Consider the following 144,179-nt stretch of genomic DNA (forward strand, 5'->3'; position numbering starts at 1 on the left):
GTGCGCCTAAGAATAGAAGAAGACAATAAGGCTGAGGAAAAGAAGTCACGAGCAAGTTCAACAATTGTGGGGGCAAACGTTGTTGAAGAGGCACCAAAGAAAAACAAAAAGAGAAAGAGTTTGTCTGGACCTAAGAATTTTCCACCAAAGAAGAAATTCAAAGGCAGTTGCCACAATTGCAGAAAAATAGGACACAAGGTTGCGGAGTGCGGAGCTTCGAAGAAAGAAAACAAGAAGCATCAAGCAAATATGATTGAAACAAACGAGGAAGTGGAGAACTTATGTGCCATGCTCTCCGAATGTAATTTGGTAGGAAATTCTAAAGAATGGTGGATTGAATCTGGGGCTACTCATCACGTGTGTTCTAATAAAGGATTATTTTCATCCTATGCTCCCGCAGGTCCAGACGAGACTATCTTTATGGGAAACTCGTCAACTGCCAAGGTCGAAGGAGTTGAAAAGATTTGCTTGAAGATGACTTCAGGAAAAGTGGTGACGCTCAATAAAGTTCTCCATATTCCAGAGATTAGAAAGAATTTAGTTTTTGTAGCACTTCTCGTTACAAACGGGTTTAAGTGCGTTTTTGTTGCTGAAAAATTTGTACTTAGTAAGAATGATATGTACTTAGGAAAAAGTTATCTAAATGAGGGTCTTTTCAAACTCAATGTAATATCGATTGAAATGAATAAGAATGTAGCTTCTTCTTACTTGCTTGAGTCAAATTCTTTATGGCATTCACGTTTGGGTACGTCAACTTCAAAACGTTGCGGAAAATGATTAATTTAGAAATATTGCCTAAGTTTGAATGTAATAACAACAAGTGTCAAATATGTGTGGAATCAAACTATGTTAAACATCCTTTTAAGTCAATTCAAAGGAATTCAGATCCTTTAGACTTAATTCACACAGACATTTGCGACATGAAGTCAACACCATATCGCTGTGGGAAAAAGTATTTCATAACTTTTATTGACGACAACACAAGATATTGCTACGTGTATTTACTTAATAGTAAAGATGAAACAATTAATGCATTCCAGCAATATAAAAATGAAGTGGAAACACAACTAAATAAAAAGATTAAAATGATCAGAAGTGATAGAGGTGGTGAATATGAATCTCCTTTTGAATAAATTTGTTTGGAATATGGCATTATTCATCAAACAAATGCTCCATATTCGCCTCAATCCAATGGGATTGTAGAAAGGAAAAATAGAACCTTAAAAGAAATGATGAATGCATTATTGATAAGTTCTGGTTTACCACATAACTTGTGGGGGGAAGCTATTCTTATTGCCAATAGAATACTCAATCAAGTTCCCCATACCAAAACACAATCCATCCCATATGAAAAATGAAAAGGAAGAAATCCTAACATGAAATATTTCAAAGTATGGGGGTGTTTGGCGAAAGTGCAAGTTCCAAAACCTAAGAGGGTGAAAATAGGACCGAAAACAGTTGATTGTGTTTTTATTGGCTATGCAACAAATAGTAAAGCATATCGATTTCTGGTTCATAAATCAGAAAATTCTGAGATTTAGGTAAACACGGTAATTGAATCAGGCAACGCTGAATTTTTTGAAAATATATATCCTTATAAAAATGAATGTGAGGCGTCTAGCATAAGATCTCAAGGACCTCGGGAAGAATTAAATGACAATATTCATAGTGAGGAAAATCCAAGACGGAGTAAACGTCAGAGGACGTCTATATCCTTTGGACAAGATTTTCTAACATTTTTGTTGGAAAATGAGCCTCGGACTTTTAAAGAAGCGATGTCTTCCTCAGATGCACAATATTGGAAAGAGGCAATCAATAGTGAAATACAATCCATATTAAAGAATCATACTTGCGAATTGGTTGATCATCCTCCAGGAAATAAACCCTTAGGTTCCAAATGGATCTTCAAAAGGAAAATAAAGGATGATGGCACTATTGACAAATATAAGGCAAGACTTGTTATCAAAGGATTTAGACAATGAGAAGGTCTTGATTATTTTGATACGTACTCACCGGTAACGCGAATTACATCCATTCGGGTGCTAATAGCCTTAGCCGCCGTGTACAATATTCAAATCCATCAAATGGATGTAAGACGGCCTTCTTAAATGGAGATTTGGAGGAAGAAATCAATATGGAACAAACTGAAGTGTTTGTAGTTCCAGGAAAAGAAAAGAAGGTGTGTCGACTTGTTAAGTCTCTTTATGGACTAAAACAAGCATCCAAGCAATGGCATGCAAAATTTGACCAAACAATGTTAGAAAATGGCTTCAAGATTAACGAGTGTGATAAATGTGTATATATTAAGAACACTCCAAATCATATATTCATTGTGTGTTTATATATAGATGATATGTTGATAATGAGTAAAGACATTGCCGACATAAATGCTACAAAACGCATGCTTGCTAGCAAATTTGATATGAAAGACCTAGGAGTTGCTGATTTAATTCTAGGAATTAAAATTCAAAGAAATCCTCAAGGTTTAGCATTGTCTCAGTCTCATTATATTAAAATGGTACTTGAAAAATTCAAATATTTTAATTTTAAAGTCGCGAGAACTCCAATTGATCTGAACCATTCCTTTGTAAAGAATAAAGGTCAAAGTAAGTCCCAATTGGATTATGCTCGAGTGTTGGGAAGTTTGATGTATATAATGAATTGTACACGACCTGATATAGCTTGTGCTATAAGCAAACTGAGTCGATATACAAGTAATCCTGACCAAACTCATTGGATGGCAATGAAACGAGTTTTGATGTATTTGGAATATACCCAAGATTATGCACTACACTATAACAAGTATCTCGCGGTAATTGAAGGATATAGTGATGCAAACTGGATCACCGGTCCAACCGAAACTAAATCCACTAGTGGATATGTTTTTACGACTTGTGGAGGAGCAATGTCATGGAAGTCATCTAAGCAGACGTGGATTGCCCGCTCTACCATGGAATCTGAATTTATAGTGCTGGACAAAGCCAGTGAAGAAGCTGAATGGCTCCGGAATTTCTTAGAAGACATTCCATTTTGGCCCAAACCTCTGGCACCTATATGCATACATTGTGATAGTCAAGCCGTAATAGGAAGGGCTGGGAACGTTATGTATAACGGAAAACCTCATCACATACGACGAAGACATAATACCGTTAGAAAACTACTCTCTAGTGGAATTATCACAATTGACTATGTCAAGTCAAAGAATAATATGTCGGATCCACTTACAAAAAGCCTAGCTAGAGAGGCAGTTGAGAAATCATCAAAGGGAACGGGACTATGGCCGAGGACAAGTCATCATGGCGGTAACTCTACCTAGAAGACTGGAGATCCCAAGCTCTAGGTTCAAAGAGATCAAACAAAGTCATTATTGACGGTTCAACATCGTCAAACAACAACTTTGGTCCATTCTCGTGATGAAGACAATGTTCAGTATCAAGGATAAAGCATTAAGGATTTTTAATGGTTTCTAAGTTTGATACAGGGTATATCAAATTGCGGTTCTTTTTATTTCTTAAAGGATTACACATTTAGGAATCACCTATGTAAGTGAGAAGTGGAAGTCGCTTCAAGGAGAGTTTTGTAAGGCCAATTCTCTATACACTTATGAAACCAGGTGGTGTTCATGGCTGAAAAAAACACAACAATGAGAACCAAAGACGGTTAAGGATTAATTGTGTGACCTATGTTGTCTGGGTATACACCAAAGCTCGACGGTTCAAGGATATCAAATCTACCGATTGACCGAGTATACCCGAGATATGTTCACTACGGAAAGTTCAAAGGGAAAACTACTTATCCAGATGCGATTAATCCTTATTTGCAAATCACATAGTTTTTCCATGCATATTTTCATTATAGCCATTCCCCATTCATGTGGGGGATTGTAAGGATTTTAAACTCAAGCTTAGTTGGTGTGAATGAGAAATGGAGGGAAAATTGAAAATTTGACCAAAGTTCCTTTTAGAAAGAGCACTTTGCATCACGTTGGTAGTGGAAAGAGAGAGTTGTGTGTTTATAAATCAAAACACATCCTCTAGCTCATAAAGGTTTGAGAAGAGGGACTCCCCTCGCGCTGTCATCGTCGTTCGGTTCGGCTTTGGATTTGGATTTGGATTTGGTCAAATGATCTGATTGATTGATAATCTTTTTGGACAAAATTTATTTTTCCAAAGTCATAATTTAATTTTCATATCGGCTTATTTAATATCATTTCCGCTAATTTGATATTCGCGAAATTTCCCAACGGCCATTTTTTGTTTGAAAAGGCAAGTCCTTTCCGAATGGACACCTTGCTTGTTCGGAACAGGTATTTCCGCTCCCATAAATTCCAGAGGCTTCGCCCTATTTTACACCTAACGAAATTCTGCTTCCAGCAATTAAAATTCTCAACTTCTTCTTTTCACATTTCAGTGCATTGTTTTACAAACTATTAAACTGTGAGTTTCCTGTGATTTGCGCCGTTTATTTGAGTTCGCCGGAGTTCTGTGGTCTGTTTTACCGCTACTACAGAAACGTTCTTCCGTTCTATCCTGGGAGGAAGTAACCCATTTCCTTTGGCAACAGTGAGGGGGTTATAATTCCTTAAGGACACACAAGCAACTTGTGGGCTCGAAATAATTTTTCTACTCCTTCTAAATTTCTGTTGTATATTTTATGTTTCTGGTTTTTTATTAACAAACACAAACTGGTATACTGATCACTGTTGTGCATTACGGGTGATAACAACACATTATGACGTTCTATATCGCGATACTTATTCAAGTCCTACCAAGGTATTAGCTACTTACAAAGGAAGTTAGGAATATGTGTCTAGCTAAGACTAATAATTCAACACATTTTGCAATAGTATGATGTTTATTTGGAAATGAAGATTTCAAAAATATTATTGTACGAAGCTTCCATAGCTCAATTGAAAGAAGGATATAGCAAAGGAGACATAATACAACACATTTCGTCAAAGTTCTTTTCCAGACACGATCTTCGACAAAAAGGTGAAATAAATGTTCAACTGATACGCTCGATTGATAATTTGACGAATATATTCATGAAAGCATTAGCAACCTCGACATTTAAGAAGCTGGTATACAAGATTTGGCTGCGTTGTCTCCCAGAATGAAGAGATATTTTAATCGGGGGGAGTATAATACGCGTTGTATTCTTTTTCCCTTAGCCAAGGTTTTGTCCCACTGGGTTTTTCTTGCAATGTTTTTAACGAGGCAGCAAGCAATGCATATTAGAAGAGATGTGTACTCTTTTTCCTTTACTAGGATTTTTTCCCACTGGGTTTTTCCTAATCAGGTTTTAACGAGGTACATTATCTATTATCTTTGGACATCCAAAGGGGAGTGTTATGAAATATTATGTATATTATGGTGGATGTCCATAACTCCTAAGAAGTTACTCCCACTACTTTCTCCATGATGTAGCTATTAAATCTCCCGCCTCCTATCTTCATTATGCAAATATTAATTCTCACACCTCCATGATCTTCCCCCATAGCCTTCATAGTTATTATCTTGTTTATTGTCACCTTTTGACTATCCTCTATGTAGTAGTTTATATAGGGATATAATAGGTGATGTAATTACACTTGAACATACTTGGATGAATAAGAAAGCTCTCATCTCTTGTCTCTCTTTATTGTTCTTGCTTCATCTTTTGATATACTGTACTAACTCTTTTAAAATGGTTTTACAACAGTTATGACTTTATTTTGTTTTATTGCTCCATTTAGTTGGTATATAGATAATATTGTAATTAGTTTTTTAATAGATTGAGTGAGAAGTGTTAAAGAAATAATGTCAAAAAAGGAGAAAAAAGATAAATAGAAATGGAGGCTATAGAGAAATGTCACATCACCTTGTCTATACCTAGCTTTATAATATATATAAATTTAAATAATTTTTTTCCAAAAAAAATATTTTTGACCAAAATTATAATATTTTTAAGAAAATAATTACGGTCACACCAAGTACACTTTATAAGACGATTGGGACAACGCAAAGGGGACACAGTAAACAGAAAAAAAAAACGCAAGAGGAAGGAACGTTGATGCCCTTGTAAATAAAATAATTATCCGTTCATACTCTCTTACTTTCATAAATGTCTCCAAAATTATGATACAAACATAGTATCACCCTGTCTCTTATATACCACGATGGTGTCACATATGACTTATTTCATTTCATCAAAAACACTCATCAACCCTCTATGAAATCCATATGGCATATATAATATACTGACATGGTATCATAGAGGATCATGTTCATTTATTTAAAAACTAAACTTTAAAAAAAAAAAAAAAACTTCTATAATATCATCTTATATACATATAGTGAGATAGTATCATGGAGGACTGCTTCAATCCTTCAATGAGACACTCCTCAGTCTTCCATGCTATCATCATGATATATACCATATACAAAGATGGTATCATGGAGGACTAAGAGAGTGCTTCATCGAAGGACTGAAGCAGTCCTCCATGATACCATCATGACATATAAATATACTGAGATGATATCATGGAGGAAGGGTGTTGGGTGAGGGGATACTTTGATAAATATTTTTGGCCAGTTGGGTAAAAGTAAAATTAGTTTAGGAAGAGACATCAGCTGATAAATATTTTACATTTTAGGGATATTTTGTGTTGTTTTCTCAAAGAGTAAAGACCAAAGGGAAGAGCTAAATGAAAATATCCATACAATGATACAAACTGATTTGTCTATTACACTCCATTCAATCATTCATTATGTTTTACCGAGAGAAAGAGAGAGGAGCGGTGATTAGATGTTGATTTAAAAGAAAAAGGCAAAAGTCATAGATGGACCCCTGAACTTATCCTGATTTTTCATGTATACCCCTTAACTGAAACGTTGACCATCTAGACCCTCGAACATAAGATAAAATGTGTCATTTGAACCCCTCGTGCCAGCTGGGCACATGCGTACAGTGCATTGCTTTAAACAGAGCGTGAGAGACCAAATTTTTTCTTGTTTTAAAATTTTTTAATAATTTTAACAAAAACTCTATTTTAAAATCTATTTAAATAATTAAAAAAAATGAAAAACCCAACCCATACTCTCTAATAGACCACTTCGCCGCCGCCGCTGCCTCCGCCGCTGCTCCACTTCAAAATATATTTATTCAAATCTCCGACAAAAATGACACCATTTTTTTTAATTATTTAAATAAATTTTGAAGAGGTGGCGGCGGTAGTGGGGGAGGCGGAGGCAGTGGCAGCGGCGAAGTGGGCTATCGAAGAGGATGGGTTCGGTTTTTTAATTATTTAAAAAGATTTTAAAATTAATTTTTCTTAAAAAATTTTTTTTGTTGACATGGCTTATTTTTATTGGTCTATTTTTCCATGTCACTGCAAGTGTACTGCACGTGTGTGCCCAGCTGGCACGAGGGGTTCAAATGGCACATTTTATCTTATGTTCGAGGGTCCAGATGGTCAACGTTTCAGATATAAATTTATAATTTATAGATATTAAATAACTCTTTAATATAAATACTGAGGTTCTATGGTAAAGAATACATCTGCTACTGTGCATCACCGTAAGAGGGGGGAGAAGCCGTGTGTTTGTCACGGGTTCGGTCAAATTTAGTAATTTTGATCTAAATTTTGTATTTATCGTAAAAATTTAATTAAAATACAAATTAGTAATTTAGAACCCATTAACTTAAGGGAAACTTACATAAATAGCTATCTTTTATTGGCTTCTAACTAGATATAACTATAAAATGCAAAATTACCAAGCGTAGCTACTTTTCTTTAAAAACGCGTGTGTTTCTGTTTTTTTTTTTTTTTTTTGAAATATAGAGAAATACAGTGAACAGTAAACACGCTCCAGTGAAATCAGGAGCTATTTATGGAATAGATTTTTTGAAATACAGTGAAATACACGGAAATACAAAATCGGGTTGAGTAAAAATAGGCTATATTTTTTTAACAGATTCTTCTTTTTCTTTTTAAATGGTAAGTTAAATTAAATCAACCATATTTCAAGCATTCCATAACAGTTCACGAATCTCTCTCAACTTTTATCACAATCAAAACTTTTTGAATTCAAAAACCACTAAAGATCTGAAAACTTCCAAATATAGAAAAATTATACGCTGGAATACAATGAAATATGGTTGATTGTTTAAGAAATATAAAGTTGTAGTATGCGTATATATAATGGAATACAATGAAATATATCAGAACTATTTCATAAATTAGAAATACAAAATGCAGAATTACATTGAGATACAGTGAAATACAAAAATCGTGAAAACAAAATGGAGCAAAAATAGACTTTACACAAAAAAAAAAAAAAAAAAAAAGATAAATACAGTGAAATAATACACTGAAATATACTGAAACATTTTATCAAACACTTGGTGGGCATGAAGCTCCACAACTCTCATCAATGGTGTTTTTACAACAACAACCTATTCTCTTGCTCCTAGATGATGCTACAATATCATAGCAAAACAACGACGACAGTATATAAACAACAAAATACAACAGAAATACGTAATGGCGTCGCTTTCATCACTATCACTAGCAACGTCTTCATCGGAGACCTCCATCTCCCGGTCAATGTATCGTAAACTCTCTGTATTACCGACAGTTGTCCCTACTTTTCCGGTAAGTTTTGAATTTATTTTCTTATACAGTGGTCTCTCTATCCTCTTTCTGTGATTTTGCAGTTTATGTTTGAAATTCAGTTATAAAATTAATTTATGAAGAAAATCAGTGTTCATAGACTGAATAATGTTTACAATTGGCTAGAGATCCTCCACTACTTTTGGTACTACTTGGAATCAGCAAACTAATGGAAGGAAAAGCTTGGAATTTTGGTACTGCTTGGAATCAACAAACTGTGATAGGGGCAGGAGAGGGAACGGAGAGAGAGAAAGAGAAGGGTGAGGGAGAAATAGATTTGAGAGGTGAGAGAAAATCAATTTAAAAGAGAAACTTATGAAATACAACACACTAGTTATGATGTGTAATTTAAGAAAATATTTTAGTTATGAACAATAAATAAAATAAAATATAGTTACTATTCATAAATAAGTCTTAGAAGTAGCTATGACAAGTAAATTTTCCTTAACTTAAAACTAGATAACCAAACCCGGTCCTACTAGATATGCTGCAAAAAGCTTTCTGACCAGATCCCCATTCCCCACCAAAATCCAATTCTTCTTCTTGTTGGTTCATTGTTTGTTGTCATCAAGATATAAAGATTAATAACACTCAAGTGAATATGTCTATCTTTACTCTTTTTATTTTTTATTTTTTAAAGAATAGGATTCGAGGCATTTGTTGCTAGAAATAAACAACAACAACAATATCTTCAGTATAATTTCATAAATGGGCCTGGTATAAATAAAACAAAAGAAATTTGAACTGTAATTTAGAAGTCTTTTGAAAAACATATACAGTCAGACCTCTCTATAGTGGCAGCGTTTGTCCGGAAATTTCACGGTTGTGATAGTGAGGTGCTGTTATGCAGGTATACTGACATTCGATATTTAGATCTCATTTAGCTGTTATAAACAAAAGTATACAAACAATTAACTTTTGTACTTTTTATGTTATAAACGAAAAAAATATACTTGTAAATTTTAAAATCTCAATTGATATTCATATCTCATAAATTGAAAATTGAAAAAACTAATAAATTACTACTAAATCCATAACTAGTTGTACCACATAGATAAAGAATTAAAATATATGGAACATGTGCATTTTAAATTAATTGAGAATTTAAATATTTCAAGTTTTGTGTAAGAACTCTACAATTATAGGCTGTTTAATAAATTCTAGTCTCTCAATGATAATATAACGCTTGAACTGACGAAGAATTTTCTCCAAACTTTCAGCAAAAAAGAAATTCAATAGCTTTCCCTTGAAGGTTGTCTAAGTGCTTAACAGATGACTCTTCTATCTCCAAGTAGCAGTAGGTTGAGGCTCTTCATCGACACTTTTATTGTCACATAATATATTTCTTACAAAATATTATTACACGCTATTTGAATATGGCTGTTATAGAGAGGTAATTTTACAAAGAATGTATCGCTATAATTGTAACGATCCATTTGGTCGTTTAGAACTTTTAGGCCTAATATCCCTAAAATACCCTTTTCGTGATCTAATTTTGGTGTCTATAGCTTGCGATAACAAGTGATTTGGTTATTTACTTGACGAGTAAATTTTAGAATATATGTATTTAATGTGTGTGAATAGTTTATTCATAGAAATAATATTTGCACACATATAAGGTGTAAGTGGGTAAATATGGTATTTGACGGAGTGAATAATTGGTTATATGTTTAATTTTATCGGGAGATTAATTACCTATAAGTAGCTTATGGTTAATGATTAAGGTGGACATCATGACCCTCTGCGTGGCAGCAACTAGTGAGTAAGTAAATAAAGTGGCTAGGTGTGCAATTGGCTAAATATTGTATTGTAGTGGGATAAATGAATTAATTAAAAGTTGAGTGATAAGTGATAGGTGGCTGACCCACGTGGATCCTTAGAATGGCAGCAACAATTGACTCATGTATTATATATTTAGGTGACACATTCAGAATATAGGTGTATTGTTGAAGTTAATTAAAGAATTAGAGCCCACATTCCATTATGAGAAGATTCCTTTTCATATCTCATTAGAAGTGAGTTAATTCACTTACAAAGGTATTATGCAGCAACTCTTTTTCTCCTTGCACGAGAGTAAGGGAATAAAGCAACTTGTAGTAATAACGTATGAGTTAGTGGATGACAAAAAGGGATTAGCTAATAAATTAAGGGAATAAGTGGGAAATGACCCCTTTCCACGTGGGAGTCATTCTATAAGGTAGAAATGACTCATTGATTATATACAGATTTAGTGCCAATCTTAAAGTAACTTTACTATTATGAATGTTTTAGTGATGGGCCCCACGTCCAAATAAAGGAGACATAATGATATGGTAGCACTTTCAGATTTTAAGTCTTCCACGTCTAGCATATATATTTGCAGCAACTTCTCTTAAAAATTAATCATTCACTTAAGAAATCCTAGGCAGCATCTATTTTACAATATTAATGACCTTTTAGTTCTTGGACTATACATTTAGTTCCTAAGAAGATTAAGCAGCAACGTTGAAATACTTTTAAAGAGAGAAGCTCCTAAGCCATGGCAATTCACGGCCATGACAGCTCTTAAAGCTCACAACCATGGCAGCCCTTGAAAGCTCACGGCCAGCTCCAATATGGTGAAAGGAAGGGAATTTTAATTCCATAAAAGTGTTCTAGGGACTTAAAGGAGCAGCAAGGTTAGAGTTTAAGTTGAAGAAGATAAAGTGGTGCAAATGGTGCAAGTTATTGTAGGGCCGTCCAAATTAAATTTGAGGTAAGATTTCGTTCCTTTCTTTTTGTCATGAAATTGGGGTTAATGATGTTGTAATGGACGTGATTTTGCGGAATAAAGGTTATTATCTATAATGGTATTTATTGAAATTGTATCAATAATTATATACTGCTTACAACTAATTATAAAAGTTAATATAATCAACCTATATTCTATACTTAATGGGCATTGGTATTTAATGGTTAAAAATAACGATTATATATAATAACTTATATTATATACTTATATAATAACGGAATGGGCATTGGTATTTAATGGTTAAATAAGTGGGCTGGGCATTGGTTAAAAATAAGTGGGCCGGTTGTTATCATGATAACCTATATTATATACTTATATATATTATATCATGATAACCTATATTACAGTACCCATACATGATTATATCAAGTATAATATACTTGTAATTTAGTATTGAGGTAATATAATGGATATCTTAAGGTTATTATATCTTACCTCATATCAATATATTATAATGTATAACTTCAAGTAATTATAATAACTTGTACTTAGTTATAACTTCTAATTATAAAAGCTAATATAACTTAAGATTAATACTAACCATTATTATTAGCGTTATTTTCAAGTTTGGATTTTGTGGAATTATGAGAATTGTTGTGGTGCTATGTTCGTATGGATTTAGATGTACATAAGGTTGTAGTGTTGTTGTTGTGATTCGGAACTAATTTGGAGTTCCCATGGGGTGAATTATTTAGAGGAGATGCCGCCCGAATTATATGATCCTTAGATAATGGGTGAAATTAGTTTTCAATAAAATTCCAAATCTGCCTTTGTGAGCCCAACGCCACTTTTTGGAGTGCGTTTTTGGATTTCAAATATAGGTATAGCAATATGGGCGCTATTAGATTCGTATTCTAACGTAGATTATATATTTGATAGACCTTGTCCGTTCGGAAGCACTTCAGAAGGAAAAAGCTTTGGCGTGAAAGTTCGTGACACCTGTTCAGCATTGAGGTAGGTTACGGCTTACTTTATGTTTAGACTCCGGTTAGCAAAACGTATGTAAATAGTAGTGGTTGACGGGAAAAGCATGATAGGCCTTCAGGCATGGTGTGGTGGCGAATTCTATCTAGGTTGGTATGGTCAGTTGTTATGTGGGCTTGTCGCTATTATTGTGATATTGTTATGTGGGCTTGTCACCAGGGTTGTGATTGCATATACTTGATATAATTCCCTCTCTCTTGTCATCTCACTTGTCATATGGAAGAGGATGGTTATTACTGAGAAATTGAATATTGAATTGCACTTCCTAGTATGAATCTACGGAACCTATGACTGCGGTGTTTATTGAGGTTGATTTCATGCGAGGCATGCATCCCATATTCTATGTGCTATTTGATGTAATTATCACCTAGTTGTATCTTTATCACATACTAGCTCACTCACCTTATGAAAGGGGAGGGTAATATTGATGATGGGGCCATGGACAATAATATGACTTGTACTTGTTTATTGCATATTGATGATATAGTTGAAACTGATATCATGCATGACATGCTTCCATGTTACTTTTATGTTGTCCTAATGGTGAGGAGAGTGATTGAGAGGCTCCGAGGTCTTTGCCGGAGATTGAGAGTGACAGAGAGACTCCGAGGTCTTTGCCGGAGATTGAGAGTGACAGAGAGACTCCGAGGTCTTTGCCGGAGATTGAGAGTAATTGATAGCCTCCGAGGTTTCTGCCGGAGAGCACGAGTGGTACATGCACTTCGCGGGTCCCCCATGGGTCATGACTATGAGGCATTGCCATAGCATGTGTGTACGAGAATGGAGCGTGAGAGGTGACTACTGCATTGCAGAACATATACATAGCACGACATTGCATTGCATAGCACTCCATTTGAATTGCTATTCATGTGATTGCATGGCACATTCTCTGATTGATTCTTGATTTGTGAATTATAGAGTTGTTGTTTGTAAGTATTTATTTTAGAGGCTTGATGGACTCGAGGTTTATAGATTTCCCCTAGGCTTATAACCTGAGATATTGAAATCCCTTGTGACTATCGTTACTACAAGACTTTCATATGTGCTAGAGTTGTGACTGTGTTTGATTACTTATCTGCTTACTTGTTAGTTGCTTCTTGTTTATATGCGTGAACTAACCGTTGTCGGCCTATGATACCTACGAGCCTTGTGTTGTGCTCATACTACTCTTGCTACACTCCTTATGAAGTGTAGAGTTATTTTCAGGTGATGTTCGGAGTCTCACGGCCGTTTCGAGGCATTCGTCAAAGGCGTTTGGGTGAGCTATTTGAGATCTTGCAACCCAGAGTCTCTCCTTAGATTTCTGTTGTTCTCTATCCTTAAACAGAAGTCGTATCCAGTTTGAGTCTGTTATCTACTTCAAATTGTAAACTTCTTAGAAGCTCTTGTATGAGTCTAGACCAGGTTTTGGGAATTTCTTATAATAAAAGTATTTATTCCGCATGTTGTATCAAATTAAGGTAGTTACCTGAAGGGTTCGCCCACCAGGGAGGGTTAGTGTGGGTGCCCGCATGATCCATGATTTGGGTCGTGACAATAATGGATTTCATTATTGTTATAGGCAGAATGCCATTATAGAGAAGTATAATATAACATGAAAAATCGGCTCCGGAGAAAATCAGGCCGTTATAGTGAAATGTCATTATAACGAATGACAATTATAGAGAGGTTTGACTGTATGGGTTCCTTTAATTTTCTTCTTGTTTTTTTTCTTTTTTCTTAACGTGCATACAGTTTTTTTAAAGGCAAGGACGTAAGGCGGAACGTTTTACATATTCCTTGGCGAGGCGTAAGCCCCGAGGCACGGGTCGTAAACCCTATGGGATTTAATTTTTAATATTTCATAAAATAATATAATTACTTAAATACTTTTAAATAGGTAAAATTAAATAAAAAATAAAAATAAAATTGTAAATAAATGAGATATATATAAACATAATTTTACAGGTATAAAAATACAATAAAATAAAAGCCATCATGAAATGCAAATCAACTATAATATCTTAACTTTCAAACAATGAAAAAAAATCACAATTTCCTAAAACAATATCATACTATTCATTTTGTCTCCCTATAAGCAAATAATCAATAAACCTTATCAGTATTATAATTAAAACGTAACTCCTTCATGAATAAAAATAAAATTACTTTCAAATGGAGAAATAATAAAATATGATAATTTTAATACATAGGACAAAAGACCAATGACAACGTGAAAATGTACAATTCGGTTATGTATTTTTAAAAGAAATATAAAGTGGTATTCACCCTCACGATGTTCTCAAATGAATGCAATACTACGATTTGTTAATTGAGTTACACTCAATCTTCTTATTTCGATAGATGAAAAACTATTAAGTATCATTCATTTGTTAAAGAATTATAAGGGTCAACGATTTTAATTAAGAAATTTAACATATAATTTGTGTAAGAACTGTTAGGCGAGCCCCGAGCGTTGGGCGTTAGGCGTGTTTGGGGCGTACAGTCGGGCGCTTAGGGCGTAAGCCTCACAAGAACTAAGCCTCGCACGTGAGCCCTGGGGCGTTTTGCCAGTGCTCCGCCCCGAAACGAGTCCCGAGGCGAGTTCTGTAACTGCCTTTTAAACACTATGTGCATACAAACAGGAAATTATGGATTGCATTTTGTTTTGAATTAGAATGGAGAATGACAATCATGAGAAATGAAGTTTATACTTGTAAGGTTAATTGTCAATTCTAATAACAATAGTTTGGTAGTGAAAGAAACTACTTCCTCCGTCGTATGCGACACCTTTCAGATTTCGAGATTCAAATGAATTTTTTTTTATCACGCGTTTTTCATGTCTTTTAAAATTTTTGAATACTGAATTATTGTGATCTATAATACTTTTTACGTTGTTTTCGAACATGTAAGTTTTATCTCGGCAAAATTAAAAGATTTTTTGTCCGAAGACACAGTCAAAATTAACAGGTTTGACTCTTGAAATCCGGACTGTGCCACATAAATTGGGACAGAACTGTTCTAACATTAGATAAGTTCTCCCTTTAGTAGTACACTAGTTACTACTAAAATTATAAATATATCTTTGTTAAAACAACAAATATCAGGATATGTATAGTCTATCTATGTTCTAAATTCTAACCTCTTAATTTATATCTAAGAATATAGCAAGCACTAGGCGAACATGTTATTTAATATTATAGTTGATCACCTCCGGGAGTAAGGGCCCACGCCCACATTGAAAAGTTGAATTTATTACCTTTTTCATTTTATATGATATTATTTTTAGATTTTAAAAAATCACTAATTATATTGAAGAATAATTTAACTTTAAAGATCTTATTTTGTCAAGATCTTGTACATTGAAAACCATAGTTATGGACTCAAAAATGTTAATATTTAAAAAAGTGTATGTCAATATTTGGCCAAATTACATCATAAGTTTAAATGAAAGAAGTAAATTTTTCTGTGCTCTTGTTCATTCTTTTTGTAACATCATTTAAATTATAAAAAATAATTCGATATATTTTAGTTGAGAAACCTCTTATTGATCTTATAAAAGTATTTGAAAGCGAAATAAAAGAACTTTTTTTAAACTTTCAAAGAAAAAAGTCACAAATTCTTATCCTTTTTATGTTAATGGATTTTATTTAGGATATAAAATGTGATAAGTTCATGAAACCCAAAGTTGAGCTTTAGTATATGTAATATGAATAACTCATAGGAGTATTAGACTTAATCAAATATTGGGTGGTTTGTTTTGCATACGAAAGAATAGTGAATTATTACACGTTATATGATAGTGAATTATGTTTACTCCTCACAAAGGTAATTTTTTTTTATTCGTTTTCAGTGTTTACCCGTCATTTTTTTTTTAATTTGGTTATGTTGCCTTGATACTCTCCTAAATTAATCTTATTAATTATGCTTTAAAAATTTAAATTTGACTATTGATAATATTGAAAGAAAATAATAAATCTCTCTTGGTTGCTAAAATAGACAAGTGAAAAATTCTTCAATATCAAGGCTAAATAAAAAGAAAGGGAGAAAATTTATTCATGTATTTATACATAAAATTTTAGTATTTAATAAATAATGATTAGTTAATATCAATTATTACCTCATTAAATTACTTAACAATTGTTATAAAGATTGGTAGATATAAGTATTTATACTTATAGAGGAAATTAGAGAGGGTATCCCACGTGTCAATTTGAAAAGTTCATTTGGAAAATCCAATGGCCCATCGTATTAAATGACACTTATTTCAAATGAGGGCATGATCTGTAATTACAAAGGAAAAAGTGGACTTTCTCTGAGTTGTTGATAAGGTCCAACAAAACAAACCAGAGAATCTCCATAAGCAAGCTAATCTTGTAATGGGCTTTAAAGACTATAATACCCTCAATTTTTTCATTTATTGACCAAAAACAGACATGTTGAAACCATGCCTCATAATTATAATAGGGGAGAATGGCCCGTGCTGTGAAGAAGGTTTAACGGATATACGATTGGCTTTATTTGTATAAAGTTGAGTATTTTAAGATTGAATAGAATCTCCAATTTTGATACCAATTGGAAGTTGGACAGTTCATATTGTGAGTATGTCGCATAAGTTGTGAAATGTAAACATACTAAGATTGAGAAGGGAAGCGTATCACATATTAACTGCTTGATGCTTTTTGGTAAGGAGACAAGTTTTAGACCAGAGATTTACAAAATACTTATATACACTCTGTTTACACAATAACAAAATGTGATGCATTAACTTGAAAATCAGCCGAGGTGCAGTCTCATTTGTAGTGATCTTCAACAACATTGGAAGTTGGAACCTGTTACATAGGGTAGCGAAGGTGAAAAAATTGTATTTTTAAAGGTATATAAGTTTGAAGAAAGGGAAACAACTAGGTTATTGCAAGTCAATCAAGACATGTATTTGAACTTGTGTAAATGCATTGTAAGATAAAGTATTTTACTGATGGTTAATACCAAGAAGGTGCATCAGAAGTACAAAAGAGATTGACAGGTCCACTACTACAGTTACAACATCAAAGATTCCATGAAATACAAGAGAAGTGTTGGGTTTTCTAATGGACTACTCTTGCACCACAAATACAGTGTTTGTAAACATATGTATTTCACAACAGATGACTAATAGCTTCCACTCACAACTACTATAACTATTCTTATGCTAAGAATAGAAATTAAGTTCATCAAGCTTTTTGCAGACTTAACCTTCAGTGATTAATCTAATAAGGACTTCAGTCTGTCTCGGTGTTCAAATATTCTTTGATTTTGTTCTTGCCATGTATGATAGACAACTCCAGGCTTCCAGCAAGCATAATCCTATAGAAGTCAGCTTTCACATTTTTACCTTTTTTATATGCTAGAATCAAGAATAAAGTGATGCCTTGCCATATCAATTGTTTGGACCATACAGCAGCAGAGAACTCTCATTGAAAAGCAGATGATTAGTGCTTTCATTAGTTGTATCACACAGAGGACATGACACATTGTCTAAACAGCTCCATTTTGTTAATCTATCCCCGGTGACTCGTTTCATCACTTTATTCTTGGTTTAGCTTCCCATCATTTTAATTTTTGCTCACATTATTAAGATAGTAACTCTTTGGGTATCATTTTAATGAAGAAATGTAGTAAATCTTAAGTGGTTGTGCTTGTTAAGTAGGAAGGGGTGACCTTAAACTTTTTGCCAATGAGAACACAATCCCTTTTGGTTCTAAAGCATAGCAATTCGTCATAGAGGTAGATATGGAATTACAGGCTTAATGACATCTCCAACATGTTCAGAATGAAGCAAAATATTTTCAAACCACGTACGTCGGACGAAAAGACACCTTAATTGCATCTTAGATAAATACTATCTAATTCTGTATTGATAATGGAGATACACTATATGACTTCGAATAGTTTATCAGTTCCAATAGCAGATTTTGCTATTTTAAAATATCTGAAAACATATTTCACCATAAACTCCAGATGGAAGGAAGTTCATAGATAAAGCACAACATTTTAATCTTGTATCTGCATGTGAAAATTTCCACATAACAAGCCTCAAACATGCAATAAAAATGGGGGAGCTTACATACCTTTATGCATCTTGGTCCATCTTCACCCATTTTCCTGCAAAAGGAAGAAACAGTTCAACCCAATTTTTTTCTATAACCTAATTCTGATTTCATATAGTTCTGATAGCTTATGCTGATAACTATGATGTGAGCTTTAATCCATTCCAGTACCATAGCATATTTCTCAGCATTCTAGTCTTTAAGGGCAAAAATGTCAAAACACATTAATATGTAGTATCAAACTCTACCATGGATGGACTTACATATTGAAATAACCTAATTGAAAACATGTTTTCCAACTCACCTGATACTTTCTCATGGAAATAACTGGTCACTCCACCTGAAACATAATTCTCGAAACAATTGAACCTTGAGTGGGAAATTACCATTCAGAATCAAAATCAGACACCCAAATATAATTCCTCCATATATAAAACAATTCAGAAACGAAAAGATACATAAAGTGATCTATGAATCAGACCAGACCGGCGCACGAATATTGTGATACGAACTAAGATACACCCAGAAAAGATATATCAAATGCATACCACAGTCAACTATGAAAACACACAATTAAGAAATCGCATAAGCAAACTCACAGAATCTAGTCAACATAGTCGAAGAAAACACTGCCTAGCCTTATCCCCCATTAGGGGTATTTAAGTGATAGGTTCTGTATGAACTGGACGATTCTATTTGGTCAAATACCCAGCGACAAATTCCTATGTTCCTTCCATTACCGTATTATGCAACGGTGTCATCGTCAATGTCGAGTTTGAGAAGTCTATAACTTTGAACTTTGAAATTTAGAAATCTTTAAACACCAAATTCCCTTGCAAATAGAGAGAACGGACATACAACAGAGGAGAAAACAGCAGAACATAAAAACAAAACCAGAGCAAAAAATAAAAATCAAGAAGCAGAAAATCTCACATGCTCAACACAAAACTGCAAATCCAGAATCGGTTATACATAAGCAGACCAATCACTGTTGAAAATATTTTCCAATTATAGATTAAATATATAATAATTGAGCTAAAACGTCAGGCTTTTATCGGAAACTTAATCCGCTTCCGAATAGAAACATTGGGATGAATCTCATTATTACCATCAGACCTTAAACAACTCATTTCAGTATTTATTCATAGTGGATTAGAGACTTCACCAACACCGCTTTGTTGAAGTAATTTCTCCATAACAAAAGGATGGATAAAGAACTATAACAGACAACGAAAAAGATGAAGATAATAGATGAGAGCTGCAAAAAATTTGCAAAAATTGCAGGCATAAGAGAACTAAACAAGGCTATGTACACGTAGAGACACACAAGTAAGCGAATGAAAGACACGTAGGGTTTGGTTAATAATTGAAAGACACATTTTCTTTGTAACTAAAATTAAAGTCTAATAAATGATTTCAATTTAATTGACCTTTAAGCAGGCATGTTGAAACCTGCCCTTATATATATATATATATATATATATATATATATATATATATATATATATATATATATATATATATATATATATATATATATATAATATTGTATATTATAATATATAGAAATATCACAACTAACAGATCACTATACATACTTTGACCCAGTGCTCCCTAACAATTAAAAGTCATACTTTAATATTTACGCCAGTGAATGATGGAATGTTTTTTTCTTAAGATAATTGTAAACTAAGCAATGGTACTATTTTCCTAAACACACTAAACACATCACGACTAGTTTTTTTTCTTTTTCCTTCTCTTAGATATAATTTAGTGATTGGTTGAACAATGAAAATCAAATTATCTGCTTTTGAAGTCAGAATTTAAATTGTTGACATAAATGAACTTGCCATTGGAAGAAAATGTAGGAAGAAATTAGTTTCATCATTCTCCAATCAATTTGGATACCTTTTTTTTTTTTTTTTTTTTTTAGTTTCTGCTACATTTTAAGCTAGAAAGTCCCGGAAATTTCTCAAATGGGAACTTGAAGAATTAGAAACTTCTTTTGTCGCAATTTCAGTTTATGTGAAGAACAACAGCTGGGATCATATGTTCCACGATCAGAAGCCATTTTCATGCTTGGTTATGATCTGTATTTTTGAAATTTTGCAACTTCCTTATTCTAGCCAGCTCAAACTTTAAACATTTCCTGTATTCTTTATTTAATTGCCTATTACTCCCTCCAGATCAAAAAAGTGTCCACGGAGCCATTTGCAAATTCCTTAAGAAAATACTAACTTCTAGACAAAATAGGTAATATGACTAAATTGTCCCTAATTAAATAGGTATTGGGATTTAATCACATAACACTTAATAGGGACAAATATAGAAAAATAAGGTTAATTCTTTCTTGTTTTGATTAGTGGACACTCTTTTTGACCCTAAGGAAAAAAAAGCTAAGTGGATACTCTTTTTGATCCGGAGGAAATATTAATAAAACAACATCAGTAGGCAGATGCCTGATGATAAATTTGATTTAAAATTTTAAAAAAAAAAACAATGAATGAGGAAAATGTAATTTTCATAAAGAGAACTCTAGGACTTTTCTCAGTCTTCTTTCCTACTCTCTCTGTCCCAAGTTAAGTGTCTTAACGTGACTAGACAAGGAATTTAAGAAATAAAGAGAGATTATTAAATTTTGTGATCTTAAACTACATATGCTTATAATGTACTAAAATGTGCTTTGAATCTTGTGGTTATAAACTTGTCATGTAGGATGTTTGAATTGTCAGCTTACTAAATATAGAGAGATATTCTTTTTGCAACAGATCAAAAGGGAAAGTAAGATACTTAAATTGGAACGTACACAATATTGAAGAAACAAAACTAGTGCATAAGCGTTAGGGATCAAATCATCAAATAATTGAAGTTTCCAAGATGACTAAATGGACTAAGTCTACAACTTTAGGTTGAACATAGCTAATATAACAAAAGTAGTTTTACGAAGAATTAACCTAAATAGCAGTCAACCCATCCGTTTAAGGTTTAAGTAAAAATAGCCGGCGGATAATATATGTATAGTTTGTCTACAGTCATGTATAATATGTGTATAATCTATATATACAGGTTAGGAAAAGTAAACAGTAAATCTGGCCAGCTATTTGTGGATTACTATTTTATTACTAGGAGAAGCAGAAAAAATTAAATATTCGCCGAGTCATCGACCACTGGAGAGAAGGGAATATGTAACAGAAGAAGGTAGCTTGTCAGAAGATGGATATGACATTGCAAAATGATCAAAGCCTACAAAGGATAAACTAGTTTTTGAAGTTTGCATCAGTGATAATTCTGGCAAAGGCAACCTCTTCTTTAACAGTCATTTTTTGATCAATGACTTCAAGAATATAATTAACCTCTGGTCCAACAAGAAAATACGTAGTCAACTAAAACAATGTCCTAGTCCGATACCCTTGGATCTGTCGGCCTTCTCCCACAAGCCACCTCAAGGAAATATGCCCCAAATGAATATACATCAGGGGTAGTTGTGGCTTTGCCTGTTCTTGTATGCCCTGGGGCAAGGTGTCCAAGAGTTCCAACGATGTGGGTAGTTTGAGGATCGGTCCCATGATCATTCAATGCTGGCCTAAAATCTCAATCTTCCCTTTAATTCACCATCTAACAACACATTACCGGCTTTTATATCCCCATGGCTGTGGATCACTACTTCTCCCATTGTTCATCAAGATAGAGTAGTTCTGATGTCTGCACCTTTGATGACTTGAAATCTTTGGTTCCAATCAAGAGTGCAGCTTGGCTTGTCAAATTAATACTTGCTTAGGCTTCCGTTACGCATGCATTCATAAAACCAGAAGTAACTCCCCTTTGCGCCTGCAATAACCCAAAAGTGTTACTAAATTCTGTGGCTAGCTAGCTAATACTAACAATTTTTGCAACAAATTCCCTCATCCCTCACCTTGATCCGCGAGAGACCCTCTTGACTGCTATCTAGGTACTACTCGAGAAAGCTTAGGAAGTTGAGAGAGATCAAGCCTTGATCAATTCCAATCATTTTAAAGCTCCATCCAAGGAGATAATGTGTTGAAACAACTGCACCGGTGGATGCTGAGAAGCCAATAGACACGTGTTCAGCCGTGAAAGATGAAAGATCATATATAGACTAAGGACAGGAGCGGACGGTCTGGTTTTGCAGCGTTCAGAGGAGCCATTCTAATATTATATGCTTAGCCATATTCCACCCAAACTTGCATTGTCTGGACACTAGCTAGAGTTTAACTTATTGAAGGATTTCCCGTTGCTGGCATCATAACCTGTTGGCTTTGCTATTACAAATTTTAGGCCATTGATGTCAATGCAAACATGGTTACCGTCAATATCATCAAATTCACAGTTCTGTAGCGTGTCAAACTCCACAACAACAACATGGCTGGTGGCATCGCTGTTACTACAATCATATGATACTATCATCATATTATCATCATACTATATTAAAAGTGGGAATAACTTAAGTCAAAAGTTGAATTACCAAAATATCCTTTAAAATTAAAGTGATTAACCATTTTATCCTTTTATAAAAATTAAAAATTAATTTCCTATTAAATGAGTACTTCTGACTAAACTGAAAAGACCTTTCATCAACCTAATGACCCGTACAGATTCTGTGAAGTTTAATTTCCAAGTTCAATGTTTTTTGTCCCGTATTTATTTTCTTCCTTTTAGCTTCCAACAGTTTAAACTTTCCACATTCTTTATCAAATTCTATAAAGTGGATAGTGAAATAACCTACCCGGCCTTCAGGTCAGTTCAGTTTTTATCTTTTAATTTTTGTGTAAATACTTCATTGCGCTTGGTGTATCTCCACAACAAAGGTTGAACTCTTGTCTTAAAGTTGGTGAGAAATTCTCCTTAACTTTCGCAACTCCCTCTATCCCAAAACAAATTGATATTTTTCACTTTTCGAGAGTCAAATTTTTTAATTTTAACCGTGTTATTTAACATAAAATCTTTTGTTTTTTCGAAATAAAATTTACATATTTAAAAACTACGTAAAAAGTACCATAAGTCACCATAATTAATAATTTAAAATATTTAAAAGACGTATGAAAAAATTACGGTCAAAGAACAACTCGTTTGACTCTCGAAAAGCGAAAAACGTCAATTTTTTTAGGACGGAGGGAGTATTTTGTTCTGTTTTTGTTTTTAGTTTCCTTGTCAGACTCCAATTCCTCAATGAGTTTAGAACTTATAGTATGCCCGTAACTTTAGTTTATCTTTAGAAATTGACCAAAAAGAGATCTCAATTGAGGAATTGGGTAAAATAATTAGCTGGGTTAACAATTTTAACAATTTATTTTGGATTTCGAAGAGATTGACAGACAAGTGAAGAAGATATGGAACAACCAATTTTTTATTTTACACTAGAGAAAAAAAAAAAAAAAGGAAGCATTTTCAAAACCAAATGTAAACATCAAATTACTAAAGTATTCAACGTACACAACTATTTACGTTCTGTTCTTATTGATCGTTTTACTAAGTTATTGTATAGCTTTGAAAATTTTAAGAAAATTGTAAAATGTAATAACATTTGCTGTTCTTTACATGATTTTACTTGTAGATCGAGCATACCAAAATTTGATATTGATTAAAATTATATCGAATGATCATATCTAATGTGCAAGATCAAGATGGTATTCACTTTGCATATTAAACCTAAGGGTTTTATCCAAGGTGACAAAAGTGAGCTCCTAATTACAACTAGAACGAAATCTTTTCACCAAATTATCTAACATAGCAACAAAAAATTGAAAATTAACAATTCAGAAAATAAGGTAGGGAGGGAGACACAACTGATCAAACTCAAAAAGGGAGGGATATTCTCTCCCCACAAAAATTCACTTTATTTAATCATGAGAAATTTTCAGATAATTATCATCAGTTGCGCGAAATACATGGTAACATTTTGACTTAAGTCGTTAGAGGAAACTTGATACATCTTTCAAGACTAGATTTTCTAAATAAATAATCAAAAAATTTTGTCATCAATATCACTTATTCCCGTTGATCTATGCAGGTGTCCTTGTTCATTTCTTAATTTTTCTACTCTTCTATAGGTTACGCTTACATTATTTTAGCAATTTTTGCTCTTACATGTCTATCAATATCCACATAATGCGGATGAAATTTAAATTTCATTTTTCACCATCCAAATGACGAGTGAATAACTTAAAAGGTCACTCAATTATAGCAAATTTACTACCAAAGTCACTTATGTTTGTTTCATATCAATAAAATCACTCAAGTCAGAGTAGTATATCAACAAAGTCATTATAGACAAAAAGCTAAATGAATAATTTCATAAACCTCCTCCGAAAGTTTCATTTTGTTTAACTTAACTCTTTTATGGCCTTATTTTAATTTCCTTGTAATAATTTTCTAACCTAATTGTTATTAGTATAAAAATATATAATCTAACTAAATTGTCCACATATTCTTTTGGTTAATTAATTTTGTGAACATTTTTTTGAAGAAAAAGTTAGTTTCAACTCCATTATTATTCACGTGACATATATATCTAAATTCTTTTTTTTTTCCTTAAAATATCTTAGATTTAAAAAATTATTTAACAGTACTTTTTAAAAAAAATTCTAAAGTTTGATTCCCAGTTACCACTGACCTAACATACTTACTTTCTCATATGATTTTCCCTCGTTCCACGGGTAGAATGATATATCAAATATTACTTAATAAAATTCAGTAAATTGAAAGGGATGTTGGAGGAGAAAGGGATAATATATCACATTTCTATAAATAAAAATAGGCTTTAAGTAAATGTGAATGTATGTACGCAACATTAGTTGTGATGTGTTTCTTCTTCACGTATTTGCATTTTTTAATAGAAAGAATCATTTTTAATGCTTAAACGTTCAAATGTAAGAAAACATTTTCTTTCCATTTTTTATCAATTAGACATGTGCAAGCAATTTTATTTTTAGCATTTAAAAAGTGTGTAGTAATTCTTAACAACTTATGCTACAAAAAGGGAGTTTTAGAACATTATATAAAATTTATCATTTAATTTAGTTATGTTAAAGGAAATAAGGGAGGTGAACGTAATATTTCAAACCTCAAGGGAAGTTTGTGTGATAAATACATAAGTGGTGAGAGGTATCTGAAATTATCCTTAATAATAATTAGGTTAAAAAATTATTATGCAAAAGAAATTAAAATAAGAGAGGTAAACATAGCCCCAAAGAAGGTAAGTTAAATAAGATAAGATCAAACTTGAGGGGAGGTTTATGTAATTTTTCATTTAGCTTTTTGTCTATAATGACTTTGTTGATATACTACTCTAACTTAAGTGACTTTATTGGTATAAAACAAATATAAGTGACTTTGATATTGAATTTGCTAAAGTTGAATGACCTTTTAAGTTATTAACTCTCCAAATGACATATATCGCATGACAACTTAAACATAAAGGTCTATCCATGTTTTAGAATATTCTGTGTCATAACTTGAGACTATTTACAACTAAGTTTGAGTAAAATTTCACATAATGGTTATTGATTAGTGATACTTTTGGTACTGTTAAGAATTACAAAGATTAAGACATCGAATATTTTTTTCTTCAAATGACATGTATTTAACTGAACACTAAACTTTAGAAATACTATCAACTGACATTTAACAATTGCACGTCACACATATATTGTTTAATTTATTTATGTAAAATTTTTATAGTATTCGATATTCATTAATATGGGGTACACGTGCGAAGGGCGTTCCCAGAAACTAGTTATTAAATTAGCAAAAGATAAGAGCTTGGAAGTGCTTCCGGTAGCCTTCTAGCTGGTGCAATCACAAAAGACATGCCATGACCAGCCATAATCGAGTAATGAGGCACTATGGCAAAGACAAATGTGGTTGAGAAAGAGAAAGCTCAGCCATTTGAGAAGCACTTGTTAGCCTTAAGACTTGAATGGAACCTGTTGTAGGTGAATTTTAAATCGTCTGCAGATGCATGGCCTAATGGAGCATAAAAAAGCAAAACAATAAACTGAAATACCATGGCTATAACAATTTCTTTATGTCTGTTTTCAGTTTTTTCTAGGGATGATACTGATAATAATGTTCATTAAGTTACTTCATAGAATCACAAATTTTGACTACCTATCTTCTAACGTTCAAGTCTACAATGTGAACTCGGTAATGTCCTTTTCTTGAAGCCATATATATAACAAACATTTACACAACATATTCAAATTCAGTGGGCATGCGCTTGACGTTGCTTTCTCCAAAAATCAAGATTGGGAAGAGTCCAACTTTTTGGACTTCAATTGGTATTCATGTCAATTCATGAATTTGGAATTGTAATCTTAATAATGTAATTTCCCAAGCAAATTGCTAGGCGATCCTTGTCATTGAGCTGCCTAACTTCCAAGCAAGGTAACCGGTACAGCAATGGTAGCTCTGCTGGAAACAATGGAAGTAACATACATGCAAATTCATGTATGAGAGCATGCATATTTAATGATGACCAGTAACTACATGTATGCTACTAAGTTGAAGCCGAATTGATAAGCTTGATAAAAAAAAATGTGCATTTCCATTTTTCTTGAGATGCTGTAAAAGAAGATAGTATAAAGATTCAATTAAGACAAAGATGAAGTGCAAACCATGATTACAAACTAAAGTTACTAACACATTTAATTAAAGCGCTACTTGTACACCACATGGATCCCTACAGATAATACGGCCTATGGCTACTAAAAAAGCAAGAAGCAGTCCTATGCCATTACGTAATAGTAATATCTCTAACGTACAATTCAACACTTAATCATTACTTAATAAAAGGCATATGATGCCAAGAAGATAATGGAATTTTCTCTCATTTGAGGACGGACTTCAAGAAGATCCTAATCATCGACCTCCAGAGAGAAGTGAGTTTGTAATAGAGGAACAATGCGAACATGTCTTCTGCACAGAAGATGAACCTGAAGTGACAAAATCATCAAAACCTTCATTGCAACCAGCAATAAGGCCTGCAGCAGATAAACTAAGTGATGCTAAATCTGGTGGAGGAATAGACCCTTCTAGGTATTGGACAACTTGTCTCATACTTGGCCTAGCTGTAGACTCTGAAAGTGAGCATAACATACCAATTTTTAACACCAGTTCTGCTTCCTCTGGCGTAAAATCAGCACCTAATTTGGGATCAACTACCTTAAGAATTTCACCTTCACTCCAGCAAGAAAACACCCGTTCGACCAAAACAAGATCATCGGACAATGCTTTTGGATCTATTGGCCTCCTTCCACATGCAACCTCAAGTAAGAAAGCTCCAAAAGCAAATACATCAGAACTGGTTGTTGGCTTACCAGTTCTTGATTGCTCCGGGGCAATGTAGCCGATAGTCCCAACCACAAGGGTTGTATGAGGTTCAGTTCCATGATCATACAATCTTGCAAGGCCAAAATCTCCTAACCTTCCATTAAATTCAGAGTCCAATAGAACATTACTTGCCTTTACATCTCTGTGTACCACTACTTGCTCCCCCTCTTCATGCAGATAAAATAGTCCTGAGGCAACACCTTTGATGACTTGAAATCTTTGGTTCCAACTAAGGGCACAATCAGATTGGTCATACAGAAATTTTTCTAGGCTTCCATTAGGCATGAATTCATAAACCAAAATCAGCTCTCCTTTACGTCTGCAATAACCAAGAAGAGGAACCAAATTCCTATGGCGTAGCCGACCCATACTGATAATTTCTGCAACAAAGGCCCTCATTACTTGTTTTGTGTCATGAGACACCCTTTTTACAGCAATCTCAAGTTTTGAACTGGGCAACACCCCTTTATAGACTCTACCAAAACCTCCAGAACCCAACAGTCCCTTTTCGTTAAATCCTTTGGTAGCAATGTACAACTCTTTGTACTTGAACCTATGAGGTCCATAATCAAGTTCCCAGTCCTCAATCAATTCTGCAAACTTCTTTCTTCTTCTTATGTAATAAACAACTCCGTAGGTAAAAACTATAAGCACACCTGCTAAAATCACAGGCAATCCAATGGATAGAAGCCTTGATACCTTTTTAGGTCCGATTCGAGGTAGCTTTGGAAGCTTAGAAATATCGAGTCCTGCAGCCATGCCATTTATCTTGAAACTCCATCCCAAGACATAGTGAGATGATGCCACTGAGCCGGTGGCTGATGAAAAACCGATGTACATGGTTTCTTTTATGATACGTGAAAGATCATAAGACAAAGACAAAAGTGGAGTGTTTGGTTTAACAGCTGTGACCAGTGCTATGGTAACATGCATTTGCTTAGATGCAGCATCATATTCAACCCAAGCTTGCATTATCTGACCGCTGATGAGAGTCAAATTTTGAAGTGGACGATCGTTACTAACATAATAACCTGCTGGCTTTGATACGTCAGATTCCATCTGATTGATATTAATTCCAACATGGTTGTCATTAATATCTTCAAATTCGCGACTCAGTATCGTATCAAACTCCACCGCAACAACATGGTTGGTGATGTTCCCGTTGTTTTTGTCACTGAAAAGACCGATGTAATGTGATGGAAGACCTCCTGGAAGGCCTTTAGTTGGTTCAATAACAAAAGCGAAGCCATGACCACCCAAATTTGGATATTCAGGCACAATTGCAAAGACAAAAGAGTAGAAAAAGAATGTGCTGCACCATCTGAAGTGTTCTTAAAATCGACTGGATTCGGATAAAATGAATGACCTGTTTTCTGTGGGGTTGAATCAGTTAACTTCAGCAGCCCATTAGAGGTTAACTGTGATAAGCCATCTACGCTCATGTTTGCTGATTTGAATCCATTATAAGTGAACTCAAATTCTGAGGCTGCAAGCTCACATAGAGCACATAATATAACTAGCAGAAAGATGTTGAAAGACATGGCAAAAAATGCAAGTGGAATTTTTACTAAAGCCTATTTAACAACAGGCAAGATATGCCGTGTAACCAGGGTCAGTAAAACACCAGAAAAAAGTGGTCATTGAAATTTTCTTAGCTTGACTTTTCTCATTTTCCATGTTTCTTTCAGGTTTTAATGGTAATATGGTATTTCCACATGCAGATGTAATGTTACCCTTAAGGATACTTAGTCTTGGCTTAAATCATCTGTTCGATAATTAGATATTGAGGGATGAGGAGTGTTTTTTGTTTGTTAAGTCAGATTTTTGTTTTCATGTAATAGCTATCTAGCCATAGCTTACCTTATTTAGTTTTTTGATTCATTTGAAATTTCATGTTTAAAGAGGGAACAATAGCAAATGCCATATTTATTTATTTTTGTTTTGTACGCATACTTCCATCAGACTTTGGTTAGTACTAAAAGAGAGAAAAAACTTGATTCTCTTGAAATAAGTTATTGATTGAGATAACGAGCCTGCATAATTACAATTATAGTAGTCCTATTATGAACATTTACTGTAATTATAAAGAAGATTAAGACCTGAGTTCAGTCATAAGTGAATTATTTGCTGAGATCTATTTAATAGTAGCAGTTATGCCTTTGCATTGCAGCTAGTGTTAGGTCCAAGGTTTCACCTATAAATTTTGATGATAACAAACCAACATAATTATTAATAAAAGAACATTTACTTGTGGTAAATTTATTTTTGGTATAGGTTTATTTGATGAAGAGGGATTTGGTGAAGATCTAATCAAATATGGAAAAGAAGATATTACGAGATGGAATTACGGAAGAAGATGTGGAAGAAAATACTTACTCAAATCAAGGTGCAAGAATTATGGAAAAAATATTTACTACGATTCTATGGAAGAAAAATATTCTACAAAAAGAAATATCACGATCAATTTGTTGCTTAAGGAAGATCCAAAATCTATAGAGTATCAAGATGTCTCAAGTTTACAAAAGTGTCCACATTCAGAGTTATCAAAGTCCAAATTCAAGAAGATGAATGTGATTACATTCAAAATAATATAAAGATCCAAGGTGAAATGAAGAGGATCTTGAAATTCTCTTGGGTTGTTTAAATAAGAGCTCAAATTTGTATAGCCAGAAGAACACTTCGACAAGCAATGACGATATATTCAGCAAGAATAAATCATGAAGATTGGTACTGCACCAAAGAAGGAAAGGCTCCAATCCAAAGAGAGACTGGTACTGGATTAAAAAAGGAAGGTCTATAAAAGTTGGAAATTATGAGTCAATGGTGAACATTTTTATTATTCCATAAAGGGATCAGATTTGTATATGGCAAAGGAAGGATCCGTTCTTAAAATATTTAATTGAAGAGAGAAAGGAAATTATATTCTTTTATGTATGTCACGCCCCGAACCATGGCCTGGACGTAACACGGCACTCGGTGCCTGACTACATGTGACCGAGCGAACCACATGGCTTGCTGAATTATCATGATACATGACATAAGCGGAATATAACGTGAATGCATGATGAGCCTTTATAAAACGTGGTAAGTCATAATACTTAATAGAATACTTGTTTAAACATGAGTGAGCCAAAATGGCTATACGACTCCAAATGTCTGACATGACATAACTGACTTGTCTAGTCTATGAAACCTCTATCATGATTCTGACTGGAAAACATACTTACTGGGACAAGGCCCCCAACATACCTTTAGATGCAAAACTAAATAAAGAAATACAATGTCTAAACCCCGAATGAGATGGGGCTCACCAATAAGCTGGTACGTGCAAATCCTAATGAGCAGAAGCGTCGTCCTGTAAATCCATACCTGCATCGTGAAATAGAGACCCCGGGCAATAAAAGGGGACTTCAGCACATTGAATGTACTGGTATGTAAAGTAATCGAAAGAAACAACATGGGACATGGAATAACATGATAAGAACTGAAACTGAAAACTTGGACATGAACATGAGCATGAGCATGAGCATGAGCATGAGTATATATATATATATATATATATATATATATATATATATATATATATATAACATGAGTAAAACATGATAAGTAGGGAGAGCATTTCATAAACCGACACATGATATCACCACGTGGATACGTGGAGTCTGGTACCTCGCCGGACCAGCAGAGCCCCTATACCTTGCCAGGGTATAAGGTGGTAACATGCCTGATGGATCCATTCAGTGTAAAATTAAGGTATCGTCCTAACTGGGCGGAGCGATCCTTGTCCTATGGTGGCTACATAGTTTCAGGCTATCTGAGCCTTCTCGGTAATTCGTGCAACTCCCAAAAACATGAACATAATATAGTTGGCTAAGAAGCCCATGACTTTCGTGAATTAACTTGTACTTGTCTTGTAATCATGATTTCACGAAATAACTTGTAAACATGGTTTCATGAAATAGCTTGTAAACATGTTCTTGATTTATGAGTAATACAATAGTTCATAATCATATATTTGTAATTGACTTGAAAACATGCTTGTAACTTGCAAAATAAAATCATAAAGTTTCATATGACCATGATGAGAACACATGAGGAAGAATTCGTGATTCATGGATTAAGCTAGGGTTCCTAATAACCGTAATGGAAGATTAGGAATACAACAACGAATATAGATGCAAAATTCATGTACATAAATACTTAAATACGGGCTACCAATATGTTGGGTTTAATGCCCTAAGATTTGAACTTCATGGATATCAAGGAAACGAAGCATGGGGAAGAACATAGAGATTCCCTCATGTGGATGGAAGTTCTACATACCTTAATTGGTCCAAAACTTGAATTAAAGACTTGAATTTTGGAGAAGATTTCCTAAATCTTGATTCTTCAATCTTGAGATGGGTTTTCTTGAAAACCCTAGAATAGGAATGATGATTTCTTGTTTAGATTACAAGGATATATGTTAGAATTAAGTTAGAATAATTAGAATGGACCTTGGTGTTCTTGATGTTGGAGGAGAGTAGGAGGTCGTTCTAGGGTTTGAAGGAATGAAAAATAATGAGTTGAACTGGTATGGATGAATATATACTGTCCTGTGAATTTGCAATTTACGACCTGAACAGTGCTGGTCGTATTTTCAGTTTACGGGTCGTAAACTGCAATACGGGGCCGTATTTTGCAATACGGACTGCACTGCGTCTCTTCAGTAAAATAGCCATAAATCTTTTCACAGATGTCCGTTTGACCCCCATAATATACCGTTGGAAAGGTATTTCAAAGATCTACAACTTTTATCAAGGAAGTTTTTACAAATTCCAAATAGGTTTTGAAATACGGGCCGTAAAGTGATATACGGTCCGTATTTAACCATATGACCTCAAAATGTCAAATTCCAGAATGTTCAGAAATTCTTGGTTTCAGTTTACGGGCACTGTTCATGGTCGTAAATTGAAATACGACCACTGTTCATGGGCGTAAACCACCATATCACAACTGAACAGAAAAATTTCAATTCCCACATTCTTTATCTGATTTTTCTAAGTCTAGGATCGTGGTCAAAACTTTCGTTAAAGGTACGGGGTGTTACAATATCTCCCCCTTGGGATCATTCGTCCTCAAATGATGGGTCATGGTTAAGGATATGGCTGGACATGGCTTGAATACATGAACGTGAAGAAACATGACATGGAACATGGAAAGCTGACATGACATAGTTTCATGAAAACATGAGTGCTAAAACGTGAGACATGAATAGAGAATACATGAACTTGAACGTGAAACGTGAGGCATGAATACATAAGGGACATTATAAATCTTCTCCAAAATGTCATTAAGCCATCATTAATTCGATACTCGTAATTCTTGCCCGACATCCAACATATACCTTGCTTTCCTTAACAACTTTTGCCTCCTACCTCCAATGTCTTTGAAATCTCATTTAGAATCATTAAATATTACTTCTTACTCGTCAACATGTCGTGTACGTCATACCCTTCATGGGTCTATTCGTGGTACGCTAACGGGGAAATTTCCAATGTGTAACATTCTCCCCCCTTTTTGGAGCATTCGTCCTCGAATGTTAAACATTCGGGATTCTACAAATATTTCGCCAGAGTTTCCCCTGTAATATGGCACTACCAACCTGTCACAACAACCCATAATATCATTGCCTCACAGGGCTATATCACAATAGCACTATAAATTGGCCACGCACGACCAAAAGCATGAAAAGAAAGGTTACATACCTTAAAATCTTGGTGCTTCATCATAAATATCTTCTGCGGGCTGAAACAAATGTGGGTACATGGATTTCATATCCTCCTCGGCTTCCCATGTAGCTTTCTCAACTTTCTGACTCCTCCACAGGACTTTCACTGAGGCTACTTCCTTAGTTCTCAACTTGCGAACTTGACGATCAAGAATGGCTACGGGGATCTCCTCATATGTGAGGCCATCCTTAACTGTTATAGTATTAGCAGGAACAACCAACGATGGGTCTCCTACACATTTCCTCAACATGGATACATGAAACACTGGATGTACAGCAGCCAAATCTTGTGGCAACTGAAGTTCATAAGCTACTAGACCAACCTTTCGTAGAATTCTGTAGGGTCCAATATATCTTGGACTTAGCTTCCCTTTCTTGCCAAATCTCATGACACCTTTCATAGGTGAGACTTTAAGGAACACCCAATCATCAACTGAAAATTCTAAATCCCTTCGTCTCACATCTGTATAAGACTTCTGGCGACTCTGAGCTGTTTTCAAACGCTCCTGTATTAACTTGACTTTCTCCATAGCTTGATAAACCAAATCTGGTCCTAACAACTCTGCTTCACCTACTTCGAACCAACTAATAGGTGATCTGCACCTTCGCCCATACAGAGCTTCAAATGGTGCCATCTCAATACTAGCATGATAACTGTTATTATAAGAAAACTCAATGAGAGGTAAGTGATCATCCCAATTACCTTTGAAATCCAAGACGCATGCTCTCAACATATCCTCCAGAGTCTGAATAGTACGCTCTGCCTGGCCATCTGTTTGTGGATGAAAAGCTGTGGTTCACCTTGGTACCCAATCCTTTCTGAAAGGATTTCCAGAAGTTCGCTGTAAACTGAGCACCACGATCTGAAATAATGGACATTGGTGTCCCATGCAATCTGACAATCTCATTAACATACATCTTGGCATAATCTTCTGCTGAATATGTGGTCTTGACTGGCAAAAAGTGTGCTGACTTAGTAAACCGGTCAACGATCACCCAAATGGAGTCATGTCTCCTAGATGAACGAGGTAAACCCGATACAAAATCCATATTGATCATTTCCCATTTCCAGACAGGAATATCAATATTCTGAGCCAAGTCACCAGGCCTCTGGTGTTTGGCTTTCACCTGCTGACAGTTCGGGAACTTAGCTACAAAATCTGCCACATTCTTCTTCATATCGTTCCACCAGTAAATCTCCTTGAGATCATGATACATCTTAGTGGAACCTGGGTGAATGGAATACCTGGAATTGTGAGCTTCTGACATGATTCGCTCTCTGAGTCCATCTACATCTGGGACACATAATCTGCCTTGGTACTTCAAGGTACCATCATCTCCCCCTTGTTCAAAAGCCATTGTCTTATGCTTGTGAATCCCCTCCTTCAGCTGCAATAAATAGGGATCACTAAATTGTTTCTCCTTGACTTCAACGACTAAAGAGGAAAGAGCACTATTCTGAATAACCACACCACCATCCTCGGAGTCCAAAAGTCGAACTCCAAGATTGGACAAACGGTGAACTTCCTTTGTCATAACTCTCTTATCCATGTCTACGTGGGCTAAACTTCCCATGGAATGCCGACTAAGAGCATCAGCTACAACATTCGCTTTCCCCGGATGATAGAGAATATCTACATCATAATCCTTAAGCAATTCGAGCCATCTCCTCTGTCTAAGATTTAGCTCCCTTTGCTTGAAGATGTACTGCAGGCTTTTATGATCTGTGAAAATATCAACGTGCACTCCATATAAATAATGACGCCATATCTTAAGTGCAAAAACTACAGCTGCCAACTCTAAGTCATGAGTCGGATAATTATTTTCGTGAACTTTGAGCTGACGAGATGCATAAGTTACAACCTTGCCATGCTGCATTAAGACACATCCGAGACCAACTCCCGAAGCATCACAATAAACCACGAACCCTTCAGTTCCCTCTGACAAAGTCAAAACTGGAGCAGAAGTCAATCTCTTCTTCAACTCTTCAAAGCTTCGCTCACAAGCATCTGACCATTGGAACTTAACTTTCTTCTGAGTCAACTTAGTCAATGGAGCAGAGATAGAAGAAAATCCTTCTACGAAGCGTCGATAATAGCCTGCCAGACCCAAGAAACTTCTTATATCAGAAACTGAGGTGGGTCTGGGCTAACTCTTTACGGCGTCAATCTTCTGAGAATCAACTTTAACACCTTCACCCGAGATCACATGACCTAAGAATGCTACTGATTTAAGCCAAAACTCACACTTTGAGAATTTTGCAAAAAGTTCGCGATCTTTAAGAGTTTGCAACACTATTCTGAGATGTTCTGCATGATCAGCCTCATTACGGGAATACACCAAAATATCATCAATGAAGACAATGACGAATAAATCGAGATAAGGTTTGAAGACCCTATTCATAAGATCCATGAAAGCAGCTGGCGCATTTGTCAACCCAAATGACATAACAAGAAATTCAAAATGGCTATAACGGATTGTAAAAGCGGTCTTCGGAATATCAACTTCCTTAACCTTTAACTGATGATAGCCTGATCTGAGATCAATCTTGGAGTAACATTGGGCGTCCTGCAATTGGTCAAATAAGTCATCTATTCTAGGAAGAGGGTACCTGTTCTTAATGGTGACTTTGTTCAGCTGACGGTAGTCTATACACATACGTAAGGAACCATCCTTCTTTCGGACAAATAAGACTGGCGCACCCCAAGGCGAAACACTGGGCCTAATAACCCCTTATCAAGAAGATCTTTCAACAGGGCTTTTAACTCTTTTAACTCTGCTGGAGCCATTCTGTATGGCGGAATAGATATCGGCTGAGTATCGGGAAGTAGATCAATTCTAAATTCAATCTCCCTGTCAGGAGGGACTCCTGGAAGATCTTCTGGGAAGACTTCTGGAAATTCATTTACAACTGGAACAGATTGAAGAGTTGGAGTCTGGGCATCTGAATCCTTGACTCGAACTAGGTGGTAGATATAACCTTTGGAAATCATTTTTCTGGCTTTTAGGTAAGAAATGAATCTACCCCTGGGTACTACTGAATTACCCTCCCATTCTATGACTGGCTCATTAGGAAACTCGAATCTTACCACTTTAGTCCTACAACATACTGTGGCATAACATGAAGCTAACCATTCCATACCCATGATCACATCGAAGTCTACCATTTCTAATTCTGCTAAATCAACTATGGTTCTGCGGTGATAGACTAAAACTGGGCAACCCCTGTACATACGTCTAACTATGACTGATTCCCCAACTGGGGTGGACACCTCAAAGGGTTCATATAATTTTTCAGGTTCAATACCAAATTTCTTAGCAACAAAAGGGGTTACATAAGATAGGGTGGATCCTGGGTCAATAAGGGCATATACGTCGAAAGTGAAAACTGTTAGAGTACCTGTAACAACATCTGCACGAGCTTCTGTATCCTGACGGCCTGTCAATGCATACAAACGGTTTCGCCCACCGCTTGTGTTTCCAGACCTAGCTGCATTGTTCCCCTGCTGGGCCTGATTATTACGAGGGACTGCTGAATTTATGGATTGCGTCACATTACCTCCAGTACCCTGTCTGGCTGATGGACAGTCTTTCTGAAAATGGCCCTTCTGTCCACATCTAAAACAGGCATCAGTACCCACACGGCAATCACCTGAGTGTCTCTTATTACACTTGCCGCACATCGGATGAGTATAAGTCGACTGACCCCCACTAGCCTGAGAGTAAGAACTTGATGGCCTGAAATTCTGCTTCTTATCATTACGGAACTTAGGAAGTGGGGCACTTGCTGTGGACGGAGCAGTTACTGCTGACCTGTTCTTAAAGAATTTCCTGTTTCAGTTCCCGCTGAATTGTCCAGTAGATTTGACCTTCTTGTTGAACTCTTTGTCTTTCTCTTTTTGTAAGGTTTCTTCCTCCTTTAGCCTTGTCTCATTGCCCTGTACAAAAGCAACCATCTTGGAAATAGTCATTACCCCATTCTGTGCAACAATATTGGCTCCATCATACAAATGGGAATCAAGACCTCCAACGAATCTTCTCACTCTTGCCCTCATATCGGGTAACATGTGTGGGGCATGCTTAGCCAGGCTAACGAACTCCAAATAGTAATCTTGAACTGGCCTGCCATTTTGTTTGAGCTTCAGGAATTGTTCAGCCTTAGCCTCTCTGACCTCTACTGGCATAAAGTGATCTAGGAATGCACTAGCAAATTCATCCCATGTAGCATCAGGCGCATTCTCACCTCGGGACAATTCCCAAGATTCATACCACGTGTTAGCAATGCTCTGCAGCTGATGAGCTCCAAAAGTAGCTGCTTCAGTTTCTGTAACTCTCATAATCCTAAAGATCTTTTGGAGAGCATCAATGTAGTTCTGAGGGTCTTCATCTTTCTTTGTCCCCGTAAAGACTGGGGGATTCATTCTGAGAAACTCCTTCGTCTTAGAAGACTCTCCATTACCTCCCGAACTTGACCCAGATTCCTGACGTTGGGCCTGAGCTGCTACCAGTTGGGTGAGCATGTTGATAGCACTCCTAACATCCCCGTCTAAAGCACTAGGAGGTGTAACGGTAGGGGCGGTTGGAGCTGTTGCCTGAGTCGGAACAGTATCTTCGTGAGCTACTTCTGCGGCAGCCCTTTGGCTGGTGGCTGTGTTTCTCTTCTTGTAATTTCTTTTGTAAGGCATTTTCTGAAAACACGTACACGCACGAATTAGGAAGCCATCCTAAAAATACTGCTCTAACTGCATGATCTAGAATATGAAACAATGAGACAATCCTGAATGTCTTGGTGGTCAACTATTTATATGTATGGGGCCCTCACACATATAAAAGTGACCCCACTGGACACGGTTTCATAGACTCCCTAAGGACACTTGAACCTAGGCTCTGATACCAAGCTTTGTCACGCCCCGAACCATGGCCTGGACGTAATACGGCACTCGGTGCCTGACTGCATGTGACCGAGCGAACCACATGGCTTGCTGAATTATCATTATACATGACATAAGAGAAATATAACGTGAATGCATGATGAGCCTTTATAAAACATGGTAAGTCATAATACTTAATAGAATACTTGTTTAAACATGAGTGAGCCAAAATGGCTATACGACTCCAAATGTCTGACATGACATAACTGACTTGTCTAGTCTATAAAACCTCTATCATGATTCTGACTGGAAAACATACTTACTGGGACAAGGCCCCCAGCATACCTTTAGATGCAAAAATAAATAAAGAAATACAATGTCTAAACCCCGAATGAGATGGGGCTCACCAATAAGCTGGTACGTGCAAATCCTAATGAGCAGAAGCGTCGTCCTGTAAATCCGTACCTGCATCGTGAAATAGAGGCCCCCGGGCAATAAAAGGGGACGCCAGCACATTGAATGTACTAGTATGTAAAGTAACCGAAAGAAACAACATGGGACATGGAATAACATGATAAGAACTGAAACTGAAAACATGGACATGAACATGAGCATGAGCATGAGTACATATATATATATATATATATAACATGAGTAAAACATGATTAGTAGGGAGATCATTTCATAAACCGACACATGATATCACCACGTGGATACGTGGAGTCTGGTACCTCGCCGGACCAGCAGAGCCCCTATACCTTGCCAGGGTATAAGGTGGTAACATGCCCGATGGATCCATTCAGTGTAAAATTAAGGTATCGTCCTAACTGGGCGGAGCGATCCTTGTCCTATGGTGGCTACATAGTTTCAGGCTATCTGAGCCTTCTCGGTAATTCGTGCAACTCCCAAAAACATGAACATAATATAGTTGGCTAAGAAGCCCATGACTTTCGTGAATTAACTTGTACTTGTCTTGTAATCATGATTTCACGAAATAACTTGTAAACATGGTTTCATGAAATAGCTTGTAAACATGTTCTTGATTTATGAGTAATACAATAGTTCATAATCATATATTTGTAATTGACTTGAAAACATGCTTGTAACTTGCAAAATAAAATCATAAAGTTTCATATGAACATGATGAGAACACATGAGGAAGAATTCATGATTCATGGATTAAGCTAGGGTTCCTAATAACCGTAATGGAAGATTAGGAATACAACAACGAATATAGATGCAAAATTCATGTACATAAATACTTAAATACGGGCTACCAATATGTTGGGTTTAATGCCCTAAGATTTGAACTTCATGGATATCAAGGAAACGAAGCATGGGGAAGAACATAGAGATTCCCTCATGTGGATGGAAGTTCTACATACCTTAATTGGTCCAAAACTTGAATTAAAGACTTGAATTTTGGAGAAGATTTCCTAAATCTTGATTCTTCAATCTTGAGATGGGTTTTCTTGAAAACCCTAGATTAGGAATGATGATTTCTTGTTTAGATTACAAGGATATATGTTAGAATTGAGTTAGAATAATTAGAATGGACTTACTTTGGTGTTCTTGATGTTGGAGGAGAGTAGGAGGTCGTTCTAGGGTTTGAAGGAATGAAAAATAATGAGTTGAACTGGTATGGATGAATATATACTGTCCTGTGAAATTGCAATTTACAACCTGAACAGTGCTGGTCGTATTTTCAGTTTACGACCGTAAACTGCAATACGGGCCGTATTTTGCAATACGGACTGCACTGCGTCTCTTCAGTAAAATGGCCATACCTCTTTTCACAGATGTCCGTTTGACCCCCATAATATACCGTTGGAAAGGTATTTCAAAGCTATACAACTTTCATCAAGGAAGTTTTCCCAAATTCCAAATAAATTTTGAAATACGGGCCGTAAAGTGATATACGGTCCGTATTTAACCATATGACCTCAATATGTCAAATTCCAGAATGTTCAGAAATTCTTGGTTTCAGTTTACGGGCACTGTTCATGGTCGTAAATTGAAATACGACCACTGTTCATATGCGTAAACCACCATATCACAACTGAACAGAAAAATTTCAATTCCCACATTCTTTATCTGATTTTTCTAAGTCTAGGATCGTGGTCAAAACTTTCGTTAAAGGTACGGGGTGTTACAATGTATTTTCCTATTATGATCAACAAAGTGGTGATCTCCTCTATACTATCACTGGTGTCAAAAATTATGAAAGAGGATATAAGGAAAGCCTTGTTTTACGTGAGACAAATAAGAGAAAATATTCTCTATGTTACAAAGATCATATTGTACAGGCACAAAGCTTTTCTTTCCAAATAATAAAGCTATATACAAGCATGCTATATGGAAATCAAGGATTTGGATGAATCAAGTCACGGACCAAGGGAGGCATTCAAGAATTTAAGGAAGATTGGAGCGATATCAGGAATATTCCAAGATTGGAAGATCACTGCATTTTTGAAGATCAACTACTAGAATATTCAAGGACTAAATATAAAAGAGAAGACACCACAACAGTCAAAAGTACGCAGCCACTTATACTTTCGTCTCAACCTTCTCAAGTTCTTTGCTCTACTTTTCATAAGCATTGTAATCCTGAGTGACTTACTGTGTAAACAAAAAAGAGAGGAGAGATATAGTATAGTCGGTGAGGCTTTGTATTGAGAGGTTGTGTCATTGTTCGTTTATTTGGTGAGCGAGTGAAAACCAAAGAGTCGTTGTTGGTGAGCGAGTGAAAAACCAACTTTGTACGTTGTTGGTGAGCGTGTCAAAACCAAACCTTGTTCGTTGTTGGTGAGCGAGTGAAAACCAACCTTGTAAACGTTGGTGGTGAACGAGGAAAACCACAAAGGCTGTACTCAACTCAAACTATAAAGAGCTTAAAGAGATAACCTCCTTGCAACCCAAGGGGACTGGATTAGGATACCACATTGGTTCCGAACCAGTATAAAAATTCCTGGTGTCATTTATTTTATTGCTCTCATATTATATTCTGCACCCTTACTATTTATTGTGGTTTATACTTGTGCAAATCGAAGGATTGATAATTTTGTGCAGGCTGTCTCGCTATCAGTCGACTGACATCAAACAGTAGTCGACTAGATTTTTTAACAGGCTTACAATTCACCCCCATATACATTATCACAATATATTACCATTTGGCTTAAGGTACACCGTATACAGAAGAGGTGAAACCCCTTTTGCCAATGGAGTGAGCCATGTCCAATAAAACAGTCAAAACTATTTTAAATAGAAACACTGTTTTAGGTTCCCATTTACCTCCTTCAAGTCATTGTCTACAACACAATCACAAATGCCAGTTAGCAGCCACAGATGTTTTTCATTTTCATGTTCCTTTAAGATTTTAAGATATTCCAACATACTGATGTGATATTTCCCTTAAGGATACGTTGTCTTTGGGGACATTCTCATGAGTAATGTGGAACTATTCCTACATGTGTCTAAGAGTCGTTCAAAATTGTATATTTAATTTTAAGCTTATGATATGTTTGTTCTTTTGATGGTTCATTTGAAGTGTATTTTTGTGCATAACTCAATCAGATTTTTGGGCCTCATTATATCTTTGAGGTAATTTCCCTTTATTCTTTTTGTGTAAATTTGTGTGCCTCTTATAAAGCTTATTATTTGTGTATAATGTTGAGGTAATGGAAATATAAAAACTATGTCATATTTTTCAAGCTCAAGTCAAATCAAGTGGTGGATATTTTCCAACAAGAAGTAAATAGAAAACATGTTGTCCCTGGTCACTTTGAAAAGTTTTGCCATAACTTCCAAGGCACTGCAGTTTCTTTCTTTTTCACTTCAATTATTGAATTGTCTTCATATTTTAGAGTGAAAAGTGACATGACATCTTAATTGTATCAGTTAGGCAATCATGACAAGCCACAGAGTAAAATAAATTTTGTGAGTCTAATTTGTAAAGGGAGATATTTGCTGAGATATAGGAATAACAGAAACATTGTTGTATCAAAACAATTTTATTGAATTACATAAAGTGCAAATAATAATGCTTTGAACAGAAAAGCCATACTGAAAGCCTAAACATAAAATAGAGCAAATGAGAAAATTACATATATTTGATATTACCAATTATCTAATTGCTTAATGATAGTCTGCTACACTTAGCCACTACTAATATCATGAACACTACTAATATCATGAACCTCCTTATATCAGTCAATAATTTTAGTGCATAAACTTATTTAATTATCGACCTCCAGAAAGAAGGGAATTTGAAATGGAGGAAGAATAAGAACATGTCTTCTCCACAGAAGATGAGTGTGTCAAGGCCATCTCGTCGTAGCTATGAGTATGTGTAACAATAAGTCCAGCAGAACAAAGATTGAGCGACGCAAACTCCGGCAGAGCCACAGAGCCCTCTAAGTAGAGAATTATCTGTCGCATACTTGGCCTGTATGATGGCTCCAAAGAAGAACATAACAACCCAAGTTTTAACACTAACTCCACTTCCTCTGGCACAAAATCACATCCCATTTTAGGATCAACCACCTGAATAAGTTCACTTCTGCGCCAAAAAGAAAACACCCATTCTAGCAGAACAACTTCATCTGACGGTGCTTTTGGATCTATTGGCCTTTTCCCACAAGCAACCTCAAGCAAGAATGCGCCAAAAGAGAAGACGTCACTGCTAGTTGTAGCCTTGCCTGTTTTAGTATGCTCAGGGGCAAGGTAGCCGATGGTCCCCACTACATGAGTTGTATAAGGATCAGTACCATGATCATATAATCTTGCAAGACCAAAATCTCCTAATCTTCCATTGAATTCACTATCAAGTAAGACATTACTAGCCTTTATATCTCTGTGAACCACTACTTGCTCCCATTCTTCATGTAGATAAAACAGGCCTGAAGCCACACCTTTAATCACATGAAACCTTTGACTCCAACTTAGGATGCCTATTGGTTTTCCATACAGATACTTGTCTAAGCTTCCACTAGGCATGTACTCATAAACTAAGAGCAGCTCACCATTTCGCCGGCAATAACCAAGAAGGGGAACTAAATTCCTATGGCGTAAACGACCCATGCTGACAATTTCTGCAATAAAAGACCTCATTCCTTGTCTTGATTCATGAGACACCTTTTTTACTGCAATTTCCATTTTTGTACTAGGCAATACCCCTCTATACACACTACCAAATCCCCCACTACCCAATAGCTCCATCTCTTTGAAACCTCTGGTAGCCATGTACAATTCTTTGTACTTGAACCTGTGAGGTCCATATTCAAGTTCCCAGTCTTCAAGCAATTCAGCAAACTTCATTTTTCTTCTTGTGAGATAAACAACTCCAAAGGTAGAAACTAAAAGAACAACTACAAAAATCACAGGCAAGCCAATGGATAGAAGCCTTGATACCTTTTTAGGTCCGATTCGAGGAAGTTTTGGAAGCTTAGAAATATCAAGTCCTGCAGCCATGCCATTTATCTTGAAACTCCACCCCAGAATATAGTGAGATGATGCCACAGAGCCGGTGGCTGCTGAAAAACCGATATACATGGTCTGTTCCACTATAGGTGAAAGATCATAGGACAAAGACAAAAGTGGAGTGTTTTGTTTAGGTGCTGCGACGGGTGCTAAGGTAACGTGAATTTGCTTAGATGCAGCATCATATTCAACCCAAGCTTGCATTATCTGGCCGCTGATGAGAGTCATTTGAAATGGACGATCGTTACTAACATAATAACCTGCTGGCTTTGATACCTCAGATTTCATCTGATTGATGTTAATTCCAACATGGTTGTCATTAATGTCTTCAAATTCGCGACTCAGTATCGTATCAAACTCCACTGCAACAACATGGTTGGTGATGTTCCCATTGTTTTTGTCACTGAAAAGACCAATGTAATGTGATGGAAGACCTCCTGGAAGGCCTTTAGTTGGTTCCATAACAAAAGCCAAGCCATGACCACCCAAAGTTGGATATTCAGGTACCACGGCAAATACAAAACAGGTAGAAAAAGAATATGCTGGGCCATCTGAATTGTTCTTAAAGTTGATAGGATTAGGATTAAATGCATGGCCGGTCTTATGTGTGGTTGAATTAGTTAACTTCAGCAGCCCGTTAGAGGTTAACTTTGATAAGCCATCTACACTCATGTTTGCTGATTTGAATCCGTTATAAGCGAACTCAAATTCTGAGGCTGCAAGCTCAGATAGAGCACAAAATATAACTAGTAGAAACAAGGTGAAAGACATGGCTGAAAATACTAGTGCAATTTTTACTAAAGCTTATTGAACAACAGGAATTTGCGTTGCGTGTAGGTAGGTGTATATGTGCTTTAAATGGTGTATTTTATGTGTGGTTCTGCCTGAAGGAAAAGTCAACTAGACTTAAGTCTTGACAATATAATCTAACAACTACAATAAGGTTATTAAATTTTATTTTGAATTGACTTTTCTATTGAAAATACTAGTGCAATTTTTTCTAAAGCTTATTGAACAACAGGAATTTGCGTTGCGTGTATGTAGGTGTATATGTGCTTTAAATGGTGTATTTTATTTTGTGGTTCTGCCTGAAGGAAAAGTCAACTAGACTTAAGTCCTGACAATCTAATCTAACAACTACAAGTAAGGTTATTAAATTTTGTTTTGAATTGACTTTTCTACTGAAAGCAACAAAACCTTAAAGATTACTGTCTGTTACACCATTCATGGCAAGAAATTTGCGAATTTTAGCTACATCATAATACAAATATCTGAAAGTAGCCAACAGCTTTTGGCCACGTAGTTATGTTCTCTAAACCAAGAAAAGCTTCAAAAAAACACTATGATCACAAAATCCTGCAGTTGATGAAATTGACAGCTGAAAACCTTTAACATCTCTCTCAGAAAGCTTGATCAGAGCTCTTTTATCCTAATATATAATGTATCGTCCAAATTTCACAACCTTTTTATACAGTTTGTTAAACATATCTAGATAAAAATTTGAATGTGAATCATGCTATGATTCTTATCAAATTGATAAAGTAAGATAACAATCCATTTACTATGCCATTCTCCAAGTATTGATCTATTTGTCATTTTAGAATTGTAGACTTGGTCTTGGGGATTAGGATTTAGTTTTCTAGTCTTCAAAGTTTTTGGTTAGTCAGCTATAAGCATACTTACTCTATCAAATTATCTATTTTCGTCATTTATGAAATTCTCATGTAAACCATTTTAATCTCGTTAGCAATGTACCAAAAAGAAGAATATGAGAAGTTTATATTCTTCATATGCCACTATAACCCAAATAATGAGGATGAAAGAAAGCATAAGCTATATCTACAGGAAAAGTTATGAAGAAATAAAACGAATTAGCAGCCGAGAAAAGGAATTAGACAGTTGCGCTTCCTTGTGCAACATAATGGATAGAATAAGCAATGTACAGAGAATTACAGCCGTAAATCTATAAAAATCCAAAAAATAATGAAGAATCTACAAAATGATACAGCTATCTGATTCATGTCAGTTAATGTGAATGGACTTTCCTCTGTTAGCAGAATCCTCCTGCCTAGCAGTATAATGACAGATTTCCAAATCCTAGCATAAGCTAATCTCTTGAAAATGCTCTTTTCACTTGCAAAAATAGGAGTTGATCCTAAGAAGCACGGCCAATTCCGCGAGGCATTTTCTTGTGGGGTCCAGTCCCCTATCCCATATTTTAAGGAAGGAAGATTTTTCTTCCTTTGACAAAATCACATTGGTAGCAATTGTGGAATTGACCAACAAGTTAATTCTTTTGTTTACATAGTCGTGATGTAAGCGCTTACCTCATCTTAATCGTGATGTAAGCGCTTACCTCATCTTAGTCGTGATGTAAGCGCTTACCTCATCACAGTCGTGATGTAAGCGCTTACCTCATCATAGGAAATTCATTCCTATAAATAGGCGGCTTATGGTTCATTTGTAAGATCACCAAGATCATTTGCTATACACACCAAAATCTCAGACAATACATCTGAGTGAGAGCAAAGTGAGGTGTTCCATAGACTGTGAGAAAATAGTCTGTGAAGAAAAATAGAGTGTGAGTGATATTGTAGTAAGGTGGGAAATCAAAAGAGTGTTATTTCTTTTGTGGGTGTAGTGGTCTTAGGAGTATTTATACTCGTTACTACACAGTGTAAAATTCCTTACTATAGTGATATCAGCTGCTCCTCTTGGCCGTGGTTTTTTTCCGTATTCAGAAGGGTTTCCACGTAAAATCTTGGTGTCATTATTGTTGCATTTTATTCTTGCTGATTTAACCATAACTTAGTGTTCCGCGTTTATCACTAATACCGTGAATATTATTTTGCGGGTCTATTTTATTCCCATCAAGTGGTATCAGAGCCAAGGTTCTGTCTGAGTATGCTCTGTGGTTGCAGCACAGTCTGAACTTCGACATCAGAAAAGAATTACTTTGGTCTTCGAATAAAATAGTATTTGTATTTGTGATAAACAATGGAAGCCAACACTAGTAGAATGGTTACTTTGAGTGGCGTAAATTATGCCATTTGGAAGGGCAAAATGGAAGATTTGCTCTATGTCAAGAATTTTCATCAACCTGTCTTTGGAAATAAAAAGCCTGATAATAAATCAGATGAAGAGTGGAATTTGTTGCATCGGCAGGTTTGCGGCTTTATTAGACAGTGGGTTGACGATAATGTGTTGAACCATATTTCTGTAGAGGCACATACTCGAACCCTATGGGAGCATCTTGAAAGTTTGTATGCTCGAAAAACTCGTAACAACAAGATGTATGCAATGGTATGAACTCGACCATATATTGCTCATGCAGTTGGTATTGTTAGCAGATTTCTCGAAAATTCAGGGAAAGAGCATTGGGAAGCTGTGAAGTGGATACTCAGGTATCTAAGAGGAAGCTCAGATGAATGCTTGTGTTTTGGAGGATCAAATCCAATTTTGAAGGGCTATATAGATTCTGATATGGCAGGTGACCTTGATAACAGAAAATCCACTACCGGATATCTGTTTTTTTTTTTTTTTCAGGGGGGGCTATACCATGGCAGTCGAAGTTGCAGAAGTGTGTCGCACTGTCAGGTATCATTGGATTCGTGAACAAGTGGAGAGTGAATTGTTCCAGGTCAAGAAGATTCACATGAGTGAAAATCCTACAGATATGCTGACCAAGGCGGTACCGAGAGACAAGTTCGAATCGTGCAAAGAACTTGTCGGCATGCACTCAAATTAGAAGCAAGTGTACCCTCCTTCAGGTGAATGGGACTGGAGGGGGAGATTTGTGGGGTCCAGTCCCCTATCCCATATTTTAAGGAAGGAAGATTTTTCTTCCTTTGACAAAATCACATTGGTAGCAATTGTGGAATTGACCAACAAGTTAATTCTTTTGTTCACATAGTCGTGATGTAAGCGCTTACCTCATCTTAGTCGTGATGTAAGCGCTTACCTCATCTTAGTCGTGATGTAAGCGCTTACCTCATCTTAGTCGTGATGTAAGCGCTTACCTCATCACAGTCGTGATGTAAGCGCTTACCTCATCATAGGAAATTCATTCCTATAAATAGGCAGCTTATGGTTCATTTGTGAAATACTAAGATCATTTGCTATACACACCAAAATCTCAGACAATACATCTGAGTGAGAGCAAAGTGAGGTATACCATAGACTATGTAAGAAAATAGTCTATGAAGAAAAATAGAGTATGAGTGATATTGTAGTGAGGTGGGAAAATCAAAAGAGTGTTATTTCTTTTGAGGGTGTAGTGGTCTTAGGAGTATTTGTACTCGTTACTACACAGTGTAAAATTCCTCGCTATAGTGATATCAGTTGCTCCTCTTGGCCGTGGTTTTTCCCTTTTTCAGAAGGGTTTCCACGTAAAATCTTGGTGTCATTATTGCTGCATTTTATTCTTGCTGATTTAACCATAACTTAGTGTTTCGCGTTTATCACTAATACCGTGAATATTATTTTTGCGGATCTATTTTATTCCCATCATTTCTTTGAGCTAGAGTCTTCAACATCTTTAAACAGATAGTAATGAGGAGCTATTTCTACAAGCCATTCCGGTTTCAGCTCAGTAACCTGTCGCATGTACTCCTTACTCATCAAGACCAGCTCATGGTAGACAACCCATCTAGGAAGTGCCTGCGCTAAACTTGAGCTCGGGTGAATGTTGACTGTTGACTGTTTGGGGATGTTTAACAGTTCAGTAAGATCCAGCCTTTTGTAATCTTGCTAAGTGCGGGAAAAATCCTGATGTTATAGACTTCTTTATAGATTCCAAGTCATTAATATTTGAAGTCAACTCAATTTCCACTCTTTCCAGAAGTCCTTCCAATTGATCTCGAATATCCTTAATTTTCTTCATGCTTCGGACTTGGATGTAATTCTCATAACACCATTGTGTTGAAAATGTCGTCTCCTTCCAGGAATTATAAACCTTTAGCAGAGCGATATGATCCCCCACGTTGCCTGTATGAAAATTCATCCATTTGTTGTCCGCGTGTACTTGTTTGTCATTTGGGTGATAGAAGATTGAATTCCCTACCGAAAGCATTGCAAGAATACTTATTATTTCATCAGAACACTTGTATTTGTCAGAACCAACAATCTTCTTGGACATCATGTATCTAGAGGAAACTCAGCCATTCTTCTACCTGTTGTTGTTAACTCACCGAGCTTATTAAGGGCACCAAGGGAAAAGAGCAGTTCCAGTGCTTTAAGTAGTGATTCTGATGGTGGAGGGGGGGGGGGGGGGGTCCATGAACTCGAAATTCATCAAGTCCATAGTCCCAATCCCAAGGCTCTTGAGAGAGAGCACAACATTTGCAAGGTTGGTCCTTTGTATTTCCGGGGCTGTGTTATCTGCCAACTCATTCATGTAATTATCTGCTGTGTATAATCGAAAGCACTTTCCAGGACCCGTTCTTCCAGATTGACCAGCCTGTTGGTTGGCAGACGCCTTAGATATATGAGTGACCTGCAAGGACTCCATACCTATCCGAGGGTTGTAAGACTTCATCTTAGAAAATCCTGGATCGATAACATATTTAATCCCATCGATCGTCAATGGTGTTTCAGCAATATTTGTAGCCAGGACAACCTTATGAACCCCTTCAGGAGTGGGCTCACATATCTTAGCTTGTAATTTTGTTGGCAAATTTGCATATATCGAGCAAATTATCAGCTCAGCAATTTTTGCCCCCAGACCCCTTATCCGATGCGTAATGATCTCCTCCGCTGTTTCAATCTCCTCCTGCCCAGTCAAAAAGATTAATATATCACCAGGTGGTTGAGTTACATGGATATGAAGAGAGGTTACGACTGCTGCATCCATGTAATCCGCCCCTTGCGCTTTTGTATAGTGTATCTCAACTGGAAATCGCCTTCCAGGAATTTTAAAAATTGGAGCACAGTCAAAATAATCACTGAACTTCTCTGCATCTAGAGTGGCACTTGATATAAGCAATTTCAGACCAGGCCGAAAACGTGCAATATCCTTGACAAACCAAACAAAATGTCAGTCGAAAGTGTTCTTTCGTGAGCCTTGTCAAGCATAAGGACACTATAGCTGGCTAAATCAGGCTCACAAAGATACTCTCGTAGCAACATCCCGTCAGTCATGTATTTAAGAATCATTTTCTCTGAAGTGCAGTCTTCAAAATGTATGGAGTAGCCAACCTCATTGCTGAGTTTCACTCCCATTTCTTGAGAAACACGTGCAGCAACTCGACTAGGCTGAGTACATCCAATTTTCCCCCGTTTAGTATATCCTGCCTCGTGTAGATACTGTGGTATCTGAGTAGCCTTTCCAGAGCCCGTTTCTCCAACAATAACAACAACCTGATGATCATTAATAGCTTGGAGCAGATCATCCCTGTAGTGATAAATTGGTAGTGTCTTCCTATCCTCCTGAAGTTTTTCCAAAGCTGATCTAGCTATAGATTTTTCTATCGACTTGGTAAGACTTTGTTGATCAACATTAACACCATCCATTACTGCTTCCTCTATTGGCCTTCGTACACAAATTTATATTCCTCAGATCTTGGTATTCTACTTTTTGACCCAAATTTAAGAGTAGCTTTCGCAATTTGATGTTCTTCCCATGCTTCTTGTTCTGCAAAAGGGTTCATCTTTCCAGCAGCATCTGAATACCTGTCATGTTGCGAAGCCACTGAAAATCTCTTTTTCTGATTTACACCACCTTCATGATCATACACATCAGGCATCCTATACTTGCCCATATCATCAGTATCTTCTGATTTCTTCTTAACTAGCTCATAGATCTTTTGCTTATGTCTTAGTTCGCATCTTTCTGCTTGATAAAACCTATGAGTTCACCCTTTTCGTGTTCACCACCAGAAAGTTTACCAAAACAGTCTAAGGGACCTGGTTCCTAAGCTGTTTTCACAAATAATGATGGAAAGTAAATAAGACAAGATATTTGCGTGGAAAACTCCCCGCTCAAAGGATTAAAAACCACGACCTACTCCAGTAGGATTTCCAACTTCACTAAACTGAGGAATGTTCAGATTACAACCTATAGCAACCTAGGAATTAAACTCTTAATTCCTCTCCCTTACAATGTCCCTATTGTAAGCAACTCTCGACTACCACTAGCCAAGCAAACTAATACACCTTGCCTATACCTAGACAAGTGTACCACTCAAAGGTTAAGTAGGTGAACAACCCACAAACACGCTCTGAGAATTCAAACTAATACACCTAGACTAACTCTAGCCTAGTGTACCACTCAAAACTTGTAAAGAGAAACTTCTTACAAGCAAGTTCCTTTGAAGTCAAGCACCTATGAATAGCTTCTTAAACGAGAAGAGTAGGTTTACAATTTATGGAACAAAGACTCAACAACCTAAGGACTTGAGGCATCTTCAGTTCAGGGACTTGGTCCTTTGGCTTGTTAAGGCTTTGTCCTTGAGAGCACCTTGAGAGGGGTGGCCGCTGTTATACCCCATTTTAACCGAAGTCAAAATGATTTACAACATCCCGGTAATTCCGGGGTTAATTAAAGTTAGGGAGTCGCCACCTAATTATTTATGGTAAATTAGGACACCTAAAGTTCATTAAAATTATTTTCTAAAGTTAACTCCGTTTTAAGGTCTACTAACTTGAGATTCTAGGTAAGGGTTCAATTAATCTAAAGAGAAAGTATTAAGCACCCTTTAAGATCCATTAAAAAATGGTTAACCGACCGGACTTAGAGTTAATTAAAAGGTTAAGTGGGTAACTAGTTAATTTGAAAAAAAGAAATACTTTGTGCTCCTTAGATTGACTGAAGTAACAGTACTCCCAAAAATGATTCTTGATTAGAAGTTGAAAAAATGAAACAAGGTTCAGCTTTTCAAATACATTTCATAAAAAGAAGGTAGTTAAAACTTAAAAGTGAGCCAAGGCTAAACGTGGTTGTAGATTTAAAGGACTCACTTTCATCATATTATGATGAATTCGAAGCCAAAGTGGGTCAAGTGAAATTGATGATTTTCTAAAGTAAACAAATGACTCAAAGACGAAGACCATTTAATTTCATTTATTCAAACAGATGACATTTTGGAAAAAAAAAAGGGGGGGGGGGGGGGGGGGGGGGAAATTGAGGCTTAAGAAAAAAAAACGCACTCTTGATTAAAGGAAATACCTAAGTGATCAAATAAGTATTCTAATGTCAATTTGGAGAAAGACCCCGCATAATTAAGCAAAGTAGAATTATTGACGACTAATAATCACAACACAAATAAAATAGCAATCACTCCAGCAAATAAGCAACATCAATGAATGAAAGGGGATGAAGTAAAGCCATATTTGGCTCCTGTAGAAAAGCGAAGTTTTCAGCGGTTCGCCATTTGGCTCGCCCCTCTCTTTCTTTCTGTTCGGAGGCATTTCGAGGGACTGAGAGGCATAAAGGAGGATGTGGATGCACATTTCAAGCCTTTGCGGGGTGACGTCGAGTCTTAAAGTAAGACTCTTCGACTCCGGTGTGTCATGCAAAAGAAAAGAAAAGAAAAAGTAAGATTAGAGCACGACATAATTTTTATAATATACGCGATCATCATACATGGAAAACTTAAAGATAATTATCATATGCGAAAGAAATGTCCCGCCCAAAACAAAAGCTTACAGCCGAAACTAATGACCTATGAAAAACAGATAAAATGGGCAGTAAGGCCCAAATACCTGTCACGACCCAACCCCGTAGGCCGTGACTAGTACCCGATCTGGGCACCCAAACACATCTATCAAATGCTATCTCAAATTTTTATCAAACGCATTCAAGTATATAGCAGAAGCCATCAAGGCTATATTTCAAATTTAGACAATTTCCAGAAAAATTTTGGCAGAGTTTCCTTTGTTTTTCGGACTATCCAAAATAACCCTGTACACAGCAAATACCAACAAAGGCCACACAGGGCCAACAGAACAACATATACATGTGCGAGCCGACAAGGCTGCCATAAACATATAAAAAATGCATGCCGACAAGGCTGCCATAACGAAGGAGATCATATGGACACAACTGTACAGAAGTAGGCACACACACCCACAAATAAGTCTACAGACCTCTAAACAGACCAAACGAATCATATGGCAGAACAGGGCCCCACCGTACCCGGAACAAATATATATACATACATAACGAACAAAAGTATATACCAAAAGTGTATGCTCTGAAATGAGAAGAGCACTCCAAACAGCTGATAGGGATGTCCTAAACTGGGGGATCACCGAACTGTGCGTCTGTACCTGCGGGCATGAAACGCAGCCCCCGAAGAAAGGGGGTCAGTACGAAATATGTACTGAGTATGCAAAGCAGAATGTACAGAAAGCAAATCTGAGACGTAACGAAATGGGGGTATCGAACATAAGTGCAAATTCAATCTTATCAAATTATTTAGTTTCAAATATGTAAATCATGCATAGGGTACAGAAGAATATGGTCGCCCGCCTATCGATAGCGCCATAACACAGCATAACACCAGAAAGATTTCAAATCTCCGTGTCCCCGTCTCATATCACATCACAACATAACGCCATACACAGCATAACACCAAATATAGATGGAACCCGACCGTCTTTTGCGAGTAGCTCGGTGGACCATAAACACAGCATAACTCCGGAGTATATCAAAATGCGTACGATAACATAACCGGCCCGGGACTCGGCGAAGGGAATAACAAAATGCACGAATAGAGTCGTGAGTAGTCATATGCATAAAATCAATATCATAAATTCAAACATAAGCAAAACGATCATATTTGAAAATCGAATAGTAGTCTTAACAAATTCTTTCAAAATCTCCTGAATTTCATAAAAGGAAGTCGCGGGACCCACGGGTGGGTATTTACCCAAGTCGGGCCCGCTTATGAAAAACATACTCGTTATACGTAATGCAAAATTTTATAAAAATATATTGGAGCAATCCGAGCATTTATGTGAAAGATATGGCATTCGGATATTTCGAAGTTCCTTAAAGTGAAACCTTTTTGCGCAAAGTTCGAAAAGCGATTTTTCAAATACATAAAGGTTCATATTTCATCAGATCATACATAAGAGTGCCAAAGAACGTACACGGATCATAACATGCTCGGATTTCGGATTTGGAAGTTTCCTTAAGGCTCTAATTTAGCCTATAAAAACTAAGACATGCCAAAAAGAAAGGAAGTTGCCTTACATACCTCGAACGCACTCAAGATAGCCAATCTTAAGTAAATATCCAATCTACGCCTCGGGCTCCCCAAGGTCTACAATACGCCAACGAACACCAAACATTAGATAAGGGCATTTAGCCATTCATTCCAGCTAATCATTAAATTCTACAGAAAAATTCGGCAGCACTTCCCCTGTAATTAGGCCATCCCGAGAATTTAACTCGGCCATATCAATCAACAACAACCACAACAACCAACCTAACAACATTAATAATTAATCCGAAAGGTAATTCAACAATAATAGCTCTCTTGCCATCATTTATCAATTTTCATAAATTCAATTCGACGACTTACCTTCAAGCCCAAAATCGACACTTATATGCTCACCTACTAACCCGAACCCATACCAACAATATTTAAAGACATTCTAAGCAATTCATACAACATTTCCAACAATCCCAAAATTTTCTCCAATTTAGCCGAGAACAGCCCCTAAACCCGAGGCACTCACTTTACACATTCCTCATTTTCAAATCATGATTTGCACCCACAATTCACATTCTAACAATGCTATTCATCAATATACAAAATTACATTGAATATACAGTATCCTCCAAAACAGTCCGCAACAACTACAACATCAATTTGAGTCATTAAACGTTCATTTCCAACATAGAATTCATAGCGACGACGACTAAACATTAAGCGATATTAATTCAATTCTCGCTACAATAATGGCCTACCTTCGGCCATAACCTCCCACCAACATACAAAGATGATTCCCATTCATTTCTTCACTTACAACGATCACAACATGCTAATCAAGCTTTAATTCATAATTCCAACACCACACAACACACACCCCTTACACACAACTCATTTCCAACATATTCTTTTTCATGATATTCATCTAAATTAACATACTACAAGATAAAAACAACCTCTATAACACATAAAACATAGAGAAATCTTACCTTTTCTCTTCAATCCCACAATAGGCTAGGGTTTTCCAAGGATGAAAAATAAAGGGTTGATCGCTCAAACGACACCTCCACGCTACTTAGGGACCTCAATATAGTGGGTTTACATCAAGGAATTAATTTTGGAAGATCTAGAAATGGGACTTGGTTTATTTGTTTTTTAAGTTGGCCGAGAGCCTTCTTTTGTGTGGTGTTCTTCACCCTTTTTGTTTCTAAGTGTAAAAAAAAAATGAAGCAAATGAATACTAGTAGTCATCTTTTATGCTAGCAAGACTTGGTCAAGGGTTCATGGCCCACTCCATGTGTTGGATTAATTAAAAGATGACACAACAATTGTGTGGGCACCACTTTAATGCCACACGGCCAAGGGCCAAATAATTCATGATTTCCAACTTCCAATTTTATCACTTTTGGTCCCAAATTTTCCTAATTGTTCCATGCCAACAAATTCATGCACAACTTATGACTTAAATAAAATCAAAGATAAAAAATCCCGACTTTGTATCCCGAAATAATCTTGGCCTTAAATTATCATAGCTCATCCGGGTTGTCCCAATATGTAAAAACACGGGACGTAACAATACCAAACAAAGCAGTCAAATGAAAACAGGGGCAGGCCCAATAACGTGTCCAAGCAACAAAAGAAACAAATAAAGTAAGGCAGTTTCAGTTTCCAAAATAAACGACTCATGTATATACCGGGTATACTCTCATGTATACTGTCGCACCCCAGTCCTGATAGGGCATGATGGGCACCCGACCCTTTACTTAGAGCCGAGCGAACCCGCTGGTTCTCGTTATATTCATAATCTCACTGGACTCTTAAATCACGAAATGAATGCATGATGAAAGCTTTTAAAAAAAACATTTTTTTCGTCTTTCTCAAATCAAGTAAAATCTGTAATCATATGAAATTTGTGACATAATGCATAATGATACATCAGCTTGCAGAGTCGCTTGTGAGACTGACATGCTATATACGTGACTCTGTCTGCAAAGTCTCTAACATAAATCAATATACCATAACATAGATACTCTGACTCGGCAACACTCTGGAAAGAAATGGAGCTCGCCAATCCAGCTGGAGCATCTTCTAGCAATATCCTCTACTCATCTGTATACACCTGCGTGGCATGAAACGCAGCGTCCACAAGAAGGGACGTCAGTACGAACAATATACTGAGTATGTAAGGCATGAGTAACAACATAACATAGATATGAAAAGTAACAAGGAATAAGAAAGACAACCTGTACATCTGAATGCCTCGTAAGGCGGATGTCATGCATGCTTAGCCTTTTAAAAAAACATTTTATACATATACATAGTACCATGCCCGGCCATTAAGGCTCGGTGTCATATATATATAGTATCATGCCCAGCCATTAAGGCTCGGTATTATCATCATTAGCCCGCGTCCGGGCCTCCAGCGTCCGGGGCAATATCATAACATGCCCACTGCAGTGGTGTGCACATCTACGTGCCATGCCCGGCTGACTATAGCGCGACGCGGTGTGAGAAAATACATACATATATATAAAGCATGCATAAGAGCCCAATCAAAAGCCACAACTATATCGGAGTGACGGAAGGTCGGTAGCCTCCGATTGTATTATGTATCAATCATCATCGTTTATCCCACCTTGAAGGAACAAGGGTCATAAGGTGAGATTACCAACAATGAAGGAAATTGAGAAATTGCAAAGTAAGCTCAATCACCTCATAATAATATCAAGCTCATGTACATGGAAATCTCTACGAATAAAAATCATCTCATAATAACATGAAATCCGTATGCCTTGGAGCTTGGATAAATAAATCCCTCATAATCATCGTAGGAAAAATATTCTCATCTTTGACATCATCATTATCATTATGGAAACAGGTTCATCGTTGTTATCACAAGAGCTCATGGAGCCATAAATCTCTTATTTAGAAAATACGAGCATTTTGGAAGACATTTATGAATTATCAGGAAAGGAATTATGCCTGGGAGTCATAAACATCTAACTTTTGAAAACAAGGAAGATATGGAAACGTTTATGAAGCCATAACCTCGGAATCATGCCTTTGAAAGAAAGGGACGAGCCTTAACATACCTGGAAGACAATTTCCCGACATAACTTACTTCCTGCCTTGCAATTCACTTAAGATCATTCGTAGCCTCGTAATCTACATATACAACCATTCATACCATTGTTAGGCTCGTCATCATGCTCGTCTCAAAACCTTATTTAAAATCCTTTTAGCTTCTGTCGAAATTCGGGCAGCATCTCCCCTGTTTATATGCCTAGCCCGAAATCATAATATCAACAACCAATCAAAAAAAACAATACCAACATCATCAATACCATTATCCATGCCAATATATCTCCTAAAACATCCCACACGATGTTATCTAAATTTCTCAAAAAAACCAACTTGTGATACGACTATTTAATTACTTTATTTCCGTAAAGAAGCCGAAATTAATACTAATAATAACAACAACAATACCGTCAACATTCTACAAGATAATTATATATATTTTCATCCAAAATTCTCTTCAAACCTCAATCCATAAGCCAACAACAACAACACAACAACTACAACTTTTATTTCTTGCAAATATTCCTTAATCAAGGTTGGTAAAGAGAAAGATTCAATGATTCATACCTTATATTTACTAAAGTAGCAAGATATTCAATAGACACTTGTTTCCAAGCTCAATCCAACACCAATTGAAATTATAATCGCGTCTACACGTTACCGGGCCTCGCTTAATGATCCGTAGCTTGAATTTTTCTCATAATCCTCACTTTTGTGTGGCACAAAAGCCCTCTTGGTTGCTGAAAATTCTGGAACATTTTAGAGGATTTTTTATGAAGAAAAATGGGATTTTAATCCCTTTTATAGTGGTTAAGTCGGCAGTACTGTAGCAGCCCTGTTTCTGCGTTGACAGCTCAGTTTTAACGTCTATAATTCTCTACTCCGATTTCCTATCAACGAGCGGCCTGTTGCGTTAGAAACTAGACTCAGCGATCTTCATTTTAGGCTTTTGAAACACCTTAAAACTCCTAATATACTAGGATATATGCCCCTCCAAAGTTGAGTAAAAAAATCTGCCCAACATTTCTCAAATTTTCGTCGAACTTATTTTCTTCAATTTGCTTGATCTCGAAATCTTCCGAAACTATCCATACATGATATTTATCATTTATTATACATGATAATGGCCATGTTCTTGTGTTTCAAAATAGTCTTTCCCGATTACGACTTACGGGATCACAATCATCCTTTACTTAAACAATATACTTAATAATGTCTCGTTCCTCATACTCCAAAATGGTTTTACCTAGTCGTAACTCGACATACTTACATTCAAATTCAACCAGTGCTTCTCCGAGATACGGGGTGTAACATATACATCATAATGTATCCATGAGTTTCACATTCATGTAGTAAACAACTGCCAATTCCTATCATGCCAATACAAATCAAAAGAAAAAGGTTTATCAGAAAGCAAAGAGATTTACAGTATGGGAAAATGCTAAAACTACGTTTGTCATAGTCAAGAAAGCTACACAACTAAGCAAACACATAATTCATAGAAGAAGTTTTGAACCACTTTTAGATATAGCAGGACCAACTCAATCTCAAGATAGGCATACGAAGCCTTCTAAGGCAAGAACATGGCCAAACATGTCACATATCAATTCTCAGAGAAAGGTTTATGCTAGCTTTGAATTTTGTCGAACAAATAGGTTGAGTTTTCATCAAGATAGGATAACTTGAGTCATGTATGAACAAATGATGGCACACAGAAGTTGATAGCAGGAAACTATAAATATGAAAAGGCATCATTGGCTACTACCATGGATGAAGTATACTTATTTCCAAATGAGTTATGGACTACCTTAATAGACTAAAAGTGACTTTGATCAACACATAAAAACAACCCAAACACTTTTAAACTATCACTGAATGCACCACAGACCCCAAGATTTCAGATTAACTAAAGAAAAAAAAAGTAGGGAATGTTCATTAAAGGACAAAAATCTCTTCACTCAGTGTTAGGTAAATTCCAGGCAGTTTTTATGTTAAACTGGATGAAGACAAGTTTAAAGGTTATGTTACAGTCTTAAAATAGTATTTCAAGTTCATTTTTTACGTGTGAGACTTTCACAATTATTTTGAAAACATATTGAAGACACCTGTTAAGTTAAAAAAAAAAACTCTCATGAATCATTAAGAGAGTAGACAGTCAGACATTTAAGCCAGTCATGACCAAGGTCCACACACCACAATTTAAACTCTTTTCATAGGAACCGAGAAGTTATCAAAAATGTCAAACTACAAAGTCATGTAAGGGGAACTAACTGTTTCTCAATTTAGTATGTAACATCAGTTTTAACCCACGACTAAACCATTTTTTACTGCATCCTAACAACAAGAATGAACACATAATATTTTGACTACAAATTCATGAAATCTATTTGCATAGCCTTTCATTTTTTCATAGGAACCAGATTCAAAACTTAAGTTAAGCATCATGTTCAAACTGAATCATTTGTCAAGGGATTGGGATCAACACAGGGCAACACATAACACTCGTTAAAGTCGACTATCCAACGGACAAATCACATAATCACATTAGTAACTAAGCTAAACAAACTGAACGTGATAACCAAGCTAAATAGGACATAAATACCACACTAAACACAGATGACTCGATAAAACTATACTAAATACGATAACTGAACTAAGCAGAGGATAAACACCACACTAAACATAAATAACTAAACTAAATTATACTAAACATGGTAACTAAACTAAACGGAAGATAAACATTACCCTAAAACATGATAATTAAACTAGACAGGCAACAGAAAATAGACATAGCAAGACCAAATTAAACACATAAAACGCTAAAACACACAGAGGAATGTAAACTGCAATAAGATAAAAAGAATAAAGGATTGATGACCTTCCTCGTGTGCAGTGAACAGGGTGTGGGGTTTAGATCTATGCTCGAACACGACGAACCCAAACTCGAAAAATCTTTCGAATAAAAAATCTCGATAGAAATAGAAACAGTACACTCTTTTCTTTTGAAAGAAATTGGTTTATTTCAAATAATTTCAAATGCCAGTAATGACTCCCAAAAAAAAGACCCCCCCCCCCCCCCCCCCTTCGGCTGAAGACTTAGAGATGTATTTATAGGTGTAAATCAAAACCTAGGGTTTCGATTTGGGCGGGATTTTGAGTGAATAGCCGTTTGAATTTGAACAAAGCTGTTCGTTTTTTATCCTTTTCAGTGAACTTCTGAAAATTTTACGTTAAAGCAAAAGATTTCATAGAAATGGAGAGGCACGGTCTGAGTTGGAGAGAAAGGAGCTTGGCTTATCGTTTAAAATAGAAGAAGAGGGCAGAATGTATTGCACGAAAATGGGACCTGTTAGAATCTGCCATGGCTGTGGAAATGGTTTCTTGTTTGGAAGAGGAAAGGGATGAGAGAGATTAGAGAGAAAGGAAGCGGCGCTGAAGGATTATTTCGTTAGGTTTAGGGATGAATAATAATGGTGTGGGCCGGGTCGGATGATGGATAGTGGGCTGGTGGTTGTGGGTAGTGGGCTGCTTATTTGAGCTGATCAAAAAGGAAAATGGGCTGATAAAAATGGCCAAATGGTTAACTACAAAGCCTTGCCAAATAATAAAATGTCCCACTCTTGTTTTGAAAATCCATTCTTCTCATATTTCTTTTAGCTTCTAAATTAGATCAAATATATTATGTAGTAATAATAATAATACCAATAATAATAATAAATTTCATAATTAGCATTAATATAATAATCTTATCATTAGTATATAAAATATAAGCAAGGTAATAGTAGAGTAGAAATATTACCTAAGTTATATCCTATGATCAATACATAATAAGTAAGTGGCGATGTACGACGTATTAATACTTAACAATATTAATATAGTAGTGGAAATTATAATAAAGTAAAGACGAAAAATAAGATATTTAATTTATTAATAACTTAGAAGCTCAAGAAAATGAATTGGAATAAGGAGGGACAAAATTGGGTGTCAACAGATGCCCCTCTTCGACCGCAGATGATGTAAGAGTTTTCGGGCGAAGAAGTTGACGTAGTAGCCAATTTTGTTCTGACCAACCAATATGAACTTGGAATAACTTGAGAAAATATGGGTTAGGAGAATTGGTGGAAAATATTATGGGATGGAAAGAATGTTAGAAAATTATGGCCGAACCCCAGTTTTTAGTTTCCTACATAACTCGGGTTCCATGAGAATCAAGTTGTATGTAGTTCAAAAGAAGCGGATCGATACCGACGCTACACCTTTTGCCCCAGTGTTGAGTTATGGTGAGACTGGGATATAGAAAAGGTTACAGGATTGTGAAAGGAGTTGATTGAGTAGAGTTTTAGCGGTGGATATGAAAGAAATTTTTTGGATAACCCACGTATCACATGTTTGTGGACGTAGGCGGAGTTGAGTTCGAGAGTAGATCCATGACCTTTTCTTGTGAGCATGTTTGCCCCAGTTCACTGCATAAGATAAAGTTCCACGTTACGTTGTGTCTCTATATGTAGATTGTACTTTCTGTCAAAACTGAAATTCATGTCAAAATCAGTGATAAAGTCTGGGGTAAAGTTGAAAATGTAAAACTTATAAAGAATGTAAAAATGATAATAAATATGAGTGTGAAAATGAGGATGAAGCCGTGTGGCTTATGATGAGGTCGTGTGTCCAAATATTGTCTCTGGTTGTCTTCAGGGACTTGAATAAATGCGTGATGTTTTATGCAGATGAGGCCGTATAGCAAAATAATGTCTCCGGTTGTTTTCGGGGACTTGATGGTAAATGATGTGCCGATGAGGCCGTACAGCCAAACCATGTCTCCGGTTGTTTCGGGGACTCGATGATGTCTGTGAAATTAAGGTAAAGTTATTAAAGTGAATGATAAGGTAATTGATGAAGTAGAAAGTGAAGTAAGAGTGCAGCTGTCTGGCTTATGAAAATGAGGTTGTATAGCCATATGATACCTCCGGTTGTCTTCGGAGACTTGATGAAGATTCCCGTAAAGTCCGGGGTAAAGTCGTTAAAGTAGGTAAAGTGAATGATGTCTTCGGTTGTCTTCGGAGACTTTGATGAAGATTCCTGTAAAGTTCAGGGTAAAGTCGTTAAAGTAGGTAAAGATGATGTTTCCGGTTGTCTTCGGAGACTTGATGAAGATTCCTGTAAAGTTCAAGGTAAGTCCTTAAAGTTGGTAAAGTAAATGACAAAGTGGAGGGTAAAGTAATAGTGTAGCCGTTTGGCTTATGCAGATGAGGTTGTATAGCCAAATGATGCCTCCGGTTGTCTTCAGAGACTTAATGATAATTCCTGTAAAGTTCAGGGTAGTCGTTAAAGTTGGTAAAGTAAGTGATAGAGTAATTGGTAAAGTATAGGGTAAAGTGATAGCGTAGCCGTTTGGCTAATGATGTTGATGCGGGCGTGACGGCCAAATTAATGACGCGTAATCCAAATTTAATTCGCCTTCAATCTCAACAACCTACAAAACGGATGTATTTGTTAATAAAGCCATAAAGTTATTGTGATAAAAATGAAATTAAAGATGAAGTTGGAAATAAAGCCGTTTGGCTTTTAAGGCGAGGCCATAATGAGCCTAATGATGCTTTTCGGCCATGATTGATGGACTTGACTGTTGGTCTCACGGTCTTTTATTCCTGCACTCAAAGAAAAATTCTTAGTTTGGGAGGGGAAAGTTGATTCGTGTTGACTCGAAGCCTGACGTTGTTGGCACTCCATTCGTCTAGTTTGTTTAGGTCTTGTGATCTCCGTTCAAACCTCAGTAGATGAATAGTAGTGAAAACAATTGAAAGAAAATGTTTCATTTGAAAAAATATATATGTAAGTATATGTATATAAGGGAAGATATATATGTAAATATATGTATATAAGGAAAGATGTATATGTAAATATATATATATATATATATATATATATATATATATATATATATATATAAGTTGTAAATTTTCTGCCAACTTTGGATTGTGACACTTCTGAAACAATTGAAACGTCATTTGTCTATAATACTTTCTATCTGGTAGCCTTAATCTTGTCTATGTCCAACCATTCTCTCGTCTATATCTTTTCAAAATCTTCCCCAGCATTAGACTCAGAAGGGTATACTAAACTTATGTTATGGTGTGACCGAACCTTATATAGGTTGCCTACGTATCCCGCCAAAGGAATCAAGTCAGAACGTAGTTCATAAGGTTCATAAAAATGGTTTGAAATTTTCTAATAAAGGGACCGAACCCGATGTGGATTGCCTACGTATCCCGCCAAGGGAATCAGGTCAGCGTAGTTCCGTAATGTAAATGGCTAAAAGGTTTGTTGGATTTCTACCTAAATATGACTGAACCGTATGTCGATAGCCTACATATCCCGCCGAAGGAATCAAGCTATGCGTATGTTCTCCTTATATACAAATAATAAGGCTTTTTGGGTTTTCTGCTATAATGCAACCGAACCCTATGTGGGCTGCCTATGTATCCCACCACGGGAATCAGGTCAACGTAGTTCGTAAGGTACATTAAAGGAAAGGTTGCAGATGTTGTCCTTTGATTTCTTCCTGACTTGATAGCCTTCATGCTTGTGTCATTATCTATCAACTATTTCATTTTCTTCCAAGTAGAATCTTGTCTTGTCCTCTAATTTCTCTGTTATCATCTCGAGATGTACTTTATTCATTCGTTCGTTTTATGTCACAATTATAAAATTGGCAGATTTGATAAATAAAATAGGAAATAACAATAATAGACAATTAAGGAAAATCAGAAATGCATTCATAGATTTTGCAATTAAGCTTCCAAAAGATGAGGCAAAGCAACAAAAAGTTTTGGGCACGATTCAAGCCTCAATTTTTAAGATCGTGTTATTTCAAAAGTTCACTACATGTTCAATCTTCCAAGACTCCCGGCGAACCAAGGACGGAGTAAGAGTCCAATTCTTCAAAGTCTCTCCTGGTTCGGCACCCCAGATGGTCGGTGTTGCGAGTAGTTGTAGAAGTAATCTTCATTCGTGCTTGTCTTTGGATTGTTCCCACGGGAGCAACAAAAGTTGATGACATACCCTTTTCCACTTTTCCAATTGGCATAATGGCTCCTTTCAAATCCTTATCTTCCTCAACAGTTATCATGTTCATGTTGGCATTTTCGTGAGTAGGTACAGGCCTACAGGGTTGTTGTCCACATTGGGCCAAGCTCCAGTAAGTTGGATCGCTCCTTCCTTAATCAAGGCTTCGATTTTGTTTTTGAGACCATAACAATCCTCAGTGTCGTGCCCAGCAACTCCAGAATGATATGCACAACGCTTGGAGCCATCAAACTATCTTGGAATGGGATCGGGAATTTTCCCTTCAATTGGTTGCATCACGCCTGCTGCTTTCAGTCTTTCGAATAATTGAGCCAAGGGTTCAGCGAATCGAGTGTAATTACGGGTATTTTTTATGTCAGGGTTTGAATGGGTTTTGGGTATAGCGTGTGGTCGGTTTTGGTAAGTTGGAGCTTGAACGGATTAATATGGACGTGGGTTTTGATAGGGAGGTGCTCGGGGTTGGTAGTAATTTGCTTGGGCGTTATAAACAGGATAGGGAGTTAGTGGAGTTTGGTAGGGTTCAGCATATTAGTAAGGGTAGAAAGATTGTTGTGGATGGTTAAGGTATGTAATGGCTTGGCTCGGATTATGCCCTTGGATGTTCATGACTGCAGCTACATCTTCTTTCTTCTTTTTGGTCCCGTTGATAGAACCATATTAAATAGCTTTGCTTACAGCTTGCAAAGCTGTAAGATCCTGAATTTTCCCCGATTTGATTCCTTCTTCTAAGGCTTCTCCCATTCTGACAACTTCTGTGAATTTTTGTCCCATCATGCCTATCATTTTCACATAGTATATGCCAACTTGGCATTCAATGAAGGTGGCAGTCATTTCTCTATCACTCATCGGGGGTTGAACCCTGGCTGCTTCTGACCTCCAACGTAGCGCATACTCGCAGAACGACTCAGTTGATTTCTTGGTTACCTTGGTGATGTAGACTCTATCTGGTGTGATATCGGTGTTGAAACTGAATCGTTCCATGAAGTCTTGTGCCATATCACTCCAACCACGCCATTTACAAACGTCTTGTTGTGTATACCAAGTAAGAGCTTCACCAGATAAGCTTCTTATGAATAGCTTTATCCTTATGTTCTGATCTCTACCTACTCCAACCAGTTTGTCACAATAAGCCCTTAAATGCGTATGAGGGTCGCCTGTTCCATTAAATGTATCAAATTTCGGCAGCTTATAGCCTACGTGCTATTAACACCCAATTTTGTCCCACATTTCCTCCGAAATACCTATTTTTCGCTTCCAATATTTTGGCAACTTTAAAAAATAATTATTTGCATTTTTCACTATAATTATTAGCTTTTATTAATACCGGCATTTAATCATCCTGCCATTATCTTTTATTACCGTTATTACTACCACTACTACCACTATTATTATTATTATTATTATTATTATTATTATTATTATTATTATTATAATTCGCATCTTTTATCATTTCAGTATTTTTTACTAGCTTATGCACACGCATCGCATTTATTTTTGCGTAATTTAATAAAAGCGTTTACTTACTGCTGAATTTCAAATATATTATCGCACGACTATTATGGCATCATATAATTTTGTTGTATCTGAGCACTAATAAATACATGCTTTTATATTAGGTGATATTTTAGCACACTTAGTATATGATTAATTAAAATAGGTCTTCTACTCAAATTCAAAAGCAAATTTATTTTTGTCAAGCAGCCCACATTTTTTTCATTAGCCCATATTTTGTTCCCAACCCACATTTTAATTAACCAGCCCAATGTTTTCAGCCAACCCAGTCCAAATTTTTGACCCGACCCGCCCTTTCGTTTAACAAGGAACCATTAGGGTTCCTTGCTCACCTTCTTCACCGCCGCACACCCCCTTCCTCTCTCTCTCCTCTCTCTTCTCTCCCTCTCTTCCCCGCTCCTCTTCTCTCTCCCACGCACGCCTCTGTCTCTTCTCTTCCCCCTGTCCCCCACGCCTCTGCCGCTTCCACTTCCCTTTGTCCCCGCTCCTCTCAAAAGCAAACCCTAGATTTCCCCCTATAAATATTCGTTTCTGTTAATCCATTAGAACAAGCCCGGGAATCGCAAAAATCCCTTACAAAACTAGTTTTTTTTCGTCGCAAAAATCCCCCTGAAAATTAAAGTTATGAAAAAACAGGTTTTCCAGTGGCCAAAATCCTTTAAGCAATATTAGTACATCAGCTCTGTTGCTGAATATCGAGTCAAAAATACTAAGACAATTTTCCTGCTTTTCGTTTGCTCTGTTGTTGCTGTGAACCCGTGCCTCGCAAGCTCGGATTTGGCAGTCTTTCGAGGTAGATCGGAGATTCAAAGCCTCATTTCGCTGCACCCGAAGAAGGTAATTCTCCAAAAAAAAAATTATATTTCTTTCGCATTTTGGTTGCTCTATATTATTGTAGTTTGTCATTCTGTGATTAAGCATGTTAGTATGGCTAATTTGATTTAGTTTGATGGATAAGTTTGTTTCTTGTATTGGTTTGTTTGCGTGGCTAAACATTGTTTTACGTGATAATGTAGTTTGGCTTGTTTAAGTATGTGAACAGCTCTTCTTTATTTAATTGATTTCTGTTTAGCAGTTTAAGAGTTGTTTATGTATTTATATGCTAGATTCGGTTTACGTTTAGTTGGGTATGCTTCTGTGTTAGTGTAAGCTATGTTTTGTGTTTATCTGCAATTCTTTGTCCTGTATTTGTTAGTTGAGGTTGATATTTTGTCCTTGCTGTGTTAGTTAGTTTAGGATTGATAGTTTGTTTTCATGTATTTGTTAGTTTAGGTGATTATTTGGTTAGTATTAATCAATATATGTTGTTCTAGGATTAATGATAGTTAACATGCGCCTAGCTAGATGTGGTTTAGCTATAACTACTGATGTTGGTCCTGCCCTGGCTTGAATCACGAATTAAGTATTTTAAAATTTGAATGTTCAATTTCGAAAAGGATTGGGAAGTGGACATGTGGTTAAAGTGCTGAAATGACATGCTTTTCTTCTAAGACATTTATTTGTTTTGAGCATTGAAATAGAGTTGGAATTATGGTGAATGAATAAATGTATACATCTCTTAAGTGTAAAGATCTCGTTTAATATATTTCGACAAAACCAGTAGTCTAGTACCCTTTTTTTATATCAGAAACCTCATTTTTAAATCAAGTAGAATTCCTAGGAACCATTTCATCTAGGGATTATTGTTGGCCTTGTTTGCATTTCCTATATCGTGTTGTCTAAGCTGAAAAAGGTATGTCGAGATTCCCTCTTTTCCAGTTAGCTGCTACTCGTAGGCTTTTAGAAACCGTAGTAAATAACTCTAAAATCCTAAATCTCTTTAAGTTTCGGTCTAGACTGTCGCTGCTTTGATAAGCTCATTGTTATGGCTTGTTGTTTTGTTTGCTGAACCTTAAAAGAAAGAGCAAATTTAACAGAGATGGGATTTGAATCTTAAAATCATTGAAAAGGAATCATCTGGTCACTAGGACCATTTAAAGCCTTTGTCTTTCAAAAACATAACTGATTGCCTGTCCTTTGCTCTTTCTTTGATTTATAGCAAGTGTAAGTCTTGAATTTATCTATGCATTTCTTGATATCACTTTGAATCTAGCTAAGACTTGATGTTTGTTCTGTTATCATGCCAGAATAATTGAACTTGTCTGCCTTTGTCCATTCTCGAGATGCCATGATATAGCTATCACCCTGTAGTACTCATTTGACTTCTTTTAATTTGTTTGAGTCTGTGATCATGGTTGATGGTCACACTCCTATAGATAAGTTAAACACACCTCTTTTCATTTTAGTGTGCATACTTGACATATCTACCTAAGTCTAGCTATATTTGGCTTAACGATTGGGGTTAACTACCATTTGCTGGATATGAGATGCTTCTCTTTGAATTAAGTTTGTCATTGAATTTTAAGGTACACCCTTACCTATCATGTTTGTCCTCTGATCCCATGTACCTATTGCCTATACTTTCTTCTACTATTCAATGTTACTTGCTCTTGCTGAGACTCTAAGTCCACTCATGAGATGGTCTTTGCCTGGTTTGCCTTTGCTTGTCCTTAGTAACTGCACACCTCTCCCTTTTGCCTTGCTTATAGCTGTTGTTACTACTTGTCTTTGCCCCTTCGAAGGAGTATGTGTTTGACCGGTGGTTACTGTTTTGTGTCATTAAGGTCTCTCCTGAATGTGTAGTACTAGACTCAGTTTCTTCTTGACAGGATCTGAGATTCAAAAACTCACATTAGTGTTGATGATGAAAGCTTATCAGAAAAGCTTGAATGAAACTTCTGTTAGAAACTAAAAAGGCTTCTTAATTTAGTTCTTCTCATGCTTATGGCCAATAATATATCTTGTTCGTGGTAAAATGTGCTCTTGATATAAAAGATGAATGTAAGGAAAATGAGTATCTAGCAGAACACTTCGAGAACGAGTTTGGTTCATAAGTGTATATTTATTATCTTTGAGGATGTGATGCTTATTTTTATCTCCTTTTACTTATTCCGTTGAAGATAAGAGTTCCTTATTCTAATCCTTTTCTTTCATTTTTATGCATGACCACCGCATACGAGTCCGAGGGACTCGTTCTTCTCCCGCATTCGGAGTTGGGCTACAAGCCCAACGTAATCTTTCCGAGTCATTCCCTATCAATCCTGTCCGCAGCAGAAAAAATAGACAAACAGAATTTATTGGGCTGAAGCCCAATAGCAGGCAGATCCACAGCAATATATAGGAAGGGAAATTTGCTGGGCTGAAGCCCAAATAGCAAACAGATTGCAACAGTCCTAAATTTGGACTGAGCCCATTCAATTTTATTTCAGCCTCTATTTTGTTTTTATGCATTTAATTTGTATTATTTGACTAACCCTTACTTTGTTGTTTTCCTAGCTTAGATGAATTCTAGTAAAATTTAGTGGGTTATCTTTAGTATAATGGGTAGAATTTAAGAAAGAAACTCGCCATTAGTCCCGTACGTTTCTTTTTATGTTGAACTATTCATAGCATATATAATATTTATTTTTATTGGAATAATTGATTTGCAAAATAGCATGCCTACATATTTTGGGTTAAAAGAATCATTTTTGTTCTTACTATCTTAGGAATTTCAGAATTTCACTAATACGCAAATATAAGCTCAAATATATTTTATAAATAACTCTTTTAGTTTTTTGAGTCAATTACGCATATTTTTAAGCATAGTTAATAAAAGGATAAAGAAAGCTCACATAAGTTATTTTTTTTATATTTTTGCTCTTAAATCGCAAAATCAATTAATATCTCACCATTTGAGTTGTTTCAAATATTCATTAAAACACTGCACAAACCTGGGTTTTCTTCTACTTATATATTTCATGCAAATCTTATTTTAAATAGCATTATTAGCTAAAGTCTTTGCAACATTTATAAGTTTATTTTAAATGGCATTTGAAGTTTCCTTTTATGCAAATTATTATATTTTCTACAAATCTCATTCTAAGTAGCATTTTTTTTTAAAGCCTTAGCAACTTTTATAAGTTTTATTTAAAATGGCATTTAAAATCTTCTTTTATGCAAATTATTATATTTTCTCTAAATCCTATCTTAAGCAACATTCTTATAATTTTCTTAAAACCCTTAGCAACATTTCTTAGCCCCTTTTCTTAAAATTTCAGGCATCTTATTTAGCATTAATTAATTAACCTAAGTTTGGCCGGATAACCGTAGTTAAAGGATTCTAAAGGATGCCTAACCCCTTCCCTTTAGGATAATATAGAACCCTTACCTAGAATCACACTGATTAAGCAGACTATTAACGGAGGTTTAATTAGCTTTACCTTAGTTAAAATTAGGTGCCCTAATTCACCTTAAAATCAATTAGGTGGCGACTCCTTAAAACAAAGCAATATAGGAATCTCCAATATGTTGTACTCCAATTTTGACCCGTTTAAAATGGGGTATAACACGTGCAAATCGACGTCAGGCTGAACACACAGATCCTCATATTCTACACTCTTGCTTCCCCTAGCAACTTGAAGGTTTCTCATTGCTTCTTTGAGATTGTGGATCTCTTTTAACAGCATATCATCCGCCCTTGCTTTTGCATCCTTTTCCATTTCCTCGTATTGATCCACCTCGGATTGGAACCTGACTGTTACTGGGTTGATAAAGGCTTGTGTTTCCGCTGCATATACCGGAGGAACATATTGTGCATTAGGAGTGACAAAGTGTGCCCCTTGTATATACTGGGTTGGATAAGTTTGGACGGTGGGAGTGTTTTGGACTGGAGGTGGTGTGTTATAAGTGGTATTTGTAGGTGGTGGATTAGTGTTGGTGGGTAAAGGAACATAAGGAGTGTGAACTCGCGATTGACTTGGTGGGTTGACGGGTGGTGGATTAGGAGTAGCATAGGTAGTGTAGGCGGGTGGTTGATTTTGTGGAGGAGTATAGACGGATGATGGATTTGGTGGATTTGCGAGGGTGATTTGAGGAAATTTGTTATTGGTAGGTGCAGTATTTTGTGGAGGGAAATGTTCAGGAACCGGAGATTCAAGTGATGGAAAACGAGAAGGGTTTGGTGCGACATTTCTAGGTTCAGGAGGTGTACTTTGGAGTGTAACGGACAAATTGGTCAGGTCCCTAACCCGATTCAGTTCTCCACGTAGGTCCTCAATCTCTTGAGTCAAGCAGGCGATATGTTCATCATGTTGAATAGTAGTTCTATGTTCGGAAGTTTCGGGAGGATCACTAGAGATCACGATGTTTTCCACACCAATTGAAATAGATGCGGCTGGATCAGACATAGTAGTTTTCCTTCCTTGAACAACCCAACTACGTCGAGGTAATGATGACGTCTTTGATCTTGTGAGGTAAGGATGATCGGTCAGCTCGAATGTCAACACGAATCAACTCTTTTGTGGGAATAATAATAAAAACAAAAAGAAACATAATAAGACAAAGGAAACATAAAATGCAAGTGATTTAAGTAAAGTCATGATCACGTAAAGTCAAAGAAGTCATGTAGCAAGTAATTCATCAAATAAAGGCAAACAAGTTGTCAAGCAAATGTGTCATGCCCCGAACCTGGGCCTGGACGTAACACGGCACCCGTGGCCTGACTGTATGTGACCAAGTGAACCAACTGGCTGACTGAATCAACATGTGATATCAAAACATAACTGAATGTGGAAACAACTAAACACATGCTGTTATACTAAAGGTCTGACTGAAATCATAATGCGGAAATACATAGACAATCTGAAATATATCTGAAAGTAGCCAACATGGCTAAACCAAAATGACTGAACAACTGTCATCACGACTAACATAATAAATATCTGACTGTCTGAACTGTGTCTATGAAGCCTCTAAGAATACTGAATAATAGAGCTGTCTATAAACTGAAATAATTAGATAGCTGACATCACCCCGAAGGAATTTGGGGCTCACCAGTAGCTGATACGAGCACTCCTAAATAGTTGAGTCGTCAACCTGTATATCGTTTCCTGCATCGCGAGATGCAGGCCCCAAGTAATAAAAAGGGACATAAGCACATTTGAATTGTACTGGTATGTAAAGCAACTGAAGAAATAAAATACTGAAACTAAAACTGATAACTGTAACTATAATAGCAAGGAAGTAGAGATATGAATACTCCCTGCTCTGTATCTGAATCATCTGTATTATCTGTGTTTGTATATGTGGGGCCTCGACCCAATAATAAATGCACGCTATGGCCTCGGCCTAGTAGTGCGTCAGTCAATGGCCTCGGCCATGTATACGTATACACAAGACTGTGCTGTGCCCTCGGGCAAAATCACATATGTATAATTATGGTGAATTAATAAGGACTGAGACCATAACAACAATGAACAATGCTGAACTGAAATAGACATACTGGACTGAATTGAAAACACTGACTGTTTCTGAGCATACTGAATTTCTAGACTGAGACTCATGTGGTAACAATACATAAGTCTATAAAGATTACGTGCTGAGTTCATGATATTCAAATTGATAACCATGAACGAATTATGTAACTGCAACCTTAGAAGATAACAGTTCTACATCATATTATGAAATTAGGGCTAACTATATTCTAAGTCAAATTGCTGACAAGTATGAAGAATGAGGCGTAGGGAGAATCATGAACATTCCCTAACGTAGATAGTTAGCCTCACATACCTTAATTCCAACCTTTGAGCGTAATACAATGTTCGTCACCCCTTTCAACTTTGATCTATATCAATACAAGTCAAAGCTATTCTATATTAGCAATAATATTCATGCTTTGGTCATCTAAGCATTTTATCAAACACTTAGTGGGCATAAAGCTCCACAATCTCCATTAATGGTGTTTCTTCACCCAATTCCCATTCTATTAATTCTAGGTGATTCTACAATCTCAATTAGATGTAATTAACATCATTCTCCATCACCCATATCATTATAACAATCTCAAGTCAAAAATTCAAAACCCTACTATAGTTCGTGTAATTCTCTTTACTAAACCCATTTACTATTCTCCCAAGAACTCATCAATTCACTATTATGAATGATTAGAGTGTAAAAACATTACCTTTTTGATGTTCAATCCTCTTGAATTCAAGTTCTAGGGTTTCCACGCCCAACAATAATGTTCCACTCACAACTCTATTGATTAGAAGGGTTTACTCAAGTTAGAAAGAGATTAGGGACTTGAATTCAACCTAGAATCATGTTACACCTTACCTTGGAGGGTTCTTGAGGCTTGGGACTTGTTCCCTCTGACTTTAGGGTGATTTTTCGTGACTAGGGGTGTTAGGAAAATAAACCCCAAGGTTAAATGTAACTTAAAACGCGAAATCCCAACTATTAACCCGAAATCGACCTGTTTCGCGATGGTTCCGCGATGCGGGTGCATCGCGCAACAGTCTGCAGATAAAAACGCAGAGTTTCGCGATTGTTCCGCGAAGAGGGGCCATCGCGCGATCTCCCACGCTCCCTCACGCGCCCCGAGAAGCGACGGGTGTCGGTTCTGCACAGTGTTCGATAAAATGGACATAACTTCTTGTACAGAGCTCTGTTTGGGCTCCACAATATACCGTTGGAAAGATATTTCAAAGGGATATAACTTTCATGTTTTAAGTTTCCTCAAATACCCAACAGAATTTCACCAGATTCTACTGGAATGCAGACGTATCAAAAACTTAGCCGATTCTATAGAATTTTAAGTGCCTTACTATTAGCCATATTGAGACGATCATATATCCTTGCTCCGATCTCTGATTGACCTGATACCTATATCGTTAGAAAGGTATTTCTACATACTAGAACTTTCATTAAGGGTACTTTACCAAATTCCCAACTAATCAAGGAGTTATCGTTGCCCGAAGTAGGCATATCAACCATTTTCGCAAAACGTTCAAACCTTCAGTTTTTCCACTAAAACTCTAATGATATGAGTCTAAACTTAGTTCCAAGATACGGGGTGTTACATTATCTCCCCCTTGGGATCATTCGTCCTCGAATGATGGATTTTGATAAAGAGTGACTACCGAGACATGTGCAGACTAACTGACATGAGCACATGAAAACTGGACTGAAAAGGGTCTGAACTGAATTATCTATTGAACTGGACAATTACTAAGCTGACTATCTAACAGGCTGAATACTGATAATGTAGAAACTGTAGAAGGAACGATCTGAGAGAGGAAGGTACAATACCTTCACCGGTTTCTGCTGATTCTTCAAAGAGATAGGGATAGCTGGACTTCATGTCTTCTTCTGTTTCCCATGTATCCTTTTCAACTTTCTGACTTCGCCACAAAACCTTTACTAGGGCTACCTCCTCAGTCCTTAACTTGCGACATGGCGATCAAGGATTTTCACTGGTACTTCTTCATAAGTCAAATTATTATTGACTGTTATGCTATCAATCGGGACAACCAATGATGGGTCTCCCACACACTTTCTCAACATGGACACATGAAACACTAGATGCACAATAATTAAGTCATGTGGAAACTCAAGCTCATAAGCCAATTGACTAACCTTTCATTGGATTCTGTATGGTCCAATATGGCGGCACTATGCTTCCCCTTCTTACCAAATCTCATGCCACTCTTCCTAGGTGAGAGCTTAAGAAATACCCAGTCTTTAACTTCAAACTCTAAATCTCTCTGTCTCACATTTGTGTAAAACTTCTGGAAATTCTGAGCCATTTTCAAACGCTTCTAAATCAAATTGACCTTCTCTATAGCCTGATAGACCAAATCTGGTCCTAACAACTCTGCTTCCCCAATTTTAAGCTAACCAATTGGTGATCTGCACCTTCGCTCAAAAAGGGTTTCAAACGGTGTCATCCCAATACTAGCATGATAATTATTTTTGTAAGTAAACTCAATAAGAGGCAGGTGGTCACCCCAATTACAATTGAAATCAAGGACACATGGTTACTGAACTGAATGAATACATGATTACTGAATTGCTCAGATACTGAACTGAATGTCTACTGAACTACCTGAATACTAAGCTGACTGAATACTGGATTGACTGAATACGAAACTAGCACACTAACTGAATACTGGACTGGCATGAATACATGAGTACTGGACTGACATCTGAGTACTAAGCTGACATGAATATTATAACATGATATCTGAATAGCGTATCTGTCTGATCATCGGTCTGCGATTGAAAAGTTGTGCTGAGGTTAACCCTCGCACCCAATCCTTTCTGAAATGATCTCTAGAAGTTTGCTGTTAACTGGGCACCACAATCTGAAATGATGGACGCTAGGGTCCCATACAATATGGAAATTTCATTAATATATGACTTGGCATAATCTTCTATTCAATCTGTGATCTTAACTGGAAAGAAGTGCGCTGACTTCGTAAGTCTATCCATAATTACCCAAATCAGGTCGTGCCTTCTAACTGAATGAGGTAGACCTGCTATAAAGTCCATAATTATCATCTCCCATTCTCAAAACAGGAATATTTATATTCTGAGACAAGTCGCAGGGCCTCTAGTGTTCGGCTTTCACTTGCAAAAAAAATTTGGGCCACTTAACTACAAACCCTGCCATATTCTGGAATTGTGATCCTATGATACAATCCGCTCTTTGAGCCCATCTACATCTGGAATGTATAATTTTCCTCGGTATCTCATGGTACTATTATCTCCCCCTTGTTCAAAAGCTAAGGCTTTCTGTTCGTGAATCCCCTCTTTCATCTGCAGCAAGTAGGAATCACCAAACTGCTTCTCTCTAACTTCGATGACTAAGGAGGAATAAGCCATGTTCTGGGCAACAACTCCACCCACTTCGGAGTCCGAAAGTCGAATTCCTAGCTTGGATAAGCGGTGAACTTCTTTCACCTTAGTTCTCTTGTCTGCCTAAATCATGAGCTGTACTTCCTATACTTGATTTTTTTTTCTGAGATACTTCCTAAAATACTCATAGTACTGTTGTGCGCTAAGTCTATGACTAGCACCCTAAAGATTAGAGTCTCATGTAATGGAACTACCCTTGTGACACATAACTGGGCATGATCTTATAACTTTTCCGTAATCGTCTAATCGATAGTAATTGAACTTGGCACGATTTGTTCGACGATCATTCTACTCACTTTGGGTTTCCTCTAAGATGAGGCATATTCCTTATGGTGACTATCTCATTATGCCAACTTAGCTGAACTGAGGTTCTTCATATCTCATACTAACCCTTCGGGTCTTCAATTTTCTCACTGGGCTTACTAGCGATTTATGCATCTCCCCCTTAGACCAAGGCTAACATCTTATACTTACAAATTCTTCTCTTTTGCTGGGATCCAATTAACGTTCCTTATCTTCTGTAATTCCTTTGTATTCCATAATACTGACAAAAAAAATTTTCGACTCACTTCTGAGCAATTTCTTATTGGGGAAAATTAAATTACTTATATGAATGGATTGCTACTGTATTCATAACCGGCATGCTCTATCTTAATGACTTAACTCTTTTCACACTGTAAATCTTAGGGAAATCCCTTTTTGACAACTCTTAAAGGCTATGCTTCTGTAGTTTGCTCTCTTACGGCCTAGCTGATTTCTTCTTCCACTAATTACTCTACTCCGAATTTAATTTAAGCCCTTGGTTTCTAACACACATTTGGATGTATCCGAACTGTCACCCACTTAAGGCATTCATCTGACTAAGGAAATCAAATCATACTTCTACTAGTTCTACTAAAATTGCTAATGCATTGTATCTACTCAAAACTTACTTACTATTTTTCTGTTAATCACCTGCTAGCTTCATATTTTCTTATTCTGCTCTGAATAACCTAAGTTATTTCTAAATCTCCCTCATCATCTGACGCTATTCTATGGTCATATACTATCTTTTTTGAACTATGGATCACACTTAAGAAACTTTCATCTATCTTATATGAAATATTGGAACAACTAAACCCAAAAACTTTCTATACACTTCAAAATCATATCAGACTATACACATTTGGGATAAACACTTACTCACATAGCTCAAGAGAGAACTGTCACGTCTCCTTATCTCATAATAATAATTACCTCTTATAGCAACTTACAACCATCGTACTCTCTAACTCTGATATGACTAAACTTAATAAACTAAAACCATTACCGAAAATTTAATATCGTCTGCTCATGGTTCTTATTTCATACACATCTCTTTTATTAACAGACATAGTTCGTACGAAAATATCATCTGTGATAGGATGCCTCTTTGTGCTGATAACCTGCTGAAGCATCCAAGCAGTCTTCACTGAGAACTGAAATACCAGGCTTAGCTGTATTACAACCTGACTGGGCTTGAGAATTAAGAGGAGCCACCGAAACACATATCAATGTCCCAAACGTGTAACACCCCATATCTTGGAACTAAGTTTAGACTCATATCATTAGTGTTTTAGTGGAAAAACTGAAGATTTGAACGTTTTGCGAAAATGGTTGATAGGCCTACTTCGGGCAGTGATAACTCCTTGATTAGTTGGGAATTTGGGAAAGTACCCTTAATGAAAGTTGTAGTATGTAGAAATACCTTTCTAACGATATAAGTACCAAGCCAATCAGAGATCGGAGCAAGGAGATATGATCGTCTCAATATGGCTAATAGTAAGGCACTTAAAATTCGATAGAATCGGCTAAATTTTTGATACGTCTGTCTTCCAGTCAAATGTGGTGAACATCCGTTGCGAATTTGAGGAAACGTAAAACCTGAAAGTTGTAACCCTTTGAAATATCTTTCCAACGGTATATTGTGGAGCCAAAACAGAGCTCTGTACAAAAGGTTATGTCCATTTTACCCAACACTGTGCAGAATCGACACCCGTCACTCTTTCAGGCGCGTGGGGGCGCGTGCGATGGCCCCGCATCGCGGGCCGATCGCGCAAGTCTGAGTATTGAGCTGCAGAACATTGAGCGATGGTCCCGCATCGTGGACCCATCGCGAATCGGGTTAGAGTCGGGTCAAAAAGTCGGGTTACGCATTTTTGGTTATATCTAAGGTTTGGGGTTTATTTCCCCAGCACCCCATTCACTAAAAATTACCCTAAAGTCAATATGAACAAGTCCCAAGCCTCAAGAACCATACAAGGTAAGTGTTATCATGATTCTAGGTGGAATGCAAGTCCCTAATCTCTTTCTAACTTGAGTAAACCCTTCTAATCAATAGATTCGTGAGTGGAACATTATTGTTAGGCGTGGAAACCCTAGAACTTGAATTCAAGAGGATTGAACGTTAAAAAGGTAATGTTTCTACACTCTAATCATTCATAATAGTGAATTGATGAGTTCTTGGGAGAATAGTAAATGGGTTTAGCAAAGAGAATTACACGAACTATAGTAGGGTTTTGAATTGTTGACTTGAGATTGTTATAATGAAATGGGTGATGGAGAATGATGTTAATTACATCTAATTGAGATTGTAAAATCACCTAGAAGTAATAGACTGGGAATTGGGTGAAGAAACACCATTAATGGAGATTGTGGAGCTTTATGCGCACTAAGTTTTTGATAAAATGCTTAGATGACCAAAGCATGAATATTATTGCTAATATAGAATCTCTTTGGCTTGAAAGGGGTGACGAACATTGTATTACGCTCAAAGGATGGAATTAAGGTATGTGAGGCTAACTATCTACGTTAGGGAATGTTCATGATTCTCCCTACGCCTCATTCTTCATACTTGTCAGTAATTTGACTCAGAATACAATTTAGCCCTAGTTTTATGATATGTTGTAGAACTGTTATCTTCTAGGGCTGCAGTTATAGAATTCGTTCATGGTAATCAATTTGAATATCATGAACTCATCACGTAATATTTATAGACTTATGTATTGTTACCACATGACTCTCAGTCTAGAAATTCAGTATGCTCAGAAACAGTCAGTGTTTTCAATTCAGTCCAGCATGTCTATTTCAGTTCAGCATTGTTGATTGTTGTTATGGTCACAGTCCTTATTAATTAACCATAATTATACATATGTGATTTTGCCCGAGGGCACATCACAGTCTTGTGTATACGTATACATGGCCGAGGCCATTGACTGACGCACTACTAGGCCGAGGCCATGGCGTGCATTTATTATTGGGCTGAGGCCCCACATATACAAACACAGATAATACAGATGATTCAGATACAGAGCAGGGAGTATTCATATCTCTACTTCCTTGCTATTACAGTTACAGTTATCAGTTATCAGTTTCAGTTTTAGTATTTTATTGCTTCAGTTGCTTTACATACCAGTACAATTCAAATGTGCTGATGTCCCTTTTTATTGCTCGGGGGCCTGCATCTCGCGATGCAGGCAACGATATATAGGTTGACGACTCAGCTATTTAGGAGTGCACGTATCAGCTACTGGTGAGCCCCAAATTCCTTCGGGGCGTTGTCAGCTATCCAGTTATTTCAGTTTATAGACAGCTCTATTATTCAGTACTCTTAGAGGCTTCATAGACACAGTTCAGACAGTCAGATATTTATTATGTTAGCCTTGTTGGCAGTCGTTCAGTTGTTTGGTTTAGCCATGTTGGCTACTTTCAGATATATTTAGATTGTCTAAGTATTTCCGCATTATAATATTTCAGTGAGACTTTTAGTTAATCAGCATGTGTTAGTTTTATTTTATACATTAGTTATGTTTTGGTATCACATGTTGATTCAGCCAGCCAGTTGGTTCACTCGGTCACATGCAGTCAGGCACCGGGTGCCGTGTTACGTCCAGGCCCAGGTTCGGGGCGTGACAAAGCTTGGTATCAGAGCATTAGGTTCAAGTGTCTTAGGGAGTCTATGAAGCCGTGTCCAGCGGGGTCTCTTTTATATGTGTGAGGGCCCCACACATATAAACATTTGACCACCAAGACATTCAGGATTTGTCTCATTTCTTTCTACTCTAGATCGTGCCATGAAGCTTAGAGTGTAAGTTCCAGGTCCAAGTAAGGATGTTTACCCATAGGGGGTACAATTGTGCAGTACTTATTGGTAACGAATGAGACTTGAGGTGTGATTGAAAGATAAATAAAGTGTAAGTTGCCTGAGAAAGGGCGTTGTATAATGAATGGGAAGTTGAATGATAATGATATTCTTGAGAAAGAAGAATAGGATGCAACAGGGAGAGGATATTAGATAAATTAGAAAAGGAGCTAAGTCTGCAGGAAACGTAAATCATGGAGGATATCAAGGAGGTAGGGGCAGACAGTTTTCTGCCGGAAGCTATCAAGACCCACTCCATCTGCAGCTAGTACACTAGTCTCGAGGTCTAGATATGATCAAAAGGGTCAGTTCAACTCGAAACAGATTTTAAGAGCACGCCTCTCAGTGACATACCAGTGTGAACCACAGAAGTTTTCAGAATCTTATGTGCAACAAGTGTTGTAGGAGACACCAAGGGGTGTATCGTTTGGGGCCTTAATGTGTGTTTCGGTGACTTCTCTTAATTCTCAAGCCCAGTCAGGTTGTAATACAGATAATCCCGGTATTTCAGTTTTCAGTGAAGACTGCTTGGAAGCTTCAGCAGGTCGTCAGGATAAAGAGGCATCCCCAGTTATCACCACAGATGAAATTTTCGTACGAACTATGCCTGTTAAGAAAAGAGGTATGTATGAAATAATAACCATGAGCAGGCGATATTAAATTTTCGGAAATGATTTTAGTTTGTTTAAGTTAGTCAGATCAGAGTTAGAGAGTACAATGGTTGTAGGTTACTATAAGAAGTAATTATTATTATGAGATAAGAAGATGTGATAGTTCTCGCTTAAGCTATGTGAGTAAGTGTTTATCCCAGATGTGTATAGTCTGATACGATTTTGAAGTGTATAGAAAGTTTAGGTTTAGTTGTTCCAACCTTTCATATAAGATAGATGAAATTTTCTTAAGTGTGATCCATAGTTCAGAAAAGATAGTATACGACCATAGAATAGCGTCAAATGATGAGGGAGAGTTAGAAATAACTTAGGTTATTCAGAGCAGAATAAGAAAATGTGAAGCTAGCGGGTGATTAACAGAAAAATAGTAAGTAAGTTTTGAGTAGATATAATGCATTAGCAATTTCAGCAGAACTAGTACAAGTATGACTTGATTTCCTTAGTCAGATGAACACCTTAAGTGGGTGACAATTCGGATACATCCAAATGTGTGTTAGAAACCAAGGGCTTAAATTAAATTCGGAGTAGAGTGATCAGTGGAAAAAGAAATCAGCTAGGCTGTAAGAAAGCAAACTACAGAAGAATAGCCTTTAAGAGTTGTCAAAGGGGGTTGTCCTAAGATTTACAGTGTGAGTAGAGTTAAGTCGTTAAGATGGAGTATGCCAGTTATTAATACAGTAGCAACCCGTTCATGTAAGTAAATTTAGTTTTTCCCCATGAGAAATTGCTCAGATGTGAGTCAAAAAAAAATCATCAGTGTTGTAGAGTACAAAGGAATTACAGAAGATAAGGAATGTTAATTGGATCCCATCAAAAGAGAAGAATTGATAAGTATAAGATGTTAGCCTTGATCTAAGGGGGAGATGCATAAATCGCCAGTAAGTCCAGTGAGATAATTGAAGACCCGAAGGGTTAGTATGAGATATGAAAAACCTTAGTTCAGTTAGGTTGGCATAATGATATAGTCTCCATAAGGAATATGCCTCAACTTAGAGGAAACCCGAAATGAGTAGAATGATCATCGAACGAATCGTGTCAAGTTCAATTACTATCGATTAGGCGATTACGGAAAAGCTATAAGATCATGCCAGTTATGTGTCACAAGGGTAGTGCCATTACATGAGACTCTAATCTTTAGGGTGCTAGTCATAGACTTAGCGCACAACAGTACTATGAGTATTTTAGAAAGTATCTCAGAAAAAAAAAATCGAGTATGGGAAGCACAACTCACGATTTAGGCAGATAAGAGAACTATGGTGAAAGAAGTTCACCGCTTATCTAAACTAGGAATTTGACTTTCAGACTTCGAAGCGGGTGGAGTTATTGCCCAGAACGTGGCATTCCTTCTTAGTCATTAAAGTTAGAGAGAAGCAGTTTGGTGATTCCTACTTGTTATAGATGAAAGAAGGGATTCACGAACATAAAGCCTTAGCTTTTGAACAAGGGGGAGATAACGGTACCTTGAGATACCGAGGCAGATTATGCATTCCAGATGTAGATGGACTCAGAGAGCTAATTATGTCAGAAGCTCACCATTCTAGGTATACCTCGTTCAGATAGGAGGCATGATTTAATTTGGGTGATTGTGGACAGACTTACGAAGTCAGCGCACTTCTTGCCAGTTAAGACCACAGATTGAACAGAAGATTATGCCAAGTCATATGTTAATGAAATTGCCAGATTGCATGGGACCCTAGTGTCCATTATTTCAGACTATGGTGCTCAGAGAAGGTCAAGTTGATTTAGAAGCGTTTGTAAACAGCTCAGAATTGCCAGAAGTTTTACACAAATGTGAGACAGAGAGATTTAGAGTTTGAAGTTAATGACTGCGTATTTCTTAAGCTCTCACCTAGGAAGAGTGGCATGAGATTTGGTAAGAAGGGGAAGCATAGTCCCGCCATATTGGACCATACAGAATCCAATGAAAGGTTGATCAATTGGCTTATGAGCTTGAGTTTCCACATGACTTGATTATTATGCATCTAGTGTTACAAGTGTCCATGTTGAGAAAGTGTGTGGGAGACCCGTCATTGACTGTCCCGATTGATAGCATAACAGTCAATGATAATTTGACTTATGAAGGAGTCCCAGTGAAAATCCTTAATCACCATGTTTGCAAGTTGAGGATTGAGGAGGTAGCCTCAGTGAAGGTTTTGTGGCGAAGTCAGAAAGTTGAAGAGGCTACATGGGAAACAGAAGAAGACATGAAGTCCAGCTATCCCTATCTCTTTGAAGAATCAGCAGAAACCGGTGAAGGTATTATACCTTCCCCTCTCAGATCTTTCCTTCTACAGTTTCTACATTATCAGTATTCAGCCTGTTAGACAGTCAGCTTAGTAGTTGTTCAGTTCAACAAATAATTCAGTTCAGACCCTTTTCAGTTCAGTTTTCATGTGCTCATGTCAGTTAGTGTGCACATGTCTCGACAGTCACTCTTTATCAAAATCCATCATTCGAGGACGAATGATCCCAAGGGGGGGAGATAATGTAACACCCCATATCTTGGAACTAAGTTTAGACTCATATCATTAGTGTTTTAGTGGAAAAACTGAAGATTTGAACGTTTTGCGAAAATGGTTGATAGGCCTACTTCGGGTAGTGATAACTCCTTGATTAGTTGGGAATTTGGGAAAGTACCCTTAATTAAAGTTGTAGTATGTAGAAATACCTTTCTAACGATATAAGGACCAAGCCAATCAGAGATCGGAGCAAGGATATATGATCGTCTCAATATGGCTAATAGTAAGGCACTTAAAATTCGATAGAATCGGCTAAATTTTCGAAACGTCTATCTTCCAGTCCAATTTGGTGAACACCCATAGCGAATTGGAGGAAACGTAAAACATGAAAGTTGTAGCCCCTTGAAATAGCTTTCAAACGGTATATTGTGGAGCCAAAACAGAGCTCTGTACAAGAAGTGATGTCCATTTTACCGAACACTGTGTAGAACCGACACCCGTCACTCTTTCAGGCGCGTGGGGGCGCGTGCGATGGCCCCGCATCGCGGGCCGATCGCACAAGTCTGAGTATTGAGCTGCAGAATATTGAGCGATGGTCCCGCATCGCGGACCCATCGCAAATCGGGTTAGATTCGGGTCACAAATTCGGGTTACGCGTTTTTGGTTATATCTACGGTTTGGGGTTTATTTCCCCAGCACCCCATTCACGAAAAATTACCCTAAAGTCAATAAGAACAAGTCCCAAGCCTCAAGAACCATACAAGGTAAGTGTTATCATGATTCTAGGTTGAATTCAAGTCCCTAATCTCTTTCTAACTTGAGTAAACCCTTCTAATCAATAGATTTGTGAGTGGAACATTATTGTTGGGCGTGGAAACCCTAGAACTTGAATTCAAGAGGATTGAACGTCAAAAAGGTAATGTTTCTACACTCTAATCATTCATAATAGTGAATTGATGAGTTCTTGGGAAAATAGTAAATGAGTTTAGTAAAGAGAATTACACGAACTATAGTAGGGTTTTGAATTGTTGACTTGAGATTGTTATAATGATATGGGTGATGGAGAATGATGTTAATTACATCTAATTGAGATTGTAAAATCACCTAGAAGTAATAGACTGGGAATTGGGTGAAGAAACACCATTAATGGAGATTGTGGAGCTTTATGCCCACTAAGTGTTTGATAAAATGCTTAGATGACCAAAGCATGAATATTATTGCTAATATAGAATCCCTTTGGCTTGTATTGATATAGATCAAAGTTGAAAGGGGTGACGAACATTGTATTACGCTCAAAGGATGGAATTAAGGTATGTGAGGCTAACTATCTACGTTCGGGAATGTTCATGATTCTCCCTACGCCTCATTCTTCATACTTGTCAGTAATTTGACTCAGAATACAGTTTAGCCCTAGTTTTATGATATGTTGTAGAACTGTTATCTTCTAGGGTTGCAGTTACAGAATTCGTTCATGGTAATCAATTTGAATATCATGAACTCAGCACGTAATCTTTATAGACTTATGTATTGTTACAACATGAGTCTCGGTCTAGAAATTCAGTATGCTCAGAAACAGTCAGTGTTTTCAACTCAGTCCAGCATGTTTATTTCAGTTCAGCATTGTTCATTGTTGTTATGGTCACAGTCCTTATTAATTAACCATAATTTTACATATGTGATTTTGCTCGAGGGCACAACACAGTCTTTTGTATACGTATACATGGCCGAGGCCATTGACTGACGCACTACTAGGCCGAGGCCATAGCGTGCATTTATTATTGGGCCGAGGCCCCACATATACAAACACAGATAATACAGATGATTCAGATACAGAGCAGGGAGTATTCATATCTCTACTTTCTTGCTATTACAGTTACAGTTATCAGTTTCAGTTTCAGTATTTTATTGCTTCAGTTGCTTTACATACCAATACAATTCAAATGTGCTGATGTCCCTTTTTATTGCTCGGGGGCCTGCATCTCGCGATGCAGGTAACGATATACAGGTTGACGACTCAGCTATTTAGGAATGCACGTATCAGCTACTGGTGAGCCCCAAATTCCTTCGGGGCGTTGTCAGCTATCCAGTTATTTCAATTTATAGACAGCTCTATTATTCAGTACTCTTAGAGGCTTCATAGACACAGTTCAGACAGTCAGATATTTATTATGTTAGCCTTGTTGGCAGTCGTTCAGTTGTTTGGTTTAGCCATGTTGGCTACTTTCAGATATATTCAGATTGTCTAAGTATTTCCGCATTATAATATTTCAGTGAAACTTTTAGTTAATCAGCATGTGTTAGTTTTATTTTATACATTAGTTATGTTTTGGTATCACATGTTGATTCAGCTAGCCAGTTGGTTCGCTCGGTCACATGCAGTCAAGCACCGGGTGTCGTGTTACGTCCAGGCCCAGGTTCGGGGCGTGACAAAACGATACACCCCTTGGTGTCTCCTATAACACTTGTTACACATAAGATTCTGAAAACTTCTGTGGCTCACACTGGTATGTCACTATGAGGCTGGTGCTCTTAAACTCTGTTTCTAGCTAAACTGACTTTTTTTTTATCATATCTAGACCTCGAGACTAGTGTACTAGCTGCAGATGGAGTGGGTCCTGATAGCTTCCGGTAGAAAACTGACTGCCCCCACCTCCTTGAGATCCTCCATGATTTACGTTTCCTGCAGACTTAGCTCCTTTTCTAATTTCTCTGATATCCTCTCCCTGTTGTATCCCATTCTCCTTTCTCAAGAGCATCATTATTATTCAACTTCCCATTCATTATACAACACCCTTTCTCGGGAAACTTACACTTTATTCACCTTTCAATAACACCTCAAGTCTCATTTGTTACCAGCAAGTACTTCACAATTGTACCCCTATGTATAATCAACCTCAGTTGGGCCATGAATTACCTATTCGTCGCCTGCGCATTCAAAACGTACGTAATTCGATAAGAAGAGAAGTTACTTATTGCTCTAAGCTTTATGGCACGATCTAGAGTAGAAAGAAATGAGACAAATCCTGAATGTCTTGGTGGTCAACTGTTTATATGTGTGGGGCCCTCACACAGATAAAAGAGACCCCACTGGACACGGCTTCATAGACTCCCTAAGACACTTGAACCTAGGGCTCTGATACCAAGCTTTGTCACGCCCCGAACCTGGGCCTGGACGTAACACGGCACCCGGGGCCTGACTGTATGTGACCAAGCGAACCAACTGGCTGACTGAATCAACATGTGATATCAAAACATAACTGAATGTGGAAACAACTAAACACATGCTGATATACTAAAGGTCTGACTGAAATCATAATGCGGAAATACATAGACAATCTGAAATATATCTGAAAGTAGCCAACATGGCTAAACCAAAATGACTGAACAACTGTCATCACGGCTAACATAATAAATATCTGACTGTCTAAACTGTGTCTATGAAGCCTCTAAGAATACTGAATAATAGAGCTGTCTATAAACTGAAATAATTAGATAGCTGACATCGCCCCGAAGGAATTTGGGGCTCACCAGTAGCTGATACGAGCACTCCTAAATAGCTGAGTCGTCAACCTGTCTATTGTTGCCTGCATCGCGAGATGCAGGCCCCCGAGCAATAAAAAGGGACATCAGCACATTTAAATTGTACTGGTATGTAAAGCAACTGAAGCAATAAAATACTGAAACTGAAACTGATAACTGTAACTGTAATAGCAAGGAAGTAGAGATATGAATACTCCCTGATCTGTATCTGAATCATCTCTATTATCTGTGTTTGTATATGTGGGGCCTCGGCCCAATAATAAATACACGCTATGGCCTCGGCCTAGTAGTGCGTCAGTCAATGGCCTCGGCCATGTATACATATACACAAGACTGTGCTGTGCCCTCGGGTAAAATCTCATATGTATAATTATGGTTAATTAATAAGGACTGTGACCATAACAACAATGAACAATGCTGAACTGAAATAGACATGCTGGACTGAATTGAAAACACTGACTGTTTCTGAGCATACTGAATTTCTAGACTGAGACTCATGTGGTAACAATACATAAGTCTATAAAGATTACGTGCTGAGTTCATGATATTCAAATTGATTACCATGAACGAATTCTGTAACTGCAACCCTAGAAGATAACAGTTCTACAACATATCATAAAACTAGGGCTAAACTGTATTCCGAGTCAAATTACTGACAAGTATGAAGAATGAGGCGTAGGGAGAATCATGAACATTCCCTAACGTAGATAGATAGCCTCACATACCTTAATTCCATCCTTTGAGCGTAATACAATGTTCGTCACCCCTTTCAACTTTGATCTATATCAATACAAGCCAAAGTGATTCTATATTAGCAATAATATTCATGCTTTGGTCATCTAAGCATTTTATCAAACACTTAGTGGGCATTAAGCTCCACAATCTCCATTAATGGTGTTTCTTCACCCAATTCTCATTCTATTAATTCTAGGTGATTCTACAATCTCAATTAGATGTAATTAACATCATTCTCCATCACCCATACCATTATAACAATCACAAGTCAACAATTCAAAACCCTACTATAGTTCGTGTAATTCTCTTTACTAAACCCATTTACTATTCTCCCAAGAACTCATCAATTCACTATTATGAATGATTAGAGTGTAAAAACATTACCTTTTTGACGTTCAATCCTCTTGAATTCAAGTTCTAGGGTTTCCACGCCCAACAATAATGTTCCACTCACAACTCTATGATTAGAAGGGTTTACTCAAGTTAGAAAGAGATTAGGGACTTGAATTCAACCTAGAATCATGATAAAACTTACCTTGGAGGGTTCTTGAGGCTTGGGACTTGTTCCCTCTGACTTTATGGTGATTTTTCGTGACTAGGGGTGTTAGGAAAATAAACCCCAAGGTTAAATGTAACTTAAAACGCGAAATCCCAACTATTAACCCGAAATCGACCTGTTTCGCGATGGTTCCGTGATGCGAGTGCATCGCGCAACAGTCTGCAGCTAGAAACTCAGAGTTTCGCAATTGTTCCGCGAAGAGGGGCCATCGCGCGCTCTCCCACGCGCCCCGAGAAGCGACGAGTGTCGGTTCTGCACAGTGTTCGGTAAAATGGACATAACTTCTTGTACAGAGCTCTGTTTGGGCTCCACAATATACCGTTGGAAAGATATTTCAAAGGGATACAACTTTCATGTTTTAAGTTTCCTCAAATGCCCACCATATTTTCACCAAATTCTACTGGAAGGTAAACGTATCGAAAACTTAGCCGATTCTATAGAATTTTAAGTGCCTTACTATTAGCCATATTGAGACGATCATATATCCTTGCTCTGATCTCTGATTGACCTGGTCCTTATATCGTTAGAAAGGTATTTCTACATACTACAACTTTCATTAAGGGTACTTTCCCAAATTCCCAACTAACCAAGGAGTTATCGCTGCCCGAAGTAGGCCTATCAACCATTTTCGCAAAACGTTCAAACCTTCAGTTTTTCCACTAAAACTCTAATGATATGAGTCTAAACTTAGTTCTAAGATACGGGGTGTTACAAAATGTAAACGAGTATATCAAACAACAATAACGCGTCCTAATATGCATGTGACCTCTTTGTGCCAGAGGTAGGCTTAACGTTTGTTTGAAGGGTAAAATGTGTCATAATACGTTATCCCATTGCTTTTGGCTAATTAAACAAATTCTATTTCCCCAAAAATAAAGTACAAAAGTAATGTAATATTTATTACATATCAAATGAATACAACATAAAATGTTTCTTAATCTAAGTAAAGTAAATACAATTTCTTATGTCTAAATTTCTAGCTCCATTCTGTGATGTCCTTGGTTCTCGTCAATTGTTGATCACGGACTGTAACGACCAGTTTGGTCGTTTTGGCGTTTTGGAGTCTTTCCCCAAATTATCCTTCTCGTAACTTGGAAATGATATTCTTGACTTGCGGGGATAGGTGGGATGGTTATATAATTGACGGGTAAATTTTAGAATTTATCTATTTAATGTGTGTGGATAGTTTATTCATAGGAATTTTATTTGCAATTATATAAGGTATAAGTTCGTGAATAATGTAATTTACTAAGTGGGTCAATTTTTGCCTTGTACATATTGGTTGAGTAAAAAAGATTATTTTGCACAATTATTTTAATTGGTGGTTAATGGGCCAAGCCCATAATTAATTTAACACCCTATGTCACATGGCCCGTATATATGAGTGAGTTTAACTATTTAAGTGAGTAGGGTTGCCAAATGTTAAGGGAAAAATTAGAAATTTCAACCAAGGAGCGGTTTGGCAGAGGATACGGCATCACAAGATTCGATTTTCGTACTTCAGGTAAGAGTAAAGCTTCCATACTTGGGCATTTGAATATAACACTTGGCATCAATAATATTAATATTGTTTGGTGGAGTAGAATCTTAGTTCAAATTGATTTGTTTGGGTCCGTGGGTGTTTGGTCTTAAGGAGTTAGGAGACAAGAATTAGTGGGTCAATCATGGTGTAATCATTAGCTCATAATAGGGAAAAATGATAGGATGGGTGTATTGTTATATGGTCCTACGTATATGCTAGGATGGAGAGGTTACTGTTGCAGTTTTCATTTTACTTCAAGTTTTTAAATGTGTCTCATTATTATGATTATTATAACATTTGTTGGTGAAGTGAACTTTTCCAAATACAGTGGTCATTTGACACAAATTGTTTAGGTTGGTTCCTTTACAGATAGGGAGATAAAAATTGTGGTTGCCTTGGTTAATAATGGCACAATGATAGGAGAGCCAATGATAAACGAATGGTAAGCCAATCATTAGGGAAAAATTGATAAAATTGAAGTACTATTAATGGTCCCTGTACGTTTGGTTCTTTTTGAGTGAAAGTCACTGGTTTTCTTTTGGGATTATGCTTCAGTTGTTAGAGTCCACTTATACTGGTCGTGTGCAATTTTAGTTTTTACATATATTGGGTTGTGTGATCGAACATTTAGTGCACTAGATTATATACACACCTTCAAATCATGCTATTTGAGTCGTGAAAAGTTAGATGTTAATCCTAAGTAAAGATTTTGGGGGTAATTGAAGGTTTTGAGTCCTAGTCTTAAGAAATGAGAATTTATTATTTGGGAGAAAATTTGTGGATGGAATTGTATAATTTTCTGAATATAGGACTCTTAGGTTATGGGTAAAATGATTTTTAAAGAAAATTCCAGTTTTACCCTTGTGGGCCCGAGGTCACTTCTCGGGGTGCGTTTTTGGGTTTCGAATATAAGTATAGCAATATGGGCGCTCTTAGATTCGTATTCTAACGTAGATTATTTGATAGACTTTGTCCGTTCGGAAGCACTTCAGAAGGAAAAAGCTTTGGCGTGAAAGTTTGTGGCACCTGTTCGGCTTCGAGGTAGGTTACGACTTACTTTATGTCTAGACTCCGGTTAGCAAAACGTATGTAGATAGTAGTGGTTGACGGGGAAAGCATGATAGGTCTTCAGGCATGGTGTGGAGGTGAATTCCATCTAGGTTGGTATTGTCAGTTGTTATGTGGGCTTGTCACCATGGTTGTGATTTCATGTACTTGATATAATCCTCTCTCTCTTGTTATCTCACTTGTCATATGGAAGAGGAAGGTTATTACTGAGAAATTGAATATTGAGTTGCATTTCCTAGTATGAATCTATGGAACCTATGATTGCGGTGATTATTGAGGTTGATTTCATGCGAGGCATGCATCCCATATTCTATGTGCTATTTGATGTAATTATCACCTAGTTGTATCTCTATCACATACTAGCTCACTCACCTTATGAAAGGGAAGGGTAATATTGATGATTGAGCCATGGACAATAATATGACTTGTACTTGTTTATTGCATATTGGTGATATAGTTGAGACTGATATCATGCATGACATGCTTCCATATTACTTTTATGTTCTCCTAATGGTGAGGAGAGTGATTGAGAGACGGAGATTGAGAGTGACAGAGAGACTCGGAGGTCTTTGCCGGAGATTGAATATGATTGAGAGACTCTCAGGTCTTTGCCGGAGATTGAGAGTAATTAATAGCCTCCGAGGTTTCTGCCGGAGAGCACGAGTGGTACATGGACTTCGCGGGTCCCCCATGGGTCATGACTATGAGGCATTGCCATAGCATGTGTGTACGAGAATGGAGCGTGAGAGGTGACTACTGCATTGCATAACATCTACATAGCACGACATTGCATTGCATTGCATAGCGCTCCATTTGAATTGTTATTCATGTCATTGCATGGCACATTCTCTGATTGATTCTTGATTTGTGAATTATTGAGTTGTTGTTTGTAAGTATTTATTTTAGAGGCTTGATGGACTCAAGGTTTAGAGATTTCCCCCTAGGCTTATAACCTGAGATATTGAAATCCCTTGTGACTATCGTTACTGCAATACTTTCATATGTGCTAGAGTTGTGACTGTGTTTGATTACTTATCTGCTTACTTGTTAGTTGCTTCTTGTTTATATGAGTGAACTAACCATTGTCGGCCTATGATACCTACAAGCCTTGTGTTGTGCTCATACTACTCTTGCTACACTCTTTGTGGAGTGTAGAGTTATTTTCAGGTGATGTTCGGAGTCTCACGACCGTTTCGAGGCATTCGTCAAAGGCGTTTAGGTGAATTAGTTGAGATCTTGCAACCCAGAGTCTCTCCTTAGATTTCTGTTGTTCTCTATCCTTAAACAGAAGTCGTATCCAAGTTGAGTCTGTTATCTACTTCAAATAGTAAACTTCTTAGAAGCTCTTGTACGAGTCTAGACCAGGTTTTGGGAATTTCTTATAATAAAAGTATTTTTTCCGCATTGGTGTAATATTTAAACTGCTAGAGTATGTTTACATGTTGTTATTCCGCATGTTGTATCAAATTAAGGTAGTTACCTGAAAGGTTCGCCCACCAGGAAGGGTTAGTGTGGGTGCCCGCATGATCCATGATTTGGGTCGTGACACGGACATACTCCAATGTAGAATCCATACCTGCCATAGAAATGTTAGTCATTCCCTCCCTCCTAAAGTTTAATTAATTAGAGCAAATGGTCAATATTTATGCACAATTATCCTTCAAACATGCACATAAAGTATGATTAGTGTCACTTGGGATCGTGAACCCACTTGGACGTTCGGGTAAAGTCATCTAATGGGCTTAATACACCAAGAGTATTAAACCTCCTAGGTCATGAAATGTATGCACCTAATAAAGGGTGTTGGTTTAGCTCTACTCTAGGTTGACTAAGAGTTGGTTTCCTATGACACAAGGTTCTCCCAAGTGGACAACTTAGGAGTGGAAAGTCTGTGGCTGTCGACAGCACCGCCGATCGACTAAATCCACAAGATCGATCCAACTAGAGGATGATTTAATAGTGCACGGCCGCGAACCGCGAAACCGCTTTAAGTGTGTAAATTTGTGTGAATTTTCTAGGAGTGGAGGAAAGTGAAACGGAATGACAGTTTATCAAAGCAAGTAACACATAAACAATTTATATCAAACAAAACAATATATCACACAAGCAATTTATAGCATGTGAAGCAGTTTAAGAAAATAAAGTAACTAAGTTAGCACATAAAGCCTAATTAAAAAAAACTAAGTCCGTTATGGTTAGAACCTAAATAATTCCCAGCAGAGTCGCCAAGCTGTTATACCCCATTTTAACGAAGTCAAAATGATTTACAACATCCCGGTAATTCCGGGGTTAATTGAAGCTTAAGAAAAAAAATGCACTCTTGATTAAAGGAAATACCTAAGTGATCAAATAAGTATTCTAATGTCAATTTGGAGAAAGACCCCGCATAATTAAGCAAAGTAGAATTATTGACGACTAATAATCACAACACAAATAAAATAGCAATCACTCCAGCAAATAAGCAACATCAGCGAATGAAAGGGGATAAAGTAAAGCCATATTTGGCTCCTGTAGAAAAGCGAAGTTTTCAGCGGTTCGCCATTTGGCTCGCCCCTCTCTTTGGAAAACTTAAAGATAATTATCATCATACATGGAAAACTTAAAGATAATTATCACATGTGAAAGAAATGTCCCACCCAAAACAAAAGCTTACAGCCGAAACTAATGACATATGAAAAACAGATAAAATGGGCAGTAAGGCCCAAATATCAAACAAAGCAGTCAAATGAAAACAGGGGCAGGCCCAATAACGTGTCCAAGCAACAAAAGAAACAAATAAAGTAAGGCAGTTTCAGTTTCCAAAATAAACGACTCATGTATATATCGGGTATACATGTATACATCATAATGTATACATGAGTTTCACATTCATGTAGTAAACAACTACCAATTCCTATCATGCCAATACAGATCAAAAGAAAAAGGTTTATCAGAAAGCAAAGAGATTTACAGTATGGGAAAATGCTGATACTACGTTTGTCATAGACAAGAAAGCTACACAACTAAGCAAACACATAATTCATAGAAGAAGTTTTGAACCACTTTTAGATATAGCAGGACCAATTCAATCTCAAGATAGGCATACGAAGCCTTCTAAGGCAAGAACATGGCCAAACATGTCACATATCAATTCTCAGAGAAAGGTTTATGCTAGCTTTGAATTTTCTCGAACAAATAGGTTGAGTTTTCATCAAGATAGGATAACTTGAGTCATGTATGGACAAATGATGGCACACAAAAGTTGATATCAGGAAACTATAAATATGCAAAGGCATCATTGGCTACTATTATGGATGAAGTATACTTATTTCCAAATGAGTTATGGACTACCTTAATAGACTAAAAGTGACTTTGATCAACACATAAAAACGACCCAAACACTTTTAAACTATCACTGAATGCACCACAGACCCCAAGATTTCAGATTAACTAAAGAAAACAAAGTAGGGAATGTTCATTAAAGGACAAAAATCTCTTCACTCAGAGTTAGGAAAATTCCAAGCAGTTTTTATGTTAAACTGGATGAAGACAAGTTTAAAGGTTATGTTACAGTCTTAAAATAGTATTTCAAGTTCATTTTTTACGTGTGGGACTTTCACAATTATTTTGAAAACATATTGAAGACACCTGGTGGGATTATACTAGGTTTGTTGTTGTTGTTGTTGTTGTATTGAAGACACCTGTTAAGTTCAAAAAAAAAAAAAACTCTCATGAATCATTAAGAGAGTAGACAGTCAGACATTTAAGCCAGTCATGACCAAGGTCCACACACCACAATTTAAACTCTTTTCATAGGAACCGAGAAGTTATCAAAAATGTCAAACTACAAAGTCATGTAAGGGGAACTAAATGTTTCTCAATTTAGTATGTAACATCAGTTTTAACCCACGACTAAACCATTTTTTACTGCATCCTAACAACAAGAATGAACACATAATATTTTGACTACAAATTCATGAAATCTATTTGCATAGCCTTTCATTTTTTCATAGGAACCAGATTCAAAACTTAAGTTAAGCATCATGTTCAAACTGAATCATTTGTCAAGGGATTGGGATCAACACAGGCAACACATAACACTCGTTAAAGTCGACTATCCTACGGACAAATCACATAATCACATTAGTAACTAAGCTAAACAAACTGAACGTGATAACCACGCTAAATAGGACATAAATACCACACTAAACACAGATGACTCAATTAAACTATATTAAATACGATAACTGAACTAAGCAGAGGATAAACACCACACTAAACATAGATAACTAAACTAAATTATACTAAACATGGTAACTAAACTAAACGGAAGATAAACATTACCCTAAAACATGATAATTAAACTAGACAGGCAACAGAAAATAGACATAGCAAGACCAAATTAAACACATAAAACGCTAAAACACACAGAGGAATGTAAACTGCAATAAGATAAAAAGAATAAAGGATTGCTGACCTTCCTCGTGTGCAGCGAACAGGGTGCGGGGTTTAGATCTATGCTCGAACACGACGAACCCAAACTCGAAAAATCTTTCGAATCAAAAATCTCGATAGAAATAGAAACAGTACACTCTTTTCTTTTGAAAGAAATTGGTTTATTTCAAATAATTTCAAATGCCAGTAATGACTCCCAAAAAAAAGACCCCCGTTCGGCTGAAGACTTAGAGATGTATTTATAGGTGTAAATCAAAACCTAGGGTTTCGATTTTCGCGAGATTTTGAGTGAATAGCCGTTTGAATTTGAACAAAGTTGTTCGTTTTTTATCTTTTTCAGTGAACTTCTGAAAATTTTACGTTAAAGCAAAAGATTTCATAGAAATGGAGAGGCACGAACTGAGTTGGAGAGAAAGGAGCTTGGCTTTTTGTTTAAATGGGACCTGTTAGAATCTGCCATGGCTGTGGAAATGGTTTCTTGTTTGGAAGAGGAAAGGGATGAGAGATATTAGAGAGAGAGGAAGCGGCGCTGAAGGATTATTTCGTTAGTTTTAGGGATGAATAATAGTGGTGTGGGCCGGGTCGGATGATGGATAGTGGGCCGGTGGTTGTGGGTAGTGGGCTGCTTATTTGAGCTGATCAAAAAGGAAAATGGGCTGATAAAAATGGCCAAATGGTTAACTACAAAGCCTTGCCAAATAATAAAATGTCTCACTCTTGTTTTGAAAATCCATTCTTCTCATATTTCTTTTAGCTTCTTGTCTTGAAAATCCATTCTTCTCATATTTCTTTTAGCTTCTAAATTAGATCAAATATATTATGTAGTAATAATAATAACAACAATAATAATAATAATAATAATAAATTTCATAATTAGCATTAATATAATAATCTTATCATTAGTATATAAAATATAAGCAAGGTAATAGTAGAGTAGAAATATTCCTAAGTTATATCCTATGATCAATACATAATAAGTAAGTGGCGATGTACGACGTATTAATACTTAACAATATTAATATAGTAGTGGAAATTATAATAAAGTAAAGGCGAAAAATAAGATATTTAATTTATTAATAACTTAGAAGCTCAAGAAAATGAATTGGAATAAGGAGGGACAAAATTGGGTGTCAACAACCGCTGCACTTAAGAGAAATATAATTTTCAGATTTGCAAGTGTTAGGTCAAACTCACCCCAACATGTTGTATATATATATGAGACCAAGGTATAGATCATGTGGGAAACATGTGACCATGAATGGTAACTTTCCAAGCGTTAGTAGTTCCTAGCACACATACAGCTGTGCTGCTCAGTTCTGCCAGAACAGTGCAACACCTTTACCAGCTATCATGTTTCATATAGTGTTCAGGAGACCTGATCAAGGACCTGGTCTTTAGTGTGTTTGTCAAATCATCAAAACCACAACATATCATAACTCTCTTCTGTTAACTTCACTCCCCCGAACAAGTATTGCTCGTCTTCAATTTCGTCTCTAAGTTCCTCTATCTTCTTTTCCTGCCTTTTCTTCAAGTATTCTCGCTTCGAAACTTCCTCAAATTTGCAAAATCATCTTGGCCCAACGCATCAGCCCTCCTGATTGCCTCTTTGCCCTCCTTCCTCAATAATTTTATCCGCCAACTGTCATGTCCCTGCAGCATCTCGCTCTCTGATACGTCGTTCCAACTCCTCCCTCTCTCTTTGGTCCCGAAGAATTTTTTGGTCGGGCTCAGAATTATCACTGCCATCTTGGTCACTGGACGTTCGTCCCTTAACTCGTCTTTCTTCCTGCGCATTCCTAACTATGTAGTCTTCATCTTCATCAGTCCCAATCCTCCTCCTGAAATTCTTGGCCTTTTGCTTCCTTGCCAACATTTGCAGCCTAACTTGATTTGTACTATCAACTCTTGATCAAGCTCACGAACAAATTGTATTAAGAATATTGTGAATAAACTGAACAAGAAAACAAGTATTTCTCACACTTTCGAGAAGGTATTTTTATCATAATAACTTACTATGAAATTCTTTTCATCCAAACCTTTATATAGCCTCACTACGAATCTTTTTCCTATTTGGTTAAGGTTTCCTACATAGGGTAGAAGTTTAATTCCAAATTAAACTAGGAATTTCCTATTCGAAAAAAAAAAAAAAAATCCCATTCTCTATTGGTTACGTGATAGCCCAAAGCAGCAGTTTGTGGACTTTCCACAATATGTCCAATTTTGGTAAATACAATGCTGCCGACCTAGTCCAATTCTAAATTGGATTCAACTCATAATTCTCCTTTTTAATTTATTAATTAATATTAATTATATTCTCCGTGCTACCAAAGAATATAATAATATTTCATTTTAATATATTTGACTAACTAAATTCTCTAATTTGATTATCAAACAATAAATTTATATTCAAATTTATAATAAAAATTAAGTATTTTGACCCTCGTACTCCAAACCCTTCACATAAACCGGGGTCGAGGAGTATATTTTGAAGGGTGAAAAATTATACTTATCTAGTACTATTCTTCATATAATGTTTGATTGGGCACAACTTTTTTTTTAAAAAAAAAAAAAGGTAAAATTTTTGGAACTTTGTAATTCGAAACAAATATAGACATTTGTGCGACAAACCAATCTCATCAATGATAAGATGAGAAGGTTAACATTAAGTTGTTTAATATAAAAAAGTGTCATTTTCCTGTAACAAACTAAAAAGTTCGTGTCGCCTAAAATGTACAGAGAAAGTAAATAATTCCATGCCAAACTGTACTATCAAGCCTTAATTATTTTACTATCCAATGTAAATAAAACTATTCATATCTGTGCTAAATGCGTAGATTAATTCTGCAAGATATTTATCAGTCTTTCCTGTATCCCTGATTACCTCAGGAATTTTATGAATTCTTCCATGAAATGAATTATTGTATACTTTCTTCTTGTCCTACTGAAGAGCTTAAAATATCATTGGTCGATCACCAAAATTTTAGTCTTCGACTTACTCCTTATAGATTGTACCAAAATTTGTTCTACAAACAAATCCCTTCACATTAAATTCAGAGTGTGACAAGACATTACTAGCTTGTTTGTACGTCTCTATGAACACTATTTGCTCCAAGCTTCATGTTGTTAGAATAATCCTGATGTTTAGCCCTTTTAATCACTTGCAACCTTTTTTCTCTTAGCGCGCCTATCTTGGCTCTCCAAACACTACTAAAAACATGGGTTTTTGCCACGGACATTCAGTAAAAAAATTGTGCTATAAAACATGATTTTCTCATCTCATTCCCACCGAACAATCTCACTGGGAAAACGCGTGGTGGGAAACAGGTTCCATTAAAACGCTGGTAAACTTTCTAATTTTTCCGTGTGAAAATACTACTAATTAGGTTTTTCCCGTGCACCGACATTCAGTGGGAAATAACTACTAAACATTTTCAGTGAGAAATGCAGTGGGAAAATAGTAATTTTTTAGTAGTGGAACAGATTATAATTGTCACACCCCATTTTTTACCCGGAGGTTAAAATTAGAAGTACGACGTATTGGAGATTCCTGTTTTTTTTGTTTGTTGTTTTTAAGGAGTCGCCACCTAATTACTTATGGTGAATTAGGACACCTAAAGTTTATTAAAGTTATGTTTAAAGTTAACTCTGTTTAAGGTCTGCGAAACTTAAGATTCTAGGTAAGGGTTCAATTAGTCTAAAGGGAAGGTATTAGGCATCCTTTAAGACCCATTAACAATGGTTAACCGACCGGACTTATGATTAATTAGGCTAAATGTAAATATAATATTACAGGAAAAAGGAAAGTAATTTTATAAGTATGGCCAAAGTTATAGATAAATATGTAAGGATGCTATTTAAAATAGAACTTATAAAAATAATGATAATTCGTATAAAAGAGTGCTTTTAATGCTATTTTGAAATACGATTTATAAATGTTGTTAGAGTTTAAGACGAAAGTATAATAGCGTTATTTAAAGTAATACTTATAGAAAATAGTAATCGCATAAAAGAGTTTAGTTAAAAATAAACTAAAAGGAAAGCGGGATATGTAATGTTCGTATATGGAGGAAATGACTAAAATTTAAAAGAGTTATTTAAATAAAAAAAAAGTTTTTAAAGATTATTCTAGACAAATATGTATTTCAATATGGATTTGCTTAAGTGTTGGAAATAATCTAAGGTGAAAGAGTTGTTCGTTGAGTTAGTTTGCTTTTTGTTTCTTAGAATAAGCTAACCTAGTGTAAGATTTGGAGCGTTTTAAAAATTTCTAAAATAGAAAAGTATAATTTGGTTCCCTTAGTCAAAAGTATATAGTCATGATACTTTGAAAATCAATTATTCTAAAAGATAAATATTAATAAATAATTTCGACATAAACTAATGGAGCTAATTGTTAGTTTTCTCTTTGAATTAACTACCCACAACTAAACTGAAATCCCCAATGTTACTAAAGTTTATCTAAATTAGCAAACACAATGTTAATCATACAATACGCGTTAAATGCACATAAAAGAACAAAATAAAAAGGATGATGGAATAGATATAACGGAGATGGGCCCAACCCATCTCCTTGGACTGTTACGATTTGCTGATGGCTGGGCCTCGGCCCAGATTTCATTTTTTGTTTTTTCTTGCTGTGGACAGAGGATAGGAAAGGAGAAGATCCCGTTGGGCTATGGCCCAACACCAAATGCGGGAGATGATGAGTCCGAGAGACCCGTGTGCGATGTTCATGCATAAAATGAAAAGGAAAAGATTAGTATACGAACCATAAACGGATTCAAACACGCGAGATAGAACGAAAAAATGAAGCAGCCGATTATACGTATATGTCACGTATATTTTAGTATATCTCATGTATACATAGATATATAAACAACTGTAGGTGCATTGGAAGTATTCCAACCGGCTAATTAAGCTATTATGATCACAATCATAGTTCCCAAACAACAAACAAAACAACCCAGCAGATAGGGAGCACGGCAGATTAGCATTATTTGTTCCAAAGAGAAGATTCAAACATGAAGCAAGGCAAAACAGAACCTTCATCAGGGATTGATGATCAACAAAGGTGCGCAAACAACAGTTTTGTTTTCCCTGATAAGCAATCTCAATATTCTATTCTATTATAATTCAAATGGCTCAGCAAAAGAAAAGAAAATATGAGCACCAATGAAGGAGTCCATACAGAGATGAAGCCAGTTGAAGCTGGCTGAAAACTACAGCAGTTTTTTTTTTTTTAAAAAAAGGCAAGGGACATCAATTCAATACTCCACAAGACATTTATCGAGCGGAGCAATCTATTCGCAATTTAGTGGCTTTAATTTAATCAGGAACTGCCTATAGCTATTCAACAGCTTCTAAGCAAGCAGGAGAAAAGATATTGAATAAGTAGAGTCGAAGTCATGGCAGCACACAAATATCTGGAAACAGCATAATGCAGCAAGGAGGTAAACATAACATACATGATAGATTGCTATAATTAGGATAGGTTAATTAACATATAGCATTCAAGAGGATGAAAGGGAAAACAAAGAGGAGGGACTGGAATATAGGTGAAACAACCCCCAATCATGAAAATTGAGCAGAAAGTTCAGCAACTTATTGTTCAGAGAAAGCAAAAAAAGAACAGTTTGAGAAGATTTATAACATGGGATGCATTAACATTTAGTCCCGACCCAGATATTATCAGCATAGTTTATATACTAAACTCATGTACATTTTTTTTTTTTTAAAGAGTGTGTGGTAGTGAATATACCCTGTATATCTGGTATATCACTGGACAGTCTCTAGAGAAGCCCAGACGATAAGGGCATAAACAGCCAGCTGAATCATGCTAAGGAGTTAACACTCGATGACCACATATAAACAGTACTAAAAAAAACAACAGGGCACACCTACCATGATGAAAGCAAACAGGCTTAATTTGGGAGCGGACTGATCTTTCATGCAACATATAGAGCAAACAGCCTAGACAGAAACCCATATTATTTCAAAAGTAATGGAAACTGGGTCTCGGACACACTAATTGGGTTCTGACCTTATGTGCATTAGACTTTGAGCAAGAGACTAATATCATTCTCAGAACAAAGATGACTAAATGAGACTGAGCCATACGATAATCAGGCTAAGCAAATCAAGAATATCACACTAAGCAGATGATGCCATTAAACTAAACTTAAGCATGGTCATTAAACCGAACAGAATCTGGACAATAAACACATAACTGGGCTGATTTCTGAACTTTGAACAAGGAAATTATGCTACTCTTTTAAACAGATCCTGATGTTAAGCATATCAAATATTAGAACCAATCGTTATCAAGAAGTCATCTAAACCTGAGCGTATTGGTTAATAACATGATTTTAAGACTATTATTACCAGTTGACATCTAATGCATCGAACCATACTTCAACAATAAGCATGCTTGAAACTGAGCATATAGCTATAGATTAACATTAAACAGAGATTCCTAATCAAACATATGAACGGATTTGACGCCCAATCTAAATCAATTATCAATCAAGTGACACGACTAGCACACCAAGCGGGCATGAAATTCATTGAATAAAATTAACTAGGACTAACTAACTTCAGAGAATCGACTCATATGAATACCCGATAGAGATTCAAGCCATATTTTCAGATGAAACACTGAATGCGCTAAATGAGCAGCAACCATTATTAAACGAAAAAAATGTAGCTTCCTATCTTTATGACCTCGGATATACAGAATTTTATCGCAACATCCAACTTGAAACTAAAAACACTTTAATCATGCAACCAAAAAAAATCACCGACACAGATAAGAGTTAGATCGAAACCAAAGGGAAAAAGAGGAGGGTGGCACTGACCTGCTTTGCGCGCAGTGAACTGAGGTCGTCGGGGTCTCGAATCTACACTCGAATGCGATGAACTCGAACCCGAAAATAGTCTTCCAAATCGAAAATTTTGATGGAATCGATTACTCTCTTCAAAGAGAAGTTTGGTTTGATTTTTTAAATAATCCTGAATGTAAGTGAAAGAATGATTCGAAACACACTGGGATTTGAACAGATTCGAAATCTAAAGTAACGGAAGGGTCCAAATGTTGAATGTGGTAAAATCTCCCCCCTTTTTCAGAACAATTCGTCCTAGATTTATAGGGCTTCGTGTGGTTTGAGAAAGAGAGGAGCGTGGACAGAGAGTGGGGGACAGCGACGAGTGGGAGTGGTGTCGGGTGAGTGGAGGCGGAGGAAAGGGGGAAAAGGAAGAAAGAGAGATGAAGAGGCGGAAAGAAGAAGCGGGAATGGAGGAGAAGAAGAAGGCGAAAAAAGAAGGAGAAAATGGAGGAAGGGAGATGGAGGCGGAAGAGATTGAGAAGAGAAAAAGAGGAGCATGAGGGATTAGGGTAGAAAAGTGAAGGGGTTGGGCTGGTCGGGTCGCGGAATTGTTTGGGCTGGTCCGTTTTGGGCTGGCCTATTAATTTAAATATGGGCTGATATAAATGTGGATTGGATATTAAAAATGTGGGTTGCTTATTCGGGTAGGGAAATAATATTGTATTTGTATTTTGGGCCATTAATTTAGCTAAAACTATTGGTCCTTCCTCCGCTATTCTAATTATTTCCGGGCTTTTAATTTAGTAAATAGTACAATATTTATTATAGTAATTAGTATATAGAAAGTAAGGATTTTACAAAGTGTTGCCTTGTAATTAATTTAACGAATCCGAACCTGAAACGAAAACGATGACTAGCTGTTCAAAATTTGTGGTAAAGTAATGCTCATAATGTTGAAAATAAAAGTAATGATATTAATAGTAGTAGTAATAAAATATTGTGACAATAAAGTATTTAGCTCGTCAGTAAATATAGAAACCCGAGTAAATTAAATAAAAGAGGGACAAAATTGGGTGTCAACAGATGCCCCTCTTCGACCGGAGATGATGTAAGAATCTTCGGGCGAAGAAGTTGACGTAGTAGCCAATTTTGTTTGGGCCAACGAATATGAATTTATAAGAAAGTACGATTTAGGAAAATTGATGGAAAATATTATGAGGACCGAAGGAATTATAAAGAATTATGGTCGAATCTCAGTTTCAAGTTGCCTACATATCTCGGGTTGCACGAGAATCAGGCCATGTGTAGTTCGAAAGTTTTGTGGATTCATAAACTTGCGGGAGTTGTAGACGGGTGACGAGAACGTTCAAGGATAGAACATATGTTTATAGCCTCCTAATTATAAATGTGGTGCACAACACACCCATAAGTAGGACTCTACTAGACACGACGTAAATTCTTCAAAGATGCCCCAGTGTTGAGTTATGGAAACGCTGGGGATGTAGAAAGGAATATGAGATTGTGAAAAGAGTAGATTCAGTAGAGTTTTAGCGGGAGATGTGAAAGAGAAATTAACCTACGTATCACGTGTTTGTGGATGTAGGAGGAGTCGAGTTCGAGAGTAGATTCGTGACCCTTGCTTATGAGTTTGATATTCCTCTTCAGCAAATTTGCCCCAGTTCACTGCGTAAGATAAAGTTCCACGTTGTGTTGCGTCCTTGCAGGTTGTATTTTCTGCCAAAACTGAAATTCATGTCAAAATTGGTAACAAAGTTGAAATTATAAAGAATGTAAAATGATAGTAAATATGAGTGTGGGAATGAAGATGAAGTCGTGTGGCCAATGTTGTCTCTAGTTGTCTTCAGGGACTTGAATGAATGTGTGACGTGTATGCCGAGGATGTGATAAGGTCTCTAGTTGCAGTTGAAGATGATAGTGATAAGGTCTCCGGCTGTCTTCCGGGACTCGATGATAAATGATATCTGCGAATTTTAAGGTAAATTCATTAAAGTGGTAAGGTAGATGATGAAATAAAGGAATGAAGTAAGGAGTAAAATAAGTGTATAGCCGTTCGGCTTATGCAGGTAAGGCCGTGTAGCCATGCGATGTCTCCGGTTGTCTCCGGGGACTCGATGATATGTCTCCGGTTGTCTTCGGGGACTTGATGCTATGTCTCCGGTTGTTTTCGGGGACTTGATGCTACGTCTCCGGTTGTCTTCGGGGACTTGATGCTATGTCTCCGGTTGTTTTCGGGGACTTGATGCTGTCTGCGAAATTTAAGGTAAAATTGTGGAAGTAGGAAAAGTAGATGATGAAATAAAGAAATGAAGTAAGGAGTAAGGTAAGTGTATAGCCGTTTGGCTTATGCAAGTGAGGCCGTGTAGCCATGCGATATCTCCGGTTGTCTTCGGGGACTTGATGATATGTCTCCGGTTGTCTTCGGGGACTTGATGATGTGTCTCCGGTTGTCTTCGGGGACTTGATGATATATCTCCGGTTGTCTTCGGGGATTTGATGATAAATGATGTAGTCGTTTGGCTTATGCGGGTGAGGTTGTGTAGCCATGTGATGTCTCCTGTAAAGTTCAAGGTAAAATCGTTAGAATTGGTAAAATGAATGATAAGGTAGAGAGTAGAGTCATAGTGTAGCCGTCTGGCTTATGCATATGAGACTGTATAGCCGAATGATGCCCCCGGTTGTCTTCAGAGACTCGACGCCAATCTTGTAAAATTCAAGATAAATATGTGAATTCTTATTTTAGGGTAGAATGACCCAATATGTCCTATTTTAGGGTGGACGAACCCAAGTATCCTAAAGTGTCCTATTAAAGGCGGACGAGCCTAAAGTGTCCTATTAAAGGCGGACGATCCTAAAGTGTCCTATTAAAGGCGGACGAGCCTAAAGTGTCCTATTAAAGGCGGACGAGCCTAAAGTGTCCTATTAAAGGCGGACAATCCTAAAGTGTCCTATTAAAGGCGGACGAGCCTAATTGTCCTATTAAAGGCGGACGAGCCTAATTGTCCTATTAAAGGCGGACGATCCTAAAGTGTCCTATTTTAGAGTGGACGAACCCAAGTATGTCTCCGGTTGTTTTCGAGGACATGATGCATATGCCGTGTGAGGCATTTAAAGAAATGATATCCTATTAAAGGTGGACGAACCTAAAATGTCCTATTAAAGGCTGACAATCCTAAAGTGTCCTATTAAAGGCGGACGAGCCTAAACGTCCTATTAAAGGCGGACAATCCTAAAGCGTCCTATTAAAGGCGGACGATCCTAAAGTGTCCTATTAAAGGCGGACGAGCCTAAATGTTATGCGTTTGCGAACAATGATGTTGTCCCTTTGTCGGGCGTTTGAAATTAATAATGCAATGCCAGTGTAGTGAATATGCAGTGCGATGCTTTTGAGGAAATGATGTCCTATTAAAGGCGGACGAGCCTAAAATGTATAGTTATCCTCGGGGTGTGATATTGATGCCTCCAGCGGTCTTGGGAGATGCCTCCAGCTGTCTTTCGAAACTTAACAATGATTCCTGCAAAGTTCAGAGTAAAATGGTTAAAGCTGGTAAAGTATATGATAAAATAATTGATAAAGTATGGAGTAAAGTGGTGGAATAGCCGTCTGGATTATGATGTTGGTGGTATCGTGACAGGCCAAATTCAGGACACGTAATCCTGATTTAATGCGCCTTCAATCTCGTCAACCTACAAAACAGGTATATAAAGTCATAAAATTATTGTGATAAAAAATAAATTAAAAGATAAGGTTGGAAGTAAAGCCGTATGGCTTTTGAGGCGAGGCCACAATGAGCCAAAGGATGTTTTTCTGCATGATTGATAGACTTGACTGTTGATCTCGCGGTTTTAGGTTCCTGCACTCAAAGAAAAATTCTTAGTTTTGGGAGGGGGAAGTTGATTCGTGTTGACTCGAAGCTTGATGTTGTTGGTGCTCCATTTGTCTTGTTTGTTTGGATCTTGTGATCTCCGTTCAAGCCTCGATAGATGAACAGTAGTGAAATAATTGAAGGAAAGTATTTCATTTGAAAGGTAGGTATGTAAGTATATGTATAAGGAAATGTAACTATACATATATAAGTTGTGAAATATGTATATGTAAATGTATGTATGTAAGGAAAGATATATATGTAAGCGTATATATATGTGAGTTGTAAAATATTCTGCCAACTTCAGATTGTGACACTTCTAAAGTAATTGATCTATAATACTTCCTGTCTAGTAGCCTTAATATTGTTGATATCCAACCGTTCTTTTGTCTATATCTTCTCAAAATATGCCCCAGTTTTGGGTTCAGAAGGGTATGCTAAATTTATGTTGTGGTGTGACCGAACCTTATATAGGTTGCCTACGTATCCGCCAAGGAATCAGGTCAGAACGTAGTTCGTAAGGTACATAAGGAATGGTTTGAAATTTAATAAAGGGACCGAACCCGATGTGGATTGCCTACGTATCCCACCAAGGGAATCAGGTTGGCGTAGTTCTGTTATATCTAGGGTAAAGGGTTTGTTGGATTTTATCTAGGGGTGACGGGTCTGTATGTTGATAGTCTTTGTGTAAGGATTTTTTTTTTTTTTTAATTTTCTGTTATAGCGCAACCGAACCCTATGTGGGCTGCCTACGTATCCCCCATGGGAATCAGGTCAGCGTAGTTCGTATGGTTCATAAAAATATGGTTTTTTTTTGTTATAAAGCAACCGAACCCTATGTGGGCTGCCTACGTATCCCCCATGGGAATCAGGTCAGCGTAGTTCGTAACGGTTGTTAAAGGAAAGGTTGCAAACTAGGTTGTCTTTCCTAATGTCTTCGTTTGATCTCTTCTTAGATTGCTAGCTTTCAAGCTTATGTTATCACCTATCGGCTATTTCAATTCTTTTGAGCGGAATCTCGTTTTGTCCCTAGTTTCGGGATGTATGTTTGTTTATTTGTTCATGTCACAATCGTAGAGTTGGCAGATTTGATAATTATAGTAGAAAATAGATGATTAAGGAAAATCAGAAATGCATTCATAGTTTTGCAATTCATGCCTCCACAAGATGAAGCAAAACAAACAAAAGTTTTGAGGCACGGTTTAAGCCTCAATTTTAAAATCGTGCTATCACAAAAGACTCCTGGAGTAGGAATCCAATTGTTCAATGTCTCTCCTGGTTCGGCATCCCGGATGGTCGGTGTCTCGGCGACAACATGGATCAACTTTTGGGAATAAAAAATAAAAGAAACGCAATAGTGCAAATGATGTCAGTCTCACAACATATCTAGGTAAAGTCATGATCACATAGAGTCAAGTAAGTCATGTAACAAATAATTCATCAAATAAAGTCAAACAAGTTGTCATGTAAATGGGTATATCAAACAATAACGCGTCCTAGTATGCATATGACCTCTTTGTGCCAGAGGTAGGCCTAACGTTTGTTTGAAGGGTAAAGTGTGCCATGATACGTCATCCCGTTGCTTTGATTAATTAAACAAATTCTATTTTCCCAAAAATAGAGTACAAAAGTTGTGTAATATTTATTACATATCAAATGAATACAACATAAAGTGTTTCCTAATCTAAGTAAAGTAAATACAATTTCCTATGTCTAAATTTCAGCTCCGTTTTGTGATGTCATTGATCCTCGTTATTCATTGTACTCCAATGCAAATCCATACCTGTCATAGAAACGTTAGTCATTCCCTCCTTCCTAAAGTTTAATTAATTAGAGCAAATAGTCAATATTTAGGCACAGTTACCCTTCAAACATGCATATAAAGTATGATTATTGTCACTTGGGTTCGTCAACCCGCCTGGACGTTTGGGTAAAGTCATCTAACGGGCTTAATACACCAAGGGTATTAAACCTCCTAGGTCATGAAATGTATGCTCTTAATAAAGGGTGTTGGTTTAGCTCTATCTTAGGCTGACTAAGAGTTGGCTTCCTATGACACAAGGTTCCCCCAAGCGGACAACTTGGGAGTGGAAAGTCCGTGGCCGTCAACTGCACCGCCGATCGACTAAATCCACAAGATCAATCCAACTAAAGGGATAATTTAGTAGTGCACGGGCGCGAACCGCGAAGCCGTTTCAAGTGTGTGAATATGTGTGAGTTTTCCAGGAGTGGAAGAAATATGAACGGAATGACAATTTATCAAAGCAGTAACACTTAGACAGTTTATATCAAACAAACAGTTTATATCAAACAAACAAATAATAGCATGTAAATAACAGTTAACAAATAAATAAAGTAAATAAAATAAGCAAACAAAGCCTATTTAAACTAAGTCCGTTATGGTTAGAACCTAATAGTCCCCAGCAGAGTCGCCAAGCTGTCACACCCCATTTTTTACCCGGAGGTTAAAATTAGAAGTACGACGTATTGGAGATTCCTGTTTTTTTTGTTTGTTGTTTTTAAGGAGTCGCCACCTAATTACTTATGGTGAATTAGGACACCTAAAGTTTATTAAAGTTATGTTTAAAGTTAACTCTGTTTAAGGTCTGCGAAACTTAAGATTCTAGGTAAGGGTTCAATTAGTCTAAAGGGAAGGTATTAGGCATCCTTTAAGACCCATTAACAATGGTTAACCGACCGGACTTATGATTAATTAGGCTAAATGTAAATATAATATTACAGGAAAAAGGAAAGTAATTTTATAAGTATGGCCAAAGTTATAGATAAATATGTAAGGATGCTATTTAAAATAGAACTTATAAAAATAATGATAATTCGTATAAAAGAGTGCTTTTAATGCTATTTTGAAATACGATTTATAAATGTTGTTAGAGTTTAAGACGAAAGTATAATAGCGTTATTTAAAGTAATACTTATAGAAAATAGTAATCGCATAAAAGAGTTTAGTTAAAAATAAACTAAAAGGAAAGCGGGATATGTAATGTTCGTATATGGAGGAAATGACTAAAATTTAAAAGAGTTATTTAAATAAAAAAAAAGTTTTTAAAGATTATTCTAGACAAATATGTATTTCAATATGGATTTGCTTAAGTGTTGGAAATAATCTAAGGTGAAAGAGTTGTTCGTTGAGTTAGTTTGCTTTTTGTTTCTTAGAATAAGCTAACCTAGTGTAAGATTTGGAGCGTTTTAAAAATTTCTAAAATAGAAAAGTATAATTTGGTTCCCTTAGTCAAAAGTATATAGTCATGATACTTTGAAAATCAATTATTCTAAAAGATAAATATTAATAAATAATTTCGACATAAACTAATGGAGCTAATTGTTAGTTTTCTCTTTGAATTAACTACCCACAACTAAACTGAAATCCCCAATGTTACTAAAGTTTATCTAAATTAGCAAACACAATGTTAATCATACAATACGCGTTAAATGCACATAAAAGAACAAAATAAAAAGGATGATGGAATAGATATAACGGAGATGGGCCCAACCCATCTCCTTGGACTGTTACGATTTGCTGATGGCTGGGCCTCGGCCCAGATTTCATTTTTTGTTTTTGCTGTGGACAGAGGATAGGAAAGGAGAAGATCCCGTTGGGCTATGGCCCAACACCAAATGCGGGAGATGATGAGTCCGAGAGACCCGTGTGCGATGTTCATGCATAAAATGAAAAGGAAAAGATTAGTATACGAACCATAAACGGATTCAAACACGCGAGATAGAACGAAAAAATGAAGCAGCCGATTATACGTATATGTCACGTATATTTTAGTATATCTCATGTATACATAGATATATAAACAACTGTAGGTGCATTGGAAGTATTCCAACCGGCTAATTAAGCTATTATGATCACAATCATAGTTCCCAAACAACAAACAAAACAACCCAGCAGATAGGGAGCACGGCAGATTAGCATTATTTGTTCCAAAGAGAAGATTCAAACATGAAGCAAGGCAAAACAGAACCTTCATCAGGGATTGATGATCAACAAAGGTGCGCAAACAACAGTTTTGTTTTCCCTGATAAGCAATCTCAATATTCTATTCTATTATAATTCAAATGGCTCAGCAAAAGAAAAGAAAATATGAGCACCAATGAAGGAGTCCATACAGAGATGAAGCCAGTTGAAGCTGGCTGAAAACTACAGCAGTTTTTTTTTTTTTAAAAAAAGGCAGGGACATCAATTCAATACTCCACAAGACATTTATCGAGCGGAGCAATCTATTCGCAATTTAGTGGCTTTAATTTAATCAGGAACTGCCTATAGCTATTCAACAGCTTCTAAGCAAGCAGGAGAAAAGATATTGAATAAGTAGAGTCGAAGTCATGGCAGCACACAAATATCTGGAAACAGCATAATGCAGCAAGGAGGTAAACATAACATACATGATAGATTGCTATAATTAGGATAGGTTAATTAACATATAGCATTCAAGAGGATGAAAGGGAAAACAAAGAGGAGGGACTGGAATATAGGTGAAACAACCCCCAATCATGAAAATTGAGCAGAAAGTTCAGCAACTTATTGTTCAGAGAAAGCAAAAAAAGAACAGTTTGAGAAGATTTATAACATGGGATGCATTAACATTTAGTCCCGACCCAGATATTATCAGCATAGTTTATATACTAAACTCATGTACATTTTTTTTTTTTTAAAGAGTGTGTGGTAGTGAATATACCCTGTATATCTGGTATATCACTGGACAGTCTCTAGAGAAGCCCAGACGATAAGGGCATAAACAGCCAGCTGAATCATGCTAAGGAGTTAACACTCGATGACCACATATAAACAGTACTAAAAAAAACAACAGGGCACACCTACCATGATGAAAGCAAACAGGCTTAATTTGGGAGCGGACTGATCTTTCATGCAACATATAGAGCAAACAGCCTAGACAGAAACCCATATTATTTCAAAAGTAATGGAAACTGGGTCTCGGACACACTAATTGGGTTCTGACCTTATGTGCATTAGACTTTGAGCAAGAGACTAATATCATTCTCAGAACAAAGATGACTAAATGAGACTGAGCCATACGATAATCAGGCTAAGCAAATCAAGAATATCACACTAAGCAGATGATGCCATTAAACTAAACTTAAGCATGGTCATTAAACCGAACAGAATCTGGACAATAAACACATAACTGGGCTGATTTCTGAACTTTGAACAAGGAAATTATGCTACTCTTTTAAACAGATCCTGATGTTAAGCATATCAAATATTAGAACCAATCGTTATCAAGAAGTCATCTAAACCTGAGCGTATTGGTTAATAACATGATTTTAAGACTATTATTACCAGTTGACATCTAATGCATCGAACCATACTTCAACAATAAGCATGCTTGAAACTGAGCATATAGCTATAGATTAACATTAAACAGAGATTCCTAATCAAACATATGAACGGATTTGACGCCCAATCTAAATCAATTATCAATCAAGTGACACGACTAGCACACCAAGCGGGCATGAAATTCATTGAATAAAATTAACTAGGACTAACTAACTTCAGAGAATCGACTCATATGAATACCCGATAGAGATTCAAGCCATATTTTCAGATGAAACACTGAATGCGCTAAATGAGCAGCAACCATTATTAAACGAAAAAAATGTAGCTTCCTATCTTTATGACCTCGGATATACAGAATTTTATCGCAACATCCAACTTGAAACTAAAAACACTTTAATCATGCAACCAAAAAAAATCACCGACACAGATAAGAGTTAGATCGAAACCAAAGGGAAAAAGAGGAGGGTGGCACTGACCTGCTTTGCGCGCAGTGAACTGAGGTCGTCGGGGTCTCGAATCTACACTCGAATGCGATGAACTCGAACCCGAAAATAGTCTTCCAAATCGAAAATTTTGATGGAATCGATTACTCTCTTCAAAGAGAAGTTTGGTTTGATTTTTTAAATAATCCTGAATGTAAGTGAAAGAATGATTCGAAACACACTGGGATTTGAACAGATTCGAAATCTAAAGTAACGGAAGGGTCCAAATGTTGAATGTGGTAAAATCTCCCCCCTTTTTCAGAACAATTCGTCCTAGATTTATAGGGCTTCGTGTGGTTTGAGAAAGAGAGGAGCGTGGACAGAGAGTGGGGGACAGCGACGAGTGGGAGTGGTGTCGGGTGAGTGGAGGCGGAGGAAAGGGGGAAAAGGAAGAAAGAGAGATGAAGAGGCGGAAAGAAGAAGCGGGAATGGAGGAGAAGAAGAAGGCGAAAAAAGAAGGAGAAAATGGAGGAAGGGAGATGGAGGCGGAAGAGATTGAGAAGAGAAAAAGAGGAGCATGAGGGATTAGGGTAGAAAAGTGAAGGGGTTGGGCTGGTCGGGTCGCGGAATTGTTTGGGCTGGTCCGTTTTGGGCTGGCCTATTAATTTAAATATGGGCTGATATAAATGTGGATTGGATATTAAAAATGTGGGTTGCTTATTCGGGTAGGGAAATAATATTGTATTTGTATTTTGGGCCATTAATTTAGCTAAAACTATTGGTCCTTCCTCCGCTATTCTAATTATTTCCGGGCTTTTAATTTAGTAAATAGTACAATATTTATTATAGTAATTAGTATATAGAAAGTAAGGATTTTACAAAGTGTTGCCTTGTAATTAATTTAACGAATCCGAACCTGAAACGAAAACGATGACTAGCTGTTCAAAATTTGTGGTAAAGTAATGCTCATAATGTTGAAAATAAAAGTAATGATATTAATAGTAGTAGTAATAAAATATTGTGACAATAAAGTATTTAGCTCGTCAGTAAATATAGAAACCCGAGTAAATTAAATAAAAGAGGGACAAAATTGGGTGTCAACAATAATCACAGGTAAAAAATCAAAAAACTTGAATTTTTAACAGCACCTTACAGAGCCTGCTCATGTAGAACATGATCCGGACCTGATCATAGAAAAGATTTGTTTAAGTGAACTAGCAGCCTATCCTCTGTATTGGGCTCACTCAACGATTGGAACAAAAGACACATTTGGTTGTGAATTCCCATATTGAAGGCATATATCTACATGTGTGTTTGGTTTAACATTGGCTGTTTCCATCATTGTGCTCCACCTAAGCTCGAATTGGCTAGCAGCCGACAAGATTCATGTTTTGCAATGTCAAGCTTGCTAAGAATGTCGTAGTGTACTGGTTTAAATACTTCTTGACTTCATCTGATTTTTGTTAATGCCAACATGGTTGTCGTGTGATATCTGCATATTTGTAGCTGAATAGGGTGTCAATCTCCAAAATATTGTAACACATTAGAGAAATTCTAGTGCAAGAGCTCACTAATTAAAGTCTAATTAAAAGTAGGAGTTAGACTGCTCTGTGGTTACAGTTATCCATTGTCAACAGGCAAAGACATGAAGTCAAAAAAAAAAAAAAAAAAAAAAAAAAGATAGGAAGATTATTATAAAGCCTTTCATGACAAGAAATTATTTCAAGTATCGAATACTGGAAAGGAGAAAAACGTTATAAGTATTCATCATAATCTACTCTAATTCATCAGTACATAATCCACCAAAACTAGGTTATATTTACCAGACTTAATACATCAATATTCCAACTAGAAATTCTATCCAACTCATCATGAATCATCGGCAATCAGAGAGGAGTCTGTTACGGATGGAGAGCAGGAATGTGCATTAACCGAAGAAGATGGATACGACTTGACAAAATCATCAAAACCTCCGCGATGGTCAAATGTTAGTCCAGCTGAGGAGACACCGAGTTCTGATAATTCTGGTAAGGCCACAACACCATCCAAGAACAACAAGATTTGTCGCATGGTTGGCCTAAACGAAGGCTCTGAATGAGAGCAGAACAAACCTAGCTTTAAGACCAACTCCACTTGCCCTGGAACAAAATCAATGCCTATGTTTGGATCAACAGCCTCAAGAATATTACCCCTATTCCAACACGAGAACACCCAATCGACCAAAATAAAATCATCGCCGTCTTGTCTTGGCTGTATCGGTCTCCTACCACAAGCAACTTCAAGCAAAAAAGCCCCAAATGAAAATACATCGGTACTAGGTGTTGCCCTGCCAGTTCTGGTATGCTCTGGTGCAAGGTAACCAAGAGTACCAACGACACGAGTAGTTTGAGGATCGGTCCCATGACCATATAGCCTTGCAAGTCCAAAGTCTCCTAGCCTTCCATTTACTTCACCATCCAACAAGACATTACTGGCTTTAACATCTCTATGAACAACTACATGGTCACATTCTTCGTGTAGGAAAAATAGTCCTGAGGCTACACCTCTAATAACTCTGAATCTTTGGTTCCAATCGAGGGTGAATCTTGGTTGGTCGTATAAATACTTGTCTAGACTTCCATTAGACATGTATTCATAAACCAAAAGTAACTCCCCTTTTCGCCTACAATAACCCAAAAGTGGTACTACATTCCTGTGTTGTATACGACCTATGCTTACAATCTCCGAAACAAATTCCTTCATCCCTTGTCTTGATTCATGAGATATCTTCTTTACAGCTATCTCAAGTTTGGTGATAGGCATCACTCCTTTGTAAACTTTACCAAATCCTCCAGCTCCCAATAGCTCCTTTTCTCTAAATCCCTTAGTGGCTTTGTACAAATCTTTATACTTGAACCTTTGCGGTCTATACTCGCGTTCCCAATCTTCAAGAAGTTCTTGATACTTCTTCCTTTTTACATAATAAACCAATATTGAGGTTGCTACAACAAGTGAAACCAAAGAGATCAGTGGGAACCCTATCATTACAAATCTTGATGCCCCTTTGCGCGCAAGACGAGGAAGATTAGGAAGTTGAGAGAGTTCTTGAGCTTTCCCATTTGTCTTGAAGCTCCATCCTAAGATATAATGATGTGTTGGGACTGAACCAGTTGATGATGAAAAACCAACATACATAATCTGATCAAGAATTGGTGAAAGATCATATTTCAAAGTCAAAAGTGGCCTAACTGGTTTTCCCACATGTAATGGAGCTAATGTTACATTAATTTGCTTATTACTGCCTTCATAATCAACCCAAACTTGCATTGGCTGGCCACTAATTAGAGTCAAGTTATGAAACAAACCAGTACCATCAAAATAACCTGCTGTTTTAGCTGCTACAGACTTCAATCCATTTATATCAATTCCAACATGATTGTTATCGACATCACCAAATTCGTCGCTAAAGATCGTATCGATCTCAATTCCAACAACCCGGTTTGATCTATTCCCATTATTGGTTGAGTTAAAAAGGCCAAGATAGTGGTTTGCCACAGCCCCCCGAATTCCTCTCTGTGGTACGATAATGAAAATTAGTCCATGACCATCCAAAGGTCGATTATCCGACCTTATGGCGAACACAAAGGTTGTAGAGAAAGAAAATGCATTACCATCTGGTTTATTCTTGAAATGAATTGGATTTGGATAGAAAGCATGGCCCTGATCTTGTACTGTAGAATTTGTTAATAGCAAAAGGCCATTGGATGTGACCTCTGCTATGCCATCCAAGCTAAGATTCCTTGATTGAAATCCATTGTAAATGAATGCATCAACTTCACAAGAAGCTGGTGCAAAATTAACTAAGAAGAGAGCTACTAGTATGAGAAGATTGAAGCACATTAGCAATATTCTTGATTGGGAAAATATTTTGACCAAATGAAGAAGCTTTGTTCTACTGTTTATACTTTATATAGCAAGAAATGCTAAGGTCTTAGGTTTAAATCTGAACGGAGACAAAAACACTAGATAAATGCACCTCTTTCAGGAATGAAAAAATGCTTTACTTTCATTTGGTATTTTGGCCTTCATATTCCTATCTGTCGAAGCCTTAGTGGATAGAATTACCTGATACATGAGCCTGTGAAATCAGTCGAGGCGCACAAGCAAGCCCGGACACCACGATTATAAACGTTTTTCTATGCAATCTAATTAATGAGATTTTGTACGTTCAGAGCCACAAAATGAGAAAATCAATAAATGGACAAAATGTACGAGCTAGGCTGTAAGTCTTCTATAGTAATCCAAAAATGTTAGTATTATTTTATATGCCAAGTCGTCTCAAGTAATCCAAAAAAAAAAAGTCATCTACCAAGTTGGTTCATTATACTTAACTAGAAATGGAATTCCAGAACCTAAACAATTCAGTTGAGAGTTTCGTGACTGGTTCAAGGGAAGGTCAACCAATGATTGATAGGCCATTCCCTCCCTATCGTACTAAAATTTGGACTGCATGGGAGGAAAGGTCTGTGTTTTCAACTAGAGACCTTTTCTTCAAATGTCATTAATATCAATTGTTTAAGCAAATGTAGTAAAACATCTAAACAATTAGATACGAAGGACTCAAACTAGGGAAGACATATCTTTGAAATTTCCTCATTTGATATAAATGAAATGGGTTGAACTTCAATAAATTATAAATTGATGATCGGTCTCTTTGATGCCTAACCACTCAACAGATATAGTACAAAATATTAACTACAAATTGATGACCCTTTTTGTAAGGTATCTGCAAGGTCTAAAAATAATAATGTCGGCAAGTTGCAAGAATTTAATTTCAAGTGCTACCGTTTTCATGTTTAGTGGAATTAGATTTATTACATACTCCCCGAGTTAACTTTTACTTGTCCAGTTTAAACTTTGCACATCATTTAAAAAACGATAATTCATATGGGTATTTTACCACAATATGCAAAGTAATTGATGTTTTATCGTAGGTCTTGAGAAATAATTTGTGGAATAAATAATTAATGTCAAGGAAAAACAAGGAAAAAAATAGTTTTCTCTTGATATGCGCACGCTAAAAGTGAAAAATGTATTTTTAATATAGTGAACAAGTAAAAGTAAATGAAGAGAGTAGTTCATTTTATTGAAAAACTTTCTAAGCCCTCCAGATAGAGGCTGATCTAATTTCTAACCTATGAGTTTACGAACTAAGTGACTTTTACGTATATTTTATACATGTATTAAGAAATTCATTAAATATCTAAAATTATTTTATAGTGAATTCAACTATTATTGTATACTAATTTGAATTCGCATTATGAATCCATAAACATTAAATTTTAGGCTGTCTAGTTGAATTTGTAAAGATTGAATGATTGGACCTTCAAAGGTACGGTGAAATATGTGTGATTTCTTCATCTTTAACCAGATATTTGAAACCTTAAAATGAAAAACTTTTTAATAGTAAGTGCTTCATTTCCCTTAATAAAATTTCCTGAATACATATTAGTCTTTTTCTTTTCTTTTTTACATACACAAAAAATTCAGATTAGTCTAGTTAACGTACTTTCTCTATTAATAGCTTGTTTGACTAAGTTTCTTGGACGCCACAAGCACTTGTTTTAGAAAATTAAGATGATTGACCAAAGCTTTTAGCGAAATAATATGTTTAATTATTTATTTTTTTTATAGAAACTAAGAGTTCACCAAATAGTATAGAGAATTAGATTCTCTATCTGTTTCCTCAAGTAAATAAGACAAGATATTTACGTGAAAAACTCCTTGCTCAAAGGATTAAAAGTCACGATCCACCGGAGTAGGATTTTAACTTCACTAAACTGAGCAACTTTCAGATTACAACCTCTTGCAACCTAAGAATTAAAACTATAAATTCCTCACCCCTTACAATAAATCTATTGTAAGCTATAAACCCTGACTAACTCTAGCCAAGCAACCAAACTAACCTTGACTAACTCTAGCCAAGCACCCAAAAACACACCTTGACTAACTATACCTTCGAATCATAATAACAAAGGTTGAAACCTTCCTACAATGACACTTCTCGAAAGTACAGTAGGATTGCAAATGAAGAACAAAATGACAAAGACTTAACAAACCTAGGACTTAAGACATCTTCAATTGTTGGGATCTGGTCGTTGATGAAGCTTTGTTCTTGGGAGCACTAAAGGAGCAGTGGCAGCTACACTTGAAAGAATGTGATTTTCTGATTTTGCAAGTGATAGGTTAAGCATTGTAACATGTTGTATATGTATTGGGGAGCATGTGAGAGTCACGTGAACATGGATGGATAGGGACATTTCATCTTTTAGTTTGGCATCTAGCAAGCTGCAGTTGTGCTACTGCGGTTCTGTCAGTCAGAACAATACTGCAGCTTTACAGCTGTATCGTTGATTGTACAATGCCTAGGGGACTTGATTGAGTACCTGGTCCCTCTCTGGTTCCTCGAATGTTTGTCAAATCATCAAAACACAAAATGGCATAACTTATCATTTTTCAAGCTAAAAAAAGTAGCTTTTTTTTTCAGAAGCGTTTCTAAAACTTTGGCCAAGCATAAATTAATGATCTAGCATTTACAAAAATATTTTTCAAAATGATTAGCCAACCACAAAATCTAAAAGTAATTTTTCAAAAAATACACTTATAATTAGAAATATTTTTCACAGATTTTGAAAGTTTTACCAAACAAACTATAGATTTGACAAGAAAATGAAGATTGAAAGGATGGCTCTTGGGTCATAATCAAGTTGAATTTCACGTTGATATGACCTTGTGATAGTTTATAAATCAGTCTATTCTAACTAGTACTCTCTCGGTCCCAATTCAAGTGTGTTAGTTTAACTGAACACGAAATTTAAGAAATAAAGATTTTTTTTTTGAATTTGTAAGCTTAAATTAAATATGTATGTAGTTTTTTAAATCTTGTGGTCTAAATTTACCAAAACTTATAGAATATAAAAAGAGACTCTTTTTTGGACATACAAAAAAGAAAATAAGACACTTAAATTAGGACCTGGGGAGTACTTTTTTAGTCATAATAAGTTGCATAAATGAATTAAAATGTTGACATGCCCGGAAGCACCCGCTATTACTTTTTCAAATTTAGCGGCAGAATGAGTCACAAATAAGTAAAATTATTATCTTCAGAAATTTGTTCTATGTGATGGCTGTCCAAATCACTTGCCCCTACATTTGTGTTATGAAATAATAATTAAAAAAATACAAATAAGATGCAGGATGGGGGGGGGGGGGGGGGGGGTGAGATTGACATACAAAATGAATTAATTTAGTTTCCTATTTATTAAAGAAAGGAAATTATTGCGAGGCTTTTCAAAAAGCCGCTGCAAGGTTTTTCAGAAGCTGCTTGCAAGAACTACCTATTTGCGTTGCTTGCTAGCTATTTGTTTGATTGCAAGTCTCAGGAGGGGGAGAGATATTCTATTTCTCTTGAGATTAACATACATAATGGATTAATTTGACTTCCTATTTATAGAAGAAAGGAAGTTGATGTGAGGCTTCTCAGAAAATTCTTGTAAGGCTTTTCAAAAATTGCTTGCAAGCTGTCTTCAGAAACTGCTTGCAAGCTGTCTGCTTGATTGCAAGCCTCGTGAGGCTTTTCAGAAAGCTGCTTGAAAATTGCCTACATAAGCTACTTGCTTAATTGCAAGCTTCTTCAGGAAGTTATAGAAGCACTTAAATGGACATCCACAATACATTATATTTATAACAATTTGAAGTTATTGCCTTTTATGTCTTTAGGAATGATATTCTGTAGTTAGCATATCCATATCTATATACAAAAGTAGGAAGATTTAATTTAAAATATTAAAGAACCAAATTGACCCTATGATGTTACTTTGTGCCCTTCAAACCAAACACTTAACTCTTATCTGGAGATTTTTGTACCAAAAACTAATTTATTGTTTGATAAATATCGTAATTTTTTATTAGATAAAGTTGTGGTACTTCTTAAAATGCACAATGGATCATCAACTAAGTGAATAGTGGTGTCTATTCAATATATAAATACTTCATCCACTCCAAAATAATTAAGGGTTTAAGTTTGGATACATGGATTAAGGAATTCACTTTAAAAATTAAGCGGGATTAAGGAAACCTTCAAATGATAAATTCAGTCTTATCTTCAAATCATGAATCCAAACTTGTTTGCTTAAAATATTGACTTTGGTCAACTGAATGAACTTTAAGACACTAGTTTAGGTTCAAGCGCTTCAAAATGCTCGACAGCCAGGGGCGGATCCATTAAGGGTCGTGGGAGTGCCGCACCACCCGCAAGCTTTGCCCGAAACCCTATGTATATATATGTATATATACAGAAACTATATACAAATATTTAAAGTAGCACCCTCACTACAAAATGACCCGCTGGTGCCAGTGGCGAAGGGCTTTGTTTTCTTCTGTCTGGTCGCAGGATCGAATCCCAGCGGCTGCTCGCTGCACTTTATTTTTATTTTTACCTTGCTGGCAACAATAGGTAGTCAGCAATGTGACAGGGCAATGAGTACAAAACAATTCCCAATTTCCCATTAACTTTATATTCTCTTTTCTTATTTCTATAATCATTGTTGACTTAATTTAATTTTTTAATCTTCGACTTTTTTATTTCTTAAAGTTGAAAACATAAGTTCCCTCTCTTCCTTCTCATCAAAAAAAAAAAAAAACTCTCTCTCTCTTCTCAATTCTCATCAAAGAAACAAACCCTCTTCATGAAGTACAAATTAGAGATTTGAGTTATCAACTCGATACTTTCATATTTCATATGCGAAGTGGTAATCCCAAGTTCTCCAACTTGCAAGGAATTCGTGATTTGGCAAAAGCATTGGTTGAGGCAAATCTTGTGGATACTTATTCACTTGTTTATTTACTTGTGAAATTAACTCTGATCTTACATGTTGCTACCGCAACTGTGGAGAGAGCATTCTCATCTATGAAGCGGATCCAAAATGAAGTGCGGAATAGCATTGGTGATCAATATTTGAATGATTGTTTAGTTTGTTACATAGAGCGTGATGTATTTACAAATGTAAGTAATGATGTCATCATTGATCATTTTCAGAAGGTGAAACCTCATCGAGGACAATTGTAAATGAATGATGGATATTTATGATATTAGTAATATTATTGGAAGTTTTATGTTTTTCTCTTCTATATATTGCTATAAATAAATGTTTCATCGGAAAAGACGAATAACCCGAATCAAAGCCCGAAAAGATGAATAATCCGACCCAAAGCCCAAATTGATTGAATGACGCATGGCACCCGGAAACTTCAAATCCTAGATCCGCCTCTGTCGACAGCCCCTCGAAACCCGTGTTACCCAGATCCGCAAGTCATACATTACCAAATAAACCTACAGAAAGTGTCAAATAGGGAAAATGGATTCTAAAACACAAAACGACTGGTTGGGTCGTTGCATAAATTAGAAATAAAAGTTTGTCCCAGTTATCCAGTTTAAATCAAACATATGTTTTTTATTCTAGTCTATTCTATTTTAGTCTAATGAACCAAACATTACTGATAATTTCCACTAAACAATCCAACCATTATTTAATTTTCTCATTATAATCTGGTTACTATATTCTCAGGGATAACTTGTTACCCATTTCTAGAAAGATTAACTTCAATTCATGATCAAGTTTTATTTCTACATGCAAGTAATGTCTAAATGTTGTTTTCCATTCTCTGTTTGTTTAGACAAATTTGAAGATTAACTTTTCAGTTGAATCAATATCTAGAGAAGTATGAGACAATCTTAATTGAATTGGAAGCTGCTGCAATAAAGGATCCTAAATTTATCTTACTGTGTGAAGCCGTGATACGCGTCTTCCTAAGAGAAGGAATTTGGTAAATTCTAGAATCCATTCACTAGTAGAGTTCTAGATAGGTAAATTTTGTATATGTCAATCAAATGAATATTAAAATTCTCTTACCACCCGAGCTATTCAAAGTTGATTTATTTCATTTTAGAAGATCAATTTGATATTATACATTTGCATAGATCAATTAAATTTGAATAAACATGCATTCGCAACTAGCACTTCACTAATGTGGAAATCAGCTTAATTACTGACTCCATCTCCTGATACATTAAAATTGGTTGATATCATTGTATTTTGACTCAATATCTGAAATTTTTGCATAGCATTTAACATCTCACCCCTCCGTAACTCATGTTATATTTTTTTTCTATTCCCCTCCCCTTTGATTTCCATTTGATCCCCTCTGTTGGAGCTATTGTTATTTTGGTGGCTCAAACCCGCGATTCTGGGATTGTAGGTGGGGCTGTGCAACCCCTCTTATCAAGCAATCCCTCTTATCAACTCATGTTATATGATATACGAATTTCTCTGATTTAGACCACTAATAAATAATCTTAATTTCCCCACAAACTCGTAAGTCATTACTTCCATAACTTCACTTGCAGTTTACATCTGTTTTCTTAAATTAGATTGGAATGGGCAAAAAAAAATTCTTTTTCTCAAAGGGTTATTTTATTTATGTTTTAAAATTTCTTTTAGAAAGGCGCACATTGTGTTTGCTTGGACAAAGAAATTAAAAGCATTAGATATTCGGTTTAAAAGGAATGAGAATTGACTAGGTAACTTCCACACAAAAAAATGTTTGTTTTCTTTTGACATACGGAATATATAACTAAAAACGGCAGTACTAGCCGAAAAAAGAAAAAAAGAAAAAAAAGAAAAAAGAAGTTTCAATATTGAATCACTAAGAAACGAGTGTGGTAAATTTGATAGCCCCAGATATTGCCAGTAACAAATTCTTGAACCAATTGTACACTTGGTGCATGAGAGTGTTTATTTTCTTATACTACATGTAATTGTTTACATCAAACATAATGTGGTAACACTAAAAATATAGTAATAGTTTACAATAATGATCGGTTAAATAATACACAACAATGCAATTATTTATGCTATTAATGTACAAATTTAAATACTAAATAACTTACCAGCTGTCATTTTTGCAATGGTCAAGTGGATTTGCGACTAGAAATGATGTTTGTAAGAATTAATGAAACAAAAAGGGGTTAAACTATGTTAAGAAAAATGATTGAAGTGGGAACTGACCATCTATCTAGTTGCAAATGCAAATTCTACTCCCTCTGTAGCAATTTATGTGATATACTTTCCATTTTAATTTGTCAAAATGATACATTTCTATATTTAAAAATAATTTAACTTAACACTTCTCCATTTACCCTTAATTGGATCATTTTCATACAACCACATAAATATCCATGACTTATTTTAGATCACAAGTCTCAAAAGTTTTTTTTTCTTTAAATTTCGTACCTAATCAAACTATATCACATAAATTATGACGGAGGAAGTAAGAGATTCTAAATAACACATTTGAAAACATTACGGGTGAAAAAAGAAAATTACAAAAACTACTCGGCGTGGCAGCACAATAGTAAGAAAGCGTGAATTAATACTACAAAAACATATTTTCGCACACAAAAAGTTGTACGTAAACCTTAACTGCCATAACGTAACAAACTTAATTTGCAGTTATTCAAACTTAATCGGCATTGGAGATGATGAGTACGGGGCCGGCTTTAGGGGAAGCCACTAAAGCAATTGCTGAGTCCGGAACTAAAATAGCTCCAAAAAAAAAAACATTTTGAATCAAAATGCCCCAATAAAAAAAAAGGTTATTAAAGTACCTATAGCGCAGTATTTTACTGCGTTATAGTACTAATGGAGACGGACCCGTTAAGTCCTATAACGCAGTAAAATAATGCGCTATACGGAATACGAAGCACCGTATAATGCATGATTTTACTGCGTTATAGGACTTTGCCTCTCTCCTATAACGCAGTAAAATCATGCGTTATAGTCTACCACTATAACCCGATCGGGTTCCACCACTGCCCCCTCCAGTGGCAATTGTTTTTCAAAAACGCCATTGGAGGGCAGGTTTTCGTGGTCCCCACCCATTAAAAACGTCGTTTTCTAGTAAATTTCATCCGGAAAGTTTAGATTCTCGGTATATTCAAGTCAAGGAGCAAGATTCTAAGTTTGAATTTTGAGAAAAAGCGGCGTACAACTCGATTAAAATATCTACAAAAAATCTTCGATTAAGGTTTTCTACTATGAACTTTTGTTATTATTTTGTTATATACATTATATTGCATGCATGTTTAACATTTAATCATCATTAATAAAAAATAAAAATAAATCTTTTTTTTTTTGGGTTTGATCGGCTGGGGGCAGTGGCTTAGACCACTGTTCCGTTTTTTTTTTTTTTTTAGGTTTAATTCATTATTTGTTAAATGTTTATGAATTGTTAATTGTTAAATGTTTATGCATTGTTAATTCGTTATATGTTTATGAGTTGTTAATTTGGTTAATTATTTATGAATTGTTAACATTGTTAATTTTTTACTTAAAACTAATTTTATTCAATATAAGGTCAATATTTAATATACATATTTGATCATTTAAAGTACTTATTATTTCATTTTTTTCATATTTTAGGATTCGGCGCCAGCGGGTCCATCAGAGCCACCCACTCAAGCATTTTCTCATGGGTCTGCCGAGCCAACAGTGTCTTCCTATATGACTACCGAGCCACAGGTAAGCTTTTTATTAAAATTTATTTTATTCAATCTAAGGTCAATATTTAATATACATATTTGATCATTTAAAGTACTTATTATTTTATTTTTTTCATATGTTAGGATTCGGCGCCAGTGGGTCCACAGGAGCTGCCCATTCCGGAGCATTCTCATCAGCCTGCCGAGGCAGAGGTGTCTTCTCATGAGACTACCGAGGCGCATGTAAGTTTTTTACTTAAACTAATTTTATTCAATATAAGATAAATGTTTATTTAATTTTTATAACCTTTACTTGGACTTCGAACAGCATCTCGTCCAGGAGACTACCTTATATTCACCATCACACCCATCTCAGGAGGCTACAGACCCATCTCAGGAGCTTTCTCAGGCGCCCGTTGACACACAGGTTTGATTAAATAAATAATGTTAATGTATTCAACATAAATAAGAAATGGTACTAATATTTATATATTTTTCAGGTTCATCCTTTGGCGCCTGCGGTGGCGACTCCCGACGAGGAAGAGGTCCAGTTTCCAGACCCAGCTCAGCCTGAGGTTCTGAGCGTGCCAGCGGGACAAGATCCCAAGAAGAAGCACGTTCTAGTTAAGGGCGTAAGGGCTAGGGGAAGAGGAGATGATCATGACTTGGAGCGCCCGGTTATTAAGAGGAAAAAGGGCGACGGAGACGATGGCGAGGGCGGTGGGGATGGTATGAGCCTTAGGCCTAGGGATAGTCTCCGTCATACTACATGTGGGACCCATCCGCGATAGTGTATATACATTAGTGTTGTACAATTTATCGTAAATATTATACATTTTTTGCATATTTATAAATATTATCATTAGTCTTTATTATTGATAATAAAAAAAAACGTGACACATTCGAAATAAAGTTAAGCATTAATTTAAAAATAAGACGAAACCCTAAAAGATAAATAACTTAAAGCTAATGACTACAAGTCTTCAAACAAAAAAGGATTTCGAGCACTTTTCAACTATTAAAACGACAATTTAAAGTATTACGTATTCTTGATGTGTTGAGCCTATTTTATTAATTGTATAAATATAACTAGAGTTCTATATAAAATATTGAAGTTTCGGAGTCTTAAAGCATGATTAATATACGGCTAAACTACGTAAAAAAGATAAAATTACGTAATAAGGGAAGAATGGAAAGGGGGACTTGTGATTTTATGGTCTCCTATAACGCAGTAAAATCATGCGTTATACGTTGGACCGTATTCCGTATAGCGCATTATTTTACTGCGTTATAGGAGTTAACGGGACCGTTTCTGTTAGTGCTATAGCGCATTATTTTACTGCGCTATAGGTACTTTAGTAACTTTTTTTTTTGTTGGGGCATTTTGGTTCAAAATGTTTTTTCGTTTTGATCTTAATAAAATGATTTATAGCTACAAAATTTTTATAACTTGTTTTAGACCACAAGTTTCAAGAATCTTTCTTTTATTTTAATTTTGTGCGCAGCCAAACATCTTCACATGAATTAGAGAATAATAAACATTATGCAATATAGAAAAATGAACAAATTAATGACGACTTTGATAATTTTAAAAAAGATGAAGTCTCTTGTAGAGTTGAGTTTTTCTTATAAATAGTGGATTAAACCTTTTCTTACTTCAAATAGATTGAATTATTCTAAATGTATGAAATTATTGACATCTACTTAGTGGTGCAAAATTGAGATTATTAGATTATGAGAATTTATAAATATATTGTCGTAACCACCAATATATATTTCTTATACAAATATTCAATTAACTTTGAATGGATAGAGTTACTAAATATCTCTAATGGTGGAAGGTAGCATGTAACAGAGTGAATATTAATCTAGATAGGTACAAGATGATCCATGTACCATCTTTATAAAACAAAGAGAAAGAATTAGAATAAAAATATATAAAATTTTATTAAATAAATAAGGCCTCTTATAAAAAATTGGCTTTAGGCCACGGAGCGGATGAGTACTCCAGAAGTTTCCACTAAAATGGATTGGATTCCAAATGCGACTAATATGGTGGAATTGCTCTACAATTTTTGCCACCAGCATCAAGTCGGTTTGTGCATCAAAGTCCTCGATTCAATTCCTCAAGGTATACATATATATATATATATATATATACACTCCCGCCGTTTCAACTTATTTATCTTGTTTTGACTTGGTACGGAGTTTAAGAAAGAAAAAAAAAAAGACTTTTGAATTTTGTGGTCATAAACTAAAGATATATAGAATATACAAAAATGTCCCTTAATATTTTTGTTTTAAACATGTCAGGTGAAAAGTTGGAATTAAAGAGTTGCCAAAAAATGAAAGAAATATTCTTTTTTAAACGGACTAAAAAGGAAAGTAAGAGAAACAAATTGAAACAGAGAGAGTTATTTTCTTTTATGGATTCTTGCATTCAATTTAATTTCTCAAGTACCGAGAATGGATGCATGCAGAAAATGCAGTTCCTGATGTTTATAAGGAGGAAGCAGAGCGTCATCTAGTCAAAGCTGTGAGGACTCAAACCAGAATTACATACTCCCTCCGTTCATTTTTACTCGTACTTTATAAGATGTCCATTTTTACTTGTCTGGTTCGGAAAATCAAAACAAAATTTACCATTCTATACCTGTTTTACTCTTACTATTCTCTCCGTCCCAATTTATGTGATATAGTTTGGCTAGACACGGAGTTTAAAGAAAGAAATGAAGACTTTTGAAACTTGTAATATAAAATAAGTTATAGATATTTGTGTGACTGTAAATTATGTTCTATAAGAGTAGAAGGAAAGTTTTATGTTAAATTATTTTTAAATGTAAAAATGATCATTCTTTTTGGGACAAACTAAAAAAGAAAGTGTATCACATAAATTAGAACAGGGGGAGTATTAATTATTGAGTTGGAAACTTCATTGAATTTCTAGTGGTTGCAGAACTTTTAAAATATATATGTTTGATTCATTTCAATCATTAGATGGCGTGAGGGTGATATAGTAAAATTATCATTCTATTTATGGCTCCTTAAGAGGTGTGTCAAGTCAATACAGAGTAAAAATGGACGGGGAGTATTTAATGTGTAAGTTTGAAATTGCGTTTGGTTTCCTTCTTATTGTTAATTTTACATTCCAGACAAATTTGAATCCACGTCTGCTGGATGCTTGGAATTGCCTTGACGGGTGCATTGCCAAGAAAGGAGATTACCATGGAGCTAAAAACTGCTTTGAATTTGTCCTTAGAATGGTGGTTATTTCGCTGCTTTCTTTACTTGTAAAGTTTTCTGCTATCGAACTATCCTTCATTTGATATTAGATTCTTCATCTTTTATTTGATTTAGGCTCCAAATAGCAGCGTAATTTTACGTCAACTTGCACAGCTTGAACTGCAATTTGCACCAGGTGAATTTAGGCCACTACTAAAGCTTCTAACTTTGAAGTTTTAATTCTATCTGTAGGTTTTAGAACTGTTAAGGAAAACAACACAGCAAAGGGAAACCAAAATAAAGCAGCGGAAAAGGATTAAGAAAATATAGAAGCATAAGAGTTTATGAACCAGTGAAAAAAATGCATACTTTATTGAATGATCTCCAGCATATTAAATAGCCAATATACAAACTGAATACATGTAAATAAGCGTAACAGAAGCAGTCCTATTTGCTATGCTAAAAATCAGAATACTGCTAACAGTTTCCCGTAGAATAGGAATACTAATTTGACTAGGAGTCTTATCTAAAAATCCAGAGAAAGATAAAACAAGTCACGTGCATTCCTTAAAGCAGCTTTTAACACTCCTCCTTGCTTTAAGAAATGCAAACTCCAATTCTCTACCTTAGAAGCTCGAACTTGCTAACTGGAAGTGGCTTAGTAAACAGGTCTGCTTGCTAGTTTTCAGACTTGCAGTAGACTAGAATCAGTTCTCCCTTTTGCTGCACTTCTCTCAAGAAATAGAGCTTGATGTTGAAATGCTTGGTCTTCCCATGAAACACCGGATTGTCTGAGATTGCAATAGCTGCCTGGTTGTTGACAAAAATCTCAGTACTTTCCTTCTGTTCCATATGTAAATCACACAAGGTCTTCCTAAGCCATAAGACTTGGTTTGCTGCTGCTATGAATTCTGCTTCTGCAGTGGATTGTGAAACAATTTCCTGTTTCTTAGATGACCATGTAAAGATTCCTGAACCTAGGCTGAAACAATGTCCGGAAGTACTTCTCATATCATCAACAGATCCAGCCCAATCACTATCCGAGAATCCAAACAACTTGATGCTTTGACACTTCTCGAACTTTACACCATAGTCAACAATACCTTTGATATATCTTAATATTCTTTTTGCTGCTCTTAAATGCATTTCACTTGCACAATGCATAAAACAAGATAAAAGACTTACAACAAATAGAATATTTGGTCTTGTTGCAGTGAGATAAATTAAGCATCCGATCAAGCTTCTATAATAACCTTCATAAACCTTGTCGGCTCTATCTTCTTTACAAAGTTTCTCTTTTTGATTCATCGGCATGCTCATCAACTTGCATTCCTCCATTTGAAATTTCTTCAGAATTTCCTTTGCATATTTCTTCTGGCAAATGAACACTTCATTTTTGCTTTGCTTGATCTCCATTCCAAGAAAATAGGCCATAAAACCAAGATCTGTCATTTCAAAATCTTGCATCATTTCTTCTTTGAACTCCTCAACCAGCCTTGTATTATTTCCTGTCACCAGAAGATCATTAACATAAAGAGACACAATAAGCATATCATTCTCTTTATGTTTTACATAAAGGGTGGATTCAGATAAGCTCTTTTCAAATCCCAGGCTTAACAGGTGATCATCTATCCTGCTGTACCAAGCTCTTGGCGCTTGTTTTAGGCCATAAAGAGCCCTTTTTAGCAGATAAACTTTATCTTCATCACCTTGTTTCACAAATCCCGATGGCTGCTCGACATATATTTCCTCCTCCAGTATGCCATTTAAGAAAGCTGATTTGTCGTCAAGTTGGAACGCCTTCCATTCCTTTTGTGCTGCTACTACGAGCAACAATCTAATTGTGTCTAATCTTGCAACATGAGAAAATGTGTCAGGATAATCAACACCATAAATTTGTGCATACCCTTTAACAACAAGTCTGGCCTTGTATTTGTTGATGGAACCATCTGCATTTAACTTTGTTCTGAAGACCCATTTCACACCAATAACTTTTCTACCTTCAGGCTTGTTGACTAACACCCAGGTTTTTATTTTTCTCCATTATGGAGATCTCTTCCTCCATTGCTTTCTTCCACTTTGGGTCTTTTAGCGCTTCTTTATGGCTAGCAGGTTCGCAAATTGCTACATTACATGTTTGATAAATTTCTGAAAGTAGCCTTGTACCTTCAACTGAAGGATCATCTACCAACTCATCTAGCCATCGATCTGTTGTTTTCTCTCCGAGAGAATTGTGTTCTGGTTCTTGTAAAAGATCTTCTCCTTTCTTTGAATCATTCCAGTCCCACTGATCATCCTCATTGAAATGCATGTCTCTACTGATCGACATTTTTTTCAGTTTATGGATGATACACCTTGTAGGCTTTAGAAACTGAACTATAGCCCACAAAAATGCCTGGAATCGCCTTCTTGTCGAGTTTGTCACACTTAACCTATGGAATATGTACAAAGCATACGCAACCAAATACTTTAACAAAGCTTAGTGAAGGTTTATACTCATACCAATCTTCAAATGGAGTTTTGTATTCCAAAGCTTTCGTTGGAAGTCGATTTTGCAGAAAAACTACTGCGTTGGCTGCCTCTACCCAAAGTGTTTTAGGCAACTCCTTTTCATGAAACATACATCTAGCCATCTCCATTATCGATCTATTTCTTCTTTCACTTACTCCATTTTTCTCCGGAGTGTATGGTGTTGTAAGCTAATGCACAATGTCGGCTTCCTCGCAGAATGAATTAAATTCTGATGAGGTCTATTCCTTTCCATTATCCGATCTCAAAGCTTGAATCTTACAACCACTTAGATTTTCCACCAGTTTCTTGAATTTCTAGAACACACCAGCAACCTCTGACTTGAATTTCAAGAAAAAAATCCAGCACATTCTTGTAAAAATCGTCAATGAAAATAACATAATAGATGCTACCTTGTAATGAGTTCTTTGAGGTCCTGCTACATCAGTGTGAACTAGCTGCAGCTTTTGTAAGGCTTTCCAGTTTGATTTAAGAAATGATTTTTAGTGTTATTTACCAAATTGGCAGGCACGACATTCTGTAGAGCTTTCTTCCAGGAAGGGTTTCTCCACTAGATTCATTTTTTGCATTTTTACAAGCCCTTGATAGTGATAATGCCTGAGTCTCTTATGCCATAACTCAACAACATTTTCTTTTGCTGAATACACCATCTGTTCTTCCTCAAGTGGATCTAATGAGAAACTTCTGCCTCTCATTTTGACTTTAAACAAGTCTTGTCCTGAGGGATCCTTGATCAAGCAATATTTATCTTCGAAATTGAGTTTGAAACCATTTTCTAATAACTGACCAACGCTAACAAGTTCCGGTACAAGTCAGGTTCATAAAGAACATCAGATATTGTTTTAGTACCTGATTGTGTCTCAATTGCAACGGTTCCCAATTTTTTTGCTGGAATGTGACCACCATGGCCTATTCTAACCTTTGCAACTTGAGTAGGCTTCAATTCTTTGAAGAGCTCTTTATCATAAGTCATGTGGTTTATGCATGCGCTATTGATCAGCCACGACTCACTTGAAACATTGCTTGCAAAACATAATGCAACAAAGAGTTGATCCTCCTCCTGTTCATTAACAACTCAAGCATCTACTTCCTCTTGCTGAGTTTTATTCTTGCAAATGATTGTTTCGTGCCCTAACTAATTGCACTTACTGCACTTAGCATCAGGCCTTTTCTAACACTTGAAAGGTGCGTGTCCATTCTTGCCATAATGCTTACAAGGAGGGTAATTTCCTTTGGAACTACCTGTTTTGCCTTTGTTATTATGTGCTGCACCTTCTCCATCTGTTGGTTGGTTCTTTTTATTCTTCTTCTTCTTCTTATATCTTCCATCGTCTTGATGCTTGGATGGTAAGGCTTCCTCAACAACTCCTTTTTGTTTCATAACACATCGTTGCTCTTGTGCTTGAAAAGTGCGTAAGAGCTCTGCTAGTGTAATTTTGGACAAGTCCTTAGTATTTTCTAAGGTTGTAATGGTAGCCTCAAATCTTTCGGGTACTGTTACAAGGATTTTTTCAACGATCCTTGAATCAGTAAAAGTGGAAGCCAATAATCTGACTCGATTTGCTATGTTAAGAAGCCGGTCAGAATACTCCTTTATGGTTTCACTTTCCTTCATCCTTTGCAACTCAAACTCACGTACTAAATTCAGCACTTGCATCCCTCGAATCCTTTCATCTCCTTTATACTCAGTCTGAGATAATCCCATTCCTCTTTTGCTGATTTTAGAGACATGGTACGAGTGAAGATGGTGGATGAAACTGCAGTAAACAAGCATGCCTTTGCCTTTGAGTTCCTGTTTTTCCTCTCCTTGTGATTTTTCATCTGCACCATCGTGGGATTGTTTGGAAAGGGAGTAATCTCGTATTCATCTTCTATAGCCTCCCAGAGATCCAAAGCTTCCAGATATGTCTGCATTCTAACAGCCCAGATCTGATAATTTTCTCCATCGAAAGCTGGTGGTGCCATTGAAGAAAAGCTTGCTTCTCTGTCCATGAATCTAATAGATGCACACATACATGTCCCTCAAGATTTAAAGCTCTAATATCAATTGTAGGTTTTAGAATTGTTAAGGAAAATAACACAGCAAAGGGAAACCAAAATAAAGCAGCAGAAAAGGATTAAGAAAATATAGAAGCATAAGAGTTTATGAACCAGTGAAAAAATGCATACTTTATTGAATGATCTCCAGCTTATTAAATAGCCAATATACAAACTGAATGTAGGTAAATAAGCATAATAGAAGCAGTCCTATTTGCTATGCTAAAAATTAGAATACTGCTAACACTTTCCCATAGAATAGGAATACTAATTTGACTAGGAGTCTTATCTAAAAATCTGGAGAAAGATAAAAAAAAGTCACGTGCATTCCTTAAAGCAACTTTGAACACTATCTTAATTATGTGCTTTACCGATTTTTGAAAATAATAATAAAAAAAAAACTTTTGCTTCTTTAGTTGCCATGTCTCGCGACAGATAAAAAAAAAAAGTGGACATGTTAATGTTGCCTTTTTGATAGTGAAACTTAAAATCACATATATATTTGCTAGGTGATATGCTTTCATAGAAGATATGCATTGCACAGAAAGACAATTTGTACACATATTAAGTGTTGAAATCTGACATGGAAAGCAACAATGTGCTCAGAAGTTAAGCTTGCTATTATCAGCCCCTTCAAATCTCTTGTATATTTCATCAACAAATTCTTTCCATCTAACACTGCCCTTACTTGTATAATAGGAAAAATACCAAGATTCAGCTTTACCTTGAAGATAGAGCACTGCAATTTCTTGTTTCTGCTCAGGATCTGATATGTGATGATAATGGAAGTATCTGTTGGCTTTTCTCAATCATGAACAAGGGTCAACACCATCAAAGAAAGGAAATCCAGATGAGGATGGCGGTTATCTCCTTGATTTCGACCCCATTGATTGTCATTTTGTTCTCCTGCTCTGTTCCTACTGGTCGAACCATCCAATGGTTGAGCATCTCTGGAAGCACAACCCAGTATCCCATCTTGATTGGGAAGAAGTTTCTCCATCAAGAGTTCCATCTTCCTTCCCAAATCATAGAGCTTCGAGTCATGAGACTCAAACTTCTTACTAGACTCAGCTATATGGTTTTAAGCTAAGTATCAATTTTCTTTACTAGTTCTTCATTGGACTTAGATCTAGTCTCTATTATAGTCATTTTTGGGCCAGGATTACCACATTATAATGATACTTAATTGTATGTAATTGCAAACACAATGTAAACAAAGGAAATTGGGAATTTTATTGATTGTACTGAAAGATTACAAACTATCACTGTAATAGAACTGTTACAAGGTTACAAGCTTAGAACCACAAGCTTGAGATAGTCGGCAATGGTGGATGACCTGAGAATAGAGAAGAAATATAAGTGAGGAAGATGAAATAGAATTTAGGTAAGAAGAAGAAGAGAATTTGAGAGTGATGAAGTAAATATCAGAAATTCACTAACTGATTTGCCTCCAGCTGGGTTTGATATAAGAACCTCTGATAACAGCCCGATGTATTAGGTCCGTTAGATCATGACAGCTTATGAAAGCTGTAACTAATCCCATACGTTCATTTAAGTGCCACATGCCACTCACGTGCTGACTTATTTGTTGACTAAACCCGAACGCAATCGAGAAATTTTATTTTGCGTGAGGCACAAATATTACGTGGCAGACATAAGTTGTGTGAGGATCCTCTCATATTTTGCCAAATGTTCTTCCGGTCCCACTTTTCAGTGAGAGAGAAGAATGTGGGGCACTCCCGTGTGAACCTAAGTCTCCCATCCCCAACACGATTCTCTCTCCTCATATTTTGAACTATGTTCTTCCTTTTCTATTTATTTGTGAGTTTTCATGATATACAAAATAAAAGCAGATCTTATTCTCTTTTTTCCCATAAAATTCTTCTCTGTTGAGGTCAATTTTCTTTTATGTATTTGAGCCTCATGGCTAAATTAATAGCTGACTATCAAGGAATAATTTATGTTGGAAATCATTGATCAAAAATGGGTCTAAAATTGGATTTAAGTGATGAATACGTTTTTGTTTATGGCTGTTTTTTTTTTGTTTCTGGAGATTCACGATAACAAAAAAAATTGAATTATTTGAGTTCTTTCAAGGTTAATGGCGCTCTTTGTTTCTGTTTTTTTTTTTTTCCATTTCTTGAGATTATTTGGCGGATTTAACTTTTAAGTATCTTTGAAGGTTAAGGGTGCATTTTTTCTTCTTTAGATTACTTTTGCCATACATTTATTTTTGTGTTCTATGTCTACAGTTCTTTTTTTTCTTCAACTTTTTTTACAATAGGCTTCGAAAAGCCAGACAATTATCAAATAATAATTTCAAAAATGAAAAAGATCCATAATGCCAAAACCTCCGCATGTACGATAATGTACTAAAACATATACCGGTACTCCCTCCAGATCAAAAAGAGTGTACACTTAGCCCCTTTTTGTTTTAATAAAAAAGGGTGTCTACTTATTAAATCAAAAAAGAATTAATTTTATTTTTCTAGATTTGTCTCTATTAAGTGCTATGTGATTAATTCTCAATAACTATTTAATTAGGGGTAATTTAGTCAAATTACCTCTTTTTGTCTGGGAGTTAATATTTTCTTAAGGGTGTGCAAATAGTTAAGAGCCTGTTTGGATTGGCTTATTTTAGGTGTTTTTAAGCCAAAATAGCTTTGAAGTACTTTTTGTAGTGTTTGGGTAAAATTTTTAAAAAATGTCTTTAAACACTTGTTTTTAAGCCAAATGACAAAAATAAGTCATAAGTTATAATTTGGCTTAAGTCAAAAGTCATAAGCTCATCCAAATTGCTCTAAGTGGACACTCTTATTGATCCGGAGGGAGTATCATTTATCATTGTATTTAGAGGTTCAAAGATACAGAAGATTTTAAAATATATTGGAACTACAAGATTGGTACTTTCTCGTAAGAGAAAATAATAAAAGTATTTAGGAGAAAAAGAATGAAAGAGTCAATCAATGTTAAATTGCCGGAAGTAAAACGAGTTGTGTGAGAAGGAAATATCTTGGAATAAGAGAGAGTATAAAAATAAAATAAAAAATAAAAAAGGATTATGGGGAGAGAGAAATAGTGCTGAAACTTCAGCAATTCTTTTGTTGAAAACTGGGACCCAAAATCCACTTGGCAAAAGATGAGAGCAACCTCATACAACTTATGTCTGTCCAGTAGTCGTGTCTTACACAAAATAAAATTTTCCAACGCAATCCTTTTCTCATTTCAAGCGTCTACTTTCCCAAATCAAACACAACCCTAAACGAATTACCCCTTTTCCTCAATTGGATCGTTACAAATTGATAGAATTATGAAGTATGAGTAGCTTGAACTTTGTGATTCCTCAAGTTTATTAGTGTATGTTCCTTATGGTCGTTCAATTCTTTAGGCTTTAATGGCATACATCCTTTTTTTTTTCCTTCTAATTTCTCATTTTTTAAGAAAACTACGTACTGAAAGATAGGCCATATACTCTTTGTGTTACTTGATGCATGTGTTCTTTGGAGATCACTAGAATTAATTCTGTTCTAAATGTTCTGTGTGGCTATACAAATAATAATAAGAGAAGATAAAGCTTTATTTTCTACGAGGGCTTGCAAGAGAAAAAAAGAAGAGAGATGATGGAGATATTATGTTTGTGGGATTGATGTAAGGACTAGGACCTATCCACAGAGTTTAGGGTATTTCACATTCTATATATATATATATATATATATATATATGGTTTTCCTTCATAATTATGTATCCTTGTCAATATACCTTTCATTGAAATAATAAGAGTGGTGATGATCATAATTTTCTTCCCCTCGAGAGTTTTAAAATTGTATGTTCTTATTTTTGTTATTATTGCTCGAATTGGCGTTGTCTTCATAACAAGAGAATCTGTTGAGAATTTACTTATATCCAAGGTATCTATTCTTTACCGTTGAGGATTATTGAGAAGTTCTTGCATGCATTAAGTTATGGCGCTCCACTGTTAATAAGGTTCTTTACATAAAGGGAAACAATTTTTTTAAAAAATTATTCATACTTGGAAAAGTGGAGGAGGAAAATATGCGTTACAATTATAGCATGGTTGTGCTGGATACTAAAGCCTCATTTGTTTGCAGTTAATATAGGTCTGAATCTAAATGGTCCAGACCTTAGGTTATTAAGTGTGTTTATTTACATTAAGATTTAAGCACTTATTTGGTCTGAATAAGTCTTAATCATTAAGACTTCGAACAAAGTTTTAATATTATTAAGAGACACTTTTGTGTGGATAGTTTTCGTAATGACTCTGTCCACAACCACAAGCCACCGTCGTCAACCACAAGCCACCGTCGTCAACCACTAGCTACTAACAGCAACCACCTCTGTCATCATAACCACCCACTTGCAACCACCACCATTTCCACCTACCACCTCCATCATTATAATTAAATCCACTACCACCGCGCTATCGTCGTCATTGCCGCCACCACCTCCGTTACCACTAGCAACCACTACCACCGCGCCATCGTCGTCATCGCCGCCGCCACCTCGGTTACCACTATCAAACACTACCACCGTTGCGGTCAATCCCTACTACTGAACAGCTCCATCATCACAACTAGCATCGCTCCCAACTACCACCGACACCATTCGTCAACCACCACACATTCTTCAGCTAGCACCACCAACATCGCCAACTACTAATATCAACCAACTCCTCCATCACAACCACCACCACTACTACCAACCACCATCGCGCCAGTCACTACAACACCAACCACCTCACCATCAAAACCATCACCACCACTATTACTAGCTACTTGCACTAACCATCACCACCACTACAAGCCATCTCCACCACCAGTCGGGAACATATATGTTTCATTTTTTCTAATCAACTAATGATTTTATTATACAAAAAGTTTATTTTATTAAAAAATTTATACTTTCTAATTTTTGATCATTTTTATTGTATTGTAGATTTATTATTTTAAAATAAATTAATTATGCACATTCAAATGTTAAAAAGAAATAGTTTTAATTATTCAGTGTTTAGATCTAGAGATATCACCTTAATCATTCAGATACAGATATCTTAATATCTTAATGCAAACAAATGCGGCCCAAGAGTTGCAAAAATGATAGTTCATAATAATTCAAATTATAAGCAATGCATATTACTAGATATGTGTACTCTTTTTCCTTCACTAGAGTTTTCCCACAAGGTTTTTTCTAGTAAGGTTATAAGGAGGCAAGTTATCTATTATCTATGGACATTCAAAGAGGAGTGTTACTCTTCTCCATGATGTAACCCTTCCACTACTTCTCACCATTATAGTTTCAACTATCACAGCCCATAACCTACCCCATGATCTTCCCTATGATCATAAGGGTTAATTCCATATTCATGATACCATTTAATGCTTCTCAATGTATGCCTATAAATAGAGTTATTGAGAATTATATTGGACACACTTGAAAAACGTCTCTTGCTCTCTACATTGGCTTGTCTACTTTCTTGTTTCATATTGTATTTTTGCGTCATTTATAACAAAATTGTAGTAATATGAAATTATTGTTTGAAAATCTAAAATCTAAAATCGAAAAACATAACACAAGTAGGGGTAAATTGGAAAGAAAACAATTAATACCTTCTTTTGATTACGTGAAACCACTTATTTTGGACCAAAATGAAAAGATAAAACCACCGTTTAATATGGACCGGATGATGGAATACTAACCTTTAAGGGCGAAATTCAAATTAAGGTCTAAATTTTCTCAAGGAAATTTTTTTCGTTGTTAGACCTAATCATAAAAGGAATGGACATCGTAAATAATAGTATTATTCAAAACAAATACTCCCTCCAGATAAAAAAAAAAGTGTTCACTTAACCATTTGCACACCCCTTAAGAAAATACTAACTTCTAGACAGAAATAGGTGATTTGACTAAACTGTCCCTAATTAAATAAAAATAACACTATTGAGCATCATGAATATTATTATAAAAATAATCAATTATCATAATTAAAAAGAAGATAGTTATGTCGAAATGCTGTGTCATCAGTCATCCTTACTGATAGCTGAGTTTACAGAATCGCTAAAATAAAATAAAATGATCAACTCAAAGAGAAATTGGAAGATAGATTGTGATGACGTATGAAAATGTAGAGCAACGTAGGAGAAAAGTAGGAAGAGAGATGTTCTTTTGATATATTTATGGATAAAATAGTTGTAGCTATAATTGTGGGATAATCATTATCCATTAAATTTAAATTTTGAAATTTGAACTTGAAAGTTGGAAGAGAGAGAGAGAGAGAGAGATTTAGATGAGTAGGAAATTTAGAGAAAGAGGAGAGTAGGGAATTGTGAGATAATACGGAGAAGAATGAATGGTATTTATAGATTGAAAATAGGGTCAAAGTATAATTTAAGGAACTTGACGGTTAAATAAAGTTGACAACAACTAGATTTTAAAGTATCAAACTTAATAAATTTTAGTATTAGAATGTTTTTTAAAATATAATTAAAATTCGGCGTGGCCCACTAACTAAAACCCGGCCCAGCCCACTTAGCCCACTACGTACCCCTACCCGGGTAGGGGGCTGGACCGGACACCCCTTTACCTCCCCCAACCCGGCCCCCCGTGACCCGCATTTATATGGCCCGGTCCGGCCCGACCCGGCCCACTTGACAGGCATAAAACAAGTAAAGATTGCAAAATTGAGTATGAGAGAGATCACAGGGGTCTAAAGCGGGATCAGAGAACTCACTATCGTGATCGTGACCGTGACCATGACCGTCATCGTGAATATGATCATTCGCTAGAGCCTGGATAATTTAATTAGCTGGACCATGATATTTCAATGTATAATGCCTTTATGCCAACTCTTTATTTGGTTTATGTAACCTTTATGATTTAGTCCTGCTTAAAATTAATTCGGAAGTTATCTTACTTTTATAGTGGGGATTAAAATTGACAGAATTCTGAACTCTGAAGTATGAGTAGCTTGAAATTTGTGATTCCTGAAGTTTATTAGTGTTATATTCCTTATTATTATAGCTAATGGCGAACTACACGAAAGAAGACATTTGGCTTTTTTTTTTTTTTGCCATAGATAGGTTATTGTTACAAAAAGTACTTTTGGCAAAAACATTTTTTTTTGTTGTTGCATAAACTTTTCCCAACGGTTGTTATTGCAATAACGTGCAACAACTTTTTTTTTTAATTGTCAAAAGTACTTTTTGCAACAATAGTCAATATTATATGGCAACAAAATTAAATTTTTGGCAACAAAAAATAGTTCATTTTTAAAAGATTCATCATATATGTCAACAATAAAACTAAGTTGTTGCCAAATATTGACTTTTGCCAACTATATTATTTTTCTTGCCAAAAGTGCTGTTGCAATTTCTATACTTTCTTGTAGTGGCGGAGTCAGCATTTTCACTAAGGAGGTTCAAAATATGTAGAAGTCAACACACGAAGAAGCCGAAGGGGTTCAACATCTACTAAATATACATAGAAAATAATTTTAACTATGTATAAATAGTGTAAGTTTTCTCTGAAGGGGGTTCGGCTGAACCACCTTGGCTATGCCTGGCTCCGCCCCTGATCATAGCTTCAATGACTTAAACCTTTTATCTAATTTCAAAAGAGAGCTATTAACAGATGATCAAAGGCAGATTCAAAATTTAAATTTTATGACGGGTTCGAGATTGAAATTATATTATTTGATTTACAGGGTTTGAAATATATTATGCGTGCATATTCAGTGAATTTTTTAAACACATATAAGGGTTATGAGTATGACACAAAGCTATTGGTTTCAGATGAACCAATACCTTGAGCTCTAAATTCTTCCCCCTTACACATGATCCTTTTTTTTTTTTTTTCTGTTTACTTGATGCGTGTGTTTCATGGAGATCAAAGTTTAGTCAGTTGATCTTCTAGTCTTCATTGTTGCTTTCTCTATGATGTCGATACAACAACATACTCAGTGAAATCCCACAAAGTGAGTTCTAGGGAGGATAGAATGTACACAGATCTTACCTCTACCTTAGTAGAGAGGTTGTTTACCTCTATAATGTGGATATACCTATAAAGTGCTTTAGTAGAAATATTCTAGCACACATATTCTTATTCTAGTTCAATTGAAGGGCGATACATCTGAGGAGATAAAATAAATCACATTTTATCAAAGTTTTTTTTTTTCATGCATGATCTTCAATAAAATTGTGAGATAGACATTCAAAAGATTTCTTCAAGTGATAATTTAGCGGATATGTTCACTAAAAGTCCTTTGGTAGCCAGTTAAGATCTAATGTATTAAATCATGCATAAGTAATATCATGTTTGAGAGCATTCTTTTGTTATGTATAAAATTCAACAAACCTAACACGGCAAAGGGTATCCTGAAATAATTGTGCGTATCCCCATTTGCTTTTTTGAGGATATATAACCCCCCCCCCCCCCCCCCCCATTAGCGTTTTGGTCATATATACCCCCGCGTCTAACGACTCAATTAATGGGGACACGTGGCATGATCTCAACGGCTCCAACCATTTTCTTTTTTATTTAATTAAAATGATGACCCATCCAATTAATTTAATTTTAATATCCAAACTCCCCATCGAATATCCAATATTTGATCCATACCCATATCCAAAATTTGGATCTTTTCTTCCAAAACCAACCAAACGTCTTTTTTCCCATACATTCTTCCCAATCCCAACCCAAAAATCAACAAACCCATATCAATTTCATTCAAATCCAAACATAAAATTAGAAGGAAAAAAAATCATTTTCCTCAAATCACATTTATAGCCCTTATTCTTTCTATTTTCCTGATTTTCTTATATTCTTCAGCTTTGCCGCCTCTTGTGCCTCTCCACAGAGGCGGATCTAGGATTTAAATTTTATGGGTTCAATCTTATGATTTTTAGCATTGAACCCATTATATTTTTAAAGTTAGGGGTTCATATCTACTATTTATTGCAATTTTAATAATTTTGTACACATAAATTTAAGCTCCGCATCGAAAGTTTGGAGTTCCTACCTTGTAGGCTAGATACGCCTCTGCCTCTCCGTATCTTGAATACGAAATGGTGGCTGAAAAAAAAAATAGTGAAAATTTTGTTGGAATCTATTGTTTATTGATAGTTCGTTCTAAAAATTGCGATTAAAGCTTGTCTTAGGTAGCTAGAACGTGAAGAAAGACGCAGAAACTCCATGGACAACCATTAATGAAGCTTCAAGTTCAAGTTTTGAGTTTCCGCAAACGAGCTTTGTTTCAAGTGAATGTTATTGCAAAAGATCGATTACGTCTTGGAGAGTTGATATCTGAAATTTGGGATAATTTGGTGAAGAATTCGGTGGGTTTTTGGATGAATTTCAGCCGCAAATTAGTTGGAGAAGAAGAAGAATTTTAAATTTCAGAAATAGCCACATTTTTTAGAAACAGACCCTTTCTGGTTTAAAACAATTTTTTAATGGTAAATTAGATTAAATAAAAAAGAATATGGTTGGAGCCGTTGAGATCGTGCCACGTGTCCCCATTAAATGGGCCGTTAGACGCGGGGGTATATATGACCAAAACGCTAACGACGGGTGTATGTATCATCGAAAAAGCAAATGGAGGATACGCATAACTATTTCGGGATAGTATAGGGGTATATATGACCCTTTGCCGAACCTAATACGGTATTTGGTTTGCAATTTAGAAACTCGCATAACTAATACAAGTATAAGTTGTGAGGGAATACTGTATATTATTTTATGCAGGATAGCAGATAAAATAAATACATAAATTGTTAAACCCACATAACTAATCCCTGCATAATAATACACTCCATCCTAAACTAATCACTGTATTACTATACCTACATAACTCCAACCAACTACCAAAACGACCCCAAGGCATTACCAATATCAACTTTTGAGAAGCTGAACCACAAGATTGGAATGCGCCACCTTCGAGATGTCAAACAATGTTTGCATCAGGAAGAGTAAAATATGTGTTGTATTCTTTTTCCCTCAACCAAAATTTTATCCCAAATGAGTTTTCCGGATAAGATTTTTGATAAGGCAACACTTACGCCGTATTACAAGATATGTGTATTTTTTTTTTTTTGGGTCAATTGCTCGATTGCCCTTCAAAGGCACTGGTCTTTAATTTTTTGGCCCTCAAATTGGTGGTCTTTAATTTTTGCCCTTCGCTAAAAATTCCTTGGTTTCGTGTTCAAACCCCCGCTCAGTCAATTTTTTTAAAAAAATCACAAGGTAGAACTTGGATTCGCAAGGTGCAAAACTCTACCTCAGGCAGAGTTTCAAACTTTACCTTAAGGGAGAGTTTTGCCTTCACCAGAAGGCAGAACTCTGCCTTCAGATTTTTTTTTTCTTAGTTGGAATATTACAAACCTCTGCCTTAAGGCCTAACTTTTGCGTGAATAGGCCTAATTTTGGGCAAAAGATAGGCCTATTCAGGCAGAAGACAAACTTTTGCCTTAGGGCAAATTTCTGCCTGAATAGCCCTAACTTTGCTCGAATAAGCCTAACTTTGCTACAAACATTTGTCTTGCAATTTTTTTTTAATATTTGATTGAGCGGGGTTCGAGCTCAAAACCCATGAATTTTAGACAAAGGACAAAAATTAAAGGCCAGTGCCTTTGTTAAAGCCCAGCTGATAACCTAAAATAAAGCTCAGACACTAACTTCATGAATCTATTCTAACCTAGTCTCTTACTGACGTCGGCACTCAAACAAGTTCAATGCGATTCCTCCGTTCATGTTTAACTTGACACATCCCTTAAAAAATAATAATTAAATGATAATTTTACTATATATCATTCAAAATTATATAAGTCACCTAATGTTGGGAAATGAATTGGAAACAAATAAAGATAAATTAGATATAAAATGGTAATTACCTCTTGATTTCTTTTAAACTAGACAAATTAAAATGAATATCTAATTTTAATATAATGAACGGATAAAAGTAGACGGATAGTTTACTTAAGATTCCCGATAAAGGGAGGACCAAGTCTAATTTACTTGCAAATTTCTAGCAGTAGGATCATGGAGTTTGACGTGTGGTCCTTTCGTTATATGGTATTAAATTCTTGCCACTTGCCGAAATTATTTTCAGACCTTGTCCTACAAAAGGGTCAACCACGTGTTTCTCTTCTTGTATTATTACTACATTTTTTTACTATATCTGTTGAGGCCTAAGGGATTAGTATCAATGATCAAACACATCGATCCTAAATTTATTGAAGTTCAAAAGCATATTATTATTTCAAATGAGGAAATCCAAAAAGATATTTGTCTTCCCTAATTCTGGTGCTCCATGTACAATCAAACCTCTTTATAATAACAATGTTTATTTAAAAATTTCAAATTGCTATAGTGAGGTGCTATTATGTATATGTCACGATCCAACCCCGTGGGCCATGACTAGTGCCCGAGCTGGACACTCGTATACGTACCGGTTAAATATAGACAAACTGATTCTTAAGAACAATATGGAAACTTGCAAAAGAACCCCAAAGGTTCATAACGTCATCATATATATGTATCCAGATAACCTGTCTCCTGAGGAGTCATAACTAATCAAAATATAATATGTTACGCAAGCCGACAAGGCTGCCATTACATGTCAATATGATACGCAAGCCGACAAGGCTGCCACGACATATCAATACCATACACAAGCCGACAAGGCTGCCATTACATGTCAATATGATACGCAAGCCGACAAGGCTGCCACTACAGACGAACATATCCAAAGCACATCGTATAGACACAGCTGAACAAACTTATACACAACCCACACATATGTCTACAGACCTCTAAGAGTATCGATAGTGAATTATGACGGGACAGGGCCCCGCCGTACCCCTGGATAAACATATATATACATCAAAAGATCTGTACCAAAAGTCTGGGCTCCGGAACAATGGAGCTCTTCCAAGACAACTGAGTAGAAGTCCTAAGCTGGAAGATCACCAAACCTGGTATCCGTACCTGCGGGCATGAAACGCAGCCCCCGAAGAAAGGGGGTCAGTACGAGATATGTACTGAGTATATAAAGCATGAAATACAATAAAGAGGATCATGACTGAAATAGAGATTACAGGAGACAAGTATGACATTCAAAATACCAATACACTTGCCTTATGAAATGTAAATCATGCATATCAATATCATATATCATACCCGGCCCATTACGGGACTCGATGAATAAAGTCATCACATACCATCCTTGGCGCCATAATCACATCATCATATCATCATATCATATATATATATACCGTACCCGACCCTCTAGTGAGGGACTCGGTGAGCAATGCAGTGACACTGTGCACGAGAACATACCTGGCCCGGGACTCGGTGAAAGATATAATAACAACATGCACGAGCAGAGTAGTGAGTAACCATATGCAAATCAAATCATCATCTGAGACTCGATAGGATAGACAGAATGAACTAACACTTGAATATCAACGAAGGCAGTCATGTCAAGTATCCCTCGAACGACATTATGAATTATGTCAAATGGAACTTCAGGAGTCATAGACACATATCGAGACAATATGAAACAACTTATGGAAACCAAGAACATTAACCATCCTAGCGTCTCTAAGAATAGAAACTTATACATTCGTCGTTTGTTCGTTTCATATGAATCA

General features: G+C 36.3%; 4 protein-coding genes, 4 long non-coding RNA genes and 3 pseudogenes across 10 annotated transcripts in view; 4 read left to right on the top strand and 7 right to left on the bottom strand.

The window, feature by feature from the left end:
* Positions 1 to 10,979: 10,979 nt before the first annotated feature.
* On the top strand, positions 10,980 to 13,848 carry LOC132633742 (uncharacterized). The gene is made up of 3 exons (XR_009579775.1): positions 10,980 to 11,387; positions 12,303 to 12,377; positions 13,602 to 13,848. It is a non-coding gene; the product is annotated as an uncharacterized LOC132633742 (long non-coding RNA).
* Positions 13,849 to 16,998: 3,150 nt separating this feature from the next.
* Positions 16,999 to 19,881, bottom strand: LOC132630438 (uncharacterized). Of its 2 annotated transcripts, XR_009578584.1 has the most exons (3): positions 18,780 to 19,881; positions 18,497 to 18,530; positions 16,999 to 17,218 (listed from the first exon to the last, which is right to left on the bottom strand). It is a non-coding gene; the product is annotated as an uncharacterized LOC132630438 (long non-coding RNA). The 2 variants fall into 2 exon arrangements; XR_009578583.1 differs by having other exon boundaries at positions 18,497 to 19,881.
* A 1,779-nt stretch (positions 19,882 to 21,660) lies between these two features.
* LOC132630333 (L-type lectin-domain containing receptor kinase IV.2-like) lies at positions 21,661 to 26,501 on the bottom strand (annotated as a pseudogene).
* A 624-nt stretch (positions 26,502 to 27,125) lies between these two features.
* Positions 27,126 to 29,364, bottom strand: LOC132633743 (L-type lectin-domain containing receptor kinase IV.2-like; annotated as a pseudogene).
* Positions 29,365 to 42,458: 13,094 nt separating this feature from the next.
* On the bottom strand, positions 42,459 to 44,786 carry LOC132630440 (L-type lectin-domain containing receptor kinase IV.1-like). Its single transcript, XM_060346008.1, has one exon. It carries the CDS (start codon positions 44,714 to 44,716, stop codon positions 42,707 to 42,709), a length of 2,010 nt encoding a protein of 669 aa, XP_060201991.1. The 5' UTR covers positions 44,717 to 44,786; the 3' UTR covers positions 42,459 to 42,706.
* Positions 44,787 to 45,796: 1,010 nt separating this feature from the next.
* On the bottom strand, positions 45,797 to 96,575 carry LOC132630334 (pre-mRNA-splicing factor ATP-dependent RNA helicase DEAH1-like; annotated as a pseudogene).
* Positions 89,095 to 91,849, top strand: LOC132630441 (uncharacterized). Its single transcript, XR_009578585.1, has 3 exons — positions 89,095 to 89,182; positions 90,167 to 90,241; positions 91,424 to 91,849. It is a non-coding gene; the product is annotated as an uncharacterized LOC132630441 (long non-coding RNA).
* A 16,311-nt stretch (positions 96,576 to 112,886) lies between the features above and the next one.
* Positions 112,887 to 115,355, bottom strand: LOC132630442 (L-type lectin-domain containing receptor kinase IV.1-like). The gene has a single exon (XM_060346009.1). It carries the CDS (start codon positions 115,029 to 115,031, stop codon positions 113,022 to 113,024), a length of 2,010 nt encoding a protein of 669 aa, XP_060201992.1. The 5' UTR covers positions 115,032 to 115,355; the 3' UTR covers positions 112,887 to 113,021.
* Positions 115,356 to 119,931: 4,576 nt separating this feature from the next.
* On the top strand, positions 119,932 to 120,258 carry LOC132630335 (uncharacterized). The gene has a single exon (XM_060345918.1). The coding sequence runs from the start codon at positions 119,932 to 119,934 to the stop codon at positions 120,256 to 120,258; it is 327 nt and encodes a 108-aa protein (XP_060201901.1).
* Positions 120,259 to 125,731: 5,473 nt separating this feature from the next.
* LOC132630443 (uncharacterized) lies at positions 125,732 to 127,300 on the top strand. 2 transcript variants are annotated; one of them, XM_060346010.1, is made up of 4 exons: positions 125,732 to 125,860; positions 126,210 to 126,265; positions 126,882 to 126,992; positions 127,087 to 127,300. In XM_060346010.1, the coding sequence occupies exons 1-4, from the start codon at positions 125,755 to 125,757 to the stop codon at positions 127,189 to 127,191; spliced, it is 378 nt and encodes a 125-aa protein (XP_060201993.1). In that variant the 5' UTR covers positions 125,732 to 125,754; the 3' UTR covers positions 127,192 to 127,300. The 2 variants fall into 2 exon arrangements, with proteins under 2 accessions (XP_060201993.1, XP_060201994.1); XM_060346011.1 differs by lacking the exon at positions 126,210 to 126,265 and having other exon boundaries at positions 127,087 to 127,191.
* A 15,774-nt stretch (positions 127,301 to 143,074) lies between these two features.
* The window catches only part of LOC132633744 (uncharacterized), a 2,258-nt gene continuing 1,153 nt past the window's right edge, over positions 143,075 to 144,179 (bottom strand). Inside the window, exon 3 of the long non-coding RNA XR_009579777.1 lies at positions 143,075 to 143,514. This is a non-coding gene — a long non-coding RNA (uncharacterized LOC132633744). The remainder of the gene's footprint in view (positions 143,515 to 144,179) is intronic.

This window comes from Lycium barbarum, chromosome 3, assembly GCF_019175385.1.
Source record: "Lycium barbarum isolate Lr01 chromosome 3, ASM1917538v2, whole genome shotgun sequence".
Taxonomy (NCBI): domain Eukaryota; kingdom Viridiplantae; phylum Streptophyta; class Magnoliopsida; order Solanales; family Solanaceae; genus Lycium; species Lycium barbarum.

Bases quoted from the DNA above. Each gene is read 5' to 3' on its own strand.
- LOC132630443 (XM_060346010.1), top strand. From the start codon at position 125,755: ATGGATTGGATTCCAAATGCGACTAATATGGTGGAATTGCTCTACAAT. The intron at 125,861-126,209 runs GTATACATATAT...GGATGCATGCAG, and splicing joins CCTCGATTCAATTCCTCAAG to AAAATGCAGTTCCTGATGTT. The intron at 126,993-127,086 runs GTGGTTATTTCG...TATTTGATTTAG, and splicing joins TTGAATTTGTCCTTAGAATG to GCTCCAAATAGCAGCGTAAT.
- LOC132630335 (XM_060345918.1), top strand. From the start codon at position 119,932: ATGCGAAGTGGTAATCCCAAGTTCTCCAACTTGCAAGGAATTCGTGAT.
- LOC132630442 (XM_060346009.1), bottom strand. From the start codon at position 115,031: ATGTGCTTCAATCTTCTCATACTAGTAGCTCTCTTCTTAGTTAATTTT.
- LOC132630440 (XM_060346008.1), bottom strand. From the start codon at position 44,716: ATGTCTTTCACCTTGTTTCTACTAGTTATATTTTGTGCTCTATCTGAG.